The sequence below is a fragment of the Vipera ursinii genome, assembly GCF_947247035.1.
Source record: "Vipera ursinii genome assembly, chromosome: 10".
In the NCBI taxonomy this organism is placed as follows: Eukaryota; Metazoa; Chordata; class Lepidosauria; order Squamata; family Viperidae; genus Vipera; species Vipera ursinii.
In genome coordinates, this window is record NC_139520.1 from 21358851 (window position 1) to 21484622 (window position 125772).

General features: G+C 49.8%; 4 protein-coding genes across 5 annotated transcripts; 1 reads left to right on the forward strand and 3 right to left on the reverse strand.

The window, feature by feature from the left end:
* The first annotated feature begins 45492 nt into the window (after nucleotides 1-45492).
* CIBAR2 (CBY1 interacting BAR domain containing 2) lies at nucleotides 45493-58454 on the forward strand. Its single transcript, XM_083370270.1, has 8 exons — nucleotides 45493-45551; nucleotides 45876-46110; nucleotides 47067-47135; nucleotides 48155-48301; nucleotides 53549-53653; nucleotides 55285-55398; nucleotides 56503-56607; nucleotides 58187-58454. Exons 1-8 carry the CDS (start codon nucleotides 45532-45534, stop codon nucleotides 58313-58315), a joined length of 924 nt encoding a protein of 307 aa, XP_083226396.1. The 5' UTR covers nucleotides 45493-45531; the 3' UTR covers nucleotides 58316-58454.
* A 6-nt stretch (nucleotides 58455-58460) lies between these two features.
* On the reverse strand, nucleotides 58461-74354 carry LOC310644935 (meckelin-like). The gene is made up of 24 exons (XM_083370271.1): nucleotides 74128-74354; nucleotides 73109-73182; nucleotides 72637-72702; nucleotides 72085-72185; nucleotides 71178-71256; nucleotides 70854-70931; nucleotides 70555-70620; nucleotides 70021-70165; nucleotides 69435-69552; nucleotides 68661-68751; nucleotides 68421-68477; nucleotides 67707-67805; nucleotides 67395-67493; nucleotides 67059-67157; nucleotides 66040-66133; nucleotides 65243-65367; nucleotides 64667-64807; nucleotides 64081-64161; nucleotides 63246-63362; nucleotides 62272-62388; nucleotides 60648-60743; nucleotides 59878-59980; nucleotides 59593-59735; nucleotides 58461-59108 (listed from the first exon to the last, which is right to left on the reverse strand). Exons 1-24 carry the CDS (start codon nucleotides 74315-74317, stop codon nucleotides 59028-59030), a joined length of 2460 nt encoding a protein of 819 aa, XP_083226397.1. The 5' UTR covers nucleotides 74318-74354; the 3' UTR covers nucleotides 58461-59027.
* A 647-nt stretch (nucleotides 74355-75001) lies between these two features.
* On the reverse strand, nucleotides 75002-102919 carry KIAA0513. Its single transcript, XM_083370513.1, has 14 exons — nucleotides 102253-102919; nucleotides 94978-95130; nucleotides 90930-91413; nucleotides 86685-86784; nucleotides 85856-85929; nucleotides 85535-85605; nucleotides 84668-84878; nucleotides 83832-83872; nucleotides 83611-83695; nucleotides 83323-83400; nucleotides 82847-82876; nucleotides 79238-79318; nucleotides 78783-78877; nucleotides 75002-77782 (listed from the first exon to the last, which is right to left on the reverse strand). Exons 3-14 carry the CDS (start codon nucleotides 91274-91276, stop codon nucleotides 77733-77735), a joined length of 1263 nt encoding a protein of 420 aa, XP_083226639.1. The 5' UTR covers nucleotides 91277-91413; nucleotides 94978-95130; nucleotides 102253-102919; the 3' UTR covers nucleotides 75002-77732.
* A 4190-nt stretch (nucleotides 102920-107109) lies between these two features.
* FBXO31 (F-box protein 31) lies at nucleotides 107110-121558 on the reverse strand. 2 transcript variants are annotated; one of them, XM_083370787.1, is made up of 10 exons: nucleotides 121209-121558; nucleotides 115789-115860; nucleotides 114510-114596; nucleotides 114037-114113; nucleotides 111613-111780; nucleotides 111396-111470; nucleotides 110933-111042; nucleotides 109760-109913; nucleotides 108417-108757; nucleotides 107110-107527 (listed from the first exon to the last, which is right to left on the reverse strand). In XM_083370787.1, exons 1-10 carry the CDS (start codon nucleotides 121525-121527, stop codon nucleotides 107305-107307), a joined length of 1626 nt encoding a protein of 541 aa, XP_083226913.1. In that variant the 5' UTR covers nucleotides 121528-121558; the 3' UTR covers nucleotides 107110-107304. The 2 variants fall into 2 exon arrangements, with proteins under 2 accessions (XP_083226913.1, XP_083226914.1); XM_083370788.1 differs by lacking the exon at nucleotides 114510-114596.
* Between the last annotated feature and the right edge of the window lie 4214 nt (nucleotides 121559-125772).

Genomic DNA, 125772 nt, shown 5'->3' on the forward strand with positions numbered 1-125772 from the left:
CAGGACCCCACTCTTGGGGGGAGGGCCCTGGAAGCTGTCACCAGCTGGTCCTCGGAAAGCCCGGTTAAAAGATCCCGGTTGCCGTGGGCTGAAGGTTAAGCCCTAAAGCCATAAATCATTTTTGACAATTTCCAATTTTATTTTGGATGCACCGGAGTGTATCTTCAGCTTGTTTTGGGCCCTGTAACGTGAAACCTGGACCTAAGAAATATATTGCTGTTACTCATTTCTTCCAAGTATTTCAATCTGCAATCAATGGACTTCCCTAAATGTGAGTTATAGGCATCAAAACCAGAAGCAACAAATAAAAACGATTTAAAAAAAATGAAGATGGTGCAAATGTTGAAGACTGGGGGCTGGGGGATTCTGGGATTTGAAGTCCATCCATCTTTTAAATGCTGGGGTTGAGAAACAATGACTTTACCAAACTTGTTGAGTGCGAAATGCCTACAGTTGGCTGGCTCAGGAATTCTGGGAGTTGAAGTCCACGAGTCATAAAAGAGCCAAGGTTGCCTACCCCTGTTCTAGTCCAACACCGTGTCCAAGCAGGAGACCCTATACCAGTTGGAGGGGTCATTTCCAAACTATTGATCTTCTTCATGCCTCATGCTTTTTTACATGACCAACTAGACTCGACTACTGCTGTTGGACAATCCAAAAACTTGCAGGAAACCAGCTAGGAAAGAACCGGCAGCCCTGATGTGTCTTCAGAGCACCATCATCTTCTCTGCCCTGGAACGCGAAGCTGACCTGGACACAGAGGAACCCTAACCCATCCAACACAAGGTCACCACCTCAAAATTCTTTGAACTGCTCTTCACAGCTGCAAAATCTGGGCTAATTTCAGAGTGCCCTCATCTCCTCTACACTTCCTTTTTGCAACCTCTTGAAAACCACCTACCCTAACTCCCAAAGGGGAGTGGACTCATCTGGGTCAAACAAAGCTGCCTGTGGAGCTTCTTCGTGAAATCGTGGGAGCGAGAGGCAAGCGGAGTTCAGGAGCCTTTTTTTGATCCAGCTTTTTAGAGGGATCCATCAGCACGAGGGAATCAGCACCCTATACTGCCAGCTTCCAGACCCAGCTAAAAGCGAGAATGGGGCACCTGGCACCACTTTCAAACTTCTTCCCACGGGTGGCTTTCAAGCGGTGGAGACTACAAACCCTATTATCCCAGCCAGCACACCATACGCATCTGAAGAGGAGACAGTTGGGAAGGTGCTACTTAAAACTATTTTCCGGGGATGACAGTCTCCCTTTTCAACGCATCCCAAATTTTCTTGGTTCCAGTGGAGCCATCTGAAGCCAGCAAGGATCTGAAGCCAGCAAGGAAAGATGGGGTGGATGTTCACATCCCTCAGATCATGGTACCCACATCGAGAAGAAGAGGGGATGTCACCCCCTTTAATGGCTTGGTCTCCAATTCTCTGACACCAACAGACAAGTAATTTGGAACAAGACAGCACACTGGGAATCGGCAGCAGGCGAAGAGGCCACCTCCTCACCTGTTCTGCTGACCACAGGTGTCCCAGAAGGACTAAGTGAACACTGAAGGTACTGGGAGGATGGATGAAGTCAGGGACCAAAGAAAGACCCGTCCACCTGGAACAATCAAACCTGCAGAGGTCAAGTCCAGAAAGCAGATGGTTTCCAGTTTGACTTTATCCATCTCTATCATAGTTACGTTAGGGTTTTTTTGTTTGTTTTTTTTACAAAAAGCTTGAAATGACCCTGTAGTCCTCAGTGTGGACTTCAATTCCCATGCTAGTTGGGGAATTCTAGGCGCTGGAGTCAACAGATAGTTGAGCTACCAAGGTGGAGAAACACTATTATAGAGAAAGTCTACAGCCTGCTCGTTCCCCTTCGCTTTGTCAAAAGGCAAACCAGAATTTGCAGCCCCGCAATAGAACACGAGGACCCACATGGCATCTTCGGTTATCCCAGGCAAGTGGCTGATGGAAAGCTCTGAGGGCCAATCTTCTGCTTCCAACCATTTATTCATCTCCCATCTTTCCCCCTAACATTTACAGTGTTTTGTGCCCTTGGCAGCGCAATCCACAAGAGTCCCAAAGATGCTTTTTCACCAGGCAATTGAGCTTTGTGGGTTTTCTTTGAAGATGTTTCGCTTCTCGTCCAAGAGGCTTCTTCAGCTTCCTCATCTCACCTTGGATGAGAAGCAAAAGGTCTTCAAAGAAAAACAAAGAAACTCCAGTTGCCTCGTGAAAAGGCAACTTTTGGGACAACCGTGACCTGGAGGACTGAGAATCTCCATAGATCCACAAGAGTGTTTTAGAACACTGATCACAACCTGGAGGGCAATAGATCCTGGTGACCAGCCATAGCACTTTGAAGAACTATCTCAATAGCCACAAAAACCAGAGGGGGGTGGGTAATCTCTCCATCCGTCTCACTGGGAGCTGATTCTCACAAAGTTCAGATCCAGAGAATAAAGTTTGGGACAAACAGAGATAGAGAGGCAAGATTCACAAAGGCAATTGTGAAGCTCAGCTGCACCTGTCTATATATATTTTTTCCAACAAGGCACCAGTTGGCAGACCTAAAAATGTGTAGTAAGTTTCCCAAGCTAGTCCAACACAAAGTCTTGAAAAGAGCAAGTTCTGGGAATAAACACCAGCAAAATCCATCCCCTCTCCAACCTTTTACTTCAGATTTACCAGAAAAGGTTTGATTTCTGAAGGCCTGGATGCTGTTGACCCCTCCCCCATCTTAAAAGATTCAAAACATTGCCAATTTCAACCAGGAAAGGTAAAATGTCATTGTCCGTCCTCACACCCCCAACTTAAAAAAAAACCCACTTCTCCATCACATACAAGCAGGTGCAGTCTGCAAACTGAGCTTAGCCCAAACTTTTTCCAAGACCGCAGCTTTTCCCCCTAGTAAAAAAAAACACCACCAGACAATTAAGAGCACTCCAACACATCCTACAGTAAAATATATTGCAAATTGGAAAAGGGATGTCCAATCTTGGATCTAAGCAACAAGTTTTAAAGGGAGGGGGGGAGGGAGAGAAAAGCTGGCCTTGAAAACACGAGAGAGAGAGAGAGAGAGAGAGAGAGAGAGAGAGAGAGAGAGAGAGAGAGAGAGAGAGAGAGAGAGAGAGAGAGAGAGAGAGAGAAGCAAATCCAAGATGTTTGGACTTCTGTTCCATCTATCCCTCTCAGTGCCTTTGACAAATGCTGCAGTTTCTGGAGGGGGTGGCAAAGGCCCTGGCTCCCCAAAATCCACCTCCCCCCCCACACTGCAAATCGGGGAGGGGCAACCCTGGACAATGAAAGACATCCCAGTCTCGGTTGCACGTACCTGAGAAACAGAGAAAAGGGGGACTTTGCAGGGCAACAGGACGCAGCCAAACCGCCACCCTCTCCTGGAGTGAACTGATGACAGATTGGGGAGGGGGAGAACTAGGAAGGCGAGGGAGGGGAGGAAAGAGATAGTGGGGGAGATCTCTGTCAATCCCTCTTCTCAATCTGGAGGTGATGGAGTGCAGAAGGGAAGGAGGAAGGGAAGAGGGATGGAGAAAAGGGAAACCTACAAATCCCTCAGTAGCAGGGGGGGAAAAATCCGCACAATGATCGGGGGAGGAGCTGGGGAAGGGGGGGAAGCAGGACTGAAAGGGAATTTCCTGCCATTGCCTCGTGTTTGGGGCGAGGGGGGGGCGATGCACAGGAGGAGGGCGGATTTCTGCCCGAGAAGCAAATCAGAAGAGGCAAAACCTTGACACAACAAAGAGACAAACACCGCAAGGGCAACATACGGCGGGGCAGCCTGTAAATTAAACATAAAGGGGACATTAGATAATTAATGAGCGCCTGCTCGCCTGCAACGCCCCCCACCCCCACCCCGGGGCAGAGCCAGCCACTGCTGGCACAAGAGGCAGACGGGGGTGGGAGGGGGGAGAAGCAGCCCACACCAATCCGGCTGCCAGGAGGCAGGAGAAAGTCACGGGGGGGGGGGGGCTGAGAAGGAAACCACCTGTAAGGGCCAGGGCCCCACGGCCCCACGCCTAGGATGCCAGCTGCTCTGGCTGGCATCTGCTCGGGTTCTCGCCAGAAAGAGGAAGAGGAAGGGGTGGAAGGCTGGACGCCGGATCTGGAGTCGGAAGCTGGGAAGAAAGCAAGCTGGATGAACCAGATTAACACCCCCCCACACACACACAGGTCCAAGTGCTAAAGGCTAAATGTTGTTGAGGGTCCTTGGGGCTCTCCGAGCTTGGTTGTTTTCTTGTAGACGTCTCATGAGCCAACTAGGGAACATCAACAGTGGTAGAAGGGAGGGGGGTTGCGAGGAGGAGGAGGGGGACGAGGACAACGTTGGAGTCCTTGGTGCTTTCTGACCTTGGTGCTTTTCTGGCAGACGTCTCATGACCCAACTAAAGAACATCATCAGTGCTGACTAGGTAACACTGATGCTGTTGTGAAACGTCAGCCAGAAAACCGCTCAGAGCACTAAGGACCCCACAGTTCAACCCTCAGATACAAATATTCTCCTCTGTTGGTGTTAAATGCTTCAAGTCCCCCTAATGCCTGGCATAGTGCTTTGCTTGCAGTTTGGCACTCACCCATCACTACCTTTACGGACAATCTCTCTCTCTCTCTCTCTCTCTCTCTCTCTCTCTCTCTCCTCTCTCTCTCTCTCTCTCTCTCTCTCTCTCTCTCTCTCTCTCTCTCTCTCCCTCCTCTCTCTCTCTCTCTCTCTCTCCCTCCCTCCCTCCCTCCCTCCAACATCTTGTTTTCTCCCAGTTCCTCATCTGGGTGTCTGCACACAAGCAGATGCCAGAGATAACCTGACCAGGATCCAGACAGACAAAAAGGGGGGCAGGGGGGGCAAGGCACACAAAACACATTCCCCCCTCTTTGCGTACCCCTTTGAAATGCAAAGTGTGTTTGTCCTGCCTGGCTCAATTGAAGCCTCCTTCAGCCTTTGAGTCACATCCAGGCACACAAAGGCGAAGGCAAGGAGGGGGCTCGGGGTGGCCCAACACACTCCAACCTGCCCACCCCCAGCTCCATCCCACACATTGTCCTATGCTGAACAAATATGCTTATTAATCTCTGTCCCAACTACAGCCCGCCGCCCACCCGGTGCAAACACCCAGGCTCTCTCTCTCTCTCTCTCTCTCTCTCTCTGCTTGGGTGTGAGTGTTAATTGTCTCTCCAGCCTCCAAGGACGGGGGGGGGGGGGGGGGGGAGTCACAGAGCAGATGCTGGGCACCAGAGTTCAAGAGAGAGAGGGAAGGAGGGCAGCGTGGCGATGCAGCTGAATTCTCCGCAGGTCAAGATGGCTGCTAAGTCAATACCCGGGCGCTGTTTACCGAGCAGGGGTTACCGAAGCAGCTGTTCCTCCCATCTCTCAACATCTTTCGCACACACACACACACACACACAAAGAAGACAGCAAAAAAATAGGGATTAGGGAGCGTCTGCAAAGATTGGCTGCCAGCCGAGGATGAAAAAAGGGGACATGTATTAGTCATGCAGGATCTGCAGCTGTAGAGGGAAGTCGATCTGAGGGGTGAGGAGGGGGAGACTGGCCTTGTCAGAAAGGGGAGGAGAGGCACGCAGCTTCGCTTCTCCAAAGAGCAGGGATGTAGCCAGGATTTGGGGTTTGCAAAGGCCAGGAGGAAAAGCACCTGGCCAGCCCTGTGCCAAGCCCAGGACCAGATTTGCAGAAGCAGCTGGTTATTTCGGACAGAACAGAATAACAGAATTGGAAGGGGCCTTGGAGGTCTTCTAGCCCATCCCCCTGCTCAAGCAGGAGACCCTATACCATTTTTGTCCAATCTCTTCTTAAAAACCTCCAGTGTTGGAGCACCCACAACTTCTGGAGGCAAGCTGTTCCACTGGTTAATTGTTCTCACTGTCAGGAAGTTTCTCCTTAGTTCTAGGTTGCTTCTCTCCTTGATGAGTTTCCACCCATTTCTTCATCTCCTGCCTTCTGGTGCTTTGGAGAAGACTTGACACCCCCCCTCTTCTTTGTGGCACCCCCCCAAGTACTGGAAGACTGCTATCAGGTCACTCCTGGCCCTTCTTTTCATTAAACTAGACCTGCCCGATTCCCGCAGCCGTTCATCCTATGTTTTAGCTCCAGCCCTCCTCAGATCATCTTCTCTGTGCTCTTTCCAGAGTCTCAGCATCTTTTTTGTGGCCAAAGCTGCATGCAGATTCTAAAGTGTGGTACGTGCCACCTTTTTCAGTGCTGTTGTAATTTCAAAAGGTCACTCAATGAACCGTCGTAAATTGAGGACCATCTGTAGAGAGCATTGGGGCCCTTAATTACGTGCAGACGGGAGAACGATGCTTTTGCAAAACTTGTTGCGCATCTTTTTTAAGCCAGGGTTTGCTGAACCAACCACGCTCCCCTGCCTGGTTCACCCTTTTATTCAAAGCCCCCAAACTGGGGTTTGCCGAGCTCATTAGCCGGGTATCTTTCATCAAACCAAACCGCCGCTAAATCATGACTTGGCACCGACGAATTCCTGGGAGCCGTGTTCCTCTCCTGCCGTCTCCTGTTACAAGGAAGTCAGAGAGCTGGCGCAAAATCGCCGCCCGCCCGTCGCAACGTATCGCACAGGCTGTGCGGGCGAAGAGCTGACACACAGAAGCAGCCTCCTAGGGGGACTCGGCCAAACCAGAGACGCCGAGCGGCTGGCGTTGATGTCTGTGATCCGATATGCTCTTTACTTAACGAGGCCTCCAGAAAAATAGCCCCAATCCTTTCTGGACTCCCCCTTTTCCTTGTCGGCGATTGTCCTGCAGCGCGCCACCCCCCCCTCCTCCAGCCTGGCAGCCCAAAGCCGCCTCTGGCCGTGTCCTGGCAGGAGGGCAGCTGCTGTGAAATGTTTTGCACAATCTATCCAGAGTTATGAATCAGAAACCACAGGACCGGCCAAGAGCCTCAAAGGGAGGGGCCCTCCCTGCACGGAGACACCCTCCCCCCCCAGAACCATGCAGGAAGCCAATGGCTCAACTTGGAACAGACTAGAGGAAGCCTTGCTGACAGCTGAAGGAGGTCTTGGCCCAAAAGCAGAGGATACTCGGAAGAGCCCAGAAGGCAGAAGATCCAAGGTTAGGGCCTCTTTCCAAACTGTTTGGGTTGTCCCTGAATGGAAGAGCTGGCTGGAGAACATCTGAAAGAAGAACCTCAGCAGGCTGGAGCCTCTTCCTTGGCCTGGAGTCAAGAGGGACCCTAAGGGATTAAGTTCCGCCAGCAGAGACCTGGTTTTGGATCTGCCCCTGATCTTCACTAAGTAGAACCAACGTCAGTTGCTGGATCTTCTCGGCTGGCTTGGAAATTCTGGGACTTGAAGTCAACCCATTTCAAAGTTGCCAAGGTTGAGAAACCCTGCCTTCAGACAATCCAATTTGGAAGGTGGATACAAATAAAGGGGAAATGAGAAGAGCCCCATTCTGAAAGGGATTCTCTCTGAAGATTGTATTCACTTGTTCAAAAAGAGGACTTCTTCTCATGTGGCCTCACGCTGTCATTCAGGTCCTCTGCTTATCTGCAAAGATGGGCTCCTCCCTTTGCAGTCTGAGTTTTAATTGCACCGTCATTTGTGAAGACCTCGCATCAGTTCAGGAATCCATTTGCAAAGCAGAAGCTGTTTTGAGGGTTGCAAATTCCTTAACCAGCCGATGGTCCTTAGTTTACTGTCTCCAACCAGCTCTGAAGAACCGCAACTGGGAAGACTCCCAGCAAGTGTCCAAACAGAAGCTCTGGGAGACCATTTTCCTTCCCAGCCCATCTGCTTTCTGGCTGCTTTCCGCCTCCTCATGGCAGCTCAGAAAGCCTCCACCAAGTCTACTGTCTCCATGAGACCCCGGAGATCCTGCCCTCCGCACGTGCAACAAGGGGGTGAGTGGTGCTTAAGAGCATCTGAAGCCACTCAACTAGAGGAAAGCCCCACCACCTCCAGGATCAGGGGCTTTTCTGGGGGAATCCCCCAACAATAGCAAGAATTGAAGTTCCTCCTGCTGTTCTCCCAAACTGTCCAGCCAAACATACCTCCACCCACTTGCAATTCAAAAAGGAAGTGTCCTACACACCAGGGAGCAAGGACCCGTCACTTTGTTTGTTTTTAAATCATTCCCAGGCCTCCTTCTGATTGCTTTGAGGAAGGAAACACATGGAACGGTAGAGATTGAGTCTGTGCTATCAAATTAGTAACCACATAATTTTTCTTCAGGTGGATCTGCTGGTCCTCCAGATCTCCCAACAGTGACCCTTTCCCACTGTATCCAAACCCACACACCCCCACCTCCTCCTCCTCCTCCTCCTCATCTATCTATCTCCTCCTCCTCTTCCTTATCTACCTACCTACCTACCTACCAACCAACCAACCTCTTTCGGGTATCACAGACTTCTGAAGGGAGCCAGTCTTTGCCCCATCAAGTCAACTTCTGCTTATCAACCAGGTAATTGCTCCTAGAATCCTCCTCCCAGGCGATAGGGGGTCCTGGGCTTTGAGGTTTCTTCCAGCCTCCCCCACAAAGAAGACAGATCTCACTCTGGAAGGCAAGGAAGCCCTCTGAATAAATTCCACTCATTCATAGCCAAGCATCCCAATCGGATACGTGTATATGTTTTCTGTCATGTTCCCATCACACGCTAAGTAAATCTCGCGCGGATACCTTTGGCAAAAACAAGGTGAATCCCAATTCAAGGTGCAGCCCACCAGCCACCCGAAGGACCCCCTCTCTGCCCAGCTGGGCCTGCAGAAAAGAGGAGAGGCAGAACCGAGCTGGGGGGACTGGCGGCTTCCCCCCTCGCCCCCCTAAGGTCTCGTTTCTTGGAAGCAGCTGGGAAGAGGAGGGGAGGGACAAGAGGCACCAGGGGGGAGGGGGGAGACGGCATACATCATGGCTGAAACATCTGCTAATCACATCTCTGGGGAATTATGAAAGCCCAAGGTCTTCGCCAGGGGCATCCGAAGGGGCAGGAAGCCAGGCTCCCCTGGATGAGAAATGCCAATAGGTTCTGCAGCGGTCAGTTCCCCAAGGTCCTCCTAGGCTGTTGGGAGGCTGGCCTTCTAGATGCGAGAAGCAAAACGTTTTTCTTAAACGGAGAAAAAAAAATAAGTGAGAAAAGGGAGGAGGAGGATCAGCGCCCCCTAGTGTGGGCTGCTGTGCCTCTGTGACATTTTGGCGCCCCCTAGTGTGGGGTGGGAGTCATGACACCAACCGCTTGGCAAAGGGTGAAGCCTAGGAGAGAAGCAGTTCAAAAGCAGGAGGCTTTGGGGTTGTACTAAGCGCCCTGGTTCAACCGTGATTTGCCCACAGAAGGGGCTGGGCTCAGAGGATGACCCTGGCAAGGAGCGGAAGCCCCTTCCCTCTGAGGAAGCCCGGCTTCCCTCTCCCGAATGAGCTGCCTCCCGTTTTGCAGTCAGGATTCGCAACCCGTTTGGCTGCAGCGGATTGCAGAGGTCAGCGCAAGCCAGCGAGAAGCGGGAATGCAGGCTTTGGGCCAAATGCTTTTGTTTACCTTCCTATCTCCTGCCAGGAGTGACCATAGGGGACAGGCCGGCCGAATGTCCTTGCGGCAATAAGGGAGGCAGGACTTTGATCTTCAACTTCCTGCTTTCCCCACCTGGTCCCAAAGCACTGAAGGCCCCCCCCCCAGGTGGGGGCTTCCAAAGCACGACAGGGGCAGCCTCCTTGATGGACAGAACCTTCAAGGGGAAGTCAGGTTGCTTCGTCCCGGGTCTGTCCGACCAGCTCTGGCCAGAGAAGGGCATGGGCAAGGGTAGGCAACCTCGGCTCTTTTATGACTCATGGACTTCAATTCCCAGAATCCTGACTCAGGAATTCTGGGAGTTGAAGTCCATGAGTCATAAAAGAGCGGAAGTTGCCTACCCCTGGGCATGGGGAAAACTTTCCTGGCTTCAGGGCATAATCCTGGTGGCCTTCAGGCCTGCCCAGCTGGCTGGAGACTCTCGGAGAACCGAAAAAGGCAAAAGGCAAAACTTTGAGGACGTTAAGGCAGGACTGTCCTAGGGCCGTAGCAAAAGGGGGGTCTCAGGTGGATGCAAGGAATAAGAAGCGATGGCTGGAGCCAACCTGGAAGGAAGGATCACTTTCCTGACAGTGAAAACAATTCATCAGGGAAACGGCTCGCCTCCAGAAATTGTGGCTACTCCATCAACTGGAGTTTGTTTATTATTATTATTTAAGAAGAGATTGGACTGAAATGATATAGGGTCTCCTGCCTGAGTAGGGGGTTGGGCTAGAAGACCTCCAAGGTCCCCATGCTTACGCTCCTTTGATTTGGCAAATGGAATCATATTAAATCTTATAATATTAGCAACAATATTGCTAATTACAACCCAACCATTCATTTAATGACCCTTGCAACAGCATTGAAAAAAGGTCTCTTGCAACAGCTCCTCGCACTTATGACCGTCACAGCATCCCCATGTTCAGGTGATCCAAATTCAAACGCTTGGCAATTGGCATGTATTGAGGACGGTTGCAGCATCCTGGGGTCTCCTGACCACCATCGGTGACTTTACCAGGGGTCTTCCAACAAGCAAAGTCAGTGGAGAAGCTGGATTTTCTTAACAACTGCAGAGATTCATTTAACAACTGCAGAGATTCCCCCCACCTCCGGAGCAAAGACCAACGGGCTCTTTTTTTGCTTTAAAGCACTACAACTAGGGCTGCCAGCATGGCAGCGGGCAAAAAAGTCAAGATGGGGCCCATAACTGTATGAATCTGAGCCCAGAGTTTGTTTGTTTGTTTTTAAGATTACGCATCGCTTTACAACCACTTGGCAAACGTGTATTAGGTTTGCTAGCTGGGTCAGGCCTCCATGAGCAAATTGGAACATACTTTTTTTTTTGGGTAGAGAAAGACAAGCCAGCTCTGTTGAGATCAAGCCAAGCTTCTTGACCTCGAGTGTCACAAAAACACTGAAGGCCTGGATTTGGCCGAGCCTCTCCTGAGCAAAGCAGCCAGACCAAATTCAAATGAAGTGGAGACACCAGGGAGGCATCGGATCGCTCCCTCTCTCCCTCTCTCTCCCTCTCTCTCCCCACTCTGTCCCCTCCCTCTCTCTCTCCCTCTCTCTCTCCCTCTCTCTCCCTCCCTCCCTCTTTCTGTCACTCTCCCTCTCCTCTATCTCCCTCTCTGTCTCTCCCTCTCTCCCTCCCTCCCCCTCCCTCTCTCTCCCTCTGTCTGTCTGTCTCCCTCTTTCTGTCTCTCTCCCTCTCCCCGTCCCCTCCCTCTCTCCCTCTCTTTCTCCCTCTGTCTCTCCCTCTGTCTCTCCCTCTGTCTCTCCCCCTCTCCCCCCCTCTCTCTCTGTCTCATCTCCGTCTCTCTCCCCACAGGACTAATGAAGTGGAGCTGTGAACTGCAGCAAAGGCTTCCCAGCCGAACCAATTGAGCAGTGGGAGCGATATGGGGAGGGGGGGAACTTCCCAGCCCCAGCCCAGCCTCCAAACCAAAGAGACCGGAGGACTCAGCCCTAACCCCAGGCAGCCTATATATGCAGCCCTACAATACACAGTCACACTGCTGACCTCCTAAGCAAGGAAGATTTAGAGCTCCCTGCAGAGCGGAGGGCTCATTTATTTAAAAAATAATAATAAAAGGAATTAAAAGTATGCCAGAAGAGACGTCCTCTGCGTGTCCTGGGTTTACCTAGCGATCTCCATTTGCCCCTCCCACCCCTGGGCACCAACCGTCCAAACGAGAGGACAGGAGTTTATGCACGGGCAACCTCAGAGGTTTGTGGGGGGAGGTTTCCCCCCCAACATACTATGAGTAGAAAGAAGGGGGGGGAGGAAGAAGAATACAGCCAAAGTTCTTCTCCCACTCTTGATGGAAAAAGTGCTGCTTTTTTTCCCCTTGACCTGCGACTGCAGGAATCTTCCAGATAAATCATCTCGGGGAACTTTAGACAATGCGGCTGCGGACTCTCCAGGGCAGAACTGAGGGGGGCTGGGGGGGGGGCTGGGGGGAGCCAGAAAGAAAGGAATTTGGTGGAAATCAGAGGCAGCTGGTCCTGGGTTGGAGGGGGACAGCGGCCCTCCACTCCTGGGGGAAGACTGCAAGCATTCTCGCTCGCGGGGGGGGGGCTCCCCGCAGCCACAACAAAGAGCCCCAGATAGGGAGGGAAAGGGAAGCAGGAGAGATAGTGCCTCTTTCTCCCGACTCCTCCCGCCCTCCCATTCCCAAGATTGCCTTTGCCCCCTTGCAAGGGGTGAGGAAAGCTGCAAGGGGCCGGACCCACACCCTTCTCCCGGGAGAAAAAGGCAAGCCCTGCGTGAAGTAAATCAGGGTTGCTCAATCTCAGAGGTTTTAAGGTGCGTGGACTTCAAGCCCCAGAATTCAGCATGCCGGCTGGGGGATTCTGGGACTTGAAGTCCGCATGTCTTAAAAGCGGCTAAGGTTGAGAGATGCATTAAGGAAAGGCACTAGCCGAGTTTTCTATCCGCCAAACAGCAGCTTCGGGCAGCGGTGGGATTCAAAGAGGTGAACAACCGGTTCTCTGTGTGGATGCCGCTTCCGGAAGTCCGTTCTGGGCGTGGGAAACCAAAAATTAGCTCCCAGTTCTGCCGCAGCGGCTGAACCCCACCACTGGCTTCGGGTGGCCACGAGGCGCGCTTCCTTGGGGAAAGATGCCAACCCTCATCTTGGCTTGCCCACTCCTGCTCCCGTCCGGCAGACTTTCTGCAACATTGGGTGGCGAAGCTGAGGGGTGACCCTGGGTGGCCAAACAGCCAGGGGAGGATGCAGACCCCTACGGGTAATCCTCGACTTGTAGTCATAAGCCCAAACTTTCTGTTGCTAAGCGAAGCAGTTGTTGTTAAGTGAGGTTTTTGCCCCGTTTTACGACCTTGCTCACCACACTTAAGAGAACCCCAGCAGTTGTTAAGTTAGCAACACAGTTGTTAAATGAACCCGCCTTCCCCCATGGACTTTGCTTGTCAGAAGGTCGCCTAAAGGGATCACGTGACCCCCGGGGACACCGCAACGGTCATAAGTATGGACCAGTTGCCAGGTGTCTGGATTTTGATCACGTGAGCACGCGGGATGCTGCAAAGGTCTTAACTCCAAAAAACGGCCAAAAGTCCATTTTTTTCAGTGCCCTGATTACTTCCAACGGTCACCTAACAAACTGTTGCAAGTCGAGGACTAACTGGAACCTTGGCAGGCCTACCAAGGGGAACATAGGGCAGTTTGGGGGGCTGGAAGGCTGTTGAGTGCAATCCAGATCCACATGGCTGGAGCAGGGTTGCGGCAGAGGGAAGCGCCAGTCAAACCACCCACAGATTCACCCCACACACACATGCACACACACACACACACATACACAGAGAGAGAGAGAGAGAGAGAGAGCCTCCCAGCCTCTTGGAGCTGTGCCGCCTCCCTCCCCCCCACTCCCGGCATCTCCCCCCCCCCCCCCCGCCCTGGCATTCCTGCAAGGTAACGCAAAGTCAGGCGCAAGGAGACAGTGTGAGCTCTATCCGGCTTCCCTCGCACCAGATGTTTGCATAAATAAGGCAGCTGCCCTCTAAGCTAACAAGGTCAGTCCCTGGCTCCAGCAAGCCGAGCAAACAGGCCGGCTCTTGGCAGCCGCACAAGCTCTGGCTTGGCACAAGCTGCGCTTCGGCTTCCTGAATTCTTCAAGCATCAAGAAAAGCAAAAAAAGAAAGGAAAGGAAAGAAAAAAGTGATGAAAAATAAGCATCTTAGCAAAACCCCCGGGCTCCCTGCCACCATCGCCCCCCCCTCCTCCCCCCCGCCTGCTTCTCTACCCCCGCCTCGAAATAAGAGGCTTCCTTTGAACGGCACCGAGGGGGCCGGCCGGGGTCTCAGGGCGGAGGGGATGCAGGTGAAGGGGGGGGCCGTGCCCATGCTGCCCTGGTTCCGTGGGCACCGAGGAAAGGGCGAGGATCTCCCTGCCACCCGGCAGGAAAACGCAGGTCGAGGTTTGCAGGATGTTGTGGCTTAAAAGTGAGGAGGAAATCTGATCCTGTCTCTCTTCGGTCAAGGTCGAAACAAAAGGCGGCCTCAGAGGAGTGTGTGAAGAAGCCAGGGTTAGCTTGAACTCAATTTGTTTAACAAGCCGCACGGGTCTCGTTCGCACATCACGCTATGCTTTACAGGCTACGATCCAGGGTTCACCTATCGTGTGTAGCCGAACAAGCTGTGTTACGCTCTAGCACAGTGTTTCTCAAACTCGGCACTTTTAAAATGGGCAGACCTCAACTCCCAGAATTCCCCAGCCAGCACAGGGGGTTGTACTAGATGACCTCCAAGGTCCCTCCCAACCCCTGTTAAGGTTTCGACCAAGGTGTGTGTTTGCGCACGTTCCTATCTTTGCAACTGAAGAAGTAGACAATTGTGGAGTCCAAGAAGCCTAAGCCGAGCAGAATCGTCCCACCCCACAGGGTCCCAGTCAGGTTAGGAAGGGCGCCAGGCACTCTGCACGTGTTTGTAGGAGCTTGCTCCTTCAAAGGAAGGGAGGGTAGCCTGCCTGGCAGTCCCAGTCCCCCCCCCCTCCCACTTCTCATTTGAGCCCTTGCCAATGAAGCCAGCTCAGCTCAAGTCTGCTTGATGGGCCACTAAAAAGCCCCACGGAAGGGGGAAAACAAAGGAAAGCGGGGGAGGGGGGTTGTGTCTGCTGTTATCACCGCATATTTTCCCAGCATTTCACCTCTACCAGCAGCCTCCCAATCACCGCCCGCCCCATCTCGGCGCCTGCAACCCTCTTTGTTTTAAATATTATAAAGCAAGCCAGATGCTGCCTCTAATCCCCCCAGCTGGTGGGGATTTGCAAACACGTTGGAAAAAGGCAGCCCTGTTTCTGAGCCAGCCTCACCACCGCTACTGCATCTCCCCTGCCTGCCTGCCTGCCTGCCTGCCTGCCTGCCTGCCTGGCTCGCTCCCTCCCTCTCTTCCTTCCTTTTTTTCCTTTTTTCCTCCCTCCCTCCCTCCCTCCCTCCCTTCCTTCCCCATCTGATGAAAGCTGATGAAAGGGATCCCTCCAGGCCCACATGGACACAGGCTGGGGATGGGGGGAGGGGTTCCCCAGGGAAACCCAGGGGAGTTGGGAGAAGCTGGCATGATGACTTGGCAAGCTGCAAGGTCTCTGTGGAAATCTCCCTCGAAGCCCTAACCCACCATTTCTCAATCTCGGCAACTTGAAGATGGGTGGACTTCAACTCCCAGAATTCCCCCACTAGCTAGGAATTGAAGTTGCCGAGATTGAGAAACTCGGCTCTAACCTCTTTCCCGCCTGAGCTGCTCCAGGGTTTTATGGTTGCAAGTTGCAAACACAACCCCAGTTGGGAAAAGGCTGAGCTGGATCATCCGGGCCAGGAAGCCACCGTCAGCTCAATCCCGACGGACGTCTGGGGGAATCTCATGGCAGGAAGGAAGGGATGCGGGAAGCAGGCGAGGAAGAGGGCAGAGCTTTGAGCTGCTCCAGAGGCACCTGGTGAGTTACGGGCAGGTGAGAAATGGGGCAGGAGGGCATCCCTGCTCTGGGGTGGGGGCTTGGCCTCCCTCCTTGATGCTCCCACCAGGTGGGTCAAAGCAGAGGAAGAAGACCACGTCCTGTCCTGAACATCCCAACCCAAGAGATGCTGATGTGTGACTCATCCCAGTCCTTGGGTGACCCTGAGCAGATGGCTCCTTTGCGATAACCCATCATAAAGTGCTGGGTTTGGTTTTCGCTCTGTGCCAACCTCATGCCTGGGACTCCTTCATCACGCTGGGATGAAACAAACAAGGACTGGCGCTCAGCCTCCACTGGGTCACTTTCTCGTTGTGGCTTTGGGGGAAATGACCACACAGAGGGCATTCCTGCGGCAAACTGACATCACCAGGGGCTGGAAAGTATACAGAAGAGCAGAGTTGGAAGTCCGCTCAAATGGGAGACTATATGGGGGTAACATTAAGACCCTAACCTAGCCCGGCTTTCCCCCCTCCCATTCACTTTGCTTGTCAGAAGCTGGCTGGGAGGGTCGCCAACAGTGATCACGTGACACACGCACAGACACACACAAACATACACACCCTTCCAGGATGCTGCAACTCTCCTAAATACATCAAGGCGTGTTTAAACATTTTTTTTTCTTTTGCATTATTTATTCAGCTGGCTGCCTCAAGCCATGGTTTGTAAAACTGTGGTTGGCTGAAAAAAAGAGGCTGGGTCCCCACAACCTGCTTAAGCAAGTCACACTTTACCAATTGCAGGGGCTGAGCTGACAAAATCTCTCCAGGAGCCACAGGGAAGCTATATAAAAGGTACACAATTTGATGAACCCACGAGTGTGGCGTAGCCCATGGTTCCAGTGTGGCTCCAATCGAACTGACTCACAACTGACCCTTTGCAAGACCCCTCCCAGGCCCCCCACTTGACACCCCCACCCCCGAAGCCCTTATAAGCAGAAGGACACTGACACCCCCTCACTCTGCTGAAGACGTTACCTCGCCTGGTAACGAAACGTTCAGAAACCAGCCCACAAGCTCGGAGAACAAACCTGGTCACGTAGCAAAAACCTTGACGGACTGTGCCTAAATCGCAGTCGCCCTCACCCTTCCCCTCTGTAAAATGGGCCTCAAATGAAGGCATCTGCAAGTCAGAGCAGCAGCCAGGAGGGTCTGCAAGGGAGGGCCAAAGGCAAAGCACGGCTTGCGAGGCAAACTGGCTGTGACATCGGAACCCACATCGATGGTTTGCACCATGTTCATGGGACGAGATCCTCCTCCAGGCAGGCTCACGGACTCTCTGGTCCTGAGAACCGGGAGACATGGTGAGTCCCAACGGACGGCCACAGGCGAGCCCAACATTTATGTGGCCAAGTGGGACACTTGGGAAAGTGAGTTTTGCCCCGTTTTACGATCTTCCTTGCCACCGTTGTGAAGTGAATCGCTGCAGCTGTAAAGTTAGTAACACGGTCGTTAAGCGAATCCGACTTCCCCGTTGACTTTGCTTGTCAGAAGGTCGCAAAAGGGGATCACGTGACCCCAGGACAGGCGACCGTCACAAATCCGAGTCAGTTGCCAAGTGTCCGAATTTTGATCGCGTGACCCTGGGGATGCCACAACGGCCGTTAAGTGTGAAAAACAGTCATAAGTCTTTATTTTTCAGTGCCATTGTAACTTCAAATGGCCACTAAATGAATTGTTGCAAGTCGAGGACTCCCTGTGCTTAAGCCCCGCCCGAAAACAAACCTCCCCAAAGGTGGGGAGGAAGAAACAAACAGGGGGTTGGACTGGAAGACCTTCAAGGTCCCTTCCAACCCTGTTGTTCTATCTTCTGTGAAAGGAAAGAAGAGGCTTCAAATGGAAAGAGCCAAACAGTAGAATATAGGAAGCGAAGAACAGAACCACGGGAAAGAGAGAGGGAGGAGTTTGTGTGTGTGTGTGTGTGTGTGTGTGTGTGTGTGTGTGTTTAGCATGGGGGGGGAGAGAGGGAGAGGGAGGTAGTTTGTTGATGACCCAAGTCCTTTTGGCAGGCCTGCCCCGGGAACACTGGCCACTGGCCCAGTTCAGCGCTGAACTTAAACAAACTTCTGTTGCAGCCATCTGCTTGATTTTAAAATAAGTCAAACAATCTGTTGAGCTGTGGGTGATCAAGTTTCCATCTGCGCGGACGCCTGCTCGCCTGCCTGGAGCCTCCGGTGCCTCTCACAGCCAAACGCTCCCAGCAGCCCATGTGGCCATCCTCATTCTCCAACAATAGGAGCAACCAGACTTGGCCACCTCTGGGGCCACCACCTCCATCCCTGGTGGACTTCTTGGTTCAAGACGCAGCTCTTTCCATAGATAATTAACCACCAAAGATGGGGTCTAAAGGGAAGAAGGGATAAAGGTGGTCCCTTGGCCAAGCAGGGGGGCAAGGGGAGACCTATTCAGCCCCAGGGAGCAGTGGAGCAGGTGTCACGGCTGATCCAAGGCCAAATTAGGTGCCTAACGGGGAATCAAGGATGGTTCTTCACATCTCGTGAGGCTCTGGAGCAGAGCAGTGTTCTTCAAATTTGACAGCTTTACGATGGGTGGACTTCCCCAAGCCAGCTGGGGAATTCTGAGAGTTGAAGTCCACCCATTGAAAAGTTGCCAAGTCAGAAGAGCACTAGATCCATCAGAGACGAAGTTCAACCAACATCTTTTGGTAGACCCCAGCAGGTGCTCCATCCCTGGAGGTCTTTAAGAAGAGACTGGACAGCCATTTGTCCAGAACGGCAGAAGGCCTCCCGCTCGAGCAGGACTACAAGCCCCCTGAGGTCCTCTCCAGCTTTATTCTGATCGATTGATCGATCAAAATTTGGGCACTTGGCAACTGGCGTATATTTATGACAGTCGCAGCGCCATGCAATGACCTTCTACGACCTCCTGACAAGCAAAGTCAAGGGGGGGAAGCCAGTCTCGCTTAACAACCGCCTGACTTGCTTATTGACCGTTGGCAAAAAAGGAAAGCAGAAGTGGGTGCAGCTCACTTTGCAAATGCCTGGCTGCAGCAGTGCAGACCCTGGCCCCAACTGGGCTCCTACGTTGAGGCTGCCCTGCATCGCAGCACGCACCGGTGACCTTCGAATCAGCCCCTTCAGGTAAAAGCAAAACAGAACTTGAGGCAAAGAGCAAGAAGCGGGAAGGAAGGATGAAAGGGAACTCTGCAATTGCATGCTTTTTTCTTTTTTTCCCTTTCATTGTGAAAACTCACACAACGCTGCCGGCACCGGTCCCATAAAGCAGCGGGAAAGAATGCAAGGGAGAAGAAAGGCAATGAGTGATGAGCCTTTGGCAGCGGGGAGCGTTCTTGGAAGGAAAAGCCGGGGCGGGAGGGGGGGGAAGGCAGGAAAGACCCACTGCAGGGGAGGTGGAAGGGCCCTGGACAAGGAAACCTCGTTTTGGCTTCTCCTGCGCCTTTTCCTTGGAGCAGAGGGAGGCCCCGGCTGTGCCGCCAGTCGGTCCCGGCCAGAAAAAATGTTTTGGCTCGGCACTGCTGTGAGCCGGGCCCAAAAACAGCCCTGCAGGAGAAACACAGCCCAGCCTGGCCACAGCCAGGGAACGGCCACTGGGAGGGAGGGGAGTTTGCCCCACCGTGCTGCCGCCCAGGAAACTGAGGCAGGGAAGGGAAGAGCCGGATGGTGGCCAGGTGGTCCCTGACTTTGCTTAATGACCTTTTGAAGGTACAACGGCACTGGAAAAAAGGCGGTTAGGACTGTCTTTCACCCTTACGACCGTTGCAGCATCCCTGCGGTCAGGTGATTAAAATTGGCAACAGACTCAGATTCACGACGGCTGCAGCGTCCCGGGATCTCCTTTGGCCACCTTCTGACAAGCCAAGTCAAGGGGGAAGCCGGTTCCACTCAACAACCGTGCTCCTCACTTAACGGCTGCAGGGACTCGCTTAACAACCGTGGCAGAAACGGTGGCCAAGTGGGGCAGGACTCACAAACGTCTCGCTCAACAACAGAAATCTTAGGCTCGGCTGTGGTCGTAAGTCGAGGACTACCTGCACAGCCCCGTCCCAGGGGCAGAGCCAAATGAGGACACACAGCACCATGCGGGGGGGGGGTCTCCCATGGGAGGGATTTGCAGAGGCTGAGGCCAAAAGATGCTGCCTGGAGTTTCAAAATGTATGCCTCAAAGTGACAATAAAGTTGTTGTTTTGTTGTTGTTGTTGTTGTTACTATTACTATTATAAAGAGGGAGTTTAACCCCGTATGCCTCAGCCAGCTGACCCAGGCTGGAAAGAATGCGGGGTGGGGGGAGAGGTTTGCATGCTGCCCTCCCACAAAGTGAGCTCCACAAAGCACTAAAAGGCTCACGGCGACGTTTGAGCAGCTTCTAGAGAGCAGCCAATCTTGACCTGTTCAAGTTCAAAAGGCAGCAAAAACAAATTGGCATTTGCTACCCCAGCCCAGCCCGAAGGGGAGGGGGGGTCTTCCTGGGAGGGAGTACTGAACCCCACCCCTAAAGGCTGTGCAGGATGGGAGTGACGCTCATGCCCTGGCTTGGAGGGACCAGGTGCAAGAGACTCCCCCAGAAGTGGCACATTGGTTTCGGGGCTGGGGGGGGGTGGAATTCAGCTTTCCAGAGAGGGCGACTGGAGCCGCCAAGGCTGGCCAACCCACAACCTGCCACGGGGCACAAGAAAGGCCTGGCCCCCTCCAGGGAGGGCTCTGTCTCCTAGCGAGGGCAGCTGCCTCGTGGTTGTGCAAGCCGCAGAAGGAGATCAGTGGAGGAAGGGGAAGGGGGAGCTCTGCAGACTGAACCTCCTACATGCAGAAATATGCAAATAGGCACGTAGGCTGTCATTCCAGAAAAGTTTTCCTTTTCGATTCTGGACAACACAGCTGTTGATGGAGGAAGAGGAGGGAGGGAGGGACATCGGGAGGGGGTGAGGGGGAGAGGGAGAGGGGGAGAGAGAGAGATGGACTACAACCAGCGGAGACTGGGACAAAAGGCCAAATGTCTACACGGAGAGTGCCCCTCTTAACCACTGGCGCCAGAGATGGGTCAATTGTTATTAGCACCAACAGACGCCCCCCCCCCAACTTCAGCTGCAGCCAGGCAGCAAAGGTCCCCCTGTGGGAAGAGACCTTTGTCCCTTCTAAGGAGGCAGCAAAAGTGGCCCTCCCCTCTACACACACACACAGAGAGAGACAGAGAGAGAGAGAGAGAGAGAGAGAGGGAGGGAGGGAGGGAGGGAGGGAGGGAGGGAGGGAGGGAGAGAGAGAGAGGGAGGGAGGGAGGGAGGGAGGGAGAGAGAGAGAGAGAGAGAGAGAGAGAGAGAGAGAGAGAGAGAGAGAGAGAGAGAGAGATTAGCAACCTGGAACCAGTGGAACAATTTGCCTCCAGAAGTTGTGGGTGCTCCATCACTGGAGGTTTTTAAGAAGAGATTGGAGAACCACTTGCCTGGAATGGTCTAGGCTGGTCTCCTGCCTGAACAGGGTGTTGGACTAGAAGACCTCTAATGCCCCCCCCCAACTCTGTTATTCTGCTGCAGCAGCCATGTGTCCATCAGCTGCAAGTCCCCTCAATTTGAGACCTTGCAGGCATCTCCCCTTTCCAGCAGTTGGAGAAGGAAACCCCAGCCTGTCCCTCTCTCACACGAACACAAACACACACACACACACAAACAGCCCTTGTCCAACCCAAAGTGCCACCCCAACAAAGACAGCCTGTCCAGGCCAGTCAGTGGCTGCAGGAGTCCAATTTGACAGTGGCTTAGTGGACAGGTCCTTCTTCTAAGTTTTCATGAATGGGCAATCTGTCTTCCTTGCCCCCCCCCACTCCCTGCCCGGCTGCCAGGCTCTGAATCCACCCAAGGACCACCTTCGTTTGACAGCCGAAAATCAAACCACCAACTGTCAGTAACTGTCCAGGACTGCAGCCAGACTGAAGCCTTTGGAATAATAAAATAAAATATTCTCCAAAGGGGAGTGATGCTCGGAAAGTAGGGACAATTGAAGCCCATCAATTGCTCTGAAGACTCAGGACTCATCTTCTTCCATTCCTTTGGCTTTTGTTATATATTTTGCATCTCAGGAAATCTCCTAAGCATGCTCAGGGGACACTTGCTTTCCAATTGAAGGCAAAAGGAACAGCATAATGGTAAATTAACCAGCTCAGTCTATAGCTTAGGCTGCACACTTCCTTTCTGCATAAAGGACGTCAACAGAACCAACAATGGAGGATATTTCAACAGGTTTTTAGTTGCTTGAGCAATGTCTAAAAGCAGAGTCAAGAGTTTTAAGAGTGAGCCTAGTTATCCCGATAAATTCCCAGAATTTAAGTGCAACTGAGAAACTGAAATCTTACACATCACTGCCTGCGAAGATTTCCTGCGCTAAATCTACTCATCACTTCTGGATAGGCATGCAGGGAAAAGGGCGACCACAATGAAGGGGAACTTTACTTTGGAGTAGACTTATAGGCATGTGCAAATGATGCCCCCCCCTTCTAGAACACTTCCTGGGGTTTGGTTTTGTCTTAACTCTATCCATTTCACATTTAGCCCCACCCAAAGCGGGAGGTGACGCCTGAAACCTTTCCCAGAAATGGCTTATAAATGTTGCGTTGCTCTAAATAGAAGGAAGATGAGAAATTGTTTATTTAGTTGTTTTGTCTGGCTGGATCTACACAATGGGCAGTCCTTTGAGGGCAGTGTTTTTTCAAACTTGGTACTTTTAAAATGGGTGGACTTCAACTCCCAGAATTCCCCAGCTGGCTGCAGTTGCAGTCCACCCATCTTAAGGGTGCCAAATTTGAAAGAAAAAACACTGCTTTAGGGCTTCAGACATAGAATTATCTGCTGCGGGGGGGGGGCAGACAGATAACTTCACTCTCCCTCCTCTTCTATTTTAAGGTAGAAATTCCAACCTCAGCAGAATTTTCATGCTCCCAAAGTATTTTCTGGCACACTCATGCCTGCATCGTTCTGGTTTCCTTGGTGTCCACAGCTACCCCATGAAGTCCATCTGAGCTTCCACCAAAGTCTCACACACACCCCTTTACGTTCCACACTGGTGGGCCGGGGTGGGGTCTCCTCCCTGGTGGTCTGCTCGGCTTCCTTCTCATCGATTTGCAAGACTGCAGCCCTTAATGGGCCTGCTGGGTACGTGTGCCCTGCCAGCCAGGGAGCAGATGGGCTGGAGTCTGCTCTGAAATGCAGAAATTAGCTTGGCTGCCAACCAGCGGAAACGCAGCAGCGCACCGGCAGACTGGAGAACTCCACAGTCTCCCCCTCCTCTCCATTTAATGACTTCACTTTCCCACAAATTGTCCTGATGGAGATTGGAGCTCAAGAGGAAATCCCCACGCCTTCAGACCCTTTAGGGGGGGCTGTTAAATCAAGGCCCACTTTGCTACACACCGCCCACCAAGACCCAACCATCAAGTGATCTCTTGACTCTTGATTAGTATAAAATATAAGCTTGCTTGCTTTTCCTTCCTGGAAAGAAAAAAGGAAGCAAACTACAGAAAAATATAAAGCTTCCTTCCTTCCTTCCTTCCTTCCTTCCTCCCTCCCTCCCTCCCTCCCTCCCGCCCTTCCCTTCCTTCCTCTTTCCCTCCCCTTCCCTCCCTCCCTCCCTCCTTCCCAACTCCCCTTTCTTCTCCCTTTCTCTACTAACTTCCTTCCTTCTTCCTTCCTGCCTCTGTCACCTCTTTTCCTTCCTTCCTCCTTCCCTTCCCTCCCTCCTTCCCTCCCTTCCTCCACTAACTTCCTTCCTTCTTCCTCCCTCACCTCTTTACCTACCCAGCCACCTAGCCCAGAAGCTGCAAATGGCAACGTGCATTTTTTCTTCTGAAAATTCCGCGCCTTTTCTGTCCTGGAAAGCCGTGCAAGAGAATCACTCTTTACGAAGCGGGACCGGGCAGCTTTTGAGCAAGGGCCGAACCCGGCCTCGAAGCCTTTCACAGCAACTGAGCCTTCTCACAGCATTTGACCTGGTGCTCTTGAGCTGCCAGTCACAGCAGACAGCGCCTGCGATAGAGACCTGCAAGATTTTCTTTTCAATCCGGTTTCCAGCTTTTAAGGACGTGAAAGCAAAGGAGAGTGAAACCAGATGGGCTCACACAAGGTTGGATGAATCCGTGGCCCTCCTTGACCACCCCGTGGATCAAGGAGGCTCCTATCCACCCTCGGGCCCTGCACACAGTTGGAACAGCTCCTGGATAAACAGATCAACGCTTTGACCCTGTCTGTCCAGGCTCTCCGGAAGTCCAGGAAAAAGCTGTTCCCCTGACTTATCAACCCAGACGAGAAGCCACAGTGCCACTGAGCTTTTCAGCTGCACGGCGTGGCTTTGGTGAGCATCTCCCCCAAATCTCCCCAACATCCACCTTGCTTCGCTTGGCACCCCCAAGATGGTTTGCACAGCCTCGGCCCCTCACTGGGCTCCAGATTCCTGGCAAGAAGGCAAGTGTCAAGAGCCGCCCACGGTGCGTCAGGCCAGAGCCGAACCGACCATTTTTCATGGGCCTTTCCTGAAACAGATGCCGAGCAGGCTGCCAAAACAAGCAGGAACTGCCGTTTGGCAGCCAGGCGATCTGTTAAAAGAGCAAAGGGCGGAGGAGGGACGGAGGGGCTGGGACACAAGCCCTTGGCTTCTTCCCTCCAGGAAAGTTGCAAAGTGGGGGCCTTACTTGTTGGTGGAACAGGCGGCCACCGGACTTCCTAGCCCAGCCCTCCTCCATTGGGCAGAGAGCCATGGGCTTCATGGTGCAAGCCAGCCCTTATCGGACTTCCCACCCCCTTCCTCCTCGATGACAAACACTGCAGGGAAACAGATGTGGACGTCTCCCGCTGATATTCATGCGATGACAGGCAGGCTCCGCAAGACTTTGGGAGGGGGCCGGGATCCTCTAGCACCACCTGTTCCCTGGCCTGGCACAGAACACACACACACACACACACACACACACACACACACACACACACGGAGCGCTCTGTGAACTCATGACCTTATACAGGGAGGGAAAGGAAAACTTACAGCAAGAAAGGCAGCAGCAATGAGTCGGGTGCTGATCGCACCTGAGCTTCATAAAAAACAGCCCCCTCCCCTGCCTTGGAAATACACGTAGTCCTTGACTTACGATGAAAACAGAGGGCCGAAAAGTTCTGTTGCTAGGTAAGACCGTGGTTAAGTCAATTTTTGCCCCATTTTATGACCTTTTTTGCCACGGTTGTTAAGTGAATCCCTGCAGCCGTTAAGTTAGTAGCCTGGTTGTTAAGTGAAGCCAGCTTCCCCATTGACTTTGCTTGTCAGAAAGTCGCAAAAGAGGCTCATGTGACCCCGGGACACTGTGACCGTCATAACTCTGAGTCAGTTGCCAAGTGTCTGAATTTGACCGTGGGGATGCTGCTATGGTCATTAGTGTGAGAAACGGTCATAAGTCCCTTTTTTCAGTGATGGAAACTCTTCAAGGAGGGAACCAACCTAGAACTAAGGAGGAATTTCCTGACAGTGAAAACAATTAACCAGTGGAACTGCTTGCCTCCAGAAGTTGTGGATACTCCCTCACTGGGGGCTTTTAAGAAGAGATTGGATTTGTCTGGAATGACATAGACTAAGTCTCCCGTGTGAGCAGGGGTTGGACTAGATGACCAAGATCCCTTCCAGCTCTGTTATTCTGTTAAACAGCGTGAAGGTTCCCGACTTCCAGACGCAATCTGGACTGCAAAGTTCTTCAAAGCAGAAGAGAAGCTTCAAGAAGCCTCTTCTTCCCCATCCTCCTACTGAACGGTGCCCTCAGAGGAGATCAGCTTCTGTCCAAGTTACTCCTGAGATGGTCTTCCTTGACGGTTGGCCACAATTCCTGAACCTTTCAACCTTGTGGCTCTCATGAAAGTTGCTATCTTAAAGGTCTCTAAGGCAACCAATAAACACAAGCGGAGGCGAAACATCTCTGCCCCAGTCCACGTGGTAGGGGCCATTCCTCAATCAACCTGGAGCAAAGCCTTGCTGACAGACAACAGTTTTTCACTATTACGGAATGTGACCTGGCTGAGGAATTCTGGGAGTTGAAATCCACAAGTCATAAAAGGGCCAGGTTTGAAGAGCCTTAAAGCCTTTGCTGTCAAAAACCCAAACCACCTGGAAGGGCTCTGCTCTCCGGCGATGAGGCAGGAGGGAAGTTCTGCCCATCTCCATCAAACCCTGGTCTGCAAACTATGACTCAGGAGACTCGGCTGGGCAATTGCTCTGCAAGGGACCCCAGCCTTTTGCAGGATTCAAGAGGGACGGGCAAAACGCGACCTTACTCCTTTCTTGGCTCCCTCCAGAAATGATGCCCGGCACAGAACTAGAAAGCAATAGGGGGGGGTGGGGGGGACGAGGGTCCAAAGGATTAGGATGCAAAACTAGAACAGCAGCCCTATTTAAAAACAAGCATGTCTTGTCAACTCTGGGCACTGATGCGCTTCCTGCGGTACGGCTAACAGGCTCCAGCGTCCTCACATACCTGGACAGAAATTCATTGGCTGAACCCGGATGCCGGAGATACGTCTTGGCTCAAAAGCCCCCAGCCTGGCACCTGCCCAAGAGCCTTTGCAAGGGTGGTTGGTGCCAGGCAACCAGGCCCCATCAGAAGGCCAACCAGAAGCTTACCTTTTGGAGGGACAGCGGCGCAGTTGCAGGCAGAGCCAAAAGATCCCTGGCCACTGCCGACTTGCCTGCCAGCACCAGCATGGCACACTCGGGGCAAGCACCAATGGTCAGCCGCTTGCCGTCATCCACCAGCAAGGTGCCCGGACCCCGGAAGGAGCCCAAGAAGACGGGCAGCCTGGCCACTGGCACCCCTCTTAATCCAAGGTGCCGTTTCTTCTCTTGTCGGCAGAAGAAGCAAGCAAAGGTGTCCACCTTGTATTGCCGAGACCAGGCGCTGCTGGGGTGCTGGGCGCTGCTCTGCTCATGCTGCAGCCACTGGGCCAGGAGGTCGTGGTAGCACAGCAGGCAGGTGGCCACGATCCCCGTGGCCTCGGCCGGCCTGGCCCGTGGAGCCGGTGGATAGATGGCCAGGAAAGGGAAAAAGGGCTCCTTTTCACCAAAGCGGCCGGCAGGAGGGTTGACGCTGACTTGGAACTCCTTGCCAGGGCTCAGCTGGGCACCGCAGACGTAACAGCCGGAGGAGGCCAGGCCTGCCTGGGTCAAGCTTGGGGTCCTGGCCGTGGCCTCAGCCTCCCCAACGGCGGCGAAGACCTGGTGGTACCTGCCCAGGAAGCTCTGCACAGAAGCGATGCATTCCTCGTTGCGGCAGGCCAGGTAGGTAGCCCACAAGTCCTGCAGCACCAGGTAGCAGCGGGGGCAGCTGCGCACCTGGCAGCGCTGGTCCGGCCCCTTGGCGCGTGGCGGGCAGGGCAGGTGGCTGAGGAAGGGGAAGTGCATGGCCCCCTTGGAGCTGCCATTGGGGGCCTTGGCCGAGACGGGGCGCCCGTCCTGGCTGCAGTCCACCCCACAGAGGTAGCAGGCTTCCGGCGGCGAGCGGGGCTGCGGGGCCCCGGGGGGGCCTTCCTCTCTGGCCGGGCCGGCCCTCCGAGGCTGGGCGGCCGCCAGGGGCACCACGTAGAGCCGCTGCAGGACGGGCACATTGGCGCCCTCGAAGCTGTGCCACTGCTGCATGAGCGAGGCGTGGCAGGCGGGGCAGACCAGGGCGCTGCCCGCGGCGCTAAGCGGGAGGGCGCCGGGCGGCGGGCTGTGCAGCCAGAGGAAGGGGAAGAAGGGCGCCGTCGAGGCTTTCTCCTGCTTCTGCACGTGGAGGCGCTGCTGCGAGCCCGGCGTCAGGGGGGAGCCGCAGACGTAGCAGGCCAGCCCGGTCCCCCGCGCCGAGGCTCCCGCGCCGCCGCCGCCGCCGTTGCCGGCCGCCGTCCGGGGCTCCTCGTCGCTGGTGATGTTGATCTCGCTCTCCTCCGACGAACAGCAGCCCGAGGGCGCCCGGGGCCACTCGCCCGCTGCCCCCTCGACTCGCCGCGCTTCCAAGCCGGGCTGCGACCGTCCAAAGGCGTCCATGGGCGCGCTCCAAAGGAGAGCCCCACGTGCCCGGCACCGCGCCGGCCGCTGCCGCTTCCTGCGAAGCTTCGGAGCCAGTGGCAGCCCGTTCCCCGGGTGAAAGGGGATCGCCGCCGCCGACGCCTCTTCCGGGGGCGGCCGCAGCTGGCTCCCCTGTAGGGGCCGAGCGGGCAGATGCGCGCCCAGCCTCTTCCGCTCCTCCGCGCGCCCGGCCTCGGGGCTGCCCGGCGCGGCGGGGAAGCGCGGCTCGGTCTCCGACAAGGTCTCGGCGTCCGAGAGCGAGGAGAGCGAGGAGTCGTCGGGCGGGGCCGGCGCGGGCGATCCCCGGGGCCGCCGCCGCCGCCGCCGCTGCTGGTCGGGAGGCTGGTCGGGGCTGCTGCCGGGGAGGCGCTCGTCGTCCGTGCCCAGCGCGTAGCCCGGGTTCCACTCCTGCGGCGCCCGGCGCAGCCCTCCCGCCGCCGCCGCGGGGCCCTCGCACTGGTAGGGCCGCTTGAGCCAGTACATGCGCTTCTCCACCGGCGTCCGCGCCCGCTCGAAGGCGTCCCACTGCTCGGCCAGGAAGCAGCGGCAGACGGCGCAGACCAGGGCGCAGCCCTCGGCGCTCACCTCCCGCGCGCCGGGCGCCGGCTCCTGGTGCTGCAGGAAGGGGAAGAAGGGCTGGGGGCCGCGCGGCGCCCGCACTTGCAGCCGCCGCTCCTTGCCCCGGCTGATCCCGCCGCCGCAGATGAAGCAGCAGAGCGCCGCGCCGGAGGAGGGGCAGGCGGCGGCGGCCGGGGACGCGGGCGCGGGCGGGCAGCAGCGGCTCTTCGCCGCCGACGCCCCCGCACACTCGTCCCCGGACGCCACCGCGGCCATCAGGCGCTGCTTGCGGGAGATCGGCGCCTCCTTCCGCGGAGAAGCGCTCATCTTGCCCGGGAGGAGCCGCGGCCGCGGCGGCGGCGGCTGGAAGAGGCTCCCCCCGGCCGGCCGCTCATCTTGCAGGCGCCGGGCGGCCGGAGCGGTCGGGGCGGGAGTTGGCGGCGCTCCGCGGGCTCCCGGCTGCAGCCTCCCCGCCGCCGTTGCAGCCGTTGCCGCCGCTGCTCCGCCGGCGCTGGGGAGGCGGCTCCGGGGCTGGCGCGGGCTGTCCTGCTGCGGCCCAAGGCGGGGTCCGCTCGCCAGCCGCCGCCGCTCTAGCGGTCCTTACGCCCGGGCGGAGAAGCCGCCGCCGCCCGTGCAAAGTTTGGCTGCGAACTCGGAAGCGCCATCGCGCCGGCTGGCTGGCTGGCTGGCTGGCCGCTGCCTGGCCCCCTCCTTCCCTCCCTCCCTCCCTCCCTCCCGGAGGAGGGTCTCCGCACCACCAGCCGCGCTTCCCCAGCCAGCCAAGCCCCGCGCCCGCCGGAGCCGGCTCCTCGCTCCCCCCCCCCCGCCGACTTTGCAGGAGGTGGGGAGCGTCGGGCCGCCCGCCAAGGCCAAGAGGGACGCCGCCGCTCCCCCCCCCCGCGCCGCCACCGCCGCCGCGCCTCCTTGACGCCGAGAGGCAATGCCCCGGGGGAGGCGGGGGGCTGCCCTTGGACCCGCCGCGGAGCCCGGCCCTCTCCTCCCGAGAAGCCGCCTGGAAGAGACCGGGGCGCCTCGTTCCAGCCTGGAGGGGGGCAAGCAAACGGAGCAGACGGGGGGGGAAGAGCGGAAAACGGGGGCTGGCGGTGTGACCCGGGGGCGGGAGGGAACATGAAGGCCACCCCACCTGGAAGGCGCGCAGGAGCATCAGCAAAGGCAAAGTGCACCAGAAGCCCCAGCTGGCAGCAAACGAAATCCGGCCAAGTAGCCAATTCTGGGGAGAGGGCTTTCTCCCTTCCCTTTAGGGGATGGCTGCCCATCAGAGGGAGAGGGGCTGCAAAGCTTCCCTTGGTGAACCTCAACGTTCCCAGATGTTCCAAGTTCACCCAGAAGGAAAGTAGCCTAAACTGAAGCTGTCCTGCTCTAAATTTAGCTCCCCAAGTCTGCTGGGACAAGAAGCCAACATCCCTCAAATCCGGGACCCTTTCCTGCACAAAAAAAGGGCTCAGTATCCTTGGATCTCAGTGCCATACAGAAGCCCCCCTGCTGCCAAGCTGGGACCCTTCCCATGGCTGCAGCTCCCAAATTCCCAGGCAGCAGAGTCTCTCAGCTGGCAGGGAATCCTGGGATCTGCATGTCTGGGAAGACAAGCCCTGGGAGAGGAGAGGAGAGGAGAGGAGAGGAGAGGAGAGGACACAATGCAATCAATACAATTCTTTATTGGCCAGATGTGATGGGGCACACAAGGCTTTGAGGACCTGTCAAGCCCACTCCAACCAGTGGCAGTGTCCCATGGTCCTGGCCTGGGGAGACAGGTAGGTGGGCTGCTGGAGACTTGGCCAGGCCAAATATGTGCTACCCTGCTGCTAGGAAAGCCCACCCCCCCGCCCCAATAAGTTGGAGGGGTGAGTCAAAAGGCCAGCAGGAACTGCTACCAGGGCCTGGATTTGTTTAGCCACCTGGGGAACAGAGATCTCCAAAGGCAATGACAAACCCCCCTGCCCCGCCTGACCGAGGAGCTTTCCCACACAAGCACCACCCACCCACCCACCCACATACAGAGCTCTGGGCTTCCCCAGTGGTGATACAAGCTGTGCTGCTCCCAACAGCTGTGCTGCATTCTGCACATGGGGGGAATGTCATCTCTCCCGGTGCTGAAAGCGTGACGTTCCCCATAGCTGGCTGAAGGATCAAGCAGATTGTGTGACCTCATCCCTGAAGACCAAAGCTCTGATCCACCAGGGATCCCCTGCTCCGCAGGTGGCCCCAGTCTGGGCAGGGGGACCAGGGAGGGCAGCAAATGTTTGGGGAGCAGCTGAAATGGAGGCAGGAGGGTCTCTCACACAGTTGAAGAATAAAAAGGGTGTTTCGTGCTAGAATCGAGCTACGGGCTTCAAGGCGTCTCAAAGCCAGAAGAGGGCTGGATAGGAGACCAAGCAGCAACCAAGGGCTTTTTAAGGTGGTTTATTCTAGGCAAGATTTGCTGGGGATCAAAGCCTTGGCAGTTAGGCCCAGCATTCTTCCCCTGGGCCCTTTTAAAGCTGCAGCAGGCATGGTTCCTTTAAAAAGAAAAAGAAAAAAGCTTCACATGGGATCTTAGACGTGCTTTGTGAGAGGTGTGTGCAGAAAGAACAACAAATTACTCAGGCATTGAATTCCAGCAGCAGCACAAAGTTTGCCTAAAGACCCATGTTTTGTAAGCCCTGCCAAGGAATCCCACCAATGTTTCTCAATCTTGGCAATGTTAAGATGTGTGCCCTTCAGCTCCCAGAATTCCCCTGCCATCCTGGGCCTTGCTTCTGAGCCTTGTTATCCGTTCTGCCTTTCGGGATTACCAAAGGCAGGATCTGGACTGGCTACCAAGGTGCCACAACACTTCTTTCATTCAAGTTGTCACTATAATCTACGCACTACCAGCCTTCCATTGGGTGAAACAGCACATCCGAGGACAACCATGGTTGAATCCACTTTCCACAAATAGGCTAACTTAAAGAATGCCTCCCAAATCCAGGACCCCTGACTCCCATGGGACTGAAATTTGGCAAAGTTGTGGCTGTTTCAATGCTGCCAGTCAGCCACGGTCACCTGTTTGTCATTTCCAACTTTCCCCGCCAGCTTCCCACAAGGAAAGTCAGTGGAGAAGACAGCAGGAAATCGGAAATCAATCCCCACTGCTTATTTGCCTGTCTGTGGTTTCTCTCTTTCTCTGTTTAGGTAAGGAAATATGTCTGGAACAATGACTCCACGGGTCACAAATTGTCTGCTTATTACTAATATTGAGGGTAAGGCAAACTTTTGGCCCTACGTTCAGTGGAAAGCTTGCATTTCTATTGCTAATATTGTACATGCTGGTGAAAAGCAGCTATATATTTTTCTTCTGCCAGTTCATGGGCCCTTGACTGCAGCTCTAAGCCACTCTGCCACCTACCAGACGTTTCGGACTACAGTTCCCATTATCTCGGCTGCTGGCCTTGCTGCCTAAAGCTCATGGAAGTGACAGCCAAGTCCTTGAACCTAAACCCTTCCCCTTGGATCCCACACCCCTGCCGAAGGCAAAGGTCTGGCAGTCTGTGCCTGACCAACAGCTGGAATAACAAGCCAGCATCCGAGAGGGCGCGCTGACACAGAGCCCGTCTGCAAGAGCCGGAGCGGAGCGGCAGCAGCCTCCAGAAAGGAAGCTGAGTGCTCCCCAAAGGGCACCTTTCGGTGGGGCAAAAAGTCGCCTCGAGGTCGCCCATTAATATTTATCGAGGCGGAAAGCTGAGCCGGGCGGGCGGGAGGAGAGAAATAACAGCAAACAGGTGCTGACATTTGCAGAGAGCGAGCGAGGGAGCAGAAGGGCAAGCACAGGTGGTGCTGCTCGGCCACGGAAAGCAGGCCGAGCCGAAGGGACATTCTCCCCAGGCCCAGTCAGAGGCTAATTTTACCCCAAGCAAAGCCCCAGGCTGTTCCCGCTTCCAAACAACAGCCTGAGATCAAGCCAGAGGAATGGCTGCTGGAGACAGCTGAGTTGCAGACACTCGGTCCTTCCTCTCCAAAACAGATCAGAAGGAAGCCACCACCTGTGAGGGATCGCGTGGGGACGGTTCCAAGCCTAATCTCGGGTTTTAAAAACAAGCAAACACGGAAGAGGGATCACTGGCTACTAAACTGGGATGAGCTGCATTTGTTACCCAGCTCTGGAAGAAGATATTAGATTGATAAGAAAGGTGATAAGAAGGACAGAGAAATTTTTTTTAAAGGAGGTTTTTATTTATTTGCATTTTATTAAACAGGTCGTCCTCAACTTACGACAAGATTGAGCCCAAAGTTTTTGTTAAGTGGATTTTGTTAAGACGTTTGGTTTAAGTGACCACGGGGAGGCTGCGATGGTCATAAGTGGGAAAAACCATCAAAAGTCACTTTTTTCAGAGCCGCTGTAACTTGGAATGGTCACTAAACAAATAGTTGTAAGTCAAGGACTATCTGCACTCCTTTTTATAAAGCAGTGTATTTCAGGGTTTGAAACAGCATCTCCAAATTTTGCAAATTATGGTGGGCCAGGACTTCATTCTTTTCCTGGCCTCTGTGGACCCTCGAGAATGCAGAGTCAGTTCAGCAGCATCATGAGCAAGGGCACTTATATTCCACTTCGTAGTGCTTGTACAACCCTCTCTAAGAGGTTTACAGAGCCAGTCTATGGCCCCCAACAATTTGGGTCCCCATTTTATATACCTCAGAAGGATGGAAGGCTGAGTCAACCTTGAGCTGGTCAGGATCGAACTCCCGGCTGTCGGCAGAATTAGTCTGCAATACTGCATTCTAACCACTGCGCCAGCACGGCTCCTAGTAGCTCTGATAGCTGTGACAGCCTGCTTGTTTGTTGTGTTGACTTTTGGACATCCCTGGAAGGGCCACACATAATCCTTGACTTATGCCTGGTTGGTTTGCAGCTGCTCAAAGTTACAATGGACTCCCCCCCCCGCCCCCGCAAAGGTACTTATGACCCTGTTCCAAAGTTTTGACAGCTGTCTCCCTCACCATCATGTGACTGTGTTAGGCACTCAACCATAGGACCACATTCAGTATACTACCATCACATGACCCCATTTTACGTTTTTGCTGAAAAGTGGCATTTATTATTTGTTTTGGGCATTGCAGGCAAAGATCATAAAATGAGTCGGTCACATCCGCTTTACGACCATCATGACTTAACGACTGTAATGGGCAGGCCTAGGTCTGAGGTCATTCCATCTTTTAGTTTCCTGGTTTCCCCAAAAATGGCACGGAGATTTTCTTTAACAAGTGTTCACTGCCTGTCAACTGGTCTTTTGGGCCTGCTGCAAATGACCTGCATGAGCAGAAAACATGCGGCCTTTATTGAACGAACGCTCTGTGACTTCTGGAGAATAGCAACCTGGAAGGCCAGGGTGAATGCCTTGTTTTGAGAACATCAGGGGTGCAGGCTTGAGATAAGAAGACCTAGTCTTCGTCCAGCTGGTGAGAACTGGGAGAGAAAGGCCAGGCCAACACTGGAAGTTCGCAAGTGACTAAGTTCTTTTCTCCTGTGCTTGAGAGGCATGTTTGACTCCTGGGAGGAATGTGAAGTCTTGGCCTCAGCCCAAAACAATCACTTGGAGGAAACCTTTATGAAAAGTTCAGAAAAAGGAGCTGAGAAGTGGACAGGAAGATCAAAGTTCAGCTTGCAGCTGGGGCCGCTGACTTGGCATTGTGCCTGCACAGACAGGAGCCAGGCAACGGCCTCTGTGTAGCGCAAGGTTGTGGCAACTTTAGCGTCAAGTCCTGGTGTCCGAGTGCTCCATCAAAGAAGTGAATGAGGGTGACTCTTTTTTGAAAACAAAAAATTGTCTCCCAAACAGTAAGAGGAAAAAAAGAACATAAATGGGTGTAACATCTTGAGTTGTTCCATTAATTAATCAATCAATCAATCAATCAATCAATCAGAACAGAGCTTGATTGGACCTTGGAGGTCTTCTAGTCCAACCCCCTGCTCAAGCAGGAGACCCTCTACCATTCCAGGCAAATGGTTGTCCAATCTCTTTTTTAAAAACCTCCAGTATTGGAGCATTCACAATTTGTCAAGGCAAGCCGTTCCACCGGTTAATTATCCTCACTGTTAGGAAGTTGCTTCTCTCCTTGATTCATTCCCATCCCTTGCTTCTTGTCCTGCCTTCAGGCGCTTTGGACAGTAGCTTGACCCCCTCTTTGTGGCAGCCCCTCAAATACTGGAATGCTGCTGTCATGTCACCCCTCGTCCTCCTTTTCTCCAGACTGGCCATACCGAGTTCTTTGAACCGTCCTTCATATGTTTTCATCTCCATTAAGATCCGTCAGGACTCATTATGGGATCGGGGTAGAATCCAACTTCCCTTATTGACTCTGCTTGTGGGAAGCCGTCTGCAGATTGGGATCGGCCGACCCCTGGATGCTGCAACTGTCCTCAATACAGGCCGGTTGCCAAGCGACTGAATTCTAATCCTGTAACTGTGCGGAATGTTGCAGCGGTCCTAAGTGTGAGGACTGGTCTTAAGCCCCTTTTTTCAGTCCTGTTGTAATTGTTCAGAAAGGACCAGGCAGGAGCGAAATCGTGTGGGACGCTTGCAATTCGTTGCTCAGTTGGCGCTTGCAGAAAGCAAAAAATAATGAACATTAAGAAAGGAAATTAGAAATCCTCCCAGCCTTAGCAATTTCCCTGCCTGGCGGTAGCTGTAGAGCGAGAATTTTGTCCAAGAGTTTCTTTGGCACGGTCCTGGAAGAATTGGTGGAAGTTTTTACTGGGAAAATGTTGGCCGAGGTCTCCCTCAAAGTCAGCCAAGCTTTACTCATGGAAGAAGAAGTCCAAAAATCTGCTCAAAGAACATCTCCAAGATTGGAAAAGATGACCTTCAAAAATACGAGGGGGGGGAATGTTTTCCAACCTTCCTCTGCAACCTTGGGGTTCCTTCTTCTTGGAAACAATATCATAGGAGGAGTGGAGAGGATGCGATATACAACTTAGTCGGACTGAATTTTATTTGGCTCACTCTATATCAACCGGCGTGTGAGGATGGGGACCCTTTGCTTCTCCTTTTCCAAACTGGTCCAAGAAATGCAGAGTTGAAGCGGTTGATAGGGATTGGGTGAACTGCTGTGATGTCACTGAAAGGCCAGCCAATCGGGGGACCTTTGAGGCCGCAAGAGCTAGGAAAAGAGAAGACAAGATTTTCAAGCAGAATTTCTCAACTTTTACAACTTTAGGATGTGTGGACTTCAACTCCCAGGATTCCCCACCCATCTCAAAGTTGTAAAAGTTGAGAAACACTGCCCAAGAAGGGGAAAGCAAGACATGGGGGGGGGGGGAAAATGACTGATGCGTGGGAAACCAGGATCAAGAGATGGCAGAGAGGGAAAAGATGACTTCTTCAAGTTCAGCTCAGCCTTTGATGAGTTTAAGCTCAATTATCAACAACTGTCTCGCTTAGCAGCAGAAATTTTGACTTCAGTTGTGGTTGTTAAGGATTACCTGTTGGTTGTGCTGATGTGCCACTGAGAAGCATAGCCCTTGTGAACTTCCAGTGTTGGCCTGGCCTTTCTCTCCCAGTTCTTACCAGCTGGACAAAGACTAGGTCTTCTTATCTCAAGCCTGCACCCCTGATGTTCTCAAAACAAGGCATTCACCCTGGCCTTCCAGGTTGCTGTTCTCCAGAAGTCACAGAGTGTTCATTCAATAAAGGCCACATGTTTTCTGCTCATGCAGGTCATTTGCAGCAGGCCCAAAAGACCAGTTGACAGGCAGTGAACACTTTTTAAAGAAAATCTCTTTGCCATTTTTGGGAAAACCAGGAAACTAAAAGATGGAATGACCTCAGACCTAGGCCTGCCCATTACAGTTATTAAATCATGATGGTTGTAAAGCGGATCATCACGTGGACCCAACACTTCACTGGTGGGAATTGTGTGGACGGTATTTCCAGCAAGTCTTGGGGCATTATCAGGATGGAAGGGGTCTCCAGGTTTCACACACACACCCCAAAAAAATCATATGTCAGCTCAGCTTTGTTCTTCCCACACTTCAGTGACATGGAAACAAACCTGGAGATGAGTTTATTTTAAAGGGTTTCTCTCTTTTTTGCATGGCGTTGGCAGCCGGCCACTGGGAAGAAGGGGGAGGGGGGAGAACTCGGGGCGGGGGGGGATGTGCATGCTACAAATCAGCTCCCAGCCTTCCCTTCCTGCCCCAACCTGCCGGACTTTGCTGCTGTTCTTGGCAGCCAACCCCAGGAAGAAGGATCACACACCCCCAACACACACACCCCGCCCCATGTCCCAGCGGCTGGGAAAGGCTGATGTGATGACACCCTCCAACATCCTTCGAGGTCGGGAGAGGGAAGGTGGAGAGCAGCAGGCAACTGTTCAGAGGAATCTCCCTCGCTCTGGCTTGCTGCTCTTCAGCTCTCCAGGCCGGCTCTTCAAAGGCCCAGTTGCAGCCCACCACCTTCCCCCTTTGCCCCTCACTGCCATACGAGGCCCCTGACTGCCTGGCCAGCCTGGCCCAGGAGCCCAAGCTGGCCAGGGCCCTGCTCCGACGGAGATACCCAGCGCTCTGTGTGAAAGGGACCCCTCTGCAGGAGAGGGGCAAGGCTACCCGCTTAGGCTGCTGGGAGTCTTCCCGTAAAAGTTTTGTTATCTTTGCAATGCAGACCCCTACCCCGAATCTTGTCTGCCAGCCTTTCCCACCCTGGGAGGGAGGAAGGAGAGAGAGGTTGGAAATGGGAGGGAGGGAGGGAGGGAGGGAGGGAGGGAGGGAGGGAGGAAGGAAGGAAGGAAGGCTGCCAGACATGTAGACAAGAGAGCATCGATAGCACAAACACACCCTGATGCTGCTGCAGATGACAACTCCTTTTCCCAGTCAGCTGATCCTCCTCAAGAAATGTTGGACTACAACTCCCATCACCCCAAACAGCTTCCTTTTGGGAGACCTGGTCTGAAAGCCTGTGGAAGGACTCACACTACCAGCCTGGCTTCTCACTCCTTGAGAAGTGCCCGTCCTTGCCCCTGGGCAGCTCTGCCCACTGGCAGAAGACCATCCTGGAAGGGCTCCGAGACTAAGCAAAGCAGGAAAGGGACCCCCGGGGTTCCTTTTGAGTCCCCAGGCCAGATTATCTGGCCATCGACCAGAGCAGAATCTTCTGCAGAATCTTAAGAATAGCATCACAAGACATTGTGTTTCCTTTCCAGTCACAGATCAAAGGAGAGAAGGAAAGGAGTGAATTCTGCCCACAATTTCCCTCCAGGGAACAAGTTCCTGTAAAGTAGCTGCCAGTCATCTCCTACCCTACATCTTGCGGTCCTGGCCAGGCCAGCTGGACGCTTCCTCTACAAACCCTAAATCTGCTTTCCATCACAACTGACTCCTGCAATCTCTTTGTTGAGCTGTATTAGGATCTGCTTCCAAGGGAATAAATCCTTCTGACTGCTGGAACACATATTCTGATGGTGGTGCCGACGTTAATTGCCCCAAGGCCTGCATCCCAGGTTTGGCTGACGTCCCATCTCCAGTCCCCGAGACCTTGTCAAAGAAGACTTCTAAACCACAATCTGAAGAAGAGCCAGGTTCAGCACAGAGGGCTAAAAATAGGGCTACCTTAATCAGGCTTCGCACAGCCATGGGTCAGATGAATAAATAACTTTTCATATTCTGAATGTAAGCCGTCTGATACCCAAAAAAATCTGCAGATGACATTTGATTTTGCATTTGCCACGCAGCATTAGTAGAAAAGGAGCTAATTTTTTGGGGGGGGGGAAATGTCAACACTGAAATTCCATATCCGTAAGGCAGTGGGTGGTCTCGCTTATTACACAGAGCTACGATATTTTAAAACCATGCTCTGCGGAATGAGCCATAACAATCTGGGGTGCACAGAAAGCCGAGTCATAATGGTTTACACACCACACTAAGTCAAGGTAACCCTCCTTTTGACTTACTCAGCTGTGCTAAGAAAGCTCTATCCATACATACCAGTAGCCACAGCTGGTGATGGAGTCAACATTAGTTTTGCTACACTGTTCCATATCCTATTTTGGGGGGTTCAAGAAGAACCTTGTAGCGTTTAAGCTACCATGGACACAATCACAGACGTGTTCCCAGACAGCAAACCAATCCTTTGCTTTGGGTAACGTTTCTGCTGAACTCGGGTTGCTGTTTTGGCAGTGACACAGAAATAAACTTTTTCCAGGATTTCTCTTGGTTTCCCAGTCTAGCTACCATGTTGGGATTTCTTTCTCCCATTCATTTCCAAACCCTTCCTGATCCTGCTTAGCTTCCAAGCCTAAACAGTTGCTCTTCCTTGCCAAGGGTACCCTCTGGAATAGTTGCTACCGAATTTACACCTTCAAGGTAAGCAGAGCAAGATTTACCTAGCTTGATATGTTCTATTTTCTGGTCCCTTTGTAATAAACTCCTGCAGATGTGTGGCTTAGGACATAAAAATGTACACATTGTAAAATTGCAATATTAAATAATTAAGATGAACACCCCAATGTAGTTTATGAATGGAATTCTAGGAAACATCTTAGACAGAACAGCTGGGTAGCTGGACCTACAAAACTATTATTATTTTCAATCAATCAACTGTCAATCAACTGCAACAATCAGTAAGTCATTTCATCAGAGGAAAATAAAGAGCCGTATGATGCTTCACAGCCAACCCACCCCAGGACAACTTTGAACGTCCATGTAAAATATGGATTTGTTTGAAAGAACAATCTTTCTGGCCAATAATGACCAAGGAATAAATACATACATGCAACTGGACACTCCAGGAGGAGGGATATGTTAGTCTACAGGGCCAGAATATGAGAAATCTGGCAGCACCTTTTCCAACCAACACATTTTATTCCAAGCAGGAGCTACCAAACTGTTCCATGATTTATTTTTTGATACACAATCTAAAACTTCTCCAAACCAGAAGCTGGGATTCACCAAGGTAAGAAAGAAGAAGCAGAGATTGTTAACTGTTGTGCCACCAAGGGAAAGACAGATCTGCTGGCACCAAATAAATATATATTAAATGCTGTTTTGTAGCCTACATTGCCCTCATCTGGTGTCATGGGATCCATCAGAACAAAGAACCATCTTGGGTCATCTCCAACTTGGCCCCTGTGGAGACATTCACAGTTGGTAAAAAGAAAATTGTGCTTCACCAGTCTAAGAGGCCCAAGGAGGACACACTTGGAAGTGCACAGTTGGGTGTGCTTGGCCTGCAGTTGAGGTCCCTCCCCCCAACACACCCACAGCGCTCATTTCTGTTGACAAGTCTCGCTACTCCCATGGAGACACAAGCTTCAGTTGGAAGGAAACTTCCGCCTCTCCCCTCCACTCCTTGCGAGAAGGACAAAAGGGGACAAAAATCAACACAATCCCCTGCCAAAAGATGTGGAGAAGCCTTGCCAATTCCTCCCCACCCCACCCGCGCTGGGGGTGGATGCCGTAATGCAGAACAGCACCTATCCTTTGATGGCTAGTCAAACAGCTTTACAGCCCTGGGGCTGAGCAGTCTGTGGAAGAATCTGTCCCCATGACTGATGGATGCCATTCCAGGGTGCCTAAAAGTTGCTTTCTGTCCCACTGCCCAGGCCCTAAGTTAAGCCATCTGCAATCTGTCAAAACCGGAGAACTTTAATAGAAAGCATGAAAGGGAAGAATGCGGAGCAGCAGAAAAGTGGTCAAGGGTGGACCCACTTTTCTGGTTGCCCTACGAAACAACAAAGGTTGCTTTTGCTGTGCCAAGAGCGATGGTGGTAGCCTTGAAGTCTTGTCCTCAAAAGCCCCCCCCCCCCGAAGTCATCAGCTTCAAAATAAACACATAGATATTTGGATGAAATGAACAGCCCCCACCCACCCATCCTCAGAGCATCTGTGAGCAACAGAGGCCTTTCAGCCTGCGATGAATCTCCATTAGTTCAGGATTTCCCATTCGGTCTAAATTTGTGCCAAAAATGAACGGCTTCCTAATAACCCTAGAGTTGGTCATAAGGTGGGTGGCTATATAAATGTAATAAATAAAATTTAGTCCCTGCGACAAATTGGGTCAGAGCGCTCACTGAAATTCATTGCAAATGAGTGGTTTTTTAACTTTAAGACAAATGGACTTCAACACCCAGGATTCTTCCTCAGCCTGGCTAGGGAATTCTGGGAGTTGCAGTCTATAGACAAACTGAATTTCCAGGAGTTAAAGGTGAGAAACCCTACTCCGAAGGAAAGGCAAAAGTGAAGACGAAGGAAAAGTTACTTCTGCATCATTGATAAATGACTGCAAGGCAGGTTCTCTAAGATATGGCCCTCACCGAGAGATTATTTAGCCCATTTGAAATTTCTGGCATGATTATGCTGGCAATTGGGCAGTCCTTCATGTGATCACTTGTTTTTCCCTGGGAAACTTATGATGCAAAGAGGGAACCTCCTGCTTATCTGTAATCTTGTAGGAAAAGGGGCACACAGGCCAGGCTGAGCCAATGCAGAATTTGCATGCTTCTGTCTCTTGCTACACTGTTAATTTAATTATTTGTTGGATTTATTTGCTGCCCATCTTGTAAGGAACAATTCTGGGCAGCTGGTTTCCAGTTCAGGAACCACAGGCTGCCGTTTCCGGGGTGGCCAAACCAAACATTTCAAGTCCGTTTTTCTTGAAAGCCTTCCCTTCGAAATTCTTCTGGTTCAGCTTCTTCAAAGTTTAAATTACCCTCATATTTTTTGCTCAGCTTCTGAGCCCATCAACATAACTGTGGCCAGATGAGTTAAAGGGCCTTCTCCAGGGAAGGGATCCCCCGCCTTGCAAAACAAACAGACAAACCCAGGACATCAGCCCTCAAAGGCTGGGTAGCTTCAAAGCAAGCGTTTTTTCCCAGAGGCGTCTTTTGTAAGCAGCCTGGTCCTTCCCTTTTGCTGGGGCCGCGCTGTGCCAGCCAGCCATTTCAAGAGCCTTCCCAGGTGCGGAAGAACAGATCACAAAAAACACAACTTACTCAACGTGGAGAGGTCACACAGGTCTTCCTGGCATCATGTGCCAAGGCAGGCATGTGGACGGCCCTGAGCTGGACTTGGCAGAGAGTTCTCAGAGACATTCTGTGCTGCAGCGGCCGTCAAACAAAACAAAACAAAAAAGGCAGCCAAAAAAGGGGGCTGGCGTGGGAGTTGAGCAAACAGGACCCCCATACACACACACATACACACACATACACACACTGCATTTTTGAGGCCCTCCTTCTGCCAAAATCACACATCTCAGTCCTGGTAGAAGGGAAGGTACCCAACAGGGCCCAAAGGCAAATCTTGGGTGATTTCCCCTCTGGGGTCATTTTGGGGTGAGTTAATTCCATCACCAAGTTAAGGGTGTTGTATAAACACAGCCTTAAAATAACCTTTTCCTCCCTCCTCCCACACTGAGGCCGGTTTCTGCCCCAGCTGCTGATGGCATTTTTGGATGTTCTTCAAAGCCTGCCTTGTCTATTTACAGCTGCACCCCTTTCCAGGAGGGACACCTGCAAGCCAGGCTTCAGCACTGCCCACCCCCAGCAGATGTGGATCGAGAAAGAAGGGCAGCCCGCCTGATCTTTTTGGGGAGGGGGGCAACAGGACAGGAGGAGAAGGCAACATTCATCTAAGCCGGAGTTTCTCAACCTTGTCAACTTTAAGACTTGTGGACTTCAACTCCCAGAATCTCCCAGCCAGCATGTCAACTTCAGCTCTAGAATTCCCTAAGGGATTAGGAATTTAATTTGTATTAGGGAGTGATAAACTCAGACAACACGTTTGTTGAATAAGTACTTTTGAACTGTATTAAAAAAAATCAATAAAACCTTTAAAAAAAAAAGACTTGTGGACTTCAGCTCCCAGAATTCCCCAGCCAGCGCTAGGTTAGGGTTAGGCTGGCTGGGTGGGGAATTCTGGGAGTTGAAGTCCACAAGTCTTAAAGTCGCCAAGGTTGGAGACGCTTGCCCTAAAGGGGAGAAACCAACCAGCTTCCCATCTGTAAATGCCCTCTCTTGCCCGATTCCCAAATTGGCTGCCAGGTGATTGTGCTGTTGCCTGCCTCTTTTCTGCTTTCTAACCCGTCTTGCTTTGCAAATACCTGAGCATGGGGAACACTAAACCGCTGAGCTTTGCAGTTATTCCTCCCAGCAAAGGAAAAGAGCCCTCTGCTTTTGTTTGCTTTCTTTCCTTCCAGCTGGATTGATTTTTACCTTGCTTGGACATCTACATGCACACAAACCTTTTACCTGCTGGGCACTGCCAAAGTCTTCGCTGAAGTCTGCTTCCTTCGGCAGATAGCAAATCAGCCATTTGCAGCAGCTTTGCTTCACAAGATAAATTCTGCCATGGAGGATGCTTCTGCTGGAGAGACTTTTCAAGTTTGGGTGGTCATGACTGTCTACCAATTTAATGCCGAGATTGGGAGGCTGTGGCTCTCCCATTGTTCCTGAATTACATACCGAGATCTCCAAGCCCAGTGCCACCCCCGTGCCTAAAGTAACGTGAGTCAGGAGCAATCTAACTGGAACATCATCAGAGTTGGAAGGGACCTTGGAGGTCTTCTAGTCCAGCCTCCTGACTAGAAGACCTCCAAGGTCGCTTCCAATTCTGATGCTCTGGAGGGGTAGTTCATCAAGATTTGGAGTAGTAGATCTTACCTATCCCTCTTCAACTCATCAAAGAATGATCAAAGAAAGCCCTCTCTCTTGTGAGTCAGATTCCTCATCCAGAGGCTTTCAAATTCCACCATCCTGGGTCATTGGCCATGGGGGCTGGGCCACATGGGAACTGCACTAAAACCTTTTGATGGTTCCACCTTCTCTGCAGGATCCTCCAGTTGAGATCAGCAAACTGAGCATCAGCATGGGGTACCAGCAGAATCCAGTGAAAAGACCCCAGTTTTCCTACCTTTAATAAGATCACCAGTACAGCCCTCACTTTCGCCAGAAGAGTCGGTCTTGATTCTCTCAAATTCACTGCAAGAAGTCTATGCAGAGAGCTATCGGGGCATATAAAAAACTTTGTTCTAACAAGCTAAAATTTATTGGCAGACTGGGACAGACACAGGGAGAAGGGAAAGTTTCGAGAAGATAAACCACTTTTAACTGGTGGCTTCCCTCCGAATTTGCCCTCAGTTGTTTCAATAAGTCTAAATTGCCCACAAAGGGTATCTCCTGACTTGCTGAAATTCTGTTTGCCTTATAAACCAGACTTTTTTTTTACAATATGTTTCTAAGATGTTTGAAGATAGAATCTCCCCAGGCACATAGAAACAGCCCTTGGATTGTGTTGCTGAAAACCAAGCAGGCTGGGGTTTCTGCAATTCACAAGAAGAAACAGGCCCCATTTTCTCCAAGATGCTGGATTTAAGATGCGGTAAACCCAGCTCAGCAATTGGAATCTTCATTCTGCAGACATAATCATTCCCCAGGACTTTCTGCCCAAGGATATCAGCAACGCCGAGCAATCCTTTTGTAGTTTGTAGTTTTAAAACATTTTCTTCGTTGACTGATTTTGGAGGATGTACACATACAGACTGGCTCAACGCTCTCTCTCTCTCTCTCTCTCTCTCTCTCTCTCTCTCTCTCTCTCTCTCTCTCTCTCTCTGTGTGTGTGTGTGTGTGTGTGTGTGTGTGTGTGTGCATGCACACACGCAGCCTCTCAAGAAGTCCGGCCTAGCCAGTAGTCAAGAATTGGAACATTACCCTTTAAACAAAAGTAGGCTCTCCTCTCTTGCAAAATGGAAGAAATGGAAACATTTTGAACAGGTCAGTGACACCAATAAGACATTGCCTGCATCACAGGACTCCAGTTTTGGGAAGTTTATCAGAGTCTCAACCTCAGAGAACCTTGGATATTGGCTCACACAATTCAACTTGAGCTGACTAGAAGCTCCAATAGAAGGGAATATTTGTAGCTCAGGGTTGAACTGTGGGGTCCTAGCTAACCCTAAGCTTGCTGGTTTTCTTGCAGACGTTTCAGGATTAGGGAACATCATCAGTGCTAGAAGAGAGTGGGGTTGGTGGAACAGAGGAAGAGGAGGAAGAGGAAGACTGTGGGGTCCTTGGTGCTCTCTGAGCTTGGTTGTTTTCTTGCAGACCCAACTAGAGGACCTCATCAATGCTGGCGAGTGTGAGGTTCGTTCCTGTTAATCTCCAGTAGCCTACTCTGCCTACATGGGTGGGGTGGGGTTTTTCTCCTTGGCAGTTCCTTGATTAGGGTATTGTTTTCAGCTTGATTGTTTTTGTAAGGAGGAACCATTTATGTTCTCAGCGGACAAGAGTGAGATTAGCAGATAAACTGCAAGCATCCAGGACTTTTCTTCCAGTCTAGACTCAGCTGCAACTTCCCTTTGAGCCTTACTGCTCCTTCGGCTGCTTGGGGTAAGACGAGGGACTGGGAACACAGCTGGTAGCCAGAAGGTCCCAGCCAGGAGTTCCAGTTGCATCTTTCCTGGGATTTGGGCATGGCTGGACCTCTGAGAACAGGGCACATTCCTTGTCCGAAAAGGGCACCCAGGGAACTGAAAAAAGGCGCAGGCTCCATCAAGTTGAGTTGGATTGCTGCTGACTACAAAGATGGAAGTCCCTGAATCAAATGTGTTTGGAAAAGATGCTAGTCTTGTCCAGATTTTCAACAAGGCTCTCCTCCTACAAATCCTTTTAAATATCCGCGTTTGACACCTGGCTGACAATCAGCCATGCGTAGCCCAATTCTTGGAGGGGGGAGGGGAATACTGCGTGGGGGATGGGGGCGACCTTCCATCCTTAGTTTTACCCACAATTTTTGCCATGCAAAAGTCATCATCATCATCATCATCATCCCCACTGCACGGAAAGCTCTCCACCGCCCTCTTCTGGCCCCAGAGTGGTTGGAGTTGAGCTGACATGGGTGTGCGTATGAGTGTGCGTTTGGAGGGTTTTCCATTAACATTCCCTCTACTCTGTTTTGCTTCCTTGAGACTTTGTACCTTTCAAAACAACTTAGTGGCACTGATGGATCTTCCCTAGTTGGGTCAGGAAACATCTGCAAGAAAACCACCAGCCGCAGAGATCGTCAAGGACCTCTCATTCCAACACTGAGCTACAAATATTTATTGAAAACAACTCACTGCTCAACGCCGGAGGCCATCTAGAAGAAAACCCACAAAAGGGAACCAAGATGGAACTCTCCTATCGGACAATAGCCGACAAAGTCAAGCAGAACAAAAAAAACAACAACAACCCAGCAAGGTTAATCTCCAGGAGGTTGATCCACATGGTGCACTGGCTTAAACAAATATTCAGTCCACCTCGGCTCCGTAAATTATCTGCTTTTAAGAATCTGTGATCCATGGAAACCAGGAAACCACTCCTTTTCCCTCGGGGGAAATCTTTGTTGATGGGTTTCCATACCAACCAGGTCAGGAGCAGCACCCAAGAAGACGAGGGTGCAGCTCTCCCTTCACCGTCTTCACTGCTGGAAAGACTGCAGAGGCCAGCTAAGTTCCCGTACAAACATGAATGTCATTCTTTTCAGGTATGATGGGGTGGTGGGTTACTCTAATTAGAAAGACTCCCTCTTGCAACCAGGATTAAGCGTTGCTTGGTGGAGATCCAGAATTTTCTGGGCAAGCAGGAAGACCTGAGGGTGGGAGGCTGAAGCGCCAGTGGATGTCTCTGGGATGCCTTTATTACTTAAAAGATGACGGGGACGATAGGTGATTGACATTTGCCCCGCGGAGCTAAGAACGTAATTTCTAGAATTTCTAGAATTCGATTTTTAGTTTTTAAAAGAAATGGCTTCCTGCTTCAGAGAAGCCCAGGTTAAAAAGAAAAACGACTTATTGTTCCTCTGCTCCAGAGACACCCAAGTGCAGATCATGGAGAGCACAATTGCTAATGCCGAGAAATACTTCGGCAGCTTTTGCAGCCTAATGGCTGCTTATACCCGCAAGACTGCCAAACTTCGGGACAAGTCCGACGTTTTGGTGAAAAAGCTCATCGATTACGCCAACACGGAGAATCCTGAGCTGCGAACGACGGTGAAGAATTTTGCTGAGGATCTGGCCAAAGTGCAGGACTACAGACAAGCAGAGGTGAATTTGGTGATAGAAATCCCTTCTGTATATCACACCCGTGGACAACATGTCTAAGCCCCTAAGGCAGGGGTCTACAAACTTGGCCCTTTTGTGACTTGTGGACTTCAACTCCCAGAATTCTGGAAGCGAAGTCCACAAGTCATAAAAGGGCCAAGTTGGAAGACCCCTACCCTAAGGGAACAGTCATCCTCTACAAACATGGAAGGAACTAATATGGACCAACATGGAGACAATATGGGATGGAGAGATGTTGATTTATTTTAGGGAATGATGAAAGGGTTCCACTGATTTCTGCCTGTATGCTACTACTCCAAGGGTGCACCTGTTTCCAACAAGGAGCAGGCAGATATGGGATGGATGATGACAAAGCCAACAGCTGGGGTACAAGGGTTGTTATCCCAGGAAGACCAATGTACATTAGAGAATTCTGCTAATCCCTGGTTTGTGGTCTTCCCTTCCCTTCCTAGCCTTCTGAGAGTTGAGGTCCACCCATCTTCAAGTAGCCAGAGTTGAGCAATATGGCTCCAAACCTGGCCATTTTAAGACTTGTGGACTTCCAACTCCCAGAATTCCCCACCCAGCGTGCCTGAGGAATTCTGGGAGTTGACGTCCACTCGTCTTAAAGTGGCCAGTGTTGAGCAATACGATTCTAGACCAGGGTAGGCAACCTTGGCTCTTTTATGACTCGTGGACTTCAACTCCCAGAATTCCTGAGCTAGCATTCCTGAGCCAAGGTTGCCTACCCATGTTCTAGACAATTCTGACCACGACTCTCAAAGTTCCCAGCTAATTCTTGCTGTGACACATCTGGAGTGCAGCTGTTAAGTAGCAAGCTGCAGTGCAGACAGGCCATGAGCCAACTGCCGAGACGTTTCTTCAGCAGGACATCGCTCGGGAGTGTCCGCCGGTGGACAGCGACCTTTGAATAGTGGCCAAGGCAATTTCTCCTTTAGGTGGAGAGGCTGGAACAGAAGGTTGTGGAGCCCCTCAAGATGTACGGCGTGCTCATCAAACAAGCCAAGGTAAGCAATTCACCTCTCTTTTTTTAGCACCGAGCTGACAACAGCAGAACCGTGGCCCAAATGGACAGCTGAGCTAGATGCATCGCTCTGGGCATTTTCCCTATGCTGCTTAATCAGAAGGTCCAAGGAGGGAGGGGTGATAATGATGAAATCCCGTCATTTCCATCTTCTGTCCATGAAGTCTTCATGGCTTGGGCCATCGATGCCAGATGGGAACTAAGCAGCTACACCTCTACTCCATGGGGGAAAGCTCCTGGTCTTCTCAATTGCCAACAAAGCAGGTGGGCAACCTTTTGGGGTTGCAAAGCTGAAGGGACAAAGCTGCAAAATAGGCACGACGACCTTCTTTGCCGGTGTCACTTTAACCGATGATAGCAGTTAGCTGAGTGTTCTGTCTAGCTTGTTTTCTTGCAGATGTTTCATAACCCAACTAGGTAACATCATCAGTGATAGAAAGAATGAGGTTTGTGGAGAGGAGGACGAGGAAGACTACGGGGTCCTTGGTGCTCTCTGAGTTTGGTTGCTTTCGGGCTTTCATTATCCAAACTAGGTGTCATCGTCAGGTCATGAAACATCTGCAAGAAAACATCTGCAAGCTCAGAGAGCATAAAGGTCCCTGTGATCCTCCTGGTCCTCCTCCTCTCCACAAACCATATTCCCTTCTAACACTGATGATGTTCCCTAGTTTGGGTCATGAAACATCTGCAAGGAAACAAGCAAGCTCAGAGCGCACCAAGGATGCCACAGTTCAATCCTTAGCCACAAATATTCTCGTCTCCTGAGTACTTTTCATCGACTTTTGCCCTCCACTCCAAACCGCAGTTCCTTTCTCGCCATGGTTTTCTTCCCCGCTTTTCTTGAATCAACCAGAGCTGCTTGAACTCAGACAACTCAGCAAACTACAAACCAGGTTTGCCTATCATGTCAATCTGCAAAGACGCCACTCCGGTATACAGGGCTGCATAAAATGTTTTCTGCTCTTTGGGGCCAAACAGATATTTCTTCCTTGCCTTCCACAGGCCGAGATTAAAAAGTTCAGCAAAGCCCGGAAGAATGAAATAAAGCAGCTGGAGAAGCTGGAGAAAACCAGGCAAAAATCACCCTCCAATCTGCATGTGATTGTATCCTTGGCTGAACGTAACTGGGTCAATTTCTTCTTGGCTTCTGCAAAACATTATTATTATTATTATTATTATTATTATTATTATTATTATTATTATTATTATTATTATTATTATTATTATTCAGTGTTTCTCAGCCTTGACAGTTTGGAGAAGTGTGGTCTTCAACTCCCAGCATAGCTGGCTGGGGAATTCTGGGAGTTAAACTTGAGAAACACTGATTTATTTGTTAAATTTATTTGCCACCTCTCTCGCCACGGGGCTCTCTAGGCAGCTCACAATAATGAAAAGGAAGAAAATGAAACAGGAACAGAAGTAAAATAATCAAACTCATAAAATAGGAAAATAATCAAACTCATAAAAGGGAACATGCGAATAGTACAGGTACTTCTTGACTTACTACAAGTTCACTTAGTGACCAAATGTACAACAGCAGTAAAAAAAAAGTGGCCGATGACGTTTTTTCACACTTATGACTGATGCAGAATCCCAAAAGTCACATGATCAACATTCAGACGCTTTGCGACTGGCTCATATTTATGAAGGTTGAGTATCCCGGGGTCACACCACCCCCCCTTTGCGATCTTCTGAGAAGCAAAGTCAGTGGGGAAGCCGGATTCACTTAACAACCGTGTTACCAGGGCTTTTTTTCTCATAGAACGCTCAGAACGGAGTTCCGGCACCTTTTTTGGATGGAACCTTGTAGGACAGGCAAGGCGGGTTGTATGACATGTGTGAGTTCCGGCACCTTTTTCTTATACAAAAAAGCACTGCGTGTTACTAACTTAACAAGTGCAGGGATTCACTGAACAACTGTGGCAAAGGAAGGTCGTAAAATGGGGCAGAACTCCCTTAATAAATGTCTCGCTTAGCAACAGAAATTTCAGGCTCAATCATGGCCTGAAGGACTACCTGTGCATCAAAAAAGACGGAAAGATGGAGAGCAGAGAGCAAGTGGGGGGGAGGGGGAGTCTGCCAGCGATCCAGCAACCCCCTCCAGTCCGGGAGTCTCCCATTAGGACCCCAGGCCAAAGGTATCCCAGTCTCCCCAGTACCCCACAATCAGTGGCGGGATTCAAACAGGTGAACAATCCGTTCTCCGCGTAGATGCCGCTTCCGGAAGTCCATTCTGGGCCTGGGCAACAAAAAATTAGCTACCGGTTCTGCCAAAGTGGTGCAAAACCGGCTGAATCCTCCCACTGCCCCGATCACTGAATTCAGATTCTCCCAACTACAACCATACATAAAAGGAGTTTTTGTTGTTGTTGTTGTTGTTTTGCCAAGGGAGGTTTGTGTTACCAAAATGATTTCTTCCGAAAAGCTATCCACAAAGCAACCAAGCCGATTGGAAACAGACGTGCCAGGGGAAAATATCCCTCAAGTGAGGAACACCAATAGACAATTAATTTCTCTCGACTGCTACCAGCAGTCCTGAGAAGCGAAGTGAGAAACCACAGGGACACAGTTTAATACCCAGAGGTGCCAAACCTCCCTCACAGATGGGCAAGCCGTGGGTTGTAGTTTCTTATTTTTGCAAATGTTGTCAAGCGGGGACTTTTTCCAATTCTGCTCCATGACTGAACTGGCCAACTTAAGAATCTTTCCTAAATTTCACACAACAGTGTGTGCCTCTTGGTTCACTTTTTCCAAACTGCTGGGTTGTTGGGTTTTTTTTTCTTGCCATGTTGCCTGGCAATTCAAATTTCATCCATCATTTCCTCTGCAGGAATATTTTGGTACCACATTTTCATAAATAATATGCATTTTTCGCAACCTTTCCTTGTACATTTGACATTATAATATATTATGTTGAACCGAGCAGCTTTACTTAGAGGAAGTCTGAATCCACACGTTCACTAGGTTTTGGATTTGCATTTTAATTTGAAATGCAAAAATACTTTTACATCCAGATGCAAATTAAATAATTCCCCCCACTCCATGTTTATCTACATCACAGGGCTACAAAGCTAAAGCAAGAGATTAAAAATATGCTACAGGATCCTAGTTAAGTCAGATGCTTTTCGCCATTCTAGGTTTTAGCCAAGGAATAGGGTTATTAGGCTGAGACCAGGAAACCTTTGCATATATGCAGAAGGCACAGAGAGAGGTTTTTAAGCACACACACACACAAAAGAGAACGAACTTCAACCCCTCCCAAATACTGGTTGTTGTAACATCAATCTCCAAGCGTGTTTTTTTTGCAAAGCCAGTCAAATGCTCCTTCTAAAGATAAAAACCTTAAGATTTTCCTGCAAATTCCTTGGGGCCTGGGATTGTCATCAAAACAGCTTCTTAGCATGCACACCTTTAAAATGCCAGCGAGAATGGCAGTCACTTTCTTTTCATGAAATATTAAACCTACTGGGGGTGGGGTGGGGATAAGATTTTGCTGGGGAAAGACACCACAGGATAATCCTGAGAGATTAAAAACATTTTTTTTAATCACACTTCTTCCTGCAGATATTTTAAGCAGGAATTTGAAGAACCAAATGCCTGCAGAGAGAGAGAGAGAGAGAGAGAGAGAGAGAGAGAGAGAGAGAGAGAGAGAGAGAGAGAGAGAAGGAGGGAGGAAGAGAGAGACCCTAAAACGAAAGGTAGCAGCTCTGCAGAGCAAATCCTTTGGAAAAATCTTTCGGAGGGGGGCAGAGCAGGTCGAGCAGCTGTAGGAGCTAATTTGGGGTTAGCTGTGAAAATAGCAGATTAGCAACCAGGAGGTGGTGAATTCTGTTTCTCCTCTGGGCAGGGAAGCCAGGTGGTTAACTTTGGGGCCAGCCCCTCACTCTCAACCCAACACACCTCAACAATTCAACACCTGCTTGTTGTGGGGGAAACAGGAGGAGAGAGTATTAGGCATGTCTTGAGTTGTACAAAATAAAGGTGGGACATGAATTAAGTCATAAGACCAGGGAAAGGGAGAAAGACACCTGGGGACCAGTAGAACGGCCAAGGAGACCAATGGTGGCATGGATCATCCATCATTGTCAGATGGGAAAAAGAGCAAACGTCTGATAAACCAACAAGTTCTCTTTTCCCAGGGCCAGTCTAGCAGCTTGGTGAGATAGACCAGGAATGGACTCAACGGGAAGACTTGAATTCTATTTGATTGAGATTTATTGACTGTTTTCCAGCCTGGGTAACTATAAGAAGTGGGGACCACAACTCCCAGAATTCCCCAGCCAGCATGGTCCTTACATTTTAAAGCTGATGAATTTGGGAAGCACCAGGTTATAACAGCAGGATCTTGCAAGTCATTCCTTCCTTCCTTCCTTCCTTCCTTCCTTCCTTCCTTCCTTCCTTCCTTCCTTCCTTCCTTCCTTCCTTCCTCCCCCAGGAGGCAGGGGGGAACCAACTCAGAATCTCTTCTTGTCTCCTTTCCTTGAGCTTGTTTCTTTTGCCTCACGGTTGCCTAATATATTCTGGATGCCTCTTGGTTCTCTCTCTGGCATCTTCACCATCATATTCTCAGGAGCAGGGAATACAACCTCCTTCCCTCCCATCCTCACAGATCCTGGAATACAGATGCCAACTTGCTGGCCACATCTCTTTTGCTTGCTTCCTTCCTTCCTCCACAGAGGAACAGTTCAGCTTGGTCTTCAGGATCAAAATCTGGTGCCCCATAATTCTAAAAGGCCAGACAAGGAGCATCCAGCATTTCTGGGTTATCAGAGAAGGCCTGGCCCATGGGCTTTGAATCTGCTCGCTCTGGGATTCATTCCCATGTTTTGACACAGTCTGCAGACAGCCAGATGGAGACACACGCCCACACAATTACAGCTCCTCATTTCCTTTCTCCCAAATGTGGTTATGCGTTCCTTTCACCAAATGTTTCCCTTATCCAAGTGATGCAAACAGTCAACCTGAGCATCTCCGAGAGTATTCTTCAGGGTCTGAGTGACCCAGATGGGCTCCAACCTTCAGATTATCATTGATCAGATGACCTACCCACCATCTAACTCCTTCTTCTGCCTCCCCCAGCCCAGAAATATCTCCTCCCGCTGTTTCTCCATCCAAGCTCAACGGGCAAATCTTCCCGAGGGCTCTGTGACTGATTCATGGACAGGGCTGCCCCCTTGCGTTGAAGCTACCAAATGGCCGAGCTCTCTGTAGCTTCTCTTTGCTTGATAAGTGTTGTAAGTTTTAGTTCAGAGAGATCAGACACCAGTCCAAAGGCTAAAGAAGGAACCTGGAAGAGCACTACTAGATCTCTTTCTGATCTGCTGTTCCTTCCTCTCCTCCCAATATCAATGTGATGAGCTACCTGAGAGAACCAGCACATTGCAAGGCACGATGTATGATTTTGTTCTAAAGAAACAATTTATTTTAGCCACGGCTTAGCTCAGCCTTGTAAGACTGACTCCATCAGAGCCAGAAGTGCTATTATGAAAAAAGTTCAGTGCTCAAATGTTCAGTGTTTTGCCTTGACTATCATCTTCAGTCACAGGTAAGAGGTTTTTCTCCTTGTAGAAGACCGCCAAAGACCCAACAGTATTGTTAAAATAAAGACCCAGATGAGAATCCCCCAGAGACGTTCTCCAGAATAAATGTCTACTACTGGATACAGTGTTCAAGAAGGCTACATCTGCAAGAAAAGTTCAGAGATTTCTTTTTGAAAATATTTTTTTTCAATAAGAAGAAACACCCAAAGACCACCTAATAAGGCAGATTATTCTTCCGTAACTTTAAGCCCTTTTCAGATATGGGAATTTTCAATTATTATAATTTCCAGACCGAGGGCTACCAGGCTGGAGAAGGCCTGGCCAAAAGACACCTCAGGGTACTAAGTCTCAGATTCAAATCAGCTCATGAAAAGCATTTGCCATTCTTTCAGGAACTAAAGCAAAGTAACTGAGCTGTGCTCCCACACAGTATGTCTTCTGCACATTTTCCCCAGATGTTGTATGAGAACCCAGGAAAATTGTCCCCTCTGATTCTTTCTATCATCCCTTTAAGTTCATGAGCTCAGGAGGAGATACAGCTGAGTTAATCCACAACTGCTTCCCTACGTGATGTGATGAAGTTCCTTATGTAGCCCTCATAAGGCCTGGCTGTTGGATGTCTTCAGAAAGAAGATCAAGCTTTTGCCCGATCACAAAAAAGAGAGCTCTTGAGATGCTTCCTTGTACCAAATTAGCTACTTGTATCTAGACAGATACTAGGAAAAGATGCTCCTTCTCCATCTTGCTCAGTACCATTGATAGAGAAGGCAGTGCTGATGTGATGCACCTTCCCCATAAATTACCTCTCTGGGTTCCGGGAAACCATCTCATCCATGTTCCATCCCTTTTTGGCTAGGTTGAGTCTCAAGCACACAAAGCTTCGGTGGATGCAAGCCGGACCACTCAGCAGCTTGAAGAGACCATAGATGAGTTCCAGAAGCAGAAGTTAAAGGATATCCAGGTAATCTGTTTAGCAGCTGCTTCAAAAGCTTTTAAGACTCTTAAATTATTTGTGCGGTTGCTGGAGACTAAGATCCCAAATGTTTCCAAATTAAAACATGCACGAGACCGGGTACAACCTTGTGAAAATGCACAATATAAACACGCAGAGCAACAAAGAGAGTATTTTTTTTTAAAATAGACCCATCATAGCAGTATCTCAAAATTGCAACCTACATCAAGCAAACAGCCCGAGGGGAATCTTATTTACTGAAAATTATCATCATTTTTATTTTTGTAAAAAAATTTCTTGATTAAGAGTGCCCAACTCCAAAATTACTCTGGGCAGCCTATAAAACATCAAATGCTGCCTTTTATTGTCTTCTGCATAGGATTAGAAGGGAACATCATATAACGCAACAAAAACAGTACAATAGACCACTCTGTGAGGTCTCGTATAAAAACTGAGTAAAACCCATATTGCGATAAGTAACCTGAATGTACTGACCTAATCATAAATATTGCAACACTTGATTATTACTGGATTTGATTATTGCTGGGGAAAAATGAATAAAACATTCAACATTCAGTTTCTTTTGACCAACAGGAAGTTAGTGCAGCTGTTAAAGGAAACGAGGTCTTGTCAATTTGCAACATAGAAATTGAAAAGGAAAGAGGAACATTTGAAAAGAAATATACGCGTGTTCTCTATCAGATTGTTGTATGAGAGGGAGAGAGGAAGAAAGAGAGAGAAAAGAGAGAAGGAAGGAAGGAAGGAAGGAAGGAAGGAAGGAAGGAAGGAAGGAAGGAAGGAAGGAAGGAAAGAAGGAAGGGAGGGAGGGAGGGAGGGAGGAAGGAAGGAAGGAAGGAAGGGAAGGAAGGAAGGAAGGAAGGAAGGAAGGAAGGAAGGAAGGAAGGAAGGAAGGAAGGAAAAAAAGAAAGAAAGAAAGAAAGAAAGAAAGAAAGAAAGAAAGAAAGAAAGAAAGAAAGAGAGGGAGGGAGGGAGGGAGGAAGGAAAGAAGGAAGGAAGGAAGGAAGGAAGGGAAAAGAAAGAAAGAAAGAAAGAAAGAAAGAAAGAAAGAAAGAAAGAAAGAAAGAAAGAAAGAAGAAAAAAAAAAAGAAAGAAAGAAAGAGAGGGAGGGAGGGAGGAAGGAAGGAAGGGAGGAAGGAAGGAAGGAAGGAAAAAAGAAAGAAAGAAAGAAAGAAAGAAAGAAAGAAAGAAAGAAAGAAAGAAAGAAAGAAAGAAAGAAAGAAAGAAAGAAAGAAAGAAAAAAGAAAGAAAGGAAGGAAGGAAGGAAGGAAGGAAGGAAGGAAGGAAGGAAGGAAGGAAGGAAGGAAGGTTGGTTTATATTTTTCTGCAGTTTGCTTCCTCTGTTTTCAGTCTGTTATTTTGATCTTGCGATTACAGGAGCATTAAGCTAGAACAGCTTATATTCCATTACAGAGCAGGCATGTGGGATTTTCAATTTCCTATCAAGGCCATATCTCTTGCCGATCTTTAGGAGGAAAAGTGCACTTATTCAGATCAATTCTGGTGAAGATAACAAAATGGATACTTCCAAATATGCCAACCGTTTGTTTACGAGAGTAACTGTTTGGGGAATTAAAATCAGGACTCACCCTTGGCTGCACCCTTGTCTCTTTACCTTGCAGAAGATCTTCTTAGAATTCATCGGCATCGAGATGGTGTTCCATGCAAAAGCTCTGGAGGTGTATTCCCAAGCATTCCAAACTCTGGAAAACTACGACGCAGACAAAGATTTGGAGGTGCCAAGCGATGGGGAAACACAGAGGCTCAGCCGTGCTCCTTCGTGGGCCTGGGTGCTGGTGCCTGCTAAGCTTCCCTCGCCAATATTTGCACAAAAGGAAGGCAAACATTCTGGTTTACGTTGTTCCTGGTTGGGATTTTTTTTTAAAAAACAAAACAAAACAAAAAAACAGTACAGGTAAGTCCTCGGCTTACAACACTTCAAAGTGACCGTTCAGAGTTACAAAGGCACTGAAAAAATGACTTATGACTGTTTTTCACACTTATGACTTCGGCAGCATCTCTGCGGTCAAGTAATCAAAATTCAGATGCCCGGCAACTGACTCATATTTATGACGGTCGCTGTCTCCCGGGGTCGCTGTCTCCCGGGGTCACGTAATCCCCTTTTATGACCTTCTGACAAATCAAGTCATTGATTAAGCCAGATTGACTTAACGACTTAACTGCGGCCAGAAAGGTCGTAAAATGAGGCAAAAATCATTTAACAAATGTCCGCCTTAATGACATAAAATATGGGCTCAATTGTGGTTGTAAGTCGAGGACTCCTGTATGTGGCACCTCTCTAAGAAGGTCAAGGGGGTGTATAAAGGCAGATCCCCCCTCATTTTCTCTTCAAAAAGCCCCTAGGAGAGACTGTGAGTGCTTGATCCAAAGTCACCCAGTTGCTCCTTGAAGTCAGACCATAGCATGAGAAGACAAGAAGGGGTCTCTGAGGTCTTCTAGTCTGACCCTCTGCTCAAGCAGGAGACTTTGTAGTTATAGGTTCAAGCGTGTAGTCAATACAGCCAAACTATTAACCTCTACTGGGTGTTTTTTAACCTTTTATGAACTTTCCAACATATAGATCAGGGGTCTTCAAATATGGCCCTTTTACCACTTGTGGACTTCAACTCACAGAATTCCTCAGCCAGTTGAAGTCCACAAGTCATAAAAGGGCCAAGTTTGAAGACCCCTGATATAGACCAATGTTTCCCAACCGTGGCCACTCTTAAGTTAGGTGGACTTCAACTCCCAGAATTCCCCAGCCAGTTGGAGGGAACAGTAGGACTGGTCCCTCCGACAGGTCAGCTGGCCTCCTCAAAATGCGATTCTTGCCTCCACAGGATTTCAGGGCAAAAATACAACTTGCTTCTGGAAGGTTCCCCGACTCGAAGCCAGCCACTGCCACCAACCCAGTCTCCAGCCTTCCATGGTCCACGGGAGCTCAGGTGAGGAAGGGCAACCTGGTTGCCAAAACCTGGCTTGGATGAGGAAGGACTACGGGGAGACAAAATCCCCGGGAAAGGGCAGAAGGACGCATTTTGGCATTCAGAGGACAATAAACCGAGAGAGAGAGAGAGGTTCAAGAAGACTATTGTGTAGGTAGAGCCTAGACACGCTGCCCGGTTCTGTGGCTCACAGGGAAGAAACCCAGAGGGCAAAAATAAACCATGGAGGAAAAGGAGTCAACTGTCACCCCAAAGGGCAAGGAAGAAGAGACAGAGCCAGGAAACAAACCGTCATCAACAATCTGAGGTTCCATCCAGAAATGTAATCCAAAGAATGAAGAATGAAGCAGCTCCTACAGATGTTTGCTTGGAGCCGGGTTTTGGTCCCCGCCCAGCCCCAGCTGCTGCTCGTCAAAGGCCTACTCGGGAGCCCTTGCCTGCTCTTGAGTAGACCCAGAAGAGCCTTTCTTGGCAGCCCAGGCGCCGGAAACTTCCAAGCCGGAATTGTCCCGTCCAGATCAAGGGTGGGGTTGGGGTGAGGCTAGTGAAGAAAAATACTTTTGGATTTTTAACTCGCTCCCATTCAATTTGGCAGAAGGAATCAAGTCTTTAGTTTCTCTTCAAAACTCAGCGTGGCTCCCCACTCCATGAGAAGCCATCCTGAGGGGACTTTTTCCTTGGGGGTCTTTTTCCACTGGTGGGGAGTGGGGAAAAGTGGGACTGCTCCACAGCAGTGGGAGGTGGTGCCCGTTGGAAAGCTTCTCCGACGACACCTGAACTCCGAACCCCCAGCAAGACAAACCCCAAAGGGGTCCTTAGGGACCAGGAGTGAGGCAGAGCAACAGGCCCCACCGGAGGAGGAAACTCCTGAAAAATGGCGGGATTTTAATCTCAGCAATGGCCCAGACTTGGATTTCTGGTTGAGCGAGTGGTTAAAAAAAACAGGTTGTGGGTGCAGGAAAAGAGGCCCCATTTGAGATCTAAGATGGTGGCTTCAAGTCAAGGAGGCAAGTACAGCCAGTCCTCGACTCACAACAGTTCATTTAGTGACCGTTTGAAGTTACGACGGCACTAAAGACTTATGACTGTTTTTTCACACTTACAACCGTTGCAGCATCCCCAGGGTCACATGATCAAAATTCAGATGCTTGGCAACTGCAACTGGCGGGGGGGTCACATGATCCCCTTTTGCGACCTTCTGACAAGCAAAGTCAATGGGGGAAGCCCGATTCACTTAACGACCTGGTTACTAACAACTGCAATGGTTTACTTAACAACCGTGGCTAGAAAGGTCGTAAAATAGGGCAAAACTCATTTAACAAACGTGTCAATGACGTAAATTTTGGGCTCAATTGTGGCCCTAAGTCAAGGACTCCCTGTATTACAGGTCAGGAAGCTGACCTCCTGGAGTGATGGAGATACCCAAAACAGCTGTTGACCAACATGGGCTGCCCATACGATGATGTGTTTTGGGATGGTGGTGGGGAGGAATGGCTCCCACGGCCTTGGTGCTGATCGTTACAGCAATCGTGGCTTGTGGTCACATGATGCCACCACGGTTCTCTTTGTGCATCTCTAGAGTGTCCCCAGCACGCTCCAGAAACTGACATTTGTGGAGACTGAAGAACGATCTGAAGAAGAGCAGGCCCAAGAGTTCAGCGCCGGTCAGCACCCCCAGATGTGGCAGGTGGCCAGCAGGACCCCCTGACGAATTTCTCCATTCGTGAATCTAGACTTTTTTGTTCTTGTTCCTCAGCCAACTTTCTTTGCCCCTTTAGGTTTTCCTCCAACTCAATGCCATCTCTCTGTTCTGCACCCCCAAACCCGACATCACAATAAAGCCTTTGTTTTCAAGTGCATCCTTTTATTTTCATTTGGGAAATGTACATGGTGGAGGTCACACTTTCAAAAGCTGGTTTTCATACATGCAAGATAGGGGTTTGCAAGCATGCAGGTTTCTAGTCCACTGTAGAGTTCCAAACTGACTTGTGAACTTCAACTCCCAGAATTCCCCAGCCAGCATAACAGCAGTTCACTCATAAATCATAAAAGTCATAAATCACATTTTTTTTTTAGTGCCGTTGTAACTTGGAACAGTCACTAAACAAACGGTTGTAATTTGAGGATTTCCTGCAATTCTACGGGGAACGTGCTGGACCTACAAAGCACATGGCCATCCAAACTTGCAAGGAGAGGCATCAAGTCTTTGAGGGCCCCGGGGGGGGGGGATATACTCCCCACACACACACTCTCTCACATGGTTTTGTTTGAGTGAGAATCCCAGAAATAAGAACCATTCGGACATTTTTCTTCCCTAAAAGATGAAATTTCCCAGGCCGAGAAGTCTGGGATTCTTTCCAAGAGCATCGGCCCAGCAGGCTCTTCCTTGCTTCCCACGTGGAAGGGCTTGATGGTGGCTCTCAGATCAGGAACTGTTTTTCCACCAAGGTCTTCTCTGCTAGATTTCGCCTTCCAAGCGTGTCACGTGCCACTTGCACAAGCTGAAACACAGATGGGCCTCTGTTTGTCCTTGGTGCAGTGGACCCTCGTCCTCCCTCTCTCCAGGATGGTCAGGAAAAAGCCGATTAAGTCTCAAGGAGAACCGCCTCGCTAGACTGCTGGCCCTGTTTACTGAGTGCCATGCTAAGCTGGGGTTGGCAGCTCTGTGGCAGCGGGCACGGCTGGCTGGGATGCGTGCCAACTGCACATAAAGTCATCTCACAGCTTCCTCAATTCACACATGTCATTCCAGGCCAGATTGCCAGATTCAATCTCACATCTTATTGAAGCCCTTAACGCTCCCGGGAGTTGCATTATCACTCACACACACACACACACAGCACAGCAGCCGATCTTCCGATGAATTAAAAGCAAACTTTGGGGGACCAAACCTTATCTTCCTCATGCTACATCGTGCGTAATTTTAAGAAAACAAAAGGAAATGGCATTTTCCTACTATTTCCTCTCCATCTAGACATTTTTTACCTTCTGCACGGCAAAGGTAACAACCGCTGAGAGCACAAAATTCTGTGCCCCCAAATCCACAGCGCAGAACAGGAGGGTTTCAAAGAGAAGGAGCAATAATTCGTGGCCGTAGAAGAGCGTCCGGCTGAACAACGCACCGTCATCTGAAGGAGAAAGTCGCCAGAGCCAAAGTCAGACTATCATGTAGGATCATTCTGAGGGTTCAACCTCACCTCCAGCTACAGCCTGGATCGTGTGAGCCAGGCCTTAAGAGCTAGATCCCATCGGAAGGTGCATGGTGAGTACCGTTATAAAGAATTGAGAGGTCTCCCGGCTCCTGAAATTCCAGGTCCATGACCCTCTCGGAGAAAAACTTGTCCTTCACTATGTAGTCCATATCTTTATATCTCTAAAGGGTGGGGACAGAATGAGAAGTGGTTAGAGAAAGGACCGATTAAAAGGGAAGCGGTCCTAGAGAGAGAACAGCTTGTTCAGAGTAGACATAATAAGAGCTGCTCTATTATGCTTCATTGCACATCAGCCAGATGCTTAGATTGGATTTGGCAGTTTTATCCACCCACTGAGTCCTTCCCAAGGATCTGGGGTTGGGAGGTGTGGTTATTTGATGGGATTAAAGGTCTCCCCAGGGATGTAACGTTCCACGTCAAGCTGCCTTTTGCAATTGACTGATGCTGATTTTGTCAATTATTGGGTCAATATGATGATGATGATGATGATTCCTTTCTTCTCCCTCAAGGATGTTTCAGAAACAGTCTCATTCTTCTGGAGTGGGTGGCCATGATAAGTGGGTCAAATTAAATTAATAAAATGAACTCTAATACATTTTTTTAAAAAAAGAATTTTGGTGACAAGAGAATGATAACAAAGTAAAATTCCAACTGGCTGTAACAGGGCAGTTTGCACGATGTCTAAGAATCCCGTTGACCATCTTTGGCGTCTGTTGACTTGGACTTGACAGTGTTCTCCTCAAACCATAGTTAGAGCCCTTTTCTGGCTGCTCAGCTCAAGAGCCAAGTCCCTGGAAGGAGCTTAGCCAAACGTGGCTGAAGACTCACGTGTTCCAAGAAGGACACCAGGAACCAGTTCAGCGCATGGTAGCCTTTCAGCCTCAGCTCGTGGAGATCAGGGCGACTTTGGAGTCCTCTCTGGTGCTGCAAGGAGAACATTCATAAAAGTTCAAGCCTGGCCCCTGGTAGGCACCCGTGGAAAGGAGGGGGGGGAACGGACTTATTTTACTTGGCTCTTCCCTTCGGCAGCAGAAATGTCAGCTCAATTTTCACCTGCCTGTGCTTGAGAACTCATCTCCAGCCGCAGAGGGAGTTTTCAATTAGAATTTGAAGTAGAAAGTGAGAAAATAGGAGGGCTACACTCAGCCGTTGTTCCTTGAAGGAGCTAAACTCAGAAAGTTCAGCCAGGGTTCACTTCTAAGAAGTAAAAAAACAACAGGGTTTCGTGGCACCCAACAAGCGAGATAGATTTATTTATAGGAGCATCTGTTTCTGTGGTTGGCTACTCAAGCTTCAAGAGGTCCAGTGTTAAACGCTTCTTTGTTCAGCTGGGAATTGCTATTTTTCTCTCTGATCACCCTTGACAAAAAAACATGCCCAAGATTTTTGGCACTTTTTATCATTTTTCTCAGTGGTCTCAGGATCTTTTCATAGCTCTAACTTGCAGCAATCCCCACCACTGAATGAGGGTGAATGGAGGCATTTCAGAGCTACTGTGCCTTTAGGTAGAAGCTTCCTACTTATTGTTTCAGGCTAGCTGCTCCCTCACCCTAAACACGAATAATCGATTGCTAATTAATTAGCACTACTCTCCCCAGAAGTGCGTCAGAACTGCTTTTGCAACAATTTTGTTCCCTATTTAATATGAAGTATTACAAAGAAGCAGCTTCTAGTCCATACGGCATGGGGTTCGCTTCTAAGCCCGACCTTCGCTCCTTCCGACGGGATCTAAAGACCTACTTGTTTGAACAAGCCAGCCTGGCCTGATGGGTTTGGGTTTTATTATTGCTTTTAACGTATTTTAACTTATTGTTCTAAGGTATTGGGCACTTTGTTTAATCTTTTCTTAATTTTTGTATCTTTGTATTTTAGTATTTATTGCCCTGTTCACCGCCCTGAGTCCTTTGGGAGAAGGGCGGTAAACAAATAAAATTATTATTAATTATTATTATTATTATTATTATTATTATTAGTAGTAGTAGTAGTAGTAGTAGTAGTATTGTAACTTTGAAAGAACTTGCTGGCCTACAGAGATAAAAGGATTATGAGTTCACTAGCACGACAAAATGGGTGTCGTTGCATCACAATGTTTGCATCTTATGTCCAGGCATGACACCATGGGCATAACAAAAGGCAGGTGATGACACAATATTGCAATTCATGTTTCCTTAGTGGCATCTACAGCTTCCCCCTTGCAGATAGCCAAGGAGAAAAAATGTTTTATGCTTTTATGCTTCAAGACAGATTTTGTTCACTGGGAATTTCTCAGCCTTTTGGCTAAGATCAACTGCGTGGAACTCCTGGCCCCTCGTCTCTGGCATTTAAGGAAGCGGGCCTTATGAGATGGATCGCCGAGCCTCTCTGCCGCGAAGGATGGGTAAATCATTCTTAAGGATGCTTGTGCAGCATTTCTGAAAAGCAATTAAGAAGAAAATATTGCAAGATCTGCTACCTCCGTTAATGAGAGGAGGATTCGGTCATAGAAGGTCCGCATCCGGTCAGTGAGAAGCACTTCGAAGGTCTGAACCTCAGAGTTAGCCTCCAAACCCCTCAGGGGACAAAGGTTATCCTGGGGAAAAAACCAACAGGAAGGGAAAAGTTACAGTGGAAACACATGAGTACACTAAAGATGTCTATATTTACCACTTCCCTAGTCCTCGCTTCAGTTTTGCAGATTTAAATTCTGGGACTCGTAAGTTGGAAACTTTTTGCTCAGTGAAAGAATCCAGACTAAAGTATCCGTAAGAGCTGGCTGTTTAGCCTTGTTCTGCTGTTCATCTGCTTTTAACACTGAGAATTTTTTCCTAATATTTAGCCCACATTGGCCTTCCTCTGACTGCTATTCTGCATCTTGCGCTTGTATAATTGAAAGAGATGACACATAAAGAAGATTGGAGGAGGAGGAGGAGGAGGAGGAGGAGGAGGAGGAGGAGGAGGAGGAGGAGGAGGAGAATAAACCCAGATTTTTTCTGGAATCAACACTGTTGGCTGAGAAGACAACTGCCCTGCAGCTGGTGCTTCAGAGAAGAAAACAATTCCTCTTCCCAATTCCTTGCTACATCCTGATGGCTACCAAGAAGCCCCAAGTCGGTCACTCTGGAAGAGCGAGATAAATTCAGGGAGACCAACCACTGCTCGCTGTTATGATGGCTCTGGTGGTGAAAAGAAGCAGGAGGAGACAAGAATGCTAATAGGTTGGCCATTCTCTTTGAACACTTCTATGCAGTTGGACCACAGATGAATCCTTCCGGAAGGAGCAAGGAGAAGACCACCTGTCTTCAACTGAAGGACCAAGCTGCAGGTAACCTCCAGCCACATTCACCTTGAGAAGGACCCAAGACAATGACACAGTCCTGCAAGGGTTTGTTAGAAAGAGAAGCCACCACACCACGTGATGAAGGACCAAAGAACAGAAGCCAGGGTTACCTCCTCTTTCCTGAGATAAGAGAGCATTGTGTCCAGATTCACATCAGCATGTCCGTGGATGCTTCTCCCGTGGATGTAGAATCCGTAGCACCTGTGTGTCAAGATGAATACGGATACCTGCAGGGATTACAAAGTAAGGTCCATATTACTGGGAAACAAGGACACTTCCAAATGCATCTGGCTTATTTTAAGAATTAACACATTTCCCCCCAGGTTGGCTTGGAACACCTTTTAAAAACCAGCCTATAAAGCAATGTTTAAAAAATGTTTTAAAAAATAGCTCAGAGCAAGGCCTAAAACTTGCATCAGAATCCCTCAGGTTAGCAATTAAAAGCAGCCACAAATCAGCTGAAACTGGCTTAAAAAATGAAATAATTGCTTAATGAACGTTCGGCCACTTAAAAAGTGCAAATTAAGACATCCTGAAGGGCAAATTAGCCTCGCACTGCATACATGGGGGTGGGAGCCCCCAATTATGAAATGGCTTGTTCAGCTAGAACTCCCCATGCCCTCATTATTACCGCATTATTAATAGTTGCAGTACATCATAACTGCCCACTTTTTTAGAAATGTAAAAGTAGGTTGCAAATCTTTGTCTGAGCCGAGATCTGACATTAAAAGGTGGAAAAGAAGGTAGCTCTAAAGGAAGGGATGGGTAAGAGAAGCGCAGAAAAGAAGAATCCAGAATCTAGTTTCAGCTCAGATCTTCTCATCCAGATGTGTGCACATGTTTGCTCTCAGGATTGTCAGCAATGGCCATGGCTGACAGGGGAGCCCTGGGAATCTAAGTCTCCAAGTTGGGGAGCCCACGATCTGGTGCATGGGTGTAACTCACATTGCTCAAGGAACAAAGGTCGATGAACTGATGAATCTTGTCCTCCACAAAACGTTGATATAACCCAACGGACAGCAACATCTGGAACAGAACCAAGAATACGGGAGGAATTGCAAGGCAGGTCAACTTCCCGCAAGAATCCAGAGATCCTTCTTGCAAACATCCTGCTGGCTTCTTCCAATCAACTGGAACAAGTCAATGCAGGTTGGAATACCACCTAAGAATATCTTTTGTATCATGAAAATGCTGCATGAAAGGTGAACAAAGGGGCGAACAGACAGAGTTTAGGAAAGTAGAGTGAGGCCTATTTTTCCCCTCAACATTTGCAACTCTTGAACATGGTTAGGCCATCATCTATCCTCCATCCTTCGTCCTAGGTGCTATTTATTTTCTTGTGGAGATAGGAAGGGCTTCTGAAGACATTGTTTTACATGGAATGGAGCACTTTTTTCTGCAACAGGATGATATGGAAATATTCTCTTTGTCTTTTTGGAGGGGAGGGGAGGGGAGGGGAGGAGAGGGGAGGAGAGGAGAGGAGAGGAGAGGAGAGGAGAGGAGAGGAGAGGAGAGGAGAGGAGAGGAGAACCTGCACAATGGCCACCACCAGCCAAACAGAAGCAGCAATCCCAAAACGAAGAATTGGGCTCCAGGGAGCTTGGTAAGCATTTGGCTCAGGCTGAAGACTGACATTCAGGTCTCTTGATGCGAGGTTTTTTAGCCCCACCACCTGTGGATGAAAAGAAGCCAACATCACTCCCACATGGAGACACCTTCTCTTCATCTATGCTCACTGGGTGGGTTATTCTCATTCTTAACTGTAACATGAGATTAATAGTGCACAACTATGCAGTTTGTGCTGAAAACGTTGGGCTAGGAAAGGAAATCAAGTTATTTTGGGTGGCTTTCCAAGGGGATTGGACAAGGACATGAAGAAGAAATGGGCTGTTGGTCCACCCAGGATTTTCCTAAGAGGATGGAGAAGAAAAGCCACCAGAACAGGCCAGTGGGAACAGGAGCTTCTGCCATCAAGATGAGATTCCAGCTTTCTCTCCCTCTCTCTCATCCAGCTCACTCTCCAGACCAGCAGATGTCTGCATGCCTGCAGAATCTTTCTCAGGGCTGCAGACAGAAATCAGTTGGCCCTCCTGGGTCTTGCACTGACCTCCAAAACCAACAAAACCGCAAACAGTTGAAGCGAAGGATGCACCTTCCTGTGCGTCTGGATTTCATTCCACTCATTAGCGATCAGAAAAGTCCTCCAGGCACTCACTGATGAGGCTGGACCTCCTAGAACAGGGGGGGGTGGAGAGGGGGGGAATGCACAAGCAAGCAAACAAACAATGAGCTTTATTGGTGGCCTCTGCATGCGCCTCTCTGGTGTTTTTTGACCAATTGCAAGGCTTGGCACTCTGGAGACTCCTGGCGCTTTTGCTGTATGCTCATCTGCCTCTCCAACAGCAAATCAAATAATACAATGCAGCTCAGTTGGCTTCCCAAAAGGGTTGGAGAAATTCAAGGCTCTCCCCCTCATGGGATGAGGCCCCCTCGGTGGCCCCCTGGAAGAACAGATGGCCAAGGATCCAATCCAGCAGGGCAGGGCTGGTGTTCTCGACCTGAAGTGCACCGCTTGCTCCTCTGCTGGTTTCCCAGCAGCCGTTGGGATGATCTAGTGGTGTGGCTAGTCGCACGAGTGATACCACCAAACGGTTGTGTGATGTAACACTGCCCTTGTTTGGAAGCAAGCCAAAGCTTTGGATCTTTGGGGAAATCTTTCATTCAGGATAAGAGCAGGTGTCCTGGGTCAGACCTTCTCGCTCCATCAGCAGGAGAAACCCCAGGTGATAGGAGCAGATCTTTCTGCTGGAGATTTGTTCACAAAAGGAGGAAGACGAAACGACACTCTCTTTGGATCACCCATGAAATGAACAAGATATAACCAAAGCAATGATAAATGATCACCTTTCATTTTTGATTTTTCCTTCGGCTTCTCCCAGTCGATCAGGAAAATGGAGACCGTGAGCTGGGTGATCAGCAGATGTAGGAGATCCAGGCTCTGGAACAAAAGCATCCACAGGGAATTTTGTCTCTGGATATGGAGATACGCTCTGCAGAGCTTAAGAACGTGACCTCTCTTACGGTCATTTGCAAATCCTACACCCTGAGTATCTTCCAAAGAGGAGCAGAGCTCATGCTTAACTCAAATGCCTCACACTAAGCCAATGGAAATTTGCACAAGGGCCCAGGTCTTCCTGAGCACTAAACCCCTTCCTCTTGGGTCAGATTATGAGCGTGACAGATGAGCAATCCTGGCAACAGGTAGTAGAGGGTTCTGTCCTTGAAGAGGACAAGGATCGGTTACTTTCAACTGTTGCCAAGAAAACAACATGACACAACAGCCATGCGGCCGTCAAGAGTTAAGCTGGACTTGGCAGGAGTTAAGAAAAGCAAATAAAATCAACAGCGCCACAAAGAATTAAGCTGTGGTGGCGGGGGTTCTCTATTACGAGAGGCTTTTTTTTTCACCTTGCAAAATCATTGGGATTTTTCATCTATTAGTCAGTTCTCAGGCTACTGCAGTTCCAGGCAACACATCGTAAAATATGGCTTGATGGAAAAGGTTAAAAAAATCAACTCACTTTTGATCTGACTATGAAGGCTGCCTGCAGCCATCCTGAACTGTAGATTTGCATGACAAAAGTCACCATGTCATCCTCTCTGATTTTCTTGCGGGGAAGTCCCATCAAGCCAGCTTTAAAAGCACTCCAGCAGTGTTTCTCAACCTTGGCAAGATTAAGGCGTGTGGACTTCAACTCCCAGAATTCCCCAGCCAACCATGGGAGTTGAATTCTGGAAGCTGAAGTCCACACGTCTTAAGCTTGCCAAGGTTGAGGAAGACTGCTCTAGAAAATGAAAGTTCTCCAAGATATAATGCCCCAAAGACACCAGGTTTCTCATGCAAGCTCTTTCCAACCTCTTACCTTCAAAATCAGAGCACCCAATGCATAGATTATAAAGTTGGTTTCTGCTTGGCTACCAGCAGCTGGGAGTGTAATTTCCACAGTAGAAAACTGCTGACCCTATAGAAGAAAAGGCAAAACAGACGAGATCTTTCTGCTTGTGAGGTTCTGTATCCCTCAGCACAAACATTATTAATATTCTTGTTGTTAGCAGAATTCCCTTCCTCTTAAAGAAGGAAGCCCCAATCTGTGCACCAAAGCCATAAATGCAAGATTCACTAAAAATAATTAAAAATAAACCAATGGAACACTGGGTGCATGAACACCTGCGCACACCTCCACAGATCCTTACTTTACCTTGAAAGCGATCAGCCAGTAAACGCCAATTCCCAAGGTGACCATGAAAAAGACATTTGCCAGAGAGCCAACCAAGCAAGCAAAGAATTTCAATATGGTCTGAAAATAAAATAAAAAATTTAACAGGAATAAAAATCTGAACCAAGGGAGGCCGGTGTGAAGAAAAAGCAATTTTGTACCACCTTGTTTCTTGGTTTTAAACATCTGGCAAAGTCTAAGCAAACACAGCTGATGTCTCCAGTGAACTCCCAAATTCTGAGAGGCGACCCATTTCCCAGAACCTCAAGAGCAAAAAGTGAATTTTGCCCTTACCGTCAAACCGATATTTTGCAGACGAGATCGCCGGGCCCAGCTGCTGGTTTCCAACAAAGCATAGAGGACAGCGAGGAACCCCAGCACCCCAAAGGCAATCTGTGCACAGACAACGTGTGTGTCATTCCCAGCAGAATGGAAAATAGGCAGAATGTCTTGACATAAATTAAGCTGCCTCCCATAGCTATTTTCGATATGCAAGACCATCCCTAAAAACCTCCAAAAGCATCTTTTGGGAACGAGCGGATTAAAAGAGGAAATGGTTCAATCGTCTTTCTTCAAGCTAGAGGCCTTCCAGATGTGTGGACTACCAGCATTCCACAAACAACGCAGCCTGACTGACTATTCCAGAAGTTCCAGAATTCTAGAAGAATTCTAGAAGAAACCCAAGCTTTCTAGAAAGCCTACAGGGTGAGGAAACGTGATATGGGCAAAAGGGTTGAAAGCATCTTCCTGGTGGGGCTGTTTTCGCCAAAGAGATGGGGCCATTCTCTTAGCGAGGAGAATACATGCTCTTCACGGAACATGACCTATTGCAACGAAGACCTTTGCAGAACCTGAAGGACCAGCAGTTTTAATGTAGGATGGTGTCCACTCTCTACAGCTCAAAAGGCCACGGCTTTTATCTTCTTTCCACCATTTGTCTATGCAGCAAAATCACCCCCCAAAACCCTCAAATGTTCAACAGACAGTCCAAAAATCTCGCTTACTCACATCCGTTGCTAGCTGAGCTGATCCCGGCCTCTGAATGTAGGAGACTGAAAATGACACCTGGAAAATCAAGCGGCAAAATAACATTGTCCACGAAGCTGAAGAGCAGGGAAAGGTGGAAGCCAGGGGTGAAGGGAAGGAAGAAATCCACGCACATCCCAACCTGCCGTGGGAGCAGATCCACCTCTGCTTCTGGATCTGCAGATTATAAAGTCGAGGGCCATTCCCACCACACGGACTCACCTGGGCAGCTCCCGTGAGAGGGTATGTTGCGTATCTGACTGTCAAGGAGAAAGGTGGGTCTTCCCCAGGAGCAGTGGTTGGTAGGTGGACACTGCAAAAGCCAGGAAGAAGAATGGAGGTTGGTTTTGAAGGAAGGAGGGCTGGAGAAGAACTGGAGGAGGAAGCCACTAAGATGAACACTGCCTCTTGAGCTTCTGGGCAGCTCCTGACACAGGGGTATTTGGGGTACCAGCAAGGTGACATGTCTGCCAGGTAGATGCAGTGGACGTTTGTATTCACTGCTATGCAAAAGGGTATCTGAGAGAGAATAAGGACAGGCTCATTTTACAAACTAGCCAGGTATTCTTTCTCCTCCCCCACCCCCACTTTTTTCCCTTCATTTCTCCATTCTCTCTCCCGCATTTCTAGTGAAGGAGAGTCCACCAGCAGCTATTATTTCCCAACGACTTCCCAAATTCTTCCCAATTTCCAACCAAAATCTGCTTCCCTGTGATTTGAGTCATTGCTTTTTCTTCCGTCTTCTGGAACAATTTGACCTTGTCTTCTCCACCAAAGTCCTTCAGATGCTTGAAGATGGCCATCAGTCTCCCCACCATCTTCTCTTCTCCAGGCTAAATTTACTCAACACCTTCAACTGTTCCTCCTCAGATTTTCCTGCCATCTTGCTGATTCTTCTCTAGGCATTTCCTTCAATGTCCTTTGTAAAGTGTGGTTGGCCCTAGGCAACCTCTGCCCTTAATCAGGCCTCAGAAGATGGTATTTATTTTTTTTTACCTGAGAAGCAAATCCTTTGCCAAGGTCACAGACTCTGGAGCATTTGACAAATTCCCTTTTCGGCTTGATAGCCCGTCGACCAAAAAGAATCTCCGGAGCGCTTGACTCAACGAGGGTGCTAACCATCAAAACAAGATGCAAGGAGAAAGACTTTAGCAAAGGTGCTGGAGTTGTACTTTCAACACAGTGTACAAAACTGAGCAGAACAGCTTTGGAGAAGTTGTTTAATATCAGTAAGGTCAGAGGGGGGGTCAAGATATTTTGCAGGGGCTGAAATGAAACTGCAAAGCTGAACCTCCAAGGCACGTTCAGACCTGGCATGGACGGACAAAGCTTGCTGCAAGCACTTTGGTGTCTGCATTTCTACGGTTTGTTGGAAAAGGCTGGGCTTGGGAAGGGAAACCTTTGCAGCCTTCAGAGCAGAGGAAAAGGGAAAGAGGAGATTAATGAATGAAGCCAAGTTCCCAGAAATAAGGAAACAAAAAAAGGGTTCCAGCAAATGCCTTAAGGGATCGTGTAGATTTTAATGACAATTTGAAGACCGTGCCTTTGGTCTGACCCAGAAAACCCCGGAGGATTGCTTTACCTTGATGGTTTGTTACCATTGTGGGATTGCTTATAGGAATGGGCCATAGCTGGGTGTTCCCCTTCTCATCTTCGAACTGCAAAAACATCTCATAGAAGATGGGTTCTGGAGTCCTTTGAAGCAGGGCAGAGACTTCAAGGGTGCACTACAAAAAGTAAAGATCAGGTGGAAACCGTGCAGTTGCCTTTCCTGGGCCAAAGAGATCTGTTTAAGCCACATGTCTGGAGCTGCTCTATTAGTTAATCATTTGAAAAGAAGCCTCCAAATCCAGGACAGACTACAATCTGTTACTCGGAACGGGTTTCCACGAAAACCCTAGGATTTGGCAGATGACCTATGGAAACAGCTGATGACCTTCAAGATCTGCTGGGGTAACCAGTTGGACCCCTATCTCTGAAAGCCACCAAGATTAAATCAAGAGAATCTCACTCCTATTGGTGACATGTCTGGTTAGATCTCTCCAAACTCCAAAATGGGATCCTACCCACCAAGAACCAATTCCACAGGTTAAACTGAAGCAGAGGCATTGCTTACAGACTGACTGTATGTGGTTCCCAAGAGGAAAGCTGCATCCAGGGCCTTCTGGCTGTTCGGACAGAGCTAAATGGAGCAAAGAGAAAAGATGATACAACCATTTTTAAGTATTTTAAATGGGAAGGAAGGAAGGAAGGAAGGAAGGAAGGAAGGAAGGAAGGAAGGAAGGAAGGAAGGAAGGAAGGAAGGAAAAGAAAAAGCAGCAGAAGGGACAATCTTAGTCTATCTTTTCATCTGGCATTGTGAGAAGTGCTGCTGCTTGCAGGGACCACATTTAAAGATGAAAGTAATTTGTTTACCTGCAACGTTGCTCCTTTTACTTCCTGCCAACCCAGGAACTTTCCCCGGACATCATACTGAATGAGCTTGAAGTCAGTCTGTAGAAAAGAATAACCAATCCCATGGGACTAGGTCATGCGTTTTAAGAAGCTCTCCCTGGCTCACCAAGTTAGTCCAAAGGTCTGAGCTAACATGTCTGGTTGGTTGAAACAGCCACAGCTATTCAGGCTGGCTGGGGAATTCTGGGAGTTGAAGTCCACCCATCTGAAAGTGGTCAGTGCTAGCAAACATTTGGGGGAGGAACAGGACACACGCGCAGCTTTTCTGGATCTGCTTCAACTTGCCTTCAAGTGCTTCCCAAAAGCCACAGAAGGAAAAGGTCCGGTGTCGCTCCCATACCAAATCTTTGGGAGGTCTTGGCTCCTGAAAAGAAAACCCACTCATGCTTTGCAGAAGATGGCAAGTGCTCCTGCTGGAAACAAAGGCTCCACAAAGCCCAGTTGGATCCTCTGAAGAGACGAGGGGATCACAGGGGTCAGACACAAGCCAGAGAAACGTCACAAAGTCACTGCACCAGAGATGCACCATTGGTGTCCTTCGCAGGATGTGTAGGACGCCCACTGCTCTCTGAGATGTCACTTGTCAACCATCCCATTTGGCACATTCGACAAAAGAAACTCCCGGCTCTTTAGAATGACCAAGAGTGTAGCTTTATGGAAAGATCCATCTAGGCCAGGGGTAGGCAACCTTGGCTCTTTTATGACTCGTGGACTCCCAGAATTCCTGAGCTGAGGGAAAAGGGAGTTTCCAAGCTGAGCCATGCTGGCTCAGGAATTCTGGGAGTTGAAGTCTACGAGTCATAAAAGAGCCAATGTTGCCTACCCCTGGCCTAGGCCCAGTACAAGCAAAGTCTGGGATTTTCCCACAAAATCTCCCATAGGTAAAACCCCTTTTTCCCCTCTGGGCCATCCGGAGTTCATCCATTGCCAATTGAGTTCAGTTCTTTTGTTATGGGGAAGCAGTTCTGCAACACTCAATGTATCCCATGACATAACTTGACCTTGGTGGATAATGTCTCTCTGGCAACAGAAGGCTCTTGAGCATTCCTTAGCCCTCCCCCCCTCCCCAGGGATTCACACATCCCCCTCCCATTTCTGTTTGGCAAAATCTGAGCCAGCCGGAATCAGATGGAGCCAAGTCACTTTTGACACCACCCCTTGGAGCTGGATAACCAGAGCTGGCGTTACTTACTTGGCCTTGGTGTAAAGATCATAAGGCCTGGTTTGCAAAGAGAAAGCTCTGAGGATGACCATGTTGGTGAGCATTTGACAAGCTGTTGCATTGCAGGTGTTCTAAGGGGAGTGAAAGAAAGCATTGGATGCAGGTAACTGAGGCCTGGACAGCAGGTACAATAGGCGGACTTCAGACCATTTTGGTGCAACTCTTTGTAAAATTAAACCCTTTCACAAGTTACTAGCTTTCCTCTGCTGGACCCTGGATCCCACATCAAGGTTACAACCGTTAAAAAGAAAAAGAAAAAAACCAGTTGGCCAGGGGGTTAAATACGGTCACACGGAGCTACCTACCAGGGTTTGCATACCACAACCGCATGCTGACATGTGAAAAAGAAGGTTGGAAGTCATCCGTATATATTATTATAGGTTTTTTTGTCCTTTTTCTTTTCTTGCACTATTTTTCCCCTTTTTTGTCTTCTGGGAAAATTCTTAATAAATAAAAAAATTAAATCAAAGCCATCAACTCCCCATTTGGTACAGCAAGGAGATGCAGCATAAATCTACCCACCTCACATGCTAGGAAGCTCCCGTCAAGAAAGTCAGATTCCCAGAGGGTGCCAGGTGGAACACTGCTCTGTAGAGAAGGGGAGAGAAAGATCATGTTTGATAGCAGCCTTCCAATATTTGAGGGGCTGCCACAGAGAAGTGGGGGTCAACTTATTCTCCAGGGCACCTGAAGGCAGGACAAGAAACAATGGTTGGAAACTAAGCAAGGAGAGAAGCAACCTAGAAATGAGGAGAAATTTACTGACTGTGAGAACAATTAAACAGTGGAACAGCTTGCCTCCAGAAGTTGTGGGTGCTTCATCACTGGAGGCTTTTAAGAAGAGATTGGACAACCGTTTGTCCGAAATGGTCTAGGGTTTCCTGTTTGAACAGGGGGTTGGACTAGAAGACCTTCAAGGTCCCTTCCAACTTTGTTATTCTGTTAATGTTTCTGCCTGCATCTCCGAGAAAGAACCAAAAAGATGTGCTCTTACGCAACCGGGGCATGGAAGACGAGGGGGTTCTCCACTTGACTCTTTCGATCCAGGCTTGCAAACACAACTCAAACCTACAAGGAGGAAAACTGAATCAAGACTGTGCTTCTAGAAGCTACTTGCTCACTGTACAAATCTCAGGGGTTCACTCAAAACATCGATGTGCACTGCAGCCAATTCTGCAGTGAGTAGGCGAACTTTAGCATTCAAAGAAATCAGGAATTCTGGGAGTTGAAGTCCTCACATCTTCAAGTTGATTGAAAAACGCTATTGTACGGCACATCTGTAATACACCAGCTACTGGCACCAGTGCATTCTTTCAATGGGTATTCCCCACCGTGTGCCTGCTTACTCTCTTGTAATCCCTTTCTCTCCATGAATGTAAATACAAACATAAATTCCCTTCCTGTGAATTATCCCAGCAGCGGGGTTAGCATTCCAAGTGGAGAAAAGGAAAGCAGAGTTGGGGGTCAAGGGATTATGACCATTTTGCTTAGCGATGGAAATGACAGCCCCAATTCTTGTTGCCAAAGGACTACTTGTACACTTGCAGAATATATAGAAAACACTCTGGGGCTCAAGCTACAGGAACAGTGAAACGCGTCTCTTATTACTGAGTGAATGTTTTTACATAAGCGAAGTAGCAGGAAAGGGGAGGCAAGCAAGAATGAGATTGCAGCAGGATCCTGCCACAAATCAAAAGCGTTCCCCTGCAAGTCTGCAATTAGCCATGGCACATAATTTCATGCTCACTGCACAGCCCCAAGGACACCCTCGTGATGCACCAATGCGCTCCTTTCTGCAGATCTGGCATTTTGCTGGCTGTAAACACGAGGACGGCTAATAACTCATTAAAGCTTCTCTTTCTGCAGCTTCTTCACAAAAGGGAAAGTGGGTGGAATTTTTACAAGGGCCAGTGCCTCCCCCCACATGGCTCCTAAATTGCCATTTTCCCCGTTGGACATCTCCTTCCCTTTCCCTGTCCCAGCCCCCCCCCTCGTCCAGCCGTTCACACTCACCTTCAGGACTCGGGATCAGCTCTGGGCTGCAGGAGTCGCACTGGCCACTCTGAAGGTTGAAGAATTTGTGGGGCCCACATTTTTCAGGAAGGCTGGAGGCGGCGGGCCCGTTCCTTAGACCCAGCGTGGGGCACTGCAGGGTATTGAGAAACAGCAGAAAAAGGGGCACAGAGCTTTCCAAAATTGGCATTTTGGAGGGAGCCCGCAATGGGGGTTAGTGTGGTTCACTCCCCACAGATTGATCCTCTGTGGGGGGGGGGGGAGAGAAGATCAGGAGAGCCTACTACACGGAGGCAGAAATTCTGCTTTTGTGTCAACCCAGGTGTATCCGTAGTAACCAAACACAGGTGTGGCTTCTTAGGAGGTGAAGCGAGGTTCCCAGCTTTGACTCACCTGCGGTTTTAACTTCTGGGCACTGTCTGTGGTCTGACTCGGTCACGGAGACAAGTCACAAGGGGATCTTGGCTCAAGACTAAGGAATCACGGTAGATAAGCACTATCCATGCCAGGGTCAAGACGGCAGGTTAGAGGCAAAGGAACGCTGGACTTGTGATTTATGAGGTTGGCAATAAGGAAGAACAGAATACGAAAAGAAAGCAGTGATGGTTTAACCTCAGAGAAAGTGGATAAAGTTCAAAGGCATTTATAGCTACTGTAAAGATCTTTTTCTATTTCTTTTCCTATGGATCTCCTTTCTCATAAGTGCGAGGACCTTTTGTAAGTCGCTTTTTTTCACTGCCATTGCAACTATGAATGATGGCTAAATGAATGGTTATAAGTCAAGGATTACTTGTATTTTAAAAAAGAGGAGAGAACAGCACAGAAGACGGGATCTGGAATAAACATATCCTGGGCGGGAGAAAGAGTGACGATGTAGTTTCATTTACTTATTTAAGCTTTATTTTATTTTCCCTGATCCTGTCATAAGCAGAACTTGAAACGTTTTCAGTACATAAGTTAAAAACAATAATATTCCACAAAGGGCATGAAGTCGCACTCTTGATATGGGGCACACACAACTGCACCCAATACATCAGAACATTTTTTTATATTTATATATGTGTATATTACGCAACCAAATACAGCAGTTTTAAAACTTCAATGAAACTCACAAGATGGAAATGCCACTCTGGGACTCTCAGGTTCACACACACACAACATGCAATTCTGGGTTTTTGCTTTTTAAAAGGGTAAAAAAGAGAAGGGGGGTCCTGAAATTACATATTTAGCAATAACACCCACACCCACACCCGTATACACACAAAAAAAAAACAACCACCAGGATCTGTTGCAGACCCATCTTCCTTTTCATTCCAAGAAGTCCCTTAAACTTTTCACTGCAATTACCTCCCCTTTAAAGCAAACCTCAGAAATGCAAGCAAACATCTGGATTTAAGTCTTTGCATTCCACGAAACACAGACTCCTCGCTCACATTTAATTCAGTGCCACTCTCCAGCCATCCCCCACCTTAAAGAGAAAAATCTTCAAGATTTAACAATGGAATGGAGAAGAAAAAACAAATTCACATGACCACAATTTACGAGAGACCTGGAAGGATCAAGGTATAAAAGGAAACAGGTCCATATACATCAGAGGAACGGGACTCCTGCAGCCTTCACGGAATAGGGGCCACATCCTGGATTGCTGTGGCTTGCAGGAACCGGGGAGAAATCCATGCAGCGCCATCTTTTAATGCTGCTCCATATTTTCAATTGTCTACAAGTGCGAGTTGAGTTTTGATGCCATTTTGCCCAGTGTGAAACACCTTTGCAATCATCAGTTGTTGATGCATCCCTCGATGTGATGTTTCCGCTGTGTGTTAAGCCTGCTGGGAGAATTGGACATCTTCCCCAAAGTGGAAGAAAAGCTGAGCTAGAAGAATTAGCAGAGGCCTCTCTCCAGATGTGGCGGTTTGGGCTTTTTCTGCAGGATTAGGAACAGCAAAAGCCAGCCTTGTGGAATGCTGAGCCTCCTCCAGATGCCTCTCCTAGCTCCAAACCCTTCGATTTTCAGCCGGGATTGGAGCAAAACTATAAACGGAAGGTACTACTGGCAAAGAACGGGCTGCCAAACGCAGCAAGCTGCTTGTTTTGGAAACCACCAGAAAAGGATCTGGTTAACAAGTGGAAATATAAGAGGGTTTCATAAGGGGCGCATTCAAAAGTTCTATCAGTAGAAGTCACAAGCACCCCCAACTTCTAAGCAAGGAGGAAGCATGTCAAAATCTATTCTCTTGGCGCCCTCTCCTGGCGACCAAGGAAAGTGCAGGGGCTCAACATTTGCAGGTTATTGCAAGATTGCACTGTCATTCCTGAATAACACACACACACAGAGGGAGAGATGGATTTTCTTGTGGATTCTGTAAATCAACCAACAGCTCGCTAGCAGCTATGTCTTTTTCCAAAGGATGAGAAACCAGCATCCATCCAGCCCAACAAGGTGAATGGAGAAAAGTCTCCACTGTCCATGTTGGAGCGAGAGCGTATCCTGCCGAAAGACACTCCCCTGCAAACCCAACATCAACCTGTCCTTAGAAACACACACACACCAGACACGAGACCAGAGGTGGGCCATCAAAGGTGTGAGAAGCACCACAGAGGAAACGTCTCCAAATGGGATGTTGAAGAATGTTTTGTTGCCCCCAAGATGGCTTGTTGCTGCCATGTAAGCCTTCAAGTTTGTGAATGGTGGAAATAGGACAGTAGCTCACAGACAACCTTCCACCTACTTCATGTGGACCAATCAGACAAAGGCTCCATGAAGTTGACAAACCAGAGAGATGGGATCAATCACTCTTGGTCAACCAGTTGACCAACCGCATCAGCCACACTGTTTGATTTGTTCTCATGTACTCCTCCAGAGTTCTAGATCAGGTTCATCAGAACATATTGCATTGAAACCATGCAGGAGGTCCCAGAACTGCTCCAGGGAACTAGGAATCTGGGCCTGGTTGACTTGCACAGCTTCTTAGGGCCCAAAACTACCCAGCTCAGCTCCTGCCTGCCTTTAAATATCTTTCTCTCCCCATCAGGATGATTTGTACCAGGTCTTCTGGGTCTACAAATACCTTTCTCCAGGATTACCAGCTCTTGCAGAAAAATTAAAAAATCTTATCTGCCTCACTGTTCCATCTCAACTTGTGCAGACCTCCTATTTTAAATTTCACAGCTGTTGGAAAAAAATATTCTGGCTGCTTAAAATATTCGGCAATAATGCGCGGAGGGCTTTTCCAGTCCTCCTCAAAAAGACCTGTTGTCCTGGTCCCCAATGACTCTCCCTGCCTTGTACGGAGGAATCTCCCCAGACTGGGCCAAAGCTTTCATGCCCAGAGGCTTGGAACAGGAGTCTGTGGAAGCAGTTGGGTGTCCTTCAGGCTGCAGAAGAGGACGGGCATCTTTGGGTGGACAAGCTCTACATCTATGGGCTGCTGAGCACAGCACGGCACGGTTTAATAGCAGTCATGCAGGAGTATTGCAGAGTCTGGGGGAGCGGGATTTAAAAGCCCATCTGAAGTCTCAAGACGGTCCCAGAGATGGGTTTCACAGCCTTTTGCCTCCACCAGCCTCTCCTCTCCATCCTGGTCCTGGCAAAGCAGGTGGTGGAGCTATTCAGCAGCCATTTGGTCAATGTGGTCACTCAGCAGCTTGTACTGCTCTGAAAGGAGAATCAAAGGAGAACCAGCTGAGAAATCTTCAGGAAAAGGCGGGGTCAGGTCAAGTCAGGAGTGGGGAGAAAGGCTTGCAGCTCCAGATCAGCAGGATCTGTTCCACCCTAGAGAATGGAAATCCCTAGACATTCCTCTCCCTCGACCTCGTCCCCTCTAACACGCTAGGCTAGACCAAGGGCATCCAACCTTGCCAACTTTCAAGATTTGTGGACTAACTGCTGTGCTGGCTGGGGAATTCAGGCAGTTGAAGTCCACAAGCATTACAAGTTGACCAGGTTGGACACCCTTGCATTAGACCAGGGGTAGGCAACCTTGGCTCTTTTATGACTCATGGACTTCAACTCCCAGAATTTCTGAGCCAGCTGGCTCAGGAATTCTGGGTGTTGAAGTCCACGAGTCATAAAAGAGCCAAGGTTGCCTACCCCTGCACTAGACCAAAACGGTTCCACGACATCTGTCACCAGCGTTGCAAGAACCACAAATTGTCCTTTATCCGACCGACAGGGAGCATCTTTTCCAAATCAGTTTGGGCTACTTCTGCATACTCCTGATGTCGAAACCATTCTTCTTGGACTGATGTCCTCCAGATGTCTGGGGCTGCAATTCTGATCAGCTTCAGGATGGTAGGTAGACATATGGGGAGGGCAGCAGGTAGTCAAGCAAAAAGCTAAGATGGGAGCATCTAAATTCACAAAACAGCTTTTTTTGTGTGGCAACCTGAAGATGTGCGGACTTCAAATCCTATACTGGATGATGGGAACTGAAGTCCGCTTGAAGTTGACACTTAAGTGTCACAGAAGCGATCTATAGAGCAGTGATTCTCCACCTTGTGTGCACTTCACCTCCCTGCAAGGATGGCTGGGGAATTCTGGGATTTGAAGTCCACACAAGGTGCCCAGATTGAGAAACACTGCTTGCCCACTTTCTCCTACCCCAAGATGTCCATGGCTTTACCAAAGGCCCCCGGACCCTCTCAGACCCACTTACCTTCATCCAGGTTGCCAATCACTGCCTGCTTCTTCAAGAAATCATTGCAAAGTTTCTTGTTCAGCCCAAAAGCCAGCATGTTATGAGTGAAAGTTCTGGTCAAGGGAAGTAAAAGAGAAGTCAGAACATCTGCTGCTTGTTCTGGTGATCCAGATCAGACTTTTCCAGGTACGTCCAGTTCCCATTATTGGGATTCTGGGAAGACAAGTCTAGGCCTCCAGAAGTCCAAAAGAGTGGGAGGCCAACTTGGAGCACCCAAGAATGAGCAATGCAAATGATACATTGCATTTGGAAGACCGGAGACGAGAAGGTTTCCAGTACGATTTAGGGCAGGCATTTAAAGAATAGTTACTGTCTTAAGCGGGGAGAGAGAGAGAAGAAACTAATCTTTGAAGGCTGAGAAAGCTCATCTTTTTTTCCACTTATTTGAAAACATGGCTGGTTTCGCTACTTACCCCAACTGTCCAAAGGTGATATTCTCGTTAAAGCGAAGACTATCGTTCCGTTCTTCTTGAGTCATGTGGCACCACTTCTCCCTGCAAACACAAGTGGGGGGGGGTCATGTAACTGGGGAACTTTGGGCAATCAGTTGGCACATCATTCGTCAAAATTGGCAGGAACTGACGGGAGCAAGGATGAAGGGCATAGCCTGCTTTCTTGTCTTAGCTATCAACTGTAACAACCACCTGGCAGTTGTTGCTAAGGCCATCTCACAAGATATGGGTTCCCTGTGGCCAATTTCAGATTCTGTATTTGAGCTTGTCTCGCTGTGGGAAGTCCAAAGATGAATTTTAAGTAAGCCTCCCTTCCATTTGTGGGTGGCATCTGTGGCTAGTTAGCTTGTTTAGAGTCCTCCTTCAAAGCAAGCTTCACTTTACAAGTGGAGATGTTTCTGAAGGAAGTCATCTCAGTTGCAGCCATCATCGTGATTAGTGTGACACAACCGGTCTTTACAAGTCGTCTGTTGTGTGGTGTGCAGGAAGGGAGAAAGCCAAGCACACAGCAAGGGGGGGGGCGGCGAGGAATGGAGTGGAAAGGAGAGAGGTGTAAAAGAAAACTGCAATCCCTAGCCCTCTTAAGGTCCACTAAGCTCTGCCTTTGGCCTGATAACCTGATCAAAATGTTAAGTTTGAAATCTGAGCTGCCACCATCTAGAACAGGGGTAGGCAACCTTGGCTCTTTTATGACTCGTGGACTTCAACTCCCAGAATTTCTGAGCCAGCTGGCTCAGGAATTCTGGGAGTTGAAGTCCACGAGTCATAAAAGAGTCAAGGCTGCCTACCCCTGATCTAGCATTAAACATCCTGGAACTGGCCACGTTCTTGCTCTTTCCACCAACTCTGAAACAAAGTAGGTCACCATTTCAGAGAAAGGAGAAGCCAGGTTCCCCTAAATGAGACAGGAGAGGCTCACAACAGAGAACAGATGAAAAGAGACACGTCTCATCTTAAAAAACCCAGCCTGTTCTTAGAAATAAGTTTAAAAAAAACAAGTTCCCCAAGAGAGAAATAAAAATAATGCAGAGCTGACGGGTCCTAGGCTGGTGGGAAGGTATGGAGGACATGTGAATTTGCTGATACAAGTGAGCTTCTGGATCAGTTTCTACAACCTCCTCCATCCTCCTTCCTCGTCCATCTTCATGGAGGATGGAGGCAGCCTGGGATGGCATCTCCCAGAATTCCATGGGCCACACTAGCTGGAATTCTGGGAACTGCAGCCTCTGTGCTTTAAGAGAACACGAGGGACCAAATCCTTGCCATGCCAGATGAAGGAGATTCCTTCAAATTCCACTGAAGGTAAAGGAACATCAATATTTCAAACCAATATACCTTCTGTTCCAATATCCCGCAGACTCAGACATTTAAGGAGTTCGTAACAAGGTCAGCTAACTTCTCCATTTCCCTTTCCATATCCTCCACTGTAGAACGCATCACTAACATATTATGCTGACACCCCTAGCAGTATATTTCCGCTACGACGGTATATTAATTTACCTAGCTCTTTAATTCCCACATTGCCTTTATCCACTGTTAGGATTTTTAAAAGCACTGAATTCCAAAGGTCAAATCAAGTCCAGAAAGAAGGAATCTAACTTAATTTTGGTTGCTGCTAGATTGGATTTTCCGTGCCTATAACTTCCCTGCTAACGTCCGACAATGTCAAGAGGCATTTTAAAAAGGGAAATTATAGGGAAGAAGGCGGTGGAGGAAAAGCTGCTGAAAGAAATAAAGGGGTGCAAAATGAATGGGGAAATTGGTTCTTTGACACTGAAAATGGAATCACAGTTTGGAGGGAGGGGGGAAAGGTTGGGATCAGAATATCATAGCAGGAGATTTGTGGATGTGGTTCTCAGTGGTTGCCTGCAGGATACAGGATTTTTCATGTCATTTCATTTACGGTGCTTGACCGTTAAAGAAATTAGGACAAAGAAAGGAATCTTTTCTCTTGAATCATTTCCAATCCTTGCACACAAACTGAGGGAATTGTGACCTTTAACCTTATTCACTGTTCACCAAACATTTCAAGTCCAGAATGCCCCATCTGGGACAGGAAGCAGTGGTTGCGAGTTCAAAACAAGTGTTTTAAGTTCGCCAGACTCAACTTTAAATGCAACCATCTTGTGAGCCATTTTTCAAGCTTGGAATGATTTGAAATTAAAAAGCTTTTTGCACGCCCCCTTCCGTCTATGCTGGTCTTACAGAGAAGGGAGCTTTGCTAGAGAGTGAGGCTGTGGGCAATTTCTCCTGCTTTGGCCAGAAGAAGACCAGAAGAGAGAGGACCTTGGCACTTCAAGGCTTCTGATCTTGCTATAGCCTCCTGGTCCCGATCTGTGCAACAGGAGGGCGTGCAATGAAAGAACAAACCCAAGGACCTTTTGCATTCTGCGGGTAAAAATTCAGACTCTGCTGGTGTGTTTTACACACACGCACACACATATACACAGACAAACGAGGTCTCTCCAGACCTCCTCTCCAGATCCTCTGGAGATCACACAAGAGTGCTCTGTTCTCACAGGGTCTCCGGGGGTTCCGAAAATTGTGTTGAGAACGTTCACATGTTTTTTGGAGACCCCAGAGTTGCCCAAGAGCAGGTCCCTCTTCCACGACTTCCAGAGGGGTCCAGAGGCTTGATGTGTCACCAAGAGTGGCATGGTGGTCCACCCACATCCTAGGTTCACCATCACCCGCTCTAGGAAGACGAGCAAGCCAGCCAGGTGCAGGCAGAGTAAAAGACCAGCAAGGGGGGGGGAATGCACGGTATCACCATCGGGGCAAAAGAGAACTTACTCAGAAGAGGAGATGTTTAAAGTCCAGACAGTTAACAGAGGAATGGAAGGGGAGGGAGACAGAATATGCCAGCCAGACGGCAGTCACCAAAGGAAGGAAGAGAAGGAGAAACGGAAACGAAACCCTGGAACTTTAGAACTTCTTACAGACTCAAAGCCGCAGCCACTTTCCCAAAACTTACCCACTGCCGAGACACAAAAATGGCAAAACCGAATTAACCTGAACATGATTCCTAAACTACGGCGTCTTATGGGGATGGAAGTGTTGAATGCAAATTCGCAGGACTATGAACACAACTCAGCCGATATCTTTTTTAAACAAACTGTGGTCCACCAGCTCTGGCAGGGAAGCGGAGATGGGTTCCTATGTTTAAAAAACAATCCAAAGGTAGTTTAAGGAAGGCCTTGCCGCCCGCCGGATTAGCTTGCAAATTTCCCTTCCTTTTATTCCTATTTCTTTTGCACTGCAGCTTTCCAAAGCAAGTCACGAGGCCGGAGATGTCCCTTTGAGAGGCCCGCAGGACAGGCTCGGTCCTCTGAGCTCGGTCCTAGGGAGAGGGCTGCCCACTGGGATAAAACAGGCAGCCCCAGCAGGCCGCAGAAAAGCACATTCCGGCAGAAAGGGATTCCATAAACAAACCAGCCCCTGTCATTAGCTGTGGCCGGCAGCAGGATTTCTCCTCCTCGCTGGCAGGAGGCAAACTTTTGGACTGGCGTAACCATTTAGGGGGAAGGGGGGGGGAAGGAAAGGGAAGAAAGTAAAGGTGGGCAGACACACCTCTTTTCCTCTTCCTCCCCAGGGTCCCCTCTGGAGTGGCAGCAGGAAGGGCCAAGAGAAGTCACATGGCATGCAAGAAGGACGGATGGAAGAGAGGAGAGGATGGAGGAGAGGAAGCAAGGAAAAAAGAAGAACAGGATTACAGACGTTGAGAGAAAGAGAGAGAGAGAGAGAGAGAGAATTAGTTTTTTCAAACCTCCCACAAGACCCTACAAGGGTGAAGGTCCTTCCCACCAATCTCCCCCTTCTTTTGAGCATTGGCGGAGAGGGGAGCCTGCTCCGTGACGACCAAACGCTTCCTAATCCGAAGAGGAGCAACCGAGAGCAGCTCGCCCTCAAACGAACAGAAGGAGCCATCTTGACGCGGGGGGGGGAGGCACGAAGGGCCAGGGAAAGAGGGCCAACCTTCTCTCCAGCCAACCTTTCCTCCCCTCACCCCCCCTCCAGAGCCAGAGGGGGACCCCAGGGCTGCCTACCTGGTGGTGGGAGACCGTTTCCGCCTCTCGCAGTGGACGGCGTCGAAGAAAGCCGCGTTCCAGAACCTCAGGGTGTGCCTGCGAAACCGGGATGAAGACACTGGAGTCGCTTTGGATGGCGAGATGGGCGACATACATATTTAATAAATAAAAGGAAGCTGGAGCATGGAGGGCAGTGCCAACCACAGCCGGGTTCTGGGTGGCTGGAAGGGCCCCGGGCTGAGCTGCTCCGAGGACCACGGCCGTCCTTCCGTGGAGATTGAGAAGGTCACCACCTCTGTCCCTTACCAGATGGGCTGCTGCTTGAGGTGCATGTACAGGTAGATCTTCTCCCCGTTTCTTTCTTCCTCCTCCTCAGGACTGTACAGGGAAACTGCACAGAGAGGGACATTCAGAGCGGGGGGGGGGCTTTAGAGGAGGCAGACCCCTCCCCTCCGCCTCCACTGCCCTGCTTGAGAGATCTGGAGCTTCCAGCAAGGAGCCCAAACATTCTGGGTGGGCCTGCTGACCTGATTTCTGCATTCTGTCCCTGGGCCTCTCTTCGCCATCCCTGGAAGAAGAGCAGAGGCGGGATTCAGCCCAGCAGAGGGGGTAACCGTCCCCCTGCCAGCCCGCGCAGCCTGGATTGAGGGCCTCCCATCCTCGGCTTCAATCGCACCAAGGACCACCATCAACGGCTTCCACGCAGTCGGTGCTGCAGCCAAGCAGCATCCAGCATTGCGGTGTGTCACTGACCCTCAGCCAAAATCCACTTTCCTGCCAGTTCCACCCCCACCCCCACCCTAATTTTATCCCTGCCTTTGGGAATCTCTGAGGAGACCCCATTCACGCAGAACTACCAGAGACGAGGAGAGTTTTTCCCCAATGCCGTCACTCTGCTAAACAACTAATTCCTACGACACTGTCGAACTAGCTAGTAAGGCTGCATTACGATTATTCTCCTCGTCTTTTCTATTACCTGTCTCTTGATCTTCTTGTGACTATAGCTTTGTTGCTTATACCTTATGATTAATATTGTTTTATTTAGTATCCTGGTATGATTTAGGTTGTTTTTTTATCTAGTATCCTATGACTATCCCTGAGTGTTCCATCTTATGATTTATGATGAATGTATTTTTATGTTGATTATGATCATGATTTATTACTTGTTGCTTGTAGGAAGACTGAGAGCTTCTGCAATGGAGAGAAATTCTTCGTCTGTCCAACCTGGCCAATAAAGAATCCATTTCTATCCTTCCAGAAAGCCCCCCCACACACACCATTTACAAAGCGGGGGCATCCTTTGGGGTCTGCCCTAAATCTTCTCTCTCCCCCCAGCCACGGAAGACAAGAGACGGGGACTCACTCGCTCTTCGTGGCCCCGCCGGGACCCCTCAGCTTGCTTTCAAAGCTCCCGAAAAACCCCTTCATGTTCTCCGTCTTGGCCGAGGTGTTTTTCAGCAGCCGTTCGGCGATGTCCTTCTTCTCGGCCAGCCAGCTGTTGGCGGACTTCAGGTAGGAATCGATGCTTCCCGCGGCCTTCTCTTTGCACTCTGGGGGGAGAGTCTGGGGCTTGCCTGTACAAAGACAAGAACGCCAAGGGGGAAAGAAAAAGAGTTTAATCCAGTGTTTCTCAAACATGGCACCTTTAAGACGTGGACTTCAACTCCCAGAATTCCACAGTCAAAATAGGGAGTAACCCATCTCCAATCCCCTAAAGCAGGGGTCTTCAAACCTGGCCCTTTTATGACTTGTGGACTTCAACTCCCAGAATTCAGCCTGGCTGAGGAATTCTGGAACTTGGAAGTCCACAAGTCATAAAAGGGCCACGTTTGAAGACCCCCACCCTAAAGAGACCCACTTCTTTTCTTTTTAAAACAAGCCAAAAGGAGGCAAAGGACCGGCTCTCTGCAAGGAGTATAAATCCTTCCCTTCCCCACCATCCAGTCAGAGCTGAAGAAGCTTCTGGGATGAGAAGCGAAACGTCTTCAAAGAGAAAAAAGAAAGTCCAGTTGCCTCCTGAAGAAGCACCTATGGGACAACCATGACCCGGATGACCGAGACTCTCCATAGACCAAACAAGCTAAGTTACTAGTCCACATGACAGTCTAGAAATAAAGAGAGGCGGGAAAGATTCCGTTTTGTAAAGAAATAAAAAATGCTTCTTGGAAGACCCACGCACAGCTCCTGCTGGAGACAAGCCACCTCTGGATTTGGCTTTTGCAGCCCTTACCAATGTAGTAGTAAGTGAAGCACATAGTCATCAGGTTCTTAGCAGGGCTGAAGTCATCCATCTGGTAGCATCTACAGAGCCAAAGAGAAAAGTTGGTGAAAAGGTGCAGGTGTGTGTGTGGGGGGGAAGGACAACGAAGACGGTCCCAGCTCAGGACTGCCAAGTGTTGAGAGTTTAGGCAAGGCTGGGGGCCAGAGAGAAACCCCACTCCAACAGGACCCCTGGCCTGCCCACCAGGAGCCCCGCAGGACAGCCTGGGCCAGGCCTGGTTTCCAAGCAATTGGCAACCCTTACACACACACACACACAGGGTCTACTCACTCAAAGAGCACCACGGCAAAGGACTGCACCAGGCGGTAGAAAGTCTTCTCCGAGACACACTTGGAATTGCAGCGCTGCGAAGGAGCCGACAACAGGCAGAGTTAGGGAGTGACTTCTGCTTCTGGGAAGCGGCCTGAGACCACTCAGATAGCTTCTGCCGTCTTTCTGGCGTCTTTCTGGCCCCCCTGCGCAGCTGTGATGCGTGCTTTTGCTTGTACCTTCCTAAACCACACAGTCCTTGCTTAATGGCTGTTCATTTAGCAAAGGTTTGAAGTGAGAAAAAAATTGAAAAGAGGTGACACCTGACTGGTCCTCAAATTTATGACCGCCGTAGCTCCCCTGCGCTCACACAATTGGGATTCAAGTGTTTGGCAACCGTCACATGTTTAGGATGGTTGAGGCCTCCCACAGCTATCTGATCGCCGTTTGTGTCCTTCACAGCCGGCTTCCCAGAAGCAAACTGAGTGGGGAAGCTGGCAGGGAAGGTCACAAATCGTGATCATGAGGTCTCACTTAACAACTGCACTGCTTAATGACAAACTTTCTGCTCCCTATTGTAAGTTGAGTTAGAAGAAGTTGAAGAAGGAAGTCAGACGGATGCAATGGTGCAAATCACCCTCCTGTCAGAGGTGGGAAAACCTATTTTCCCCCAAGTGGTTGTTAATCAAGGTATACCAAGAAGGTAGAGTGTACTTTTCCATGGAGGTTCAGAGGGATTCTTAACAATCTTAAAAGCAGCTCTGAAGCAGGCTGGAACTGCCGGCGCATTCCCGGAGATTGACGGGATTCCAGATTTAGCAAAGCTGTTTGATCCTAAATGCTTCCTTACCTGGACGCTGACGTATCTGGCGAACCATTCCCTGCCTTTCGTGTTCTCGCCGCTGCACAGCTCCCCAAATCTGGCTTGCTCCTCTTGGTCAAACTCCTCTCTGAAATCACACACACAGACACACACAAAATCACAATCACATCTTGCACGCCTATAAATAGAAATATCTACTTCTAAACTGCAGCCCAGCCCCTCCTTCCCTCCTGCCTGCCCATCTATGCCTCTCTACCATATCTTTTTCTCTTTCTTTCTTTCTTTCTTTCTTTCTTTCTTTCTTTCTTTCTTTCTTTCTTTCTTTCTTTCTCTCTCTCTCTCTCTTTCTTTCTTTCTTTCTTTCTTTCTTTCTTTCTAAATTTATATGGATGCCCACTCACCCTCCATAACTCTGGGTGGCTTACAAATATAAAACTTGAATGCACAAATAATAAACAACAATACAACCCCCTCCCCCAGGGACAATCAAATAAGTCACTTGATGGGCTCCATCCCACTCTGGGTATCCCAGGCCCAGCAAAACTGGGTCTTCAGGGCCTTGAGAAAGTGTGTCCAACTGGGGGCCAGTTCTAATCTCCATGGGGATGGAATTTATTGATTTAATCTATTTATCAAATTTATTGGCCACCCATCTTACCACAGGGTAACTTTGGGTGGCTTACAATACTAAAAAGATAAAATTGTATAAATAGAGTACTGCAAAACTATAATGCAACATACAATAGCTAAATGATGGGGAGGGAGGAAGAGAGTAGGATGGGCAGGGGAGAAGCTGGGGGGTCTGATATTAATATATCAACCACCCCTGACATGAAGCCCCAGGCCAACTGACAGAAGGGAGGGGGCTTGTCGATGAGTTTTATTTAGGCTTTTGAAGCAGAGGGAATTCCCACAGTCCAACAACGAAGTTTTCTCTGCAAAAGATCCTCTCCCAGTATGGTTACATCCCAAGTTTTGAAGGCCTGCAAAGTTTCATTCATCCTTTCCTTAAAACATACGGTGCCTTCAGGTTGACCTCTGTCCTCAGAAAGCACAAGATCTGCCCTTTTCTATGGACTCTCGGCAAAGGCAGAGTTGCACAACTCCGGGTCGTGTCATCTGCCAAGGTAAATAAGCAGGCACCAACCCCAGATAGGAAGTTGGCTGTGGTTATTTATCCTCAGCCGCAATTCCACGAGCTTAAAAAACAAAAACAAAACCCAGCTATAACAAGAGAGCTCCTGTCTTAAAATAAATTTTATTTATTATACGCTGATTTAGTTCCAAGTGTTCCCTGCAGCTTGCAGCACATGCGATAAATCCAAAAAATTAAAATACCCGTAGCCATAGTAAGGTGGCATATAAAAATAAGTTAACTCAGTGACCATGGAGCCAAACAGTAAGCATGCCTCATAGGCATAGGAGTATTAAATATCCTCCAGAACAACTCTCTATTCTGGAACACAACCAGTGAATAAAAGAGCTTCTAAAGCGGTGTTTTTCAATCTTGGCAACTTTAAGAGGAGTGGACGTCAACTCCCAGAATTCCCCAGCCAGCACCCCTCTTAAAGTTGACATGGTTGAGAAAAACACACTGCTCCAGCAGAAGGCTGTTCCATAGCAGGGGTGCCATTACTACAGAAATATTAGCATCTCTGGGGCTTTGCCTTTTTCCTGAATTTGGCATGAATTTGGCACTTCCAGGGTTCATTTTAATAATAATGGGCGCAGGAGCTATCCAGAAGCAATTTTGAAGGGGTTCCTCTCCAGCAAAGGAACTCTGGACCTCGGCATCTGCCAAGCCTTGGTCTTTCCACCTCAGAAAAGATGAAAATGAATGGATTCATATCCACAGAAGGTGTACGGAAAACCCTCGTTTGTTTCTGCTGTCCTTTAGAAGGATCTAGTTGGCTCAAAAAAATCTAATCGGAAATCTTCTCCGTCCAGGCACAGCCCCGTTCCAGTGGGCTTGCAGGAACTGTTTGGCTTCCAAAATAATTAGCTAAAACCTCAGATCTTTCCGTTCAGTTGCTTGGAATAAATTCAGGAATTAAATGACTTATCCACGGAGACAGGATGTTAAGGTGCGCAGTGGAGGAATATTGCCTTGGGCTACTGGCTTTCTGGTTCAATCAACTCTTTAACAATTCACATTCAAAGCTTTGCTCCAAAGCGTGCGTGTCTTTGCCCCCACCCCCCAACCCGCTGCTGCAGAGGTAGGGCAAACCCCCTTTGCGGTGACATCCAAGTTGCACAGAGAATATTCTGGATAGATCCAGATCCAGAACCCAACCGGGCTTCAAGGAAGCAAGGAAGGCAAAGCCAGCTCATCGCTCAGCTTCAATCACATTAATTCAGATCCGAGTGACTCAGAATGCCGCAGGCTTGCTGAGATTCAGTGGGGTTTTATATATATATATCTGTGCCAAAGGCATCTAAACCAGTGTATATCTGCCCTGCCACTGGCTCCCAGATCATCAGGCAGGAAGTACGAGGAGTTAAATGTCTGTGGAGATTCTAAGCCGTTGGGATCACAGTTGTCCCAAAGGTGCTTTTTTGCTTCAAGACAAATGGACTTTTTTTCCCCTCAAGGAAAAAGAAAAGAAAATAAAAAGTCCAGTTGCCTTTTGAAGCAAAAAAGCACCTTTGGGACTCCAGCTACTCTTACGATCACAGCTGAGCCCCAGGGGTTTGGTTTTTTTACGGCTAAGTGAAACGTTTGTTAAGTGAATTTTGCCCCCATTTTATGACTTTTCACGCCACAGTGAATCGTTGCAGTTGTTAAGTTAGTCACCGTTGTTAAGTTGTTTAGTGAATCTGGTTTCCCCATGGACTTTGCTGGTTAGAAGGTGGCACACACACACACACACACACACACACACACACACACACACACACACACACACGGACGCTGCGACCGTCATAAATATGGGTCAGTTGCCAAGCTTCCAAATTTTGATCATGTGATCGTGTGAAAAACAGTCACAACTCACTTTTCTCGGCACCGTTGTAACTTCAAATGGTCACTAAATGAACCATGGTTGAGGAGCTCCTGCACTAGGAGTTCATTTAAGAGAAGTAGGATGCGGCTCTGAGATCCTGCGATACCCAAGGGGAAAGAGAAAAGAGGGCTGGGAGATATTTGGGGGAGTGAGAAATGGGTCTTGGAGAGACCAACTCCTGTGCCTCCCCCGGAGATGAACAAGGCCAGCCATTTTCCCGCCTTCTGAAAATCCCCTGGCTTACGTCCTTTTCCTCTGCATGCTTCATTTAAAAATAAAAGCCAGATTTCTCCTCCTGCTCCTCTTCCAGCAAGGAGATCCTGCCCCCTTTGCCGGCGTTTCCCGAGACAACCACAGAAATGTTCGCCTCTCCCTTCGCTTGTCAGGCGGCATCGAATCTCCTGCCTGCCCAGATGTCATCAAACAAAGATCTGGCCGCTGGCATCACGTGGCTGGCCACATGTGGTCAGACACCGAGCGGTGCCTCCGTCTGGCGGGAGGAAAGCTGCCCTCCCAGTGAAGTCCCCGAGCCTTAAAAGTTGCCACGGTGGGACACACCCGCTTTAGAGGAAGCGAACGATGTGAGTTGTTACAGAGCTGCACACAAAGGAGCACGGATGCCGCATGGAGAAAGTGGAATCCGAGCAGAGGGAGAAGGTCCAGATGGCTGGGCCTGTGGTTTACATGGCCAGGGCCCCCCAAGAGGACCAGCAATTTGACAATGGAACAAACTGAGCTAGGAAATCAGAGCCTGGAACCTCGTTTGCCCATAACACCATTACAGGCAGTCTTCAACCTACAACAGCTCATTTAGTGGCTGTTCGAAGTTACAACGGCACTGAGAGACTTAGGACCGTTTTCCGCACTTACGACCTTTGCAGCATCCCCAAGGTTACGTGGTCAAAATTCAGGCGCTTGGCAACTGGCTCATATTCATGATGGTTGCCGTGTCCCGGGGTCAGGTAATCTCCTTTTGCAACCTTCTGGCAAACAAATTCAAGGAGGAAGCCAGATTCACTTAACCACCGTGATACTAAATTAACGACCGTGAAGATCCACTTAATGATTAGTGCAAGAAAGGTCATAAAATGGGGCAAAATTCACTTAACAACTGTCTCACTCAGCTATCAAAATGTTGGGCTCAATTGTGGTCGTACGTCGAGGACTACCTGTGTAAGAATCCACAACAGGAGAGGAGTTGCAAGGTTAGGCGTCCCCTCAGCCCTCCGTCCCCTTTCCAGGGTCCCGCGGGTGCTCCAGCAACACTCACCCACCAGTGAAGATTTTCTCCACGTACTGGCTCATGAACTCCCGGTGTTCGGCCACGGCTTCCCCCCGAGCGGACTCCGTGCTCTGGTTTGAGGAGTAGGACTCGGAGGAAGAGCGCCGGTGGTTGTTCCAGCTGGGATGGGTGGGCGAGTCTGTCGGGTCATTCTCGCTGTCGGCGGACTCGGTGGCATCGCTCTCCTCGGTGGCAGGGCCCACATCCCGGCGATCCAGCACCACGTGGCCGTTGGTGGTCGAGGGGCCAGTGGGGACCGATTCGGAGGTGTCCGTGGTGGATGGTTCAGAGTCGAAGTCAATGAGGTTTCCCACCGGGACATCCACCACCTCCATGGTTGTTGTGAAGGTGTAGGCTGAAGACCCGAATCCAGACAGTCTCAAACTCCCTTTTCAAGCAAGGCTGGAGGCCACCAGGAACAAGCCATGTTCTAGACCAAGGATCTTCTTTGGCCCAGCATGCTTGAAGGCACCTGGGGAAAAAAACACAGAGCAATTAATGGACTCCTCGCCTGGATTCTCCTTTAGGGAGGGAGAAGAAGGGAGCAGAGAGCGCAATGTTGCTGCTTCCAAGACGCTTCCTCTGAAGAGACAAGGGAACGACTGCCTTTCCTTCCAGAGGAGAGAGAAGTGCCTTCTAAATCCCCCTCCAGAGCAGACTGCAAAGGGTCAGGGCAAAGATGAAATGGGCCCCTCCCGAGTTTGTGGTTTGAACAACTGCAGCAGGAGGGAGGGGATCAAACAGAGCTTGAAATGAGGAGATGCTGCAGAAACTTTGAAGCACCCTGGACAGCTCCTGGAGAATTTCTGGCAGCCTCCCTTTGGGAGCCATAAAAGCCATGGGATGGGAAAGAAGGGAAGCTCTCCAAAGATGGGAATAGAAATATCGACCCCGAAGACAGCTGGGTTGGCCAAGGTAGAGTGCAGCTCTTAATCCTGCAGGAAATCAACCTTGACCGTCCTTTGGAAAGACAGATATTGAAGGTGAAACTCAAATACTTTGGCCGTCAAATGAGAACAGAGGACCCTGAGATTGGCAAAGGGAGATGGGGATGGCAGAGGAGGAGAGGGTTAGATGGTGTCATCGACGCAGTGGACATGAGTTTGGACAGGTTCAAGGAGACCATGGAGAAGGGGGGGCTGGGGTGCCATAGTCCATGAGGTCACAAAGAGTCAGACACAACTAAGTGTCTGAAGAACAACAAAACGCAGTGCACAGTTTCAGGCCATGTAGCTGCCTACACACCCCTCCACTCCCTAAGGTTGGGTTCCACCCCAGAGTTCCATCAGAAGCTGCCAAGGAAAGACCATTTTAAATGTCAGAAGACTTCCTCGAAGTCTTTCTGCAGTGGGATCTCCCCTTTGCTCAATCTTGTGGAACATCTGATCAATCTTACTTCGTTCAGTCAAGGTTTAAATGGTCATCTCAGGCCTGAGCTTCTCCTTTTATCTTTCTTTGCTCGCGTTCATCTCTTCATCGGTCACCTCGTGCCCCCAATATCTGGGACTGCCCCACATTTTGCCCCTGTAAAGAGACTCTGCAGCCACCTCAGCACCATGGGCAAAAGAAGCCACGCTAGAAAGGGAGCCGGGGGCAAAGCAGAGAGAAAGCGAGAGCTCTCTTTGAAGCCACCAGCTGCAACTGAAGCTGCTCCACAGCCTGTATTTAAAAGGCTGCTGGGCCCGCCTCCTTTCTCACAATGGCACTTTTAAAAACAGGCCGTTATCGCACTTAAGCAAGGGCTGCAATTTGCCTGATTATGGTGTTAAAACCTGCAAGCCCATCTGTGCCCTCCACCCGACAGAGAACAGCAGAGCGTCATGCCATTCAGGCAGTGCCAACTGACTGGCACAGGCAAATAGGGAGGCAATCAGCAACTTTGTCCACAGCCAGCTAGCTGAGTCCTAGCTGCAAGGGAAGGTTTCCCAAGAGAACTGGGGTGACCCCCCCAAAAAAAATCAAGACAGGGGCTAGAACAGTGCCTGTCAAAAATCTATTTTTATGTGCTAACAATGGAGAAGGGGGGGCCTAAATGAATACCATCACTTGATCAGTTCCATCTCCATTCAGGGTCCCCAGGGCCCCTGACAAAACCACATTTTTGGGAAAAGCAAGAGTGGGGTCAACCATACAAGGCAACTGGAATTTCTTTATTTTTCCTTGAAGATTTTTTGCTTCTCATCCAAGAGGCTTCTTCGGTTCTGATTGAATGGTGGGGAATGGTGGGATTTGTATTCCTTGCAGTCATCTGGTCGTTAGTACTCCCTCTGAGAGTCATTGAGGCCCCTTGTGGGTTTATCTGTGCCCCCAGGGTCACCTGAATAGTGCAACAGGGTGCAGAACCTTCTTGGAAGGGCTGAGGGTGTTGTAAACAGGAGATAGGAGTCCATTTCTACTCATGGATTTGCCACTGATCTCCCCCCCCACACCCCCGTTCTCTCGCTGACACGGGCACCCACATCCAGCCTCCAGTTCTGCTTGCTGCTTTGGGGAGCTGAAAGGGCTCACTTCTCAAGTTGAAAGCCTATATTATTTTCCCAGCTGGACTCTGCCCTCTCTGCGGCTGAGCAGCCCCGCAATTCCTCCTTCTTCACACTGGCCCTCGCCATAAATAATTATCCCCTTTCAAGAAGGAAAGGGTGATGCAGCCCCAGCTGTTTGTGCTGAATTGACCTGCTCTTTGCTCCTGACAGGAAGGAGGATCACACACACACACACACACACACACACACACACACACACACACATGAGCCTGCAAAGCTGCACAGAGGAATTTAACAGCTTTGGCAGGCAGGAGAAACGAAGCATCTCAGGACTGCAGCTCTCCTAAGAGGTCCTCCTTGCAAATGCCCCCCCCCCCATTCTGTGGCCCGTGGATTGGGAAGTCTGGAAACGGCATTCAGTTCAGACTAGGGATCGATCCCGCAATTCTAGAGTTTAAGTTCTAGGAAAGTGGGGAGTTGGGAACACAGCCAAAGTCAGCCTTCCCCTCTCCTTGCCCCAAAGGAACAACAGAATGAGCATTGGCAAGAAATTAAGGATAATAAGGAGGGGAGGGGGGGAAGGAAGGAAGGAAGGAAGGAAGGAAGGAAGGAAGGAAGGAAGGAAGGAAGGAAGGAAGGAAGGAAGGAAGGAAGGAAGGAAGGAAGGATAAAATTCTTCGGTCCAAAGTTTACAAAAATCCTACATCTTCATGGAGGCATCCTCACCTTTTATCTCTTGAAGCCCCAACCCACCTCCGGGAAATGTCCTGTTTTATTTCTTCAGTTGGTAAAGCTGGATTTGAAACCCACAAAGAATCCGACAGACAGACCGTGGCAAGAACGGTAAAGAAAAGCCTGTTCTGTTTAATCCACGGTCCATAATTACAGCAAACCCGCCCCCCGTCTCCCCCTCCCCACAACTCAGCCTTCAGACCCCTGGCACAGAGCAAAGGCTCAACCGCCCAGTTTGCCCCTGGCCCTCCCAGCCCGTTCCGCCAGGTGGAGGGAGACGGACGTACCTGCGCCTGGGCTGGCCTTCAGAGCAAGAAGGAAACTCCTTCTGGGCCAGAGAAGGCTGGCGAGGGGGAGGATTGCTACTCAACCTGCTGAGCGACTCAGCACTCATTTCCATCTGCTGCTTGCCGTGTGGTGCGCATCGCCGGCCTCGCGTGCCTGGCTCCGAGGGAGACCCAGAGACGCACCAAGCCGCAGCCCCGACCCACCACCCCAACCTCTGGGACAGCCCAAAAGCCAGCCAGCCCTGCCAGGGAAACTCCCAGGATGGAGCAAACGTGAAGACGGGGTCAGTTCGCACAAGGGACCTCAAGACCCAGGAGGGTGGTCCCGAGGAGCTCCCGAGAGACTTCTTGACCCCAAAGAAAGCGCCTCGATTCTGAGAAGTGCTCAGAAGCCACCAAGGGGTTCTCCCCAAGGGTCAGGTAGGAGACCTCTTCACCTGAGATCCAGGTAGGGTCAGCTGCCCCAACCTCCACAGCGCTGGTGTCTGAGAACGGAGCAGACCTCAGGGTGAGGCGTGCAGGAGCTGGACTTACCCGCAAGCCCCAGTGGGGAGATCTGAAGCCAGCCAGCTTGGGCACCTCTGGATAGAAAGCAGGCAGGAAATCAGCACAGCTGGATTTCACACCAGAGAAACAACGAAGTGCAGATGATCCAAACACAAACACGTCCCTCCTCTCCCAGTTAACCTGCCGGAACCACGTCAGAGAAGGGGGAGAAAAATCTCCCTGTGACTCACACTCAGTGACATTTGAGAGAGGGGGGGAGGAGGGAGAGAGAGGGTGGAGAGGGAGAGAGAGGGAAAGAGAGACAGAGACACAGAGAGAGGGGGGAGAGAAAGGGAGGGAGGGAGGGAGGGAGGGAGGGAGAACCAGCTGACCGGAGGCAGAAGGAAATCTTATCAGGACTTAGCAGAGTGGTTCCTTCTTCCGTGTGAAATGCCAAATGTGGTAGAAGTTGAAGGCATCCACAAGCTACGCTCAACGGTTGACCTTGGATGAACTACAGTGGAAAGACCCACGGCAAGATTAACCAGCCCCAGACAAAACAAAAGGGCTTAACCTCAGCCTCAAAACCGTAAGCCCAGAGGCAGCTGCCGGCACTTGCAAAGCAAAGCAAATCCCATGCAAGATGCCGAGTGAGCTTCTATCTTGGCTTGTGGTGATCCTGGCTGCAGACACCTCTCCATCCCAGGCAGGTGATGAGTCTGCACTCCCAAAGGTCACGACAAACTTCCTCCCCTTCCAATCTGATGCACTCTGCAGGTCTAGAGCAGCTGTGAAGCTTAAAGTGGAGCCCTCGTGACTGAACACTAATTGTGCATGCGCACGCACGCACAGACACACACACACAAACAAACAAACACAGAGTGCAGAGAAGAGCAACAAAGATGTTTAGGAGACTAAAGTGTATGATGAATAGTTGTGGGAACTGGGAGTGTATAGCCTTCCAGTACTTGAGGGGCTGCCAAAGAGGGGGGCAACCTATTCATTCTCCAAAGCACCTGAGGAAAGGACAAGAAGCAACAGATGGAAGCCTGACAAAGAGAGAAGCAACCTGGGACTAAGGAGAAACTTCCTAACAATGAGAACAATTAATCATTGGAACGGCTTGCATCCAGAAGTTGTGGGTGCTCCAACACTGGAGGTTTTTAAGAAAAGTTTGGACAACCGTTTGTCTGAAATGGTATAGGGCTTCCTGCCTGAGCAGGGGGTTGGACTAGAAGACCTCCAAGGTCCCTTCCAACTCTTGTATTCTGTAATCTTACTCCCAACAGAGCCCAAATATGCTTAAAAAAACAGTCCCCAAGTGCATTCCTCAAAGCACAGAACATCTTGCCTTTGCCTCAGAACAAAATGCTTGCCTCTTGATCAGATACTCAGATTGCCACAGAAAGTCAGAATTTAAAATAGGTGCCTGGGACAGATGCAGGCCGGGGGCAGCTGGCAGCCCTTTGAATTCCATTTGGCTTTAGGCAGAACTGGCAGATTCGATTCAGGCAAAGCCTCAGCCTCCTCCTTCCCACTTTAGCACCTGAAAATGAGCAACATTTTGTTCCTTGCGTCTGTGCAAGCGGAGCCAGGTGGACAGGCCACTCGTGGTCTCCAGCACAGCTTGAAACGGCCACCCCCACAGGAGGCTGACTGCGCCGATGGCTGCCACCCCTTCGCTGTGCAAGAACCCTCCAGCACTGGGGGCGGGGAGGGTGGTGTCCTGTCGAGCCCTTAACCCAAGCATATTCTAGGAACAGACGAGATGCTTTCAGTCCCGTTGTGCATTTTAGTAGCTGCAGGCTGTACATTTCTCCCCTTCAAAGAGCATCGTCTCGATTCCTGAAGACAGAAACGCCTGATAAATGCCAACCTGTAAGGCCGGCTAACCATGGCCTCACCCCTTTTCTTGGGGAGACCTTTGACATTTCCCCCCCCCCCCACTTGATACCTGATTCCTGGATGGTTGGCAGAATTTTGGGGTAATCTGCAAGCTAGCAAGCGTCCTCGGAGTAAGGATGCTATCTCCGCTGCTCGTTTCTCCAATAATGAAGCAAGTCTGCCTCAATTGCGCCCATGTACAGCGGGTGACAATGTTTTGCTGTCTGCATTCATCACTTTTGGGCTTCCTTTGGGAAATCAACCCAACAGCAGCGGTGGGAGGAAGAAAGCGAAGGAAACAATTCTTTCTGTTGCTCCACCAGCTTTCTAAGCCAGTTAAAGATAATTACTTACAATGAGGCAGGAAATGAACAGCCAGCCAGTCAGGCTCTGACTTCATCTCAGCCGGGCTTGGTGAAAGCTAAGCCAGCCCGTATTCATCCTGTCTTTGGCAGGCCTGAGTTTTGGGTTGATTCCAGCTTGGAAGCATGGGTTTTTTTTTTCTTCTTCTTTCAGAACGGAGGGCCCCAGGCCAGGGGTGGGCAACTATACAGCCCCTTTATGACCCGTGGACCTCAACTCCCAGAATTCTGCTTGCAGTGCCCAGAGCTGAAGGTTAAATGAACTGCCATTTCCAGGAACCTCAGTCTAGATCTCAACCTCAATCTAGATGGCCAAGGCTGTTGGGACTTGTAGTTGACTTCAATCTTCTCCAGAACTTAGAGCTGCCTGAATTGAACAAAGGACTTTCTGCAAGCAGAGAGCATCCAGAAATGCATGGCTGGCTCAGGATTTCTGGGAGTTGAAGTCCACAGGTCGTAAAGGGGCCATGGTTGCCCATCCTTGGCCTAGGATCAGGTGGGAAGGCAGATCCTACCCGAAGGTCAGGAGACCGATGGAACCAATGACCCAAAGGCTGGTAGGTTCTTCTTTGCCAGAGGCAGTCAAGGGAGATGCCAAACTGGTCCTCTGCTTGCAGAAAGTCCCTCATTCGATTCCAGGCAGTTCTAAGTTCTGGAGAAGCTCGAAGCCAGCTACAAGTCCCAACATCCTTGGCCATCTACATTGAAGTTCCTGGAAATTGCAGTTCATTTAACTTTCAGCTCTGGGCACTGCGTTTTAAACAATTCAGAGCAAGTGCGGAAAACAGCAATGAAGACGTGGGAATTAGAGATCAAAGTCTGCAAAGCCAGACTGAAGGCAGCAAGTCTATTTAGCCTCGAGAAAAGGTGACCAGTGGGAGAGAACAGCTTCCGCTGGGAAGTTAGAAAATCTCACCTCCTAACATACAACATACAACATACAAGGGTCGGAGAAGGAGCTATCGTTGATGCACACCTGTCATTTTATTCCTGAAATATATTGTTAACAGTTCTGCAAGTTGACACCTATTTAATATTCTCTCTTCTGGCACACTGAAGATTAACTTTTTATTTGCTGATGACGCAGCATTTGCTCAAGCTACAGGGGGCCACTTCTGGAGGGAAAGCCACTGGGCTACAGGTGAGTCACCTGTCCATCAAGGTTCCTTCTTAGCGGAATCCCTTGTAACACTTGTCACGCAAGACCATCCTGCATTCCTGTGGTGCCGGAGCTCCTTGGACAGGTGTGAGCCGCAAAGCGCATAGTTTCTCCAGGAAGGCGAGGCTCACACAAGGGTAGGCTGTCAAGCATTAAATACTTTTTCGCCAGCTCACCAAAGGCTTTTGCAATCTCCATTCAGGCATAACCACCTCGATAGCTATGAACAGTTGACAATAGAATTGTTCCCTCTTTGCCTCTCTGGGGTGAGGAAATACATCAGGTGAGACTACCGTGGTTTTGCTGAGCTACCCTAAAGTTGAATTTTGGCATTGGCCAAGTTTTCCCAAGAACTTGACTGCTCAAAAAAAAAAAAGAGTATAAAATTGAGCGTAGTCCCATGGTGATTTGCTTAATGATCGGCATGGCTGGCTTGACTTACAACCGTGATTCCAGGCTCCATTACAGTCTTAAGTCAAGGACTATCCTTACTACCAATCAAAGAGCTTTGACAAGGCGCCTCATTGCTCAGTGCTAGGCCAGGAACATTTTGACCTGGCTAAGCTTGCTAACACACCTTTGCAATTGCGCAACACTGGCTGGAGTTTGCTGCCCTTCCAATTTATGGCCCAATGTTCTTTTTTTGGGAAATACACCCCCCCTTTCCTCTTTCTCTGCATGAGGATGCAGAAGACAACAGCTTTCCAAAGAGCTTAATTCTGTATCGCTGCCAGTGGAGGAATCTCTGCTTTAAAGAGCTTTTCTTTGACCTCTTCGCCACAGAAAGCCACGGCCGAGAGGTTTCAGTGCACACACCATTTCAGAAAAGGACGGGCAAAGATGTTGTGTTTGGGGGGGGTTGACTAGCATCCCTGCCACTGGTGGAAATGTTGGCCTGGTAACTGAATTACCCAATGGTTACACAACACACAATTGCAGCCCACCACTTTGTTTTTTTTCCTTTTTGCTGGGGAAGAGCGCTGGCGCAGGCTTGGAGAAAACAGGTTGGGGGGCAGCACAGGGGGCGCCCGAGGGCAGCGTTAAAAGGTGAAACAAGCCACAGCACGGAAGGCAGCAGGACAGGCTCCTGGGTTCCCATTGCGTGTGTTGCCCCCTTTCTGCTCTCTTGAAAGGGCCGTTTGTTCTGTGCAGGAAAAGCATTTCACGGGGGAAAAGCTAAGAAAAGCAGGAGGTGTGATGCGGCTGCTTTAATTAAGAAGTGCCGCTGACATCACCGGCACCGGTGTCTTGTTGGGGATGACGCAAGTACCGTATTGGCACCCAGCGTCAGGCCATCCACGCTGCAAATGCTGCTTTGAATTTCTGGTTTTTGAGAGTCGGAAAAGCGAATTCTAGCAAATTCAAGAGATCTGGCAGTTGTGTAACTCATTTTTAAAATAGCGCAACCTTGCTTCTGGTCGCATACATCACGGCTTCATGCTCTGGGCTGTTCAGGGCCTTCTGGTTTGCATCAGGCTCTGCTAATCCATGACACGATGTTCTTTGTCTATTGCTGATTGGAGGACTTCCTGAAATTAGAGATATTATCTCGTTGTGTTCATGGCATCGAGCATTAAAAGGCAGCTGGGTTTTGCTTTGAAAGGGATTCAGTTCTTCTCACGTGTGTCTGTTCCATGCATTTAATCATCCCAGGCACTGGCCAACTCAAACAAACTGCAATTCTTCCTCACCAGCTTTGAAAATTAACTCATTATGTTCATTAATGAGGATGAGTTCATTTTATTGAATTGTTCAATTTATACGGGAAGTCCTCAACTAACAATCGTTCATTTAGTCACCGTTCAAAGTTACAACGGCACTGAAAAATGATTTATGGCCATTTTTCACACTTACGACCCCTGCAGCATCCCCAGGGTCGCGTGATCAAAATCCGGACTCTGGGCAACTGGTTGATACATACAACGGTTACGGTGTCCTGGGGTCACATGATCCCCTTTTTTCCGACAAGCAAAGTCCATGGGGAAGACAGATTCACCTAACAGTCCTGTTCCTAAGTTAGGAATCAGAGTGATTCACTTAACAGCCGTGGCAAGAAAGGTCGTAAAATGGGGCAAAACTCACTTAACTGTCTCACTTAACATAAATTTGGGGCTCAGTTCTGGTCGTAAGTTGAGGACCACCTGTACTAACCCGCTGGTGCGAAGACGGTGGAGCACAAGAATATCCACGAGCCTGCCCTTCCTGAGATCACTTGGAAATGGTTTCATTTGGGGCAGATGTGACATTCTTGAAGAACATCAGCATTTCCTTCATGTCTTGCTTAACCCTCAGCAACGCATGAAAGCTCGTCCGAGCAGATCACCCTTCACCCTCTCCTTTCCCTCAGCTGGGCTCAACCTGCAGAGGGGATTTAGTGCCACGCACAAACGCCCAGCCGATTCAGATCTGAAATACACCCGTTCGCTGTGTGTTCATCTCCTGGAAGCCAAATGTAAAGCAAGAATCCAGCTTGTTGACTTTGCTTCTAAAAATGCTGCACTGTGTATTTTACAACTTCCCTCTTCTACAAATAGGAGGTGGAGGTCAATGAAAAGTCATTTGAAACGAGCAGAGGATAGAAGCCATTGTCTCATTTGATCTCAGTGAAAGTGACCCCACTTCATTACTGGGGGAAAAAAAGCACCGCAAGGTTTTGCCCCTTCAACCACAGCCAAGTAGGGAGGCTTCAGGCTTTCTGAAGACCAGCGACCTCTTTGCAAGGCCTCAGCCACAGGTTCAAGTGCTCCTTGGCTGCAGATCTGGCAGAGGTGTGATCCGAGTCACCTGCGGAACTCTCAGCCACATGCGATTGTGAAAGTCTTCACAAGTTAAAGTCAAAACACCCAGGCTAGAGATTAGATTCGGTCAACCAGCAAAAGAATGGCCTGTACCTTCTTCCCCTTAAATATGGGGGAGGGGGTGTGATTGACCTTTGCAGCTCTTTTCTCAAAATAGGGCTGAAAACGAGACAGAACTGTAAAGATTCACAGACAAAGGGAAATGGTGCACAAAACGGCACCACTGGCTAATGCACCAAAGAGCCACCGCAGAAGTTAAAAGCAGATCTACAGAGAAAAGGAAGAACAGCCCAGGCGTAGCACGGCTGGCTGAGGAATTGTGGGAGCTAAAGTGCACAAGTCTTAAAGTTGTCGAGGTTGCAGACCCCTGGCCTAGAGGAAAGTCTCCAGATGTGCCAACCGGCCCTGCAGAGTAGGACCTCTACCAAAGCAGGCCCAGACAGAAATTCCAAGCAGCTGTTCGTCACCTCTCCACCATTCACAAATCCCCTTGACAGGCAGGAGCCAACTCAGCTAGCTGGTCTTGCCAACAAAAACTCCTTCCAAGCTTTAAAAGTTTGCATGCCGATGTATGAACCTTCCGCTTGCTTAGTAAATCTCCTGGTAGCCCCCCCTCCTAAGTCTTCCGAGGCTATTGGGAAAAAACTGCCTTCACCTGCCATTCTTGCCACGCAAAGAAGCTTCTTGGATGAGAAATGAGACCTTTTCAAGGGAAGAAAAGCAAAACGAAGAAAGTCCAGGTGCCTTTGGAAAAAGCACATTTTGGAAAAAGCACATGACCTGGATGACCGGGAAGCTCCATAGATATTCACCAGAAATTAAACCATATTTTATTGCACTGTTCTGCACCAATCCAGACTGCTTGCTAGAATTATCAGTGGGGAAATGGAGAGCTGAGCCAGCCAATCACCAGATGAGCAGGCGGCTGGACTAGAAGACCTCCAAGGTCCCTTCCAGCAATATTCTATTCAATTCAGGTAGTAGATCTGCCAACCCTGGCTCTGAATCAAGGCTGTCCAGTAAATGCCATCCGCCCTGCTTTTGTAGAAGTTGCAAAAGACAAACGTCGCCACACCCCCACACCCCCGGAAATGCCTCCCTCCCTCACCTCCCATCTCACCTGGAGCTGGCTGCTTGTCCAGGCCGAGCCACCAAACCACGGTTTGTTGCAAAGGACTCGCGAACTTTTCCTATTCTTTAGCAGGAAACTGACTCCGATCAGTTGGCAGGCTTGATGCCTTTTTTAGGAGAGCAAAAAGAAAAAAGAAAGAAAGGAAAGGGGAGGGGGGAGAGAAGGGAACCCATTACAGCTCTGACCGGATCTTGGCCGGGAGGAGGGAAGCCGCAGCCCCGCTCCTCACTGCACCGCCAGCCAAGGCAAACAGCCCTGCAGATAAAGGCTTGCGGGAGCCGAGGGAAAGGTGACCGCGGGCCAGGCGTCTCTGCGGGGCACCTGCCGGGAGGCTGCGCCGGCCCAGCTGCGCTCGGACCCCGCGAGGCACGGCAGCCGGGCACAGAGCGCGCCCGGGTCTCGCACGGCCGGCTGCAGCGCTCAGCCCGTGCCCAGGAGCCCGAGGAGCGAGGAGCGAGGACCGAGGCCGAGCCGCTGGGACGCGGAAGGGCAGCCGAGCCGAGGCAGGAGGGGGCTCTCTGCACGGACCCTCCCCGCCCGGGGCCAGGCGAGGCGCTCTGCACGTGCCCAGGGGCGCCCTGCCCGCCGCGCTCCGGCCCCACGCCGCTCCTACCGCCGCCGCCGCCTCCAGCTGCTGCCAGCGGAGCCAAGAGGGCGCAGAGGCGGAGCCGGCGGGGGGGAAGCTCCGCAGCTGCCACGTGGGGCGGACGGGCGGGGGGAGCCGGAGGAAGCCCGGGCCGGCCGGACGCGCAGCGGCGGACAACATCTGGGGGGGGCCCTGCTGGAGACGAGCAGCGTCCGCCAGCCGGGAGAGAAGCGGGCTCGGCTCCGGCACCGCCCGGCCAGCCTCTCCTCGCCCCGGCCGTGGGAAGGCGGCTGCTGGGGGCGGCGGGGCGGCCGCGTGGCTCGGGAATGCCCTTCCCAGGCTGAGAAGCTGCCGGGACGTCAGCGAGGGATGGGACGGCGGGGAAAGACGGGCCGGAGGTTGGCAGGCTGTTGGAACTGCAAGGGGAGTTTTTTATAGATATATAAAAGCGCTACCTGACTCCAGAAAAAAACAAAATAGCTAGAATGCGTAAAAGTCCGCTTTAAATCTAGGCTGGAAATGTGGAAACCTGGGAGGGCCCTTTTATCCTGCCTGGCGGTCTGGCCAAACAGCCAGAAAATTGTGGGGTTCAAGCAAACACAGGGATAGGAAGAATTCTGGGACTTGAAGTCCAGACCTCTTAAAGTTGCCAAGGTCGAAAAACATGGATTTAATGTAAAGCAGTAAGGCAGGGGTCTTCAAACTTGGCCCTTTTATGACTTGTGGACTTCAACTCCCAGAATTCCTCAGCCAGCTGGCTGAGGAATTCTGGGAGTTGAAGTCCACAAGTCATAAAAGGGCCAAGTTTGAAGACCCCTGCAGTAACGGAAGTCAGAGAAACAGCAAGTTGCAAATGCACATAATGTTTTTATTGTTGTTGTTGTTATCCTTATCTGAAACTGGAAAAGCAAGTTGTAAAACCAGCGCTCTCTCCTCCGGGGCAGCAGCTGCCAGAGAGGCAGAGAGGAAAACCCCTGGGCAGCTCCTGTAAAATGTAGGCCAGCGGCCACAGGTCAGGAATGCACATGGGGGGAGGGGAAGGGAGGAAAAAGAAGGGAAGGGACTATCGGCATTCCTGTTTACCTCCTGCCAAATAGGCAGGCCCTTCCTTACTGCATCCACATCCATAAGGTCAAACTGTATTTTACAAGGGGGGGCACAGATGCCCCCCTGATTTGGGGAATCCCAGCAGGCCAGACCCCGCCAGCGTCCATGGCCAACAGTTGCAGTGGCAGCAAATTCAGCCGCCAGCAGAGGAATGCTCAATGCTCGCTGATTTGAGAACACCACCATGCCCGCCACGCTTAATGCCTGCGCTTAGAGGGGGGCCCCCACACAGACCCATCAAAGCCCAAACGCAGCCTAAATACAAGTGGCCTCATTCACTCATTCATTCTCCCTCACGGGTATATAATGAGCCTTCTCCTGAAATTTTTAAAAATATATATTTCATAAGCTAATCCAGAAAGGGAAGCCAAGTCGGGCCTGTGAAGGCTGGAGCAGCCTTTCCTTCTCCATGGCAAAGCCTTTTCGTAGAATTGAGAAGCAGAGCAGGGAAGGCACAGCCCCCACCCCGATCAAGCAACACAAAAGAGCTGCTTTGGGAGAAACAATGGAGCAGAGCTGCTTTTATCCATGCCTCCATGCACAGCGCCCACATTGCAGGCCTTTCCAAGAGACCAGCGTTCTGGTGCAATTTTCCAAAGGGAGTTTTAAGAGCTGGCTTTAAATACCCGAGAATAAAAAAGGTTGGCCGGGGCGTTGCTTAAGTGACTTAGCTCGGCTGGGAAATGGGGCAAAAGGGGAAGACCCCTTTTGGCCTGCTAGTGCCAGCCCAGGATTTGACAGGCCATTCAGAATGGGGGCAGCTTGAATGACCACCGCTGGCCACCAGCCCTTTGGGAGCATCGGTCGTAATGCTCCACGTCCTGCTGGCCTCGCTGGGGGTCCCTGGTGCAAAAAGAGCCAACTGGGAATTTACCAGGGAGCGAAGTGGCTAAAAGCCCTCTTGCCCCCTCGCCCTTTCTGGGACGGAAGGAGGGGGAAAACCCTCCCCAGCCCATAGTGGGAATTCTGTGGCTTCTGCTGGAACGCAGCAAAAGAATCACCCACTGCCGGGTTTCCTGGCCGTTATTGTGGACTCCGGAGGCGTTTGCCACATTTTCCTGCCCAACCAGTTTGTGGAAAGAAACAGAACCTGACACCGTGAGAATCCAGTTTGGGCCCAACTGCAGGAACTGGCTCCCCCCTCTGTCATGCCCGAGAGGGGAGACATAAGCACTACCGGTGGCCCTTCCGCCCGTTTTTAGCCGGCTTTCCGAACAGTAGCTTCTAGGGCAGAAAATCTGTGGCCCTTCCAATGATTTAGACTTTGGCCCCCAACATCCTGGACAAAGAGGCTCCTACTTGAGAGTGAACTAACGGACCCTTCCCCAACCTAGACGGGTCCTCGAGGTGGGGGTGGGGTCCTCCTATATCCAAGAGACACTGCCAGTTTCTTCTGTATTTGGGTAAAGGCGCCAAACCTCACCTTGTCCTCAGATTTCAGCCATCTTTCCTTTTCCTCCGGGCTGCATCTCCAGTCCAGCTTCTGGCCCCTTTCCAGGGGCTCCTGGCTGCCCGATCCTCCCACGGCCCCCCTCTCAGCCTTTGCTTGGGATTGGATTGGATTTGTGGCCGAGCAGAAGAGTTCTGTCTGCCAAGCAACTCTCGCTGTTAACAGACGGGAGCTGTTATCTGTTATCCCACAGAGGAACCTTAATATGATAATCAAGCAGAGGGCAGTTTCTTCTGCCTTAGCAGGAGGGGGGGAGGAGGGGGAGAAACGAACAGGAAAATAGCTCTACGGTGTACCAAGCGCTGACGTTGGGGATAATCCAGGACAGCTGGCGGAGAAGTATCCATGATTACAGAACAGCATTACCTGCAGGACACCGTGTCCCAACTGAGAGAGAAACGAGAGGGGGATGGAATGGAATGGAAAATCTTTAGGCAACTGCTTTTTATCCTAACAAGGATTGTGGGGTGGGCTACAACTCCCAAAAGAGAGGAGGGGAAAACAGCAGTTCCCGCCCGTTATTTGTCACCAAGGATTTAGCTCAGTGTTTCTCAACCTTGGCAGCTGGAAAAGGGGTGGACGTAACTCCCAGAATTCCCCAGCCGGCTTGAAGTCCATTCTTTCTAAGCCCCCAAGCTTGAAAAGCAAGAGTCACGACCGGTCTTTCTGAATCTCACCAACTTTAAGACCGGTGGGCTTCAACATTCAGGTTCTGGGAGTCGAAGCCCACCCATCTTAAAGGTTGCTGAAGTTCAAAAACCCTGGTCTAGACTGACTTTAGGGGAATCCCGGCCCAGGCCCAGTCCTGTCAAAGGATCAGCTGCCTCCAGAGGATGCAAACTGAGACAGGAGTCCCAGATACTTGACTGCATTTCACTGCATGGATTTTGCACATTTGGGGGTTCACGAAGGAGTTTGGAATCACAATATTGTTGCACACATGACGGGAATTATATGCGACACTGCTGTGGCCTCTACCTGTGCTGGTAGCCAGGACAAAAAAGGTGGGTGTGTTTCAAGAACAGGTAAGATCAGGACGTAAAGCAGTCTGACCTTTCTGACCCTGGCATCGCCCCCAAGAACGACTTAACAAAGCCCCCCTCTTTTCTTCTGCGGTACAAACGTCACACAGAGACTTTGGGAAGAAGCTTTTTTAAGGGAAAAACCTGAGGGTGGCAAAGATTGGAGCACGATGCTCTCACAGAGGCTCACCGGGCTGGTTAATTTTGGAAGAGGGGGAGATTTTATCCCTTGTGTTGCTTAACAGACCTCAATATTATTCTTCATGCTAAGAACAGTCGCCATGTAAAAAATGCCAAGCAAACAGAGTTCTATTCACGGTTACTTTTTTAGAAAAGCTTCTTGGGGCAGCTGGATTTAATATTTTCTAAATCTTAAGATCATTAGCAGCTCACTTCTGTTTAACAAAAAGCCCAGACCAAAGAGGCTTTTAAAGTCAGGAGAGCCCATTCTAAGAAGAAGCCCCAAATCGCAGCGTCTTCTTGCTTGCTGCGGGGGTGGGGTTGGGTGGGGGAGAACCGGCCAAGTCGGGGTGGGGTGGGGTGGCTGGTTTCGTACTCTCCCAAGCCTGCTTTGAGACTATATCCATTGTGCGCGAGAGGCTAGGGGTGTGTGTGTGTGTATACCAACTCAGGCCTCGAACTTCTGAAGAAGTTGGGGAGGAAATGAAGACACGAGCATGCAAGCTGCCCTCCCAATATAATAAAGCTATATTACAAACTATACATCATATATTGGGAAAGGAACATTAGCGCACGGAGGAGGGTACAATTTGATAAAAAGGCCCAATGGAGAAGGACGCGTGGCCCCTCGTGCAGAGGTCAGGCCCCCACGATGGGAGAAGGGGATCCTTCCTCGGGTTCCTGGATGGCCACCATCATGAGGTCAGTAACTGAATGTTCTTCAGCATCTCGTCAAAAGCTTCCCGCGACGGCGCCTCGGCGTTCTGGAAGGAGACCTTGATGCGACTGTAGAGGCTGAACGACTGCAGCTCTAACCAGATGAAGCCGAAGCGGTCATCGTCAAACAAGACAAAGACCCCAGGGGTTCGCTCGGGGCTGGTGAAGCCATGGCCTGCTATGAGGCCAGTCCCGTAGAAGCTACCAGAAGCAGAAGGAAAAGACACCGTCAGCATTTCCCAAAAAAGTCCAGTTCTCACGTTCAGTTCAGATGTAAGTAGTAGAGACATTTCCAAGAAAACACAAAGCTGTTTTTCCAAAAGGCGACTGGACTTTCTTGGTTTTTTCCCTTGAAAACATTTCGCTTCTCATCCAAGAAGCTTCTTCAGTTCTGAACTGAACTGAAGAAGCTTCTTGGATGAGAAGTAAAACGTTTTCAGGGAGAAAAAAGCCAAGAAAGCCTTTTGAAAAAGGGACAGTCGTGACTTGGTTGACTGAGACTCTCCACAAATGGTACCAAGAAAAGTTCATCTGGGCTTCAGTTTAACGCAGATCGGCCTTCTGGAGCACCAGCAATAATGGCTCAGTCCACTGACTCGCTTGCCACAATGGCAGTGTTTCTCCACCTTCGCTGGGAATTCTGGGAGTTGAAACCCACACATCTGAAAGTTGCCACAGTTGAGAAACGCTGCACTGCAGCCTTTAGCAGAGAGGCGACTGATTTATGTTTTGACCCACCATTTCGAAAGCTGTTTAAATCATCCCGCCCGATTTTGACGTGCATTATGAAATCAAAATAACAATGCAATCCTGCTTAGTTCTCCGAAGTGGGATTTTTGAAACTTTCCCTCTAGTTTTGACACAGAAAGCCAAAATATTGCCGGCAGGACTGTAATGACTAATTTAAAAAAAATAAAATCTGCCCCTGGGAGGGACCCAGATAATGCCAACGTGACCAGCTCCCAAGAAGGAAACAGCCTCCCCTTTACGTAGATTAGGAGTTCTTGGCAGAGGCAGAAATTTAAGGGACTCTCACCGAATATCCCAATCAACCTTATCCGTGGGAATCTCCTAAACCTTTTAACATTACCATGCTCTGCAGGTGCGGGGATAATCCTCGTTTCGGGAGGCGATGCCACCTGGCAGGACAAAGGGGCAGGGGGCAGGGGGGGTGCCAGAGGCGGCTGCTCCTTCTCCAGCTGCCTCTGATCCAGCCCCCTCCTCCTCCTCCTCCTCCTTGGCTTCCGGCTCCGGCTCCTCTGGCAGGCCTTCTTCCTGCTTCTGCTGCTCCCGCTGCACCTGTTCACGCACCTCCAGCACGATCCGGGAGAGCTCGCTGAAGTTGCTCAGGTTTTCAATGTCAGGCAGCTGGATGGGGTGGGCCAGGTCAATCTCGACTGTCTGCTGGCCGGCTGGGATGTTGGGATCGCCCTGGAGGTGGTTGAGAAGCAAATGAAGGCGAATCTGCCTTCCCAGAAGCAGCCGGCCAGGACTTTGTCCATCTCCTAGAGTCCCGCTCAGGTAGCTTCCTCCAAGCCCCCGTCTGCTTCTCCTCACCCCTCTTATCTTGAGCCACTATGCAGGTAGTCCTCAACTTACCACTGGTCACTTAAGGGCTGTTTGAAGTTACAGCCAACCTGCAAAAGGAGACTTTTGCGACCGGGGTTCAAAGTTCCAACAGTCAGGTCTTCTCCACAAGTATGTGGCCAGCTTCAGGCAGTCGCCAATGTGGCCAAATTGTGTCCATTTGCAGTGCCCCAGGGTCACGTGGCTGCATTTTATGAGGGTTTTGCCAGCCTTTATTTCTGGTTTTCATCAAAACTGGGCCTGTAGCAAACCACCGGTCCGCTTAAGAACTGCTGTGTTTCCTTTACGGCTACCACGTTTGCCTGATGACCATTGCAAAAAATTACTATAATCTTAGAATAAAAGTAGCATTTGCCCGCATGATTTTGGTTCCCTGGTCAAGGCTGCCTTGAAGGCTGGAAATCTGCTGGTCTTAGGCAGGCTGTCAGCTCCCTGCCTCTGGCTCAGGCGATTCCCTTCCTTCTGGCCCAGTTCCGGCGGGATCCCAGCACCCGTCTCTTTGCACCTGCTGGCTTTCAGCTCGAGAGCTCCAGGTGGAAAGCAAGGGGGTTACAGAGGCAAGCGAAGGGATCTGGACGCCCGGCCCTCTTGCCAGAGGCTGGGAGGGAGAATTATGAGAAGCTGAATCGACTTCAACAGCTCCCGGCAGCTGACGGGACTTGCTATTTGCACTTTTAGGCTTACAGCTGATTTTCAGTGTTTGGGTTGGTACTGCTGTGTCTGGTGTGAGGTACGTAGTCTCGGGAATGTTTCTGGGAAGCAGGACGGAAGCATTACTAAAAATAATAAAAACCCACGGAGCACGCCACAGTCTAAGACTCCAGAGGCTGGACCCTCCGTGCTCACCGTGATTTTGGTTCCCCTGGCCTTTCTCCCATGGAAGCTGAGCATGACGATCTCCAGGCCGTGGCTCCCGTAGGTCCCTTTGAAGAGGCCCGGCTGGATCAGGTACTCCGGACTGCGCGGAGGGAGGTAAATGCGTCGGTACGTTAAGCAGTTGCTGGAACAGAAAAAGCAGCCCAGGATGAGCGAGAGAGGACTGGTCGGAACCATTCCCGTTTCCTGATCAATTCATGTATTTATTTCGATCAATTTTAGGTGCTGCCCGCCTCACTCAGCGATTCTAAATCAGATACTGTGGTGTGTGAACTTTCATCATTTAAAACAAAACTGTCTGAAATTAAAGTCTCTAGTCCATTTCCCAGAGAGGGACACAAACTAAGGTCAGGCCTAATGAAATACGTGGAAAACTGAAATGTGGTAATTTCCTGGCTGCCTGCTGCAGAATTTTCCTTTAATCCTGCATGTTTTGCCCTCTCTCCATTTTCCTTGATGTCCGAAACTCTCTTCTTTTCCTGTTTCAATCCTGGCAAACTGGAAAACGACATTAGGGAATGCTGTTTCAAATGCCAGCTTATTCATAGGATTGTGGGTTGTTCCAATGGCGGTTTCTCCCCGTTAGCCAGGCTGCTGTTTAATACTTACTAAAGGAAACGGGTGACTAAAATATGATGGGAAAATTCTCTTCGGCTGGGCTTAAATCCCCGATAACCAGAAAGGTCGCATCCTTCAACTTAAGGGTAATTCTTTCACCTGATGTTTCCCAGGTAGGCATAGGAGTGGGGAAATATGGGAGTCGCAGTAGAGGACATGGGGGGGCCACTAGCTTAGGAGGAGGAGGAGGGAGCTGGGGTAAGGCAAGGGAGGAGAGGAGAGGTCTCCGCTGAGCCCTGCAGAGTTTCCCCAGGGATGTGACGGCCACCTTGTCGAGGGGCCTCTCGGCTCCCCTTTGCATGGCTGGCAAAGTCTGCTCAGGCGTTATCAGGAATGCAGAAACCCCCAATCTTAACAAAACTGGAGAGGGGAGGAAGAGGATAAGGGGTTTCCCCTTGGGCCCACGAGACTGCTGGTGCAACGGACTAGCCCGCTAGCACGCTTTGTTCCTAAATCAGCATCTGGCATCTGTCCCTTGGCCGGGATTGAGGAGAGGGACCAGACCGCCCCCCTTTTTCCACCTACTCATATTGACTCGTGTAGATGAACTTCATCAAGATGAGCTCCTGCATGTGTTCGTGGAAAATGTCCTCCAGCGTCCGCCCCCATTCTTCTCGGAGCCACGTCCGGAACTCCTGCAAAAAATGGCCCAGGGTGGGGGGGTGGGGGGATGAGACAGACTGGTTGGACACAGCCCCTTCCGACCCTGTCCGCACTTCCCACTAGGTCCACCACACAGGGTGGGGTTCAGAAAACCAGCCACCGTCATTCAGAGGTTGGCTTTAGGGCAGCGGTAGGCAACCTGGGCTCTTTTATGACTGGTGGACTTCAACTCCCAGAATTCCTGAGCCAGCCATGCTGAGGGGAAAGGGAGAGGTTTCCATGCTGAGCCATCCTGGCTCAGGAATTCTGGGAGTTGAAATCCACGAGTCATAAAAGAGCCAAGGTGGCCTAGCCCTGCTTTAGGGGACGCTGAGGCCAAGCTCACCTCTTGTCTCCCGCCCGACATACGGTGGTGGTCTGTCTGGTTGCACTTGGTCGAAAACTCGTCCTTCTTCACAATCTGTCCGTTTTGGGAAAGGGAGGTTGAGAGTCAGAAGCCCGAAGCCCCTGCCTGGACTGGGGGACCATGGAACAGAGGCCAGGGGGATTGTGCAATTTTCCTTCCTTCAGTGGGAGAGGGAGAAGAGGGGTGTGTGTCTCACCTGGATATGCCCACTGTGGGGTCCCTTGTGTCCGTACATGCACTCGACTGTGGCGCTGTGCCTCTCCATGAGGTGCACCCTGAAGAGGGGCTTGAACCGCATGGGGCCATCCACGTGAGGGTCGTGGGGGGTCAGGTACATCCAGCCAATGATGAACAGGCCGTCAACCTGCCAAGGGCGGAATCGGTGTTAATGGTAGGTGAGAACGACCTTCAGGAGTGGGAAGAGATGCTGCCTCAGGAACAATTCAACAGGAGAGGTTGCCGCCTGCAGCTGCATAACAGGCAGAGGAGGAGGCTCAGACAGAAGGGATTCCCCTCCCCCCCCCCCCACACTTAATTTCTCAAGACTAGAGTGGGAGATTTGTACTTGCAGACTGTCAAGTTTCTGTTAAGGTAGCCTTTACAATAAAGCAGAAGTTGCTCACCTGGTCTGTTTCCTGTCTGGTCTACCTGGGAAGGCTGACAATAGGGGAGGGTCTGCCACTGCCTGCCTTCAGCCTCCTTTCCCCACCCCCACCCCCAATTGGGATGGTCGCTGTGCCCCAAGGCCTGTGTCCAAGCCCAGCGACCACTTCAGCCTTCCTGCTCAGCTCCATTCACCCCCAAGCCCCTCCCAACCTTTTAAGCCCCAGAGTGCGTTTGTGCTGCCCAGAAGATGCCTCCAGGCAGCTGATGAAATGGAGGTCTCCTGAAGTTGGTATCAGAAATAAAGACGCCGGGGAAAGGACCCATTCTACAAAACCCAGACAGGAGAGCCGCCTTTGATCACTGCAGGAGGAGAGGGTCTAGCCAACCACTTTTGAGAAGAGACGGGACAGCCACCTGCCTGAAATACTATAGGGCAGGGGTAGGCAACCTCGGCTCTTTTATGACTCATGGACTTCAACCCCCAGAATTCCTGAGTCAGCATAGCTGACTCAGGAATTCTGGGAGTTGAAGTCCATGAGTCATAAAAGAGCCGAGGTTGCCTACCCCTGGTATAGGGTCTCCTGCTTGAGCAGGGGGTTGGACTAGAAGACCTCCAAGGCCCCTTCCAGCTCTACTCTTTGACTGATTGATTGACTGACTCCAGGCCTGAAGGAAAGCATTCCTATGGCCCCAAGCCCAGATACCCTCCCTCTCACACAGGGGACGTGACAGGAGAAAACCATATATATAAATCATGGACATCCCAGGGATGCAGTTCACACAGTATGTTTGCATCTTCCCCTGATTGTACTTTCAGGCTTAAGGCAGCCACCTCTGAGTGACCTATCTGAACTGGGGAATCTCTGGGCAGCCTGGGGAAGGAAGGGAAAAGAAAATAGATCTAAACCGCAGGGAAATCGCATGGTATCTGTTCTAGGAAGAGCTGATGGGACACCTTCTTTGGGGAATTCCTCTTACAATCTCTTGCAAGATTCTACATTTCACTCGAGTGGCATCTAAGTTACTTGGCTGAGACCTGGTGCCCGCTCTTTGAGCTGGTCCAACTAGGGAAGCCCAATATCAACCTTGGAAACTGTAAGAAAATTTCCCTAGCCTGATTGTCAGCATTGATTTAGATGGAGCTTGTCTGAATAACTGGAAATGGTTTTTCCTAGTTGCTTTCCAGTTGCCATTTATGGGATAAGCTGACTCACATGATTTATCTTCCATTTCTTTCCCAACCTCTACGCAATCTCTTCCACTAAAGATGTCCCTTCTCCTCATTCTTCAAATACATCATAAAATCTCTTTCAAGCTGAGGTTAACTTCCTAGAATAAATACCATGCAACTTTCCTGGCAACAATATCCAACAAATTTGCCACTGATTTCTTCCAGGAAGTTTCTCTGATTTTCCAATCTAGCCCTGGATTGACGTCTTTCCTCCAAAGACTAATAGGATCTGGCCCTGCTCAGCGTTTCAAGATCAGCCAAGGTCATCTAGATTAGCACCTCTCAACCTTGGCCATTTTAAGGTTGGGGATTTCAACTCCCATCGGGCTGGTGAATTCTGGGAGTTGAAGGCCACGTGTTATAAAAGTGCCAAGATTGAGAAGCCCTGCTTTAAATGCTGCCATATCTAGATGAGCTTGTAGGCCTCGACGGATGCCATTGAATTGTTGCTCCCTGGAGGCAACCGTGTAGATTGTCTCCATGATGATCTGTCCTGACTTGGTCCGCAGGTCTTCCAACGGGTGCCCCCATCAGCACGGTAACTGAGCATCTCCACCCGCTCTTCTTCTTCTCTTTCGCTCCATCTTTCCCAATATTACAGAGAGCGAGCTCTTCACATCACGTGTCTGTAGTAGGATCGGTCGGATGTCCTACTTCACACACATCATGCTTAGGCCTTGACCAAACCATAGATTCCTTCGAGGACAAGAAAGGGAAAAATAATCTTATACCCAGAGAAAAGCAGAGCAGAAAAGCAGAGTTCACACAGCGCTCTGGACTTACCACCACATTCAGGAGACCCCCGTATGGTCCAATGTCTGGTTGCCAGAGACCTAAGATATGCCGGTATTGGTGAAGCACTAGGAGAACAAACGACAAGGACTCAGATATGAAGGAAAGGAATTCCTCAGTAGCAAAAGTAAGCCCAAAGCTTGGGAGGGACAGGAATAGAGCATGCTGCTTACTTTAGGGACACGTAATGGCCCACAGACCCTATTCTTGCTCAGGTCTCAAGACAGCTGGCTGGGGAATTCTGGGAGTCTCAAAGGTGCCAAGGTTAGGAAAATCTGTCCTAGAGCAACGGCTTTAGAATTGCGTCTCCACCCCCGTAAGATTGCACAGCAGGGCCTCTGACGTTCTCAGTCCCTGAATGAAGTCCAGGGTTTCAATGTTTAACTTGGGCTAATTACACGGTTAGGCAAGCACACTCCATGCGTTCACAGCGCAGAAACCACTGGTCAGAGGAAGGTACATACGGCAGGTGTAAACATCCCTGTACTCCATGTGCTCGTAGTCAGGAAGAATTTTCATAAAACGCCCCGACTTCACTCGCGGGTTTATACCTGAGCAGACACACCAGGGGACTGTGAAAATGCCGCTCGCCTACTCACGGCCATCGATTGCAAGGCTGACTTCAAAGTGAGGATCCTGCTGGAGGAGCTGGGCAATTTCTTGCTTCAAACCCTCTGAGACAATTTTTGGCCAACAAACTTTAAATCCTTCTGCCTCCTTCAGTGAGTTTAGCCTCGTCAGAGGCCGTGTGCAAAGCGCTTAGATCTAGAATGATCTGAAGAAATTGCTAAGCTGGATTATCGTTGAGTTTGATCTGAATGGTGAGTTACGGTGTAGTTTTATGAGTCAAGGGTTTATTCAACAAACCGTAATTAAGTAATACTGACGTGTATAGAGATAGTCCTTGATTTAAAACAGTTCATTCGGTGACCATTCAAACGTAGCAGCACGGAAAAAGGTGACTTATGACCATTTTTCACATTTACGACTGTTGTAGCATCCCCATGGTCATGTGATCAAAATTCAGACACTTGGCAACTGACTCGTATTTATGACGGTTGTGCAGTGTCCTGGGGACACGGGATCCCCTTTTGCGGCCTCCTGACAAGCAAAGTCAATGGGGTCACTTCACAACACTGTTACTAATTTAACAACTGCAGTGATTCACTTAACAATGGTGGCCAGGAAGGTCGTAAAATGGGGCAAAATTCACTTAACTGTCTTGTTTAGCAACAGGAATTTTGGGTTCAACTGTGGTCATACGTCAAGGGATACCCATATTACCACAGGACACCTTTGTCTAAGACAAGTGTACAAGTTCCACATAAAAGTCAACTGAGAACTATCAGATCCAAAGGAATGGATGAGTAGGCTATGGCTTTTAGGCACCCTTCCACGGGTGTGTGCTCCACACACACACACACACACCCTGAGGCTGGAGTGAGTCACGATCATGGGGAATACTCGGGGAAGTACAGCAATCAGCCGCTAAGCCTGCTCAGCATAAACGCTCTTCATGGCCGAGAGAGCTGGGCCAAGGGCTGATTGCTTTCCATTCAGACATGAGGAGGGGGCTCAGAGTGATTTTAAACCCTGGCCTCTGGGAAGAAGACCCCAAGACAGCGGCATCTGTCTTCCCTGAGAAGCCAAATGGGTGACTGTGGACAGGCTCACTCCAGCCATCCACATTTCAGATGTAGTGCAAATTTATTTTCGGAGGCAACCTAGAAGCTTAGGACTTACGCTTGGCATACACATCTTGACAAGATACTCCGGTGATTTCCAGCTTCCGTAGGTTCTCGCAGACGCCATATTCTGAAATTCAATGGAGGGACAGGTGTCACAAGGGACTGAGATGTGCTCTAATGCAATGCCATCTGCTGCCCAGAGCAAGCGCATGGCCTGCCTTGCTCAAGGGGAGCCTTGTGACCTCCGCTTAAAGCCCAAGTAAGTTTTCACCTTGGACCGGCCACACGGACACAGCCTCCAACACAACTGTTGCTCTCAGATGTCCCGCTCTGTGCCTCTCCCATTCTGGCTTATTTCTCAAGTAGAGGCTACTGTAATGCCCACTTCCCTATCAACAAGCCAATCTCACATCTGTGTATTTGTACAGATGCCAGCAGCCAACCTCGGAAGTCAATGCCTTTTCTTTCTTCCCTTCCCTTTCTTCACATTTTTTCCCCTTTCTCTACCGTTGTCCCTTAATTTTTGCATATTTTATGTTATAAATGAATAAATAAAAATGGTAAAAAAAAGACATAGCAGCCAACAGGGAAGGACATATCCCTTGGAAGCAGTGAAGGAAACCTCTTCCAATATAAGTTTTTGCGCTGCCTGCCAATTTCAAAAGCTTGCCCTAGGAATCCATGATAACAATCAGGAAACACTCTGAATACTTGAAAAGCTGTTATGATAATGGGTGTTTACAAGAAAAAAACCACCCTCTGGTACGTCTGATCTAATGCAAGGAAGGGAAAGATGAAAGCGGAGGAGGAGGAGGAGGAGATTAAAAATCTTTCTCCGCTGCAAATCACCAGAGGAATTAATTATTTAAGGTGTTCTCAAAGTGAATGTCGATGGAAATACATAACTTTGAGCCTTTTCCTCTCATTCCGCAATCTAGATAGCTTGAAGTTCAGGTCCCAGCAATAAAAAATGAATATTCGTAAGGAGAAATGTCCAAAGAATGATTGACTATAGCTCTGGAAATTCTCTATTAATTTTTACTGGCATGAACCGGTGACGCTTAACTTGCTGTCACTTTTGCAGGAAGTGGAAGCAGTAGGAACAATGCAATCCTGAAGGCGCAAGGCTATGTGTGGAGGAGGAGGAGGAGGAGAATATAGCTGCTAAGAGTAAAGAGATAAACATCCCCAAGCAGTAAATAAATGCTGGGGAGGGGACCCATAGGTGTGCAGGCCCCCCTGTGCTCCTTGTCCTTAACAGTATAAAGCTGTACACATCTGGCAGTCGTTGCTCAAGCCTTTGCTAATGGGAAGAAATGAAATATCCCCCCCTGCCACAAAGGAAGACCGCCCTCACCGGCGGCCAATGAACATCCCACTGAAAGAAGCCTGTTTCTTCAGCTAATAGAGCCAAGGGGGCGGCCAAAACACCCCTGGGTGAAGAGCATTCTGGCCAAAGGGAAATTCCTTCTTGCCAGAGTTTGGGGAAATAGCCGTAGCCTTGCCAAATCCTGACCCAGGACTCTGTGCACACTCTGAGATCATATCCCCATAATATTTCCAAGGCAGCATTGGGAAGAGACCAAGTCTTTGCCAACGTCCGTGCACAAAGGAGAAAATAATGCTGGGTTGTAGCCTGACACCATACTAGCTGTTTTCCTCACAATGCCCCCAAACTTTCTAAAGCCAACACGATTCTGCACATCAGATGTTTGTCTGTTGCTGGTTCCCTGTGATGAACTTAAGCCAGGATTCAGATTGTTAGAAAGGCTGATTGCTCCCCAGCAGTTACTAAAGGCAAAGATCAGGCTGGCTAACATTTAGAAAGAAAACAAACGAGAACTAAGGGATTGTATGAGGGTTAATCAAAATAAAAGCAGGAGGGGGAATTTACTAATTCAGTCCACAGAGCAGTCGTGAACATCTATTTATAGCCTCATACAAAACTGAATTGCAACCTCAGTGTCCTCAAAGTCATATGAGAGAGAGAAAGGCTATTTATTCCAGAGTTTCGTAAGACTAAAGGCAAAAACTGTTGGGGTTGACTATGGTATGGAGACCATAGCAAATAAACCACGAGTTCTGGTGCCAAAATGGAGCCACTCTGACTAGTAACCAACATGTGTTTGATGAATTCCTCCATGCTAAAGCAGGCAGCTCTTTGGTAAGTCTTTCTTTCTCGTCATCCAGAATTACCTAACTATTTTCTTGCAAGGTTTCCACAGAGTTAAATACGCTCAGGATCATTTCAACATCCGACAGGTGCTGCTGCCCTTAAATACACAGCCACACACCCAAATGGAAAGCCAGTGGTTAAGGTGCTGGATTGGTGGGAGGCCCACTTTCCACGCCTCTCTTAAGCACTGAAGCTGGCTGGCTGACTTCCAACCATTCCCTCTCTCTGAGCCCCAGGCGAGTGATCCGTATCCCCTGTATATCTGCACAGCCCACCTGTCTTCCCTTCTCTTCTCCACACTTCCTTGCAATTTAAATCTGCCAACAGTCCGGCTGTTTCATGTGTCCGATGAAGAGAGCTGCAGCTCAGGGAAACGTCTGCCTTTTAATGAGGTGGGAGTCGGACCCCTTCTGGGTTTTGTGGCTATGCTAGCAAATCTGCCATCGCACACTCAAAACGTCCTCCAGAAATGGGAAAAAGGAAAAAAGAGAAGCACCCATGGGTCTCAGGATAGGACAGGCTACCTTATCAAGTTGTAGCACCTTGCAAGCCACGAAGCTGAAACCTGCTATATCAGATAAGATAGGAACCCAAAACAGAAGGTCAGAAAGAAAATTATGTAACCATTTGACTCCTTACAGTACTTTGCCTGCTATTTTCTCCAGCAGACATTGGTCTCCGCTTTAGAGAAGCAGGCATTGTGCCACATCCAGTGCCTGTAGCGTAATAAAATGAGTTGGTTTCCCAAAGGGATGCACTGCTGTACAGGAAAAAAAGTTGCCTCATTTTTAGAAGACATGATTTAAAAGAGGTGTGCTTTAAAAAGACCTAACTGTAGAAAGAAATGTAGGAACTCAGACTGCTCAAGAGGTCTGCTGAAGCCTTCAGTAGACCGAGGCCATATACAGCATCTTATCTGGCTTTCCTCACAATAGCCATCATGGAGGAAGATGGCGCTTGGCCCAAATCATCTCAGGCAGGATTTGAGGCTCAATGAAGTCCCCTTAAGAGGAAGTTCTGGTTCTCATCCAGTCCAGGAGGATGAGTCAGTGCTATCGCCTTCCATATCCCGAGACCGAGCTCCCCCCCCCCCAAGCAGGAGAGAGCCAGCGCAGGCATCCCGAGAGCATTGCCAGGCTCTGCCTTGGGCAGACGCAGCTGCGCTCAGACGCCTGCCCCCAACCTCCTCCGTGCCAAGCCCAAAGGCATGACTTCATTGCAGGCATCAGACGCAGCAGCAACTACCAGGAGAGCAGGGCCAGGGACGGTCTGCATTAAGGGCCCCCGGGGCAACGGTACAACTGCGGTGCTGAAGAGAAAGAAGAGGTGGGCAGGAGCCGGCGGAGATCAGCAGGACACAGGGGCTGCGAAAGGAAAGGGCTTTTCCCCCAGATCTGGCTTTGGCAGCGGGAGAATCACCCGTATGGTCAATATTCATTATCCTCCCACGCCTCGTGTTAAACCTAAGCAGGGCTACAAGGCATGGCCCAACTCTACAAACTAGTTGGATGAACTGTTTTAACACGTGCACGCTACGCTGTAGATTTACACAACTGCACTCCTTGAAAGATGCAATTAAGCTTCAGATTGGGCTACGTAAGGCTACCAAAACGAGGGATGACAATAACAGGTATCAAGATTTAAAACAAACAAACAACAAACAAACACTGGCTGGCCACACAGTTAACCACTTAGACCTAGCCAGATTAGTTTTAGCTTTTTGTGTGTGCGTAGCTTAGCACACTGGGGAAAAATAATGACTGTTTCCGATTCAATTAGGTGAATCCATAAAATGGGCTCAGTCAATAATTAGGTTCAAGATACTGCGCGAACTAGTTACTACAAATAAGTATGGAGTTATTTTTGAGTTTAGGTCAGAGGTCTGATTATTCTTGGCAACTGGCTTATAATCACACAGCTATTTCGACCTGTTACTAACTGGCTGAAAACTCACTTCTCCGTTTACTTCCTAGAAGTTATCCAAATCAGCCCTATGGCTGTGAAAGGGACTTTACCAAGCTATTCTAGGTGGCCTCTCATTGAAATTCACCTGCTCCATTTTTGTTCCTTTGCAACCTCTCCCCTTGGATTGGGAGGCTGCCCACACCCTTCCTTGAAAATTATCACTAAGCCTTCTAGGGGACAGAATCTTCTATGTGACTGTACAGTTGCCTGGAAAGAATTTCAAAAGCAAAGGAAAAGAAAGTGGTGGAGACTTCAAGAGGCTCAAGGGATAAATCTCAAGGGATAAATCTGCCCGGTGCAAGGAGGACCTGCAGGATCTTCCCTGGTCATTCCTGGCTTATTCTCCTCTAAGAATCCCCTCTCTAAAGACCCCTTTTTTCTTTTCTCCCTTGCCATATGCTAAATAAATAAATCTTTTCTCCCCAAGTGTGTACCAGAACATGCCCTGGTCTTTTAAGAAGAGATTGGACAGCTACTTGTCTGAAATGGTATATATAGAGTCTCCTGCTTTAGTAAGAGTTGGAAGACCTCCAAGGTCCCTTCCAAGGGTGATGATGATGATGATGATGGTCCTAAGAAGGGGCAAATCTTGGTGCGTCTCTCCCTGTTTGTTTGTGGGTTTTTTGCCTTAAGTCTTGGGTCTCTCCCTTAAGACAGCTATAAACCTGCACCTCTAGGAAACCTGCAGGAAATCAGCGCACCTGTCGGCTGTCACTTCTCCAGCTTCCTGATATACTTTTGCCAGTATTTGCTTGTCAAGGGTCAATAGAAAAAGCAAAGGTTTTGGCTTCTGAGGTCAGAGGTTTAGTTGCAATTGCCTTGAAGTTACCCGTATATTTTAAGGACAGCGTGAAATGCTGCTCTGTGGGCCATCCGTTGCCTTTGCCACTTGGGATACAACCCTCAGGGAAAAGGGCCTTTTGCACAGAGGCCGACGTGGTTGGTCGGTGGGAATCTCTGTTCCTTCTGCTGCAAGAACCAAAAGCTCCAATGCCAGGGGAAAATGCCAGAGTTGCCTCTTGGAGGCATGCGTGGCAGATAGATAGATAGATAAATAGATGATAGATAGATAGATAGATAGATAGATAGATAGATAGATAGATAGATAGATAGATAGATAGATAAATTACAGATGATAGATGGATAGATTATAAATAATTAGAGACAGACCTATAGTTAGCTGACTGATAGATGTAAATAGATGATAAAAAATGAAACAAAAATAAAACACAGGGACTCTCTTGAGCGCCGGTCTGGGGTCTGCAAGCGAGCCCCTCTCCCTCCTTTCCTCCGGGGCCCCCTCCCCCTCCCCGGGTCGGCCTGGCGGGCCTCACCTTCCCGGCAGCGCCGGCGCCAGATGGTGTCGGTGCGGAGGATGCGTCGGAAGGCGCTGCAGACGAGCGCCAGGCTGGGCAGGTCGGTGCCGGGCAGCGAGCCGAAGATTTGCACCAGCAGCTCCGGCGGCAGCTCCAGCAGCGAGAGCGGCGCTCGGACGGCCGCCTCGCTCCCCGCCGCCGCCGCCTCGCCCTGGCCGCCCTCCTCGGGGTCGGTGTCCGGCTCGCTGCTGTCGCCCGCCGCCCCCTTGCGCTGCGAGCCCCGCCGCCGGCAGCCCCGCGCCGGGCCCACCCCGCACAGCCGCGCGCACACCGCCATCGCCGCCGCCGCCGCCGCCGCCACCCCGCTCGGGCCGCCGCCGGGATGCTGCGCCGCGGCCAATCGGCGCCCGCCGCTCCCGCAGGCCCCGCCCCCGCCCGCCCCGCCTCGGGAGGGGGCGGGGCCCGGCGCTCCCCCAGCCGGGAGGCTCTCGCGCAGCCCCGCCGGGGCTCGTTTCCCGCACCAGCGCCAGGAGGGTTGCAGGGAGGAGGAGGAGGGGGGGGGTCTGAGCTGCGTCGCCTTCTTGCAGACGTTGCGTGACCCAACTGGGTAACATCATCAGTGCCAGTGAGGGTTGGGCTTTGCTGTCAGTTTATAGCAGGGGTCTTCAAACTCGGCCCTTTTATGACTCGTGGACTTCAACTCCCAGAATTCCTCAGCCAGCTGGCTGAGGAATTCTGGGAGTTGAAGTCCACGAGTCATAAAAGGGCCGAGTTTGAAGACCCCTGGTTTATAGTCTGGTGCAGGGGTAGGCAACCTCGGCTCTTTTAGGACTCATGGACTTCAACTCCCAGAATTCCTGCTGGCTGAGGAATTCTGGGAGTTGAAGTCCATGAGTCCTAAAAGAGCCGAGGTTGCCTACCCCTGGTCTGGTGGCTTCCCTGTCTGCAAGAAAAGAAGCCATCCCCCTCCTCCTCCTCCTCCTCGCAAACCCAACTCCCTTCCAGCACTGATGATGTTCCCTAGTCGGGCTGGTGAAACGTCTGCGAGGAAGCCAATCAGGCTCGAGAGCCCCGGCGAGCCCTCCTCCTCCTCCTCCTGCCAGCTGCCAGCTCCAAAGGTCCGCCTTTCTCGGGGCTTTTCTCCCGCCCACTGAGCCCGCTGGCCACGCCCACCGGCTCCTCCCGGCCGCGCCCCGCCTCCTGAGAAGGGAGTCCCGGGGCGGCCACGCGAGGGCGCCCTCCTCCCCTCGGGCCGTCCTGCCCTTTCCCTCGCGGGGCTTTCAATCAGAGTTTGGCAGAAGGCGGCTCCCGAAGCGGGGCGTCCCTCCCCGGGGCAGCCCTTGTCCCGCAAAAATTCCTGGGCACGTGGGAATTGCAAAGCCCCCACCACCGCCCCGCCGCTGTCCACCGGCTTTGCAAGGGGAGGGGAAATTTAAAAAATAAAAAAGCTGGCGTGCCCCGTGTGAGGCTCGAACTCACGACCTTCAGATTATGAGACTGACGCGCTGCCTACTGCGCCAACGAGGCTCCTGCCGAAAAGCTCGCTCTGGAGCCCTCTTGAGGCCGAGCCTGCCCTTCCCTTTGGGGGAGAGATGGGCTGGAAGGGTCCCGGAGCCCCCCCAGCAATGCTCCGCGCGACCCCTTTTCTCCGGCAGTCCGAGGAGTGGAGTGCAGGCCAAATCTGCCCGCTGGAAAGCAACGGGTGGCTGCACCAAAACCGGCATGAAATCCTTTGGGGGAGAAAAAAACAACTCACTTTCACTCATAAATAAATGCATTATTAAAATTGCATTATCATTAAAAAAATTGCCTCCGTGCAGGGGGTCTTCCACCGCCGTGTCAGTGCCCGCAGGCGTCCCCCAGGGCTTGTTTTTAATGTCCCAGAGAGGTTGGTCTTGTTTTTAACCAATATTTTGTATTCTGCATAATTCATATATTCAGTGCAGGGCAGATGTTGAAAAATAACTTCCCCGGAAGCATGCCTTACACATTTAGAACGGCAGCCTACTGTGGTGAATCTGTGGTGAATAACCTTCCACCGTGGCAAAGGACCATCGCCAGGTTCAGTCGTCTGCTGCTGCGGGTTCAAAGCAGTGGATCAAAACTGCGACCGTCATAAGTACAAGTCAGTTGCCAAGCCTCGGAATTCTGATCACGTGACCACAGAGATGCTGCAAACAGTTATTAAGTGTGAAAAATAATCATAAGTCACTTTTTTTCAGTGCTGTTGTAACTTTGAATGGTCAGTAAATGAACTATTGTAAGTCAAGGACAATACAACTTTTCAGCAAAGAAAACGATTGCAGCAATTACAGTCTGACCAGAATTACTGAACGTAAATATAGGATCTGATGCATGTTTAATTAGGAGTAAGTTCTTTTCTCTTTGCCCATATTAATAATAAACCTTTACTGTCAAAGTACAACATGTGTACATTGAGATTAGCTGAGCCTTCCCCCCCCCCCGCCCCCTGCTCTCTCCCCACAACACACAGTGTGCGGTTTTTCCCTGACAATGGCCAACTTTGCCATCCTGAGCACTTTTGCTTTGGGATTAAATTCCACTAACTCCACGGGATTTATTTCTGAGGAGTCATAAACACGGCTCGTCGACAGGTTGAATCGAGGGGGTCCCTGGTGCTCTCTGAGCTTGCTTGTTTTCTCCCGGACGTTTCGTTACCCAGACTAGGGATCGTCATCAGTGCTGGCCATCTTAGCACTGACTAGCTCTGATGATGTTCCCTAGTCTGGATAATGAAACCTCTGCGAGAAAACAAACAAGCTCAGAGAGCACCAAGGTCCCTGCCTGTCAACCCTCAGCTACAAATATTCTCCTTTAGAGTACAGGTTGAATCTCATGATGTCGCGCACAAGGCAGGCAGTCAAGGAGCCTTGAGGGAATGACTCATCATTGCTCTGGCTCAATGCATTTTAAAAAATCAATCATCATTAAAAATTCACCACACCCTGTCACATTACTGCCACAAAGAAAGAGCCGTTGCTATTGGCTTATAGCATCTGCAATACAGGACTCTGAATGCTTCAGGTTTAACCACAATTAAACCCGAGAGATCACAATCATAACCTGGCTTGCTGTTACCTAAATGCTTTAGTCTATAGGGATGGCCCAAAATATTGTTTGTGTGTGAGGGGTCAAATGGTTCCTCCTCGCCTTACACACACACCCAGATGGAAATGTACACCAAACCAGTCAAGTGATTTTAGGATGAAAAGCATAAAATGGTACAATCTTTTTTGCTGGGAAATTCAGCCATGGGGTGAGCCATGGGCTCTCAACCCTCAAAGGAATGTAATGCTAACATCACAGACGCTTTCCATATTCTCTTTGGAAATCCAGTATCTTCTACCCTAAATTATACTAACTATCCTTAAAAGCATATTTCCAATGCTTCACACTTTAATTCTTCCTAAACCAGGCTTTCAAATAGTCACTTCAATTAGCTTATTTAAAACATTTCTATAGCTGCCCATTTCTATAGCTGGACAGCTCCCAATAAAATCCTTCTGAAATTCACACGAGTCAGTTTCGAACATCTAAAATGTGCCTTTTAGCCCTAATAGAGAAAGGAATTGAGTTTAGAAAGCGCATTTGATATGTAATCGTAGATCATCCAATAGGATCAGAAAAAATGTTAAGCCCCAACAAGTCAGCTATTTCATGGTTTAACACAACATTTGCTCCAGGCTTCCTAGTTCAAAAGCAGCTAAATTTTACAGAGAGATCGGTGATGGTATGATGCTTTGTAGTTGTTGGACATAGGCATCCAGAACAATTTACTTATCTCACGTGTGTGGTGTGCTACATACATGACATCACTTATTGTCAGCTCCAGTTCTTGCATATATCTGTCAAAGTCATCTTCCTTATTTTGCACACTCACTCACACGCCCATGATCATCCTGCCAGGTGAATGTCTATGGAGATTCTCAGTCATCCAGGTCATGGTTGCCCCAAAGAAAAACAAAGTCCATTTGCTTCTTGAAAAATCACCTTTGGTACTGCCAGGGGAATATGCCCTTAGTAGAAACTTGGTTAAACAGCCTCACTAAAGAGGCGATGCTAAGGAGTAATCCACTTTATTCAGCATCTCTTTTCCATTCCTTAGATGCAAAGAAAATGTGCCAAAAGACTCTTCAAGTCTCTGTGCCAACAACAACAGCTTTATGACTTTTATTATTTGTTGGACTGTGTACTGTGAGAGGGACTAGAAACATTCGCGTCCTGTAGCAGCCTGTCCCTTGGCAGCTGTCCCATTGCTCCGAAGGCGCTTGAAGGATGGGTTTTGACTCTCTCTGGAAAGGTCCTGGTATGTTTTCCCCAGGCCATTCCTTGCAACGAGCATGATGAAGCGGACAAGCCTGTCAATTGCAAGGATGGAGCCTTACGCAGCACAGGAAATCCTTGAGTAACTAGGAATGAAGATCCTGTCATGGAGGCCTCTGGCTCCGAGTGCAAGTCCTGCTAAGCCTGAGCATGGCAGCACCCTAAGGGTCCCCACTGGGGAGGCAGATGGACACTGGGGCACCACAGGTGGGCTTTCAGCAGCCAGAAGCTCTGAGCG

Coding starts and splice junctions, on each gene's coding strand:
- KIAA0513 (XM_083370513.1), bottom strand. CDS start 91,276: ATGGAGGTGGTGGATGTCCCGGTGGGAAACCTCATTGACTTCGACTCT. Junction 85,606..85,855: donor TTTGCCGTGGTGCTCTTTGA/GTGAGTAGACCC, acceptor TTGGCTCTGTAG/ATGCTACCAGATGGATGACT. Junction 84,879..85,534: donor CTTCACTTACTACTACATTG/GTAAGGGCTGCA, acceptor GTCTTTGTACAG/GCAAGCCCCAGACTCTCCCC.
- FBXO31 (XM_083370787.1), bottom strand. CDS start 121,527: ATGGCGGTGTGCGCGCGGCTGTGCGGGGTGGGCCCGGCGCGGGGCTGC. Junction 111,043..111,395: donor TGTCGGGCGGGAGACAAGAG/GTGAGCTTGGCC, acceptor CATTTTTTGCAG/GAGTTCCGGACGTGGCTCCG. Junction 109,914..110,932: donor ATCTACACGAGTCAATATGA/GTAGGTGGAAAA, acceptor TTTCTGTTCCAG/CAACTGCTTAACGTACCGAC.
- CIBAR2 (XM_083370270.1), top strand. CDS start 45,532: ATGAATGTCATTCTTTTCAG. Junction 45,552..45,875: donor ATGAATGTCATTCTTTTCAG/GTATGATGGGGT, acceptor CCTCTGCTCCAG/AGACACCCAAGTGCAGATCA. Junction 46,111..47,066: donor AGGACTACAGACAAGCAGAG/GTGAATTTGGTG, acceptor TTTCTCCTTTAG/GTGGAGAGGCTGGAACAGAA.
- LOC310644935 (XM_083370271.1), bottom strand. CDS start 74,317: ATGCCAATTTTGGAAAGCTCTGTGCCCCTTTTTCTGCTGTTTCTCAAT. Junction 70,621..70,853: donor TAAAAGGAGCAACGTTGCAG/GTAAACAAATTA, acceptor TGCTCCATTTAG/CTCTGTCCGAACAGCCAGAA. Junction 67,494..67,706: donor TGCAAAATATCGGTTTGACG/GTAAGGGCAAAA, acceptor TTTTATTTTCAG/ACCATATTGAAATTCTTTGC.